The sequence below is a fragment of the Salmo salar genome, chromosome 17 (assembly GCF_965601325.2).
Source record: "Salmo salar chromosome 17, fSalSal1, whole genome shotgun sequence".
NCBI classification, from domain to species: Eukaryota; Metazoa; Chordata; class Actinopteri; order Salmoniformes; family Salmonidae; genus Salmo; species Salmo salar.
Window position 1 is genome coordinate 9,043,137 of NC_138307.1, and position 105,389 is coordinate 9,148,525.

The following is a 105,389-nucleotide window of genomic DNA, read 5'->3' on the forward strand; positions in this document are numbered from 1 at the left end:
CCGTCCCCAGGTGGTGAAGGTAGGAAACAACACCTCCACTACGCTGACTCTCAACACAGGTGCACCGCAAGGGTGCATGTTCAGCCCCCTTCTGCTCTCCCTGTTCACCATGACTGCGTGGCCACGCACGCCTCCAACTCAATCATTGAGTTTGCAGACGGCACAACAAGCCTGATTACCAACAACGACAAGACAGCCTACAGGGAGGAGGTGAGGGCGCGGGCGGAGTGGTGCGTGGAAAATAACCTCTCCCTCAACATCAACAAAACAAAGGAGCTGATCGTGGACTTAAGGAGACAGCAGAGGGAACACGCCCCCATCCACATCGACAGGACCGCAGTGGAGAAGGTGAAAAGCTTCAAGTTCCTCGTCATACACATCACGGGCAATCTGAAATGGTCCACCCACACAGACAGTGGGGTGAAGAAGGTGCAACAGCGCCTCTTCAACCTCAGAAGGCTGAAGAAATTTGGCTTGGCCCCTAAGACTCTCACAAACTTCTACAGATGTACAATTGAGAGCATCCTGTCGGGCTGTATCACCGCCTGGTACGGCAACTGCACCGTCCGCAACTGCAGGGCTCTCCAGATGGTGTTGTGGTCTGCACAACGCATCACCAGGGCACACTGCCTGCCCTCCAGGACACCTACAGCACCTGATGTCACAGGAAAGCCAAAAAGATCATCAAGGACATCAACCACCTGAGCCACGGCCTGTTCACCCCGCTATCATCCAGAAGGCGAGGTCAGTACAGGTGCATTAAAGCTGGGACCGAGAGACTGTCAAGGCTATCAGACTGTTAAATATGAATCACTAGGCAGCCTCCACCCAGTACTCTTTTCAGAACTTAGTCACTAGCCGGCTACCACCCGGTTACTCAACCCTGTACCTTGGAGGCTGCTACCCTGTAGACATGGAATCACTGATCACTTTAATAATGGAACACTGGCCACTTTAATCATGTTTACATAATGTTTTACTCATTTCATATGTATATACTGTATTCTACTGTATTCTAGTCAATGCCACTCCAATATTGCTTGTCCTAATATTTATATATTTCTCAATTCCATTATTTTACTTTGAGATTTGTGTGTACTGTTGTGAATTGTTAGATACTACTGCACTGCATGTCGCTACCACAGCAATAACGTCTGCTAAATATGTGACCAATAAAATGTGATTTGATTTACATGAAGTACCTTCAATCAACAGCAGAGGGGGCTATTCATTCAAATTAGTAAGTATTTATTTAACTAGGCAAGCCAGTTAAAACCAAATTCTTATTTACAATGACAGCCTACTGGGGAACAATGGATTAACTGCCTTGTTCAGGGCAGAACAACAGATGTATACCTTGTCAACTCAGGGATTTGATCCAGCAACCTTTCGGTTACTGGCCCAATGCTCTAACCACTAGGCTACCTACCGCTCTAACCACTAGGTTGCCGCCCTGAAAGTAAATGTAGTAGATGTCTAAAATCATATACATAGAATAATATATCATTTCAGATTCTACTTTGTCATCGTTAGTACTGTCTTGATAAGAACTTGATGTATCAATGTACTTTCTAACCAGTGACGTATATAAACATAAGTATACAGTATATGTCCATGGCGCTAACCTTTTTTTGACACTATTTCTAGCATCCAGGGGGTTTCATGTAATGTATCCATTGTAATATCAGTGTCTTTTATTGGGCTTCTCTGTTAAAGCTAGCAGCTTACTTGAGCTGATGCCATAGACACAAAGGCACCATGTCCCATATATCTTACCAGTAAAGATCACCCACTCCCACACACACACACACACGCTCCGGACACCACCCAGCCAGACTGTAATGCCAGGCATATGCTCCCCACGCCATGCAAGAAAATCGACCCTATGAACATAAGGAGCAAATGATAGAGGATTAGCACTCTCTTTCTCTGTCTCACCCCCCTTCTCGCTCTCTCTCTTTCTCCTTTCTCTCGCTCTTTCTGATGTCTAATTCTCCACAGTTGAAGGGACACATGGCGCTTTTCCCTAAAGTAGGGCCAAGGTCAGATTGGGGGTGCCTGTGCAGACATCGGGGGTGCAGACATTGAGAGGGTCTGTGGTATCTAGTGTCTTGACTCATTCACTCATTTCTGTTCAATGGTATTTTATAGGAAAGGGGCTGATTGACCTTTAAATAAACCTTTCTGGCACATGTCTTTATGGGGTCACAGTATAGCCTATGGATACATTTTACAATAGCAATGTAAAAAGCGACTAATGTGTTTTACTCTACGTAGTAGAGGGTAACTGCACCACATGGCAAAGAGTCAGCTTGATTAGCTTGGTAGCCATTTGGAACCAGAATGGTTACCACATTGACTTCTGGGAATAATGCCTTGCCTGAATGTGCAGTTTTACTGAACTGATCTGACTCTCATCCCTACGATGTACATCTGTCACCTTGTCCACCTCCTCTCTCTCGCCTCTCTCTCTCCGTATCTCTTTTATACACACACACACACATTCCAATCATACCACCATAGGGAAGGTATAACATTAATACACCGTCACTCCTTCCATCTCTGACCCTCCTCTGCACTTGTTTCAATTAACTCACTGGGCTTGATATTCACTTCCAAACTCAAGACAGCAATATAAACAACAAATATTTGTGTTTTACATCTTGACACAAGTTCCCCACAGGGAGCTGTAGCCTACTGCGTCAACCAAGAGAGGGCAACACTGGCACATTTGGCCTGTCAGTCAATCTGGATCACTGCCACTCTGCTACCATCCCTCTCCAATGAAGGCGGCTGTTATTTGTATGTCTCAGACCCACCAGCAGTTGCTGCCATCAGTCATCAGCACCCCTCCACCCCCATCAGCCTGGGAGCATGGGCAGTGGGGAGGGTGAGAGGGACAGGCAGCGTCATGCTTCATAAAGCTGTCTGTTACTGTAGGTTTATAGTTACTCCTGCGAGGGGCTGCAGTTGGAACTGGACGTTTTGAGGGCCGGCGGCAGTGGCGGCGTCTCCCTGATTCCTCTCCCACCATTTTTCAGGCGGTGACAAGGATGCGGCGGCCTTTTGACAGGGCAGCATGGTACCAGAGGAGGCTCCTGTAGGTGAGTTGCCTCATTGCAGTGCCGACCGTTGTGATGTACTGTGTGTTGACACGGCCCGCCCGGCACACACACACGCACACGCACACACACACACACACTGATATATCTGTGATATCATATCACACAGCAGTGCGTACAACCTGGAGCATTGTAAGGAATGACTAAGAGTAATGACTAGGATTCAGTTTCTTATAGATCCCTAAACTTGACAAAGCCAATATCATGTTCATGTCTCAACAACGGAAGTAGAGGTTGGAGTCTAGTTAGGAATGTTGGCAGGTTTTGTGTGGGAGAGTCTTCCTTCCCTCACAATGTGACTGATGGTGGGAATGAAACCTTGGGAAAGCAACAATGAAGATGAACAGAAGTTTTTTCTATTTCTCTCTGTATGGTTAGACATGACCATCTGACCCAAAGATTGGCTTATTGACATGCTGGAGAACACTTTTTTGGGACACTGCTGGTTAGGTAGGATCATTTAATGAATGAATGCATATCTGGGCTGGTTAGGTAGGACAATTTAATGAAAGAATGGACATGCTAAAGTACGACTATTAAGTAGGACAATTAGGTTGGACAATTTAATGAGTTAATGGATATCTAAGCTGGATAGGTAGAACAATTAGGTAGCACAATTAGGTAGGACAATTAGGTAGGACAATTAGGTAGGATAATTAGGTAGGACAATTTAATGAATGAATGGATAGCTGAGTTGTCAGATAGCAACAGATCATATTGTAAAAGGTCACACTAGTGTATGTTTTAAAGATGTTTATGGGTGGCCTGTGTACTTTCTCTGAACCGCCGTGGCACAACTGTACAAACTTTTGTCCTCTAGTCAGATAGAGAATGGAGGGAGCCGCAAAGTGGCAGAGGACAAGTGCTGTCATTCCACTGGGATGACAGTGGGAATGAAAGACAACTGGGTGCCTCTGGGGGTGGAGGAGGAGAGGAGAAAGGATGACGGTGGTGGAAGACTGGAGAGAAGACAAGTAGAGTAGAGATTATAATGGAAGAATCATATGGAGAGATGAGTAAATATGAGAGGAGAAGTGGAGAAGGGAGCAGAGGAGAGGGGGATAGTTAGTAGAGGAGGGGGTTTGGAGTAACAGATGAGGGGCTTACTGCGATTCGGAGGGGTGTGATGCTGCTTTAGTAGGATATTCCGTCTGGAATGGACGAGCTGAGAAATCCACACTGCAGCTGTCAATTGTTCACCACCTACACACACCGCCTGTTAAGACACACACTCCATGTGCTACGCACACACACATTCACCACCCATTCACTCACAGGTCACACACACACGCACATAAACTTATGAGTATATTTGTATTGAGCAATACACTACTTTTCAAAAGAGCCCGAGACGTCGTTTTTGTCCCTACTGTTAATCATTAAATCGAAAGTAACCCTTGAGATATGCACATTTCTGAGGGGTTGGTCGTATTAAATATTAACATATTTTTTCAGTTGCAGTATCTCGTCTGGGTAATTCAGGGGTTATCTCGTCAGGGGTAATAACTTATGGTCTGGCACGTCTGGACAGTTGGTTGTCCCTATAAACAATGGTTATCACGTTGGCCTACACCCGCCTTTATACACAGCTCAACAATGGATCCAGTCACATTGCTTTATGGGTAAATACAACATTGAATAGAGTATGATGTTAAAGCCAATAAACAACAATTGATGGAGACGTGTTATAGTGCACAAATGCTACAGACAAGCACAATGTGTGCCACGATGTAATACATTTCAAGGACAAGGCAGTGAAGAAATGGTTTAACATATAATGCAACACATCGACGGACAGGCAGTCATGGCCCACTGAACTATGGGTAAGTGTTCTGTTGCATATCCTGGAAGTTCGAAAGTATGATGTTTTACAACTGCAGGGATTTGACTTGATGAAGTTCATTTGGTCCTGTGTGGCTTAGTCGGTAGAGAATTGTGGTTGCAATGCCAAAGGTTGTAAGTATGATTCCCGCTGGAACCGGCCATATGTAAAACGTATGCACGCATGACTACAAGTCGCTTTGTATAACAGTGTCTGCTAAATGGCAAATATTATATCAATTTGTGATCACTAGGGAATAGGGCTACTGGCCTAGGGATTAATCAGGTTGTCATTATAGGTCATAAGGCATTAATACAAGTGAATTACCCATGTATAAGCATAAGTCAATTTACACACCTTACAAATACAATGGCCTTCGTAACTGCATCAATACTCATATTCAAAGTTTCAACACTAGCCTATATGTTTTGCAGTGAATCAGAGGTCCAGTAAAGAGGGAATAATTTCTGTCATGGCTGATTTAAAATGAAGAATGGTCAGTCCTAGGACACATAAAGGCAGAATGAAACATGCTATTTCCCCATTTTTAAACAACATTTCAAAGTTATTCATTTGTGTGTACAAATAGTTACATGGATTTGATCATTTATCCCATAACCTGCACTTCAATATTTGTTATAACAGTTTGAGATTGCAGGCTTACAAAATAACATTGATTTTAAATATATATATATATATATATGTAAAAATACAAGTTCATCTCTGTTATATTTCGATTACCAAATAATCTTCCATTGAAATAAACCCTAGTTCAATGTACCGGTTGTCAGGCCTCACTTCGCCGCTCATAGCTCACGTCCGCACACTCACTTCTCACCTACTCTCTCTCTGTAGTCCCGTTCCGTTTATGTTCTCACCTGTACGGAAGTGAACATAATAGGCTGGGCAGGTAAGAATGTCTGTACCACGCAGGCACTCAACGTCTTTCCTGCCAGGTAAGAAAGACGGCGCATTCTCTTGTTGTTTAGCCTAGACAGTGATACCAAGAGAAGCTGACTAAGGCTGGAAATACCTATTTGTTTTATTACTTTTACTCTACATATTTAGAGCGCCAGAGAATGTTTTGTTGTTCTTTCATATCCCTATAGAAGTAACCGCGAGGACCAATGGGGATTGCTGTACTTCTGGTCCTGATTCTTCGGCATTGGATCAACAACGTGGAGGGTAAGACTAGAGATCGGATCAAATGGATTTCATTAAATAACTTCAGTAACTTCTCCTTTCAAGATTACATGTAACTGCAGTATATCCAGATGTTTCCCTGGATTATAATAGCTTTATTATACTTTTATAAAGGTAAATATTCAACGTCATACATGAATGCAATGTATTGATTACATTTAAATTCGTTTATTTGATCCAGTGGTTTATATATACAAATATTTATTTATAAATCCCCCCACACACACACAATTATTATTGTGATTTATCATGATAACATAACCTATCATTTGCTCTAGTTATTCATGCGCAAATTAACCAGGCGCATCACAAAGACAGAGGCACTAAAAAAATCACTCATATACTATAGTATTACATGCCAGGCAGCAGTGCCGTGAGAAAATGTAGCCAGTGCTAGACAGGGCTGACCACTTCTGTATTCTATATTCTCCGTGTGGTGTCCATGTAGGAACATGTTCGGTTGGCAGCGCAGTGACTTGTGACGAGTGTCTCCAGCTGGGTCCCCAATGTGCATGGTGCTCACAAGAGGTAGGCTATACGTCTTGGGCAGGGGAACTATTACATTCAGCCGTGGGCCGATTTTTCCTTGAGCGGATGTTCGGGGGGCCGGATTATAGTTATAAATAATGTGTGCACTGCAAATTGACCGCAAGAGTTCCAAACAGATAAAATATTTGACAAAAAACAGAATAATTTCAAACGTTAATTACATTTGGGTTTCGATCACATATGCCTCTCTATTTATGCGTGGGAATACTAGGGAACAATTTCCTGAATAAAAATAACTTTGACTCATTTCCTGCTGATTTTACAGTCTTGTATGTCCAAGAACGAAATGTATATAAAAATATATAAAACTATATATCTATATTTTGCACAGAACTTTGGGGGCCAAATAAAATCACTGCCTATTGAGGAAGGCTGATCTAGGTGTCAGTGGCAGTTATGTGGAGGTGAGGATAGAGTCAAGCGCAGGACACTGAGTAAAATAACTTACTTTACTCTCGAAGAAACTCATAAGTCAAAATCCACGCGGGGATAAATAATCCTGACACAAAACAACTAACACGATGACAAGCAAACAATCACGCACAAAACATAATGAGAACCAGAGGGTTAAATCGGGAAAATAATCATAAACGAGATGGGAACCAGGTGTGAACAATCAAGACAAAACAAATGGAAAAAGAAACGTGGATCGGTGGTCGCTAGAAAGCCGGTGACGATGACGCTGAACGCCGCCCCAACAAGGAGAGGCGCCAACTTCGGCCGAAGTCGTGACACTAGGGCATAACATTGTTGCAAGTCCAGTAAGAAAACGTGTCATGAATTCATAAATGTGTAACTAGCCTAACTTAAAATGGAATACTGATATGACGTTGTTGAAGGAGCGAATTGCAGTGCAGAGTCAAAAAAATATTGTTAAATGATTTAATGATGACAATATTTGTAAATGATCTTCAGAAGTCCTATCTTTAAGTTAGTACTATAGTATGAATATAACTATTGACTGATGAAACACCAATAAAATATGTTAAGAGTCTCAGATTGGTTGTAAATGTGGGAGTAAAACCTTGTGGTGTTTTTAAACCTCTCAGAATTTCACAGACTCGTTTTTAATTAGTGAGCGATGTGACACGCCGTACGTCCTCCTAGAGAGAGGCTGTCCCCAGGACCTGGTAGAATTTCCTGTGACCAACTCCGAGGTCCACAAGGACCAGCCTCTCGGGAAGAAGACGGGGAATACCAACAGCACACAGATATCACCACAGAAGATGGCCCTCAAACTCAGAACTGGTAAACCCTTATTTATACAGTTACTGATGGAGACCTGGGGCAGTCGCCGTGTCCATTATTTATACAGCCATTGGGTACACTGCTCACTGCTCACACTCTGTGTACATGTTGGCCTGGTGGTGATTTGAAGTTGATTTAGTAACTCTTTTTGATGAATGAAGGATGTTTAATGAATATTTTCACACAATTTTTCACATAAAGATAATAATATGAATAGAATTTCTCACTAGCATGGTCATCCCTTGAACTGAACGCAGCCCAGAGAGAGAGACAGAAAACACTCTATTTGTTATTTTTTTGTTCAGGCAGTGAGGTGACCTTCCAGATCAGTGTGCAGCAGACAGAGGACTACCCTGTAGACATCTACTACCTGATGGACCTCTCAGCCTCCATGATTGACGACCTGGAGATGATTAAAGACTTGGGCTCCACCCTGTCCAAAGAGATGGCAAAGCTCACCAGTAAATTCAGACTTGGATTTGGGTCCTTCGTTGAGAAACCAGTCCTCCCGTTCATTAAGATCACTCCTGGAGAGCTGGAGAACCCTTGTAGGTAGGGTACAGTATGGTTGTGAGAAATTCAATGAAAACCATTTGTAACACTATGGTTGAAGTATAAATGAAGACCACTTTATTTATATAATATATGTATTTAGCAGACACTTTTATCCAAAGTGACTTACAGTCATGCGTACATATTTATGGGTGGACCCGGGAATCAAACCCCACTACCCTGGCGTTACAAGGGCCATACTCTACCAACTAAGCTACAAAGGACCATCTTTCTGTGGAAGAGACAGATTTTCTCACTAAAGAAGCTTAGTAAACGACACAATGTTTTTGTGTATATTTATAACAAGCTTACTTGTTGTAAGTAATAGTAATAACTAGTAATAATTAATGAGTTAAACAGTGATGGAAATATTTGGCCGTCAAAGTCTTATCTGTAGACATGGAAAGTCATGGAAAGGTCTGTTATTTTGAATTTGTCTTAGAGTGGAACTCTGGTCATAGATGTAATACGCTATGTTTCTCTATGGTATTCCCATGCAGGAGTGTGGATGAGAGCTGTCTGCCAACGTTTGGATACAAAAACGTCCTACCCCTCACCAGCAGCACAGAGAACTTCAACAATATCATCACCAACCAGCGTGTGTCTGCCAACATCGACCTGCCGGAGTGTGGCTTCGATGCCATTATGCAGGCTGCTGTCTGTGGGGTAAGTGAAACAGTCTGTGGTTCACGTTTGATTTGATTTGTCCCCAACGATGGTACCTATTTTAACAGAATAGAATAGAGCTGAATAGAAAATAATACTGCAGAATAGAATATAAGGGAAGGGAATAGAATATCTTTATTTTTCAAGGGAACTTCAGGTGTTCTTTGACAATGGACTATTGTATTCGTGCGGTATAATAATCTCTCATCTCTTCCTGTTAGGACAAGATAGGCTGGAGGAACGACTCCATGCGTCTGCTGGTGTTTGTGAGCGACGCCGACTCTCACTTTGGGATGGACAGCAAGATGTCAGGCATCGTCGTCCCTAACGACGGGGAGTGCCATCTGGACAGCAACAATGAATACTCTATGGCTGCCCATCTGGTAAGGGGACAGTCACATCCGATTCATTTATTATTTCTATGACTGGGGTTGTAGTACAAGGATTCACTGTTTATGATACTATAATATGGCTTTCATTCCTATCCATGGTGAAGGAGTGTCCCTTTACTGTAAAGACTACTGGCTCTTTGGGGTCTAGGCCGGGTGACTGTAAAGTACTTTTTATTACTGTTGATGTGAAAAGGACTTTAGAAATACATGTAATTGGTTCATTCATTGGGATGAAGTACGATGGTCTGAGGTTTTAAAATACTGACTTTGTCCATCCAGGAATACCCAACTCTGGGACAGCTGATGGATAAACTGGTGGACAACAATATCCTGCTTATATTCGCTGTGACGGAAAATCAGAAACACAACTACGAGGTGAGAACTTCTCCTTCTCCCTCCATTGTCCTTTTCCCAACAGCAACGTGACGTTTACCCGGCAGAAAACACCGGGTTGAAACGAGGTATGCGGTAAGCATGGAGAAGGAACATGTATCTCTGTGTATCGTTGAGGTTAGCATGTTTGAATCGCTAAGTGCTCTCAGTGGGCGTGTTGGAACGAGCGCTCTCTTCTTCCTGTTTTGGGTAGAACTTGTTTCCCTATGATGTTGCTGTGACTGGTCGACCGACCTACATGAACAGTAACCGTGTGTCTGTTGTGTGTTTTATCACAGAACTATGCAAATTTCATACCTGGTGCCACTGTGGGGGTTCTGGAATCAGATTCAAGGAACATCCTCGAACTGATTGTGACGGCGTATAAAGTAAGAGTCCGATTCTGTCACTGTGGGTGTACAGTGTGTTTGTTAGTTAGCAGGATTATTGAGACTCGCTGAGTACATGGCCGTAGTGACCTCTGACTAGCTGCCTCGGCTTAGATTCTTCCTTTCTGTTTATCTCTTCTCTCTCTTACTCCTCTCCCCGCCACCCCTCTCCCTCCCCCCTCTCATCCCTGTCGCTCCGTTCCTTCCCCCTCTGTGTGCGTTGAGGGTGATGAGAGCAGACCCACAGCTTCTAATCATTTCATCAGACACTTCCTGAACAGCCTACCATAGCCAAGTCACGTCTAGCTATGCCAAGGGGCTTCACTGAGAGATTTATTCAATACCGAGCTAATGGCAAGCGCATAGCATCTAGAATCTAGCATAATGTACAGGACATACTTTATGTGGAAGCTATTAAGAGGTTAGCCACATTACCAATGTAGCTTATTTTGGGGATAACTAGATATTGATTTAGTGCTCGTCATAGTACACTGTACCGTGAGTACGCTACTGCTCCAGCTGTGTTCCAGCTCAAGCTTTTCTCTCAAGCATCACACAGACCACATCTTCCCAGAAGGCCTGGAGGAACTGAAAGGATAAAAATGTCAAGTACTCTGTCAACACTGTGTTTACTAAGAGAAAGAGTCCTAAGAGTCATATCTACCTCACTGTACCCTGTGGTGATTGGCTATTAACACCTGGGATACCTGGGAGCTTGCCAGAATACCTGGGAAGTGACTGGGATCATGACTCACACCACTCAGAGAAAGGGACTTACCTATATAGTGGAAGACTAGAAATGGATAGGCCCAGCTGGGTAAACCTTAGCAGTGTTGGAACATACTCGGAGCCTTAGAAAGGGAGTAATACGTTAGTGGTTGCAGAAGCTTGTAATGGTTCCCTTTCTCTCTCTCTCTCTCACTCACTCACTCACTCACTCACTCACTCACTCACTCACTCACTCACTCACTCACTCACTCACTCACTCACTCACTCACTCACTCACTCACTCACGCGCACACAGACACACACAGACACACACAGGACTAGGACCTGACCATGGCCCTGTTATAGGTTACCTTTGTGTTTCCAGGAGCTGCGGTCTGAGATAGAGCTGGAGGTACTAGGAGACACAGAGGATCTACAGATCTCCTTCACAGCGATCTGTCAGGATGGGACAGTACTACCTGGACAGAAACAATGCTCCAACGTCAAAGCTGGAGACACGGTTTGTTCCTATTTTGCTGGTCAGTTGGTCAGTGATGTTCAAGAACAATATTCCTCTATTTTCCTCTTGTCGTAACAAGTTTCCAACGGACTATACAGCCACCTGAAAGCATGTATGCTATAACATTCACCCTTCAATCTCTGTGATTCCCAGGTCTCCTTCAATGTGACGGTAGAACTCTCTGAGTGTCTCGACGGTCCCCAGCGTTTCCTCATCAAACCGGTGGGCTTTCAGGACCCCCTGGAGATAGACCTGGAGTCCCTGTGCTCCTGTGCCTGTCACCAGACCCCCGAGCCCAACAGCAGCCACTGCAGCCTGGGCCGTGGATCTCTGGAGTGTGGCTCCTGTCTGTGTGATCCCGGGTACATGGGTTCCAAGTGTGAGTGTACGGAGGAGAGCGTCCAGAGCAGTAACTGCAAGGCCAGTGGCGCTCCGGAGTCCTGTAGCGGGCAAGGGGAGTGTTACTGCGGCCAGTGTGTGTGTCACCCGTCTAGTTTCGGACGCGTCTACGGGGCCTACTGCGAGTGTGACGACTTCTCGTGTGTGAGGTTCCGAGGGGTCCTCTGTGGAGGTGTGTACGTACGGTGGGAACACAGACTTTCATGACGAGCATTGTGGTTTCACCTCTTCCTCTTTTGATGAAAACAGACAATGTTCTGACATCACAGTGACACAGTAATTTAACATATGACCTTAGAATATTGCAGCAGGATATACTGTTGTTACTTTCTTCCGTGCTAATGTGTGTGTGTGTGTGTGTGTGTGTGTGTGTGTGTGTGTGTGTGTGTGTGTGTGTGTGTGTGTGTGTGTGTGTGTGTGTGTGTGTGTGTGTGTGTGTGTAGGTCACGGGGACTGTGACTGCGGCGGGTGTGTGTGTCAGAGCGGCTGGACGGGGGAGTACTGTAACTGCAGCAGCAGCAGGGACACGTGTGTGTCGGAGGACGGAGCGCTGTGCAGCGGACGGGGGAAGTGTGTGTGCGGGAAGTGTGTGTGTTCCATGCCCGGAGCCTCTGGAGACACCTGTGAAAGGTGCCCTACCTGTGGAGACTCCTGTAGCTCTGCTAGGTAAGAAGAACACAAGCCTGTCCAGTTTCCCAATGTCACATACAGTTGAAGTCGGAAGTTTACATACACCTTAGCCAAATACATTTAAACTCAGTTTTTCACAATTCCTGACATTTAATCCTAGTAAAAATTCCCTGTCTTAGGTCAGTTGGGATCACCACTTTATTTTAAGAATATGAAATGTCAGAATAATAGCAGAGAGAATGATTTATTTCCCAGTGGGTTAGAAGTTTACATACACTCAATTAGTATTTGGTAGCATTGCCTTTAAATTGTATAACTTGGGTCAAACGTTTCGGGTAGCCTTCCACAAGGTTCCCACAATAAGTTGGGTGAATTTTGGGCCATTCCTCCTGATAGAGCTGGTGTAACTGAGTCAGGTTTGTAGGCCTCCTTGCTCGCACACACTTTTTCAGTTCTGCCCACACATTTTCTATACGATTGAGGTCAGGGCTTTGTTATGGCCACTCCAATACCTTAACTTTGTTGTCCTTAAGCCATTTTGCCACAACTTTGGAAGTATGCTTGGGGTCATTGTCCATTTGGAAGACCCATTTGCGACCAAGCTTTAACTTCCTGACTGATGTCTTGAGATGTTGCTTCATTATATCCACATAATTTTCCTCCCTCATGATGCCATCTATTTTGTGAAGTGCACCAGTCCCTCCTGCAGCAAAGCACCCCCACAACATGCTGCCACCCCCGTGCTTCACGGTTGGGATGGTGTTCTTTGGCTTGCAAGTATCCCCCTTTATTCTCCAAACATAAGGATGGTCATTATGGCCAAACAGTTCTATTTTTGTTTCATCAGACCAGAGGACATTTCTACAGAAAGTACAATCTTTGTCCCCATGTGCAGTTGCAAACCGTAGTCTGGCTTTTTTATGGCAGTTTTGGAGCAGTTGCTTCTTCCTTGCTGAGCGGCCTTTCCGGGTATGTCGATATGGGACTCGTTTTACTGTGGATATAGATACTTTTGTACCTGTTTCCTCCAGCATCTTCACAAGGTCCTTTGCTGTTGTTCTGGGATTGATTTGCACTTTTCGCACCAAAGTACGTTCATCTCTAGGAGACAGAATGAGTCTCCTTCCTAAGCGGTATGATAGCTTCGTGGTCCCATGGTGTTTATACTTGCGTACTCTTGTTTGTACAGATAAACGTGGTACCTTCAGGCGTTTGGAAATTGCTCCCAAGGATGAACCAGACTTGTGGAGGTCTACAATTTGTTGGGCTGATTTCTTTTGATTTGTCCATGATGTCAAGCAGAGGCACTGAGTTTGAAGGTAGGCCTTGAAATACATCCACAGGTACACCTCCAATTGACTCAAATTATGTCAATTAGCCTATCAGAAGCTTATAAAGCCATGACATCATTTTCTGGAAGATTATAAGTGAAATCATTTACAGACAGATTATAAGTGAAATAATCCATCTGTAAACAATTGTTGGAAAAATTACTTGTGTCATTACTTGTGTCACAAAGTAGATGTCCTAACCAACTTGCCAAAACTATAGTTTGTTAACAAGAAATTTGTGGAGTGGTTGAAAAACTAGTTTTAATTAATTAGTTAATTATGACTCCAACCTAAGTGTATGTAAACTTCCCACTTCAACTGTATACAGCACCTTCAGAAACTATTCATGCCCCTTGATTTATTCCACATTTTTTGGTGTTACAGCCTGAATTCAAAATGGATTAAATAAATACAAATTGTCACTCATCTACACACATTACCCCATAATGACAATGTGACAACCTGTTTTTAGACATTTCTGAAAATGTGTTGAAAATGAAATCCAGAAATAACTCATTTACGTAAGTATTCACATCCCTGAGTCATTACATGTTAGCATCACCTTTGGCAGTGATTACAGCTGTGAGTCTTTCTGGGTAAGTCTGTAAGAGCTTTGCATACCTGGATTGCACATAATTCTTTAAAAAATTCTTCAAGCTCTGTCAAGTTGGTTGTTGATCATTGCTAGACAGCCATTTTCATGTCTCGACAGATTTTCAAGCTGATTTAAGTAGAAACTGTAACAACTCCAGTGTATATTTGGCCTTGTATTTTAGGTTATTGTCCTGCTGAAAGGTGCATTTCTACCAATGCTACCAAATACTAATTGAGTGTACGTAAATTTCTAACCCACTGGGAAAGCAGACTGAACCAGGTTTTCCTCTAGGATTTTTCCTGTGCTTAGCTTTATTCTGTTTATTTTTATCCCCCAAAACAACTCCCTAGTCCTTGCTGATGACAAGCATTCCCATAACATGATGCAGCCACCACCATGCTAATATGAAGACTGGTACTCGGTGATGTGTTGTGTTGGATTTGCCCCAAACATAACATTTTGTATTCAGGGCATAAAGTTAATTTCTTTGCCACATTTTTTACAATTTTACTTTAGTGCCTTATTACAAACAGGGTGCATGTTTAAGAATATTTGTATTCTGTACAGGCTTCCTTCTTTTCACTCTGTCAATTAGGTTAGTATTGTGGAGTAACTACAATGTTGTTGATCCATCCTCAGTTTTCTCCTATCACAGCCATTAAACTCTGTAACTGTTTTAAAGTCACCATTGGCCTCATGGTGAAATCCCTGAGCGGTTTCCTTCCTCTCTAGCAACTGAGTTAGGGAGGACGCCTGTATCTTTGTAGTGACTGGGTGTATTGCTACACCATCCAAAGGGTAATTAATAAGGCATTGGAAAACCTCCCTGGTCTTTGTGATTGAATCTGTGTTTGAAATTCACTGCTCGACTGAGGGACCATTCAGATAATTGTATGTGTGGGTTACAGAGATGAGATAGTCATTCAAAAATCATGTTAAACACTATTATTGCACACATAGTGAGTCCATTATGTGACTTGTTAAGCACATTTTTACTCCTGAACTTATTTAGACTTGCTGAAGCAAAGGGGTTGAATCCTTATTGATTCACAACATTTCAGCTTTTCATTTTGAATTAATTAGTACAATTTTGTAAAAAAATAATTCCACTTTGACATGATGGCATATTGTGTGTAGGCCAGTGACACAAAATTCAGAATGTGGAAAACCTCATGGGGTGTGAAGGCACTGTAGGCCGTCTGTTTCAGGAATGACAACAGCGACTGCAGACAGTACAGCAAACAAATATAGTACTAAAAGTGATGAGATGCCATCACTTATAGCAAATGTCTAGACCACACTGGCCCACATCCTGTGAAACCTTGTTCCTGTTCCACACTAGTCCACATCGTGTGAAACCTGGGTCATGTTCAGCAGAAACTGTTTTGAGGTCCAATAAAAACAAATCAAGTTTACCTACAGTATTGCGAAGCCCCCGGTCTTTACTTTTTTTTTTCCTAGCCAGGTTTGTCGCCTCTTTTCAGTACTGGGATATAGTGTTCACCTCATCTTGTCTGAATTTGTCTGCTTGTTCCTGAGGGCATCAAAAGACTGCCAACATCAGTGCTGGAGTATTTCCTTTCTCCATTGTAAAGGACCTGTCACACACAGTCCATCTGACACCACCATTATGTGCTAGACTACACACACACACAGAGAGAGAGAGAGAGAGAGAGAGAGAGAGAGAGAGAGAGAGAGAGAGAGAGAGAGAGAGAGAGAGAGAGAGCAGCCTCGGGAACAAACTGAAATCTGGCCAAGGCTTCTTCTGTTCACTCTTTATCAGGGGACACAAACAACCCTCCTGTTAAGGCCAGCAGTCAACACGTGACAGATGTTGTGTGTGTGTGTGTGTGTGTGTGTTCCTCAGGATCTGTGTGGAGTGTCATCTACAAGCAGAAGACGAGGCCACAGAGGAGTGTGTCCAAAGGTGCAGCATCCCTCACGTCTTCATCAATAATTCCACAGGTCAGTTACTCCTTCCTGCCTGTCTGTCTTTCCGTTTGAACCGTTTATAGACAAGAGTAGCCGAATCGTGACTGATAAGATTCAAATGAATATTGTGAAGAGTGAAATGAGAGCTAGAGAGAGAGAGTGACAGCAGAAACAGCATTACACAGACCTGTCCAGATTGACCACTTGTTTTAATCAAATGTGTGATTGCTAGGCTTGATGCCGGACTATTTCTGCAACCAACAATGGTACATTGTTTCCTTGCCAACCCTGATGAAGAAGTTTCTGGGGGAACTTTCTGGCCCTTTCTCTTCCCTGTTTAATATGATCACAACACGTTGTTTGTCCTGCGCGGGTACTAAACAGACTAGCATGTAAAGTTCCCCCATGGGTCAGAGATCTGGAGGTATGCTGGCCCGTCCTGCATCAAGTGTCTCCCTTTGCCCCTATCTTCACTCTCTCTTCAACCCTCTCCCTCTCCATCAGAACACTGTCTGGGTCCGGTGTTCACCTGACACTAGACAAAGGGGAACATATTATTTACCATGTCCTACAGACGGGGCTATTGTGGTGCAGGTTGAAAATACAAGGACCTGACTCTGAGGGTTTGTTCCTATAAAGGGGAGCTTATTTTGAACCCGCTCGCACTAATGCAAGCTGAGAGGTGTATCTGATCATCGCACCAGATCTTCAGGACTCAGATGTGAAATACAATGGTGTGACACACACACATTCACACAACAGAGATCTTGGCCTTTGATATGGGAATCATATTGGCAGCAGAGTAGAGAGGAGGGTATCCTCTTACGTCCTATTACAATGCAGAGGGAAGTTGATATGTGGCTTATTCATTCATCCCATCTTCATAGCTGTGTATGTGTCCACGTTCCTTTTCAGAATACGATGAGAGCCGGTCCACGCTGTGTACCCTAAAGAGCGAGAACAACTGCTTCATCTCTTTCAGTGTGGTGGCTGGAGACATAGGGAGCACTGTGTATAATCTAAAGATGTACGGTAAGGTCAACGCCACACCTTGGGCCAGATTCACCAAAAGGTTTTTGAACGTCACTTACAAGTACGAACAGTGAGAGAATGAAGGTGTTGAAAGCGAAGGAACGAGGCCAGAAGTTTAAGTGCAAGTAGACATTTTTGGCGAATCATTTTATACAGTCCTTTCTGAAAGTAATGAATGCAACTGGTAAAGGGGCTTAGTGAATCTGACTGGGTCAATACATACAGTGAATCAGTTAACAGGCAGATGTGAAAATCTCAGTGGGAAACATTGGAAACAGAATGCCCAATAATCTGCTTCCACATTATATTTGTTATTACCTTTATTTAACTACACAAGTCAGTTAAGAACAAATTCTTATTTACAATGACGGCCTACACCGGTCGAACCCAGATGACACTGGGCCAATTGTGCACCGCACTATGGGACTCCCAATCACGGCCGGTTGTGATACAGCCTGGAATCGAACCAGGGTGTCTGTAGTGACGCCTCAAGTGCTGACATGCAGTGCCTTAGACCGCTGCGCCACTCGGGAGCGAATGATGAGTCTGATCACTGTAATCATCAGACTCATCATGTGACCAATATAAAATATATATTCGTAACATTAGCATAAAAGTTCTCCATTTCTATCACAACCAGGGTAACGGTTACTGTAATGAATTTATCTCGCCAAATGTGCTAACAAAACTTTCTATTACAATTACACCTCGAAAAAGTGTCTCTGTGATGACTACGGAAGTAACTGTGTGTGTGTCTGTCTCTCTCTCTCTCTCTCCATCCCTCCAGACTGTCCTGAGCCCCCCAACATAGCTATGATAGTACTGGGGGTCTCTCTGTCCATCCTCACCATCGGCCTCATCCTGCTGGGGGTGTGGAAGCTGCTGATCTCGGTCCACGACCGCAATGAGATCGCCAAGTTTGAGGCCGAGAGGGCAAAGGCTAAATGGCAGTCGGTAAGATGGTGTTACTTGTCCTCATTTGCTCTGTCTAATGTCAATTGCTTTTAAATTCTTGTAGAATTGATTGTTAAACCGTGTTTTTCTTTCCCACAGGGTACAAACCCTCTGTTTAGAAGCTCGACATCAACGTTTAAAAATGTAACTTATAAAAGCACAGGGGGACCGAAAGTTGATATTCATCCAATGGATGGCTACTGATGATGACATCAGTGTGTGTGTGTGTGTGTGTGTGTGTGTGTGTGTGTGTGTGTGTGTGTGTGTGTGTGTGTGTGTGTGTGTGTGTGTGTGTGTGTGTGTGTGTGTGTGTGTGTGTGTGTGTGTGCTTGTGCATGCGTGTGTGTGTGTGGTGTAAGGACAAATTGTAAACACCACAATGTACAACATTGTATCACTCCAAAAGGTCTGGATCTTCTTCAGGGATGCTATCTCATATCAGCAGACAGAAAATGGAATGTCTAGCTATGAATCATCTCTAAATGAAATGACTTTGATTTTGCTGCTCTTAAAGTTGTCTCTGGTACAAACACTCTGCTGAACTGAACACTGGATATTCCCATTTAGATTGTTACAGATTTAGGATCTTAATTTGATCACCCCGTTGCAGGAGAACTTTCCTGCAATGCAGGAAATGTCAAAATTGTAGTGTATTTGAGGTTTAAAAAGGTTTCTGAAGTTTGTAATTTCTGCTTTGAAATTTCAGACTTCATTTCCCTTATGGAAAATATGTAAACCTCTACAAAAATATCCAATATCCATGTGTAATTCACATAATTATTTACATTTCTGGTTGCTGCAGGATTATTTTCCTGCTGTAGCAAACTGGCTCAAATTAAGATCCTACATCTAAACTGAGTAGGCTTGATACTACTGCAATAATGTTTCATGTTTTTTGAGTTATGAATGTTTTGTTTTGGGTTTTGAATCGAGGCTGAGCCTTGAATTATGTAATCTTCATTGGAATCATTTTGAGAAGAATAGTTGATTCACTTTAATGTATGGCGCAAAAAATAAAGTTGAACTTTTCAGTTGTTGCCACATCATCATGTTCGTCATGTTTTCATTTATTGTCGGCCAGTGTAAATTATGTAAGCCTATTGTTGAGTATTATTTGAAATAGACTATCGATGTTCTTCTAAAACGTGTGTAAAAACCATAAAAGCCGACCCCCGCCCAAAAATGGTCTAGAAGAAATGTAGGCTATGCTTCCTTTACTACCCCGCAGAGACCTTGGGCCGTGACGTTGCGATTACCCAAACTTTCAGAAAGTTCTTCAGGAGAAACCACGGAACTGTTGACTTTTTATCCCGCAACTTGTCGTCGAAATGAGAATATATTTATCACGCTGTACAGAATCTTTAGGAGTGCTCTTGTTAATCTGTGTAATAGTGTTTGTGAACAACTGCGACTGTGTGACTGAAGACGATGTGGTGTTGGAGAAAAAAGATCTTTCCGAACTCTACAGTAAGTTCAGCTCAGACTGCATCGAACACCAACATGTGTCCACTAGTAGCCTACTATCCAGGTTGTTTTTATAGAATTAGAAATGATAGGTCAGTCATGCAAGTCAGGACAAGAAAGTCTACAATAAGAAAAACTCGATTGTTTCACTGTGTATGCAAGTGTGGTATACTGTATGTGTAGGCTACAGCGCTGCGCCGCTGGATGCATGGCGAGATGCGTTGTATTATCCTCGGTTTCGATTATGGAAAAATACAATAAACAATATAAGAAAAGGTAGTTAAATTGTGTAATCTGGACTGGAAGTACTGCAAAATGATTTCGTAATAAGAACACGTTGTCCATATTATGCATGATCAATTAATGAATTGACTCATCATGTGACCATCAGGCTTCTGAATCAGATTGGACAAGTCAGAGAGAATAAAACATCAACATTGATGCTGTTATGGGTAGAGGGACGGACAGATTCGGGTCAGGTAAAGGTAATCATAGATAGACTGTTTGCACAGTATAGCAACTGTAGGTTTCCCTGGTGTAAACAGGAAATAGCTCAAATTGGGTCATGAAATTATGCAAAAAAAAGGAATGACAGGAGGACACACACCCACATTTTTATTTTAATTGAACCTTTTATTTAACTAGACTCACATACACACACACACAGAGAGAGAGAAACAGGCTCAGACATGTTGTTTGATTGGGTCTCCAGTCTCATTGACTTTTAAATGTTTATCGGATATGACAGTCGAGGCTAGTAGTAATGTTGTTATAGTAATATTATTATGCATATGACTAATAATACATTTTAGCAGCCTATAAACATTCACGCTTGTTTCAGACATGTGTATAGGAGAATGATATGGACGGGCCCTGAACGTTAAACAGTTCGGAACAGTTTCGGCTGTTCGTGCACACAAAACATTTACTCGAGGCAAGCCGAAGTTCGGAGCCGAAGTCTACGCCTCTTCATCGGTCAATGTGCAGCAGTAGGGATTCTTCAATAAAGTGTTTGTTGCCATTAAACAATAGATTACTCGTATTCGTGCCATTTTTTTACTTGAATACTGCACCAAACAACTTAGTTCGCAACTAAGATCTCGGCAAAAACGTCAAAATTAACGACAGATATCTTGACTGTTTTGAGGAAGTGTTTACTGGCTACGGCTACAAGATGGACAAACAGTACTTTTTCTCGTTTTTCAAGCAAAGGTCTTTGAAGAGAGTATGCGAGCACACGTTCGGTCCAGCAGAACCGAAGCATATGGAAGCCTTAAGACAGGTCATTTTAGTGCACAAACACCAATATTAGTGTCGTAGAGAGAGCATAGTAGAGTGTACAGTAGAATATGCTATTATTCTTCACCACTACCCTACATTTTCATCCATCAATCCCTCTATTCCCAGACAAGGGTCTGTTCATCTTGGAGAGTACCCAGTTGAAGCGCTGCATCTCCTCTAACCTGGTCCTGGAGAGCTGTGAGAGGCCCACCCGCCGTATGCTGTGGAAGTGGGTGTCTCGCCACCGCCTCTTCAATCTGGGTAGCAGCCTCTGTCTGGGCCTGAACATCAGCGACTCCACCCAGCCCCTGGGCACCTTCGAGTGTGACTCACCCCTCCGGACCCTGTGGTGGAGGTGCAATGGGAATACGTTGTACGGGGCATCCCAGCTGAAGCTGTCTGTGGCTGGACGCCTGGTGGTGGTCAAGAGGGCCAGTTATCATCAGTGGAGGAGGTATTCTACCCCGGGGGAGGGGCCATGTGCCTATCCTTATGAGGGTAAGTAGTAAACATTAGTGATGCGCGGGTCAGCTGTTTGTTCACCTGCACCCGTCCGCAATTGATAACAACCCATTCGTAACCACCCGACCCTAACCCGCAATATTGAAAATGCGCTGTACAGTCAGAGAAGGTGGAACGATTTTTTTGATGGGCCTTTTTAGATAGGCATATGTTACTGCTTATAATTTCCTTCAATTTTGGTAGACTATTTGTCAGTCAACGAACTTGTCTGTAATTAGATACGTGCAGCTTCTCTTCTTTCATTGTAGTTGTAGTTGACATCGATAAAGTTTGTTTTCTCTGTTCTCTTTCGTTCCTGCTTCTCTTGGACAGCAAAGACATTTAGGGACCGGGGAGGTAATGCAATTTGCAGAATTTCTAAATTAAATCAGTTTGACCGGTTTTAAGAAAATGAAAAGCTGTTAAAATGACCTAACATGTTTTTGATAAGATTTCAGTTAGTTTTGGATGCATATTCTATGTGGTTGAAATACTATCAGCTTTCATTATGCTGATAAAGATAGCACCTTTACAGACGGTTCCTAACCACACATTCATTCTCTCAAGATGCTGAATGAAATAAATCATATTTCTCCACTCCTGTTTACATTTGGTGTTAGGGCTGAGAATTGCCAGGGACCTCACAATACGCTATTATCAAATCAAATCCAATTTTACTTGGCACCTGCACCGAATACAACAGGTGTACGCGTTACCGTGAAATGCTTACTTACAAGCCCTTAACCAACAATATTGCATGACACTAAACCCACCCGCCCTGCGCATATAACCGCAGGGGGCTGCGGGTTATGAGTCAACCCGCGCATCACTAGCATACCTAGTATATTATAGTAGTGACATGTACTGACTGACCTCTTTCTACACAGACAGTTTCATTGAGACACAGTTGGTTTGATATTAATGAAGCCATGCAAATGCCAATCATCACTTACATAAGAAAGCGAACAGACTGGCTCACTATATGACCGTGAAAATGAGCCCAAAGAAGGGGCTAATGACAATGTCTTTCTCTGTAGAGATCCACACGCTGTTGGGTAATGCCCACGGCATGCCTTGTGCCCTGCCGTTCAAATACAACAACAAGTGGTACTCGGAGTGCACGGCAGAGGGGCGCGAGGACCACCATCGCTGGTGTGCCACCACCAGTCGATACGACCAGGATGAGAAATGGGGCTTCTGTCCCAGTCAAGGTGATGCACACTCATACATATGCATGCGCACACACACACACAACAGTATTGTTGTACAGTGTGGGGTTTGATCGAATTTCTTTGAAACAAAATAACCATGATAATATTCAAATGTCTGTCTTTGTCTCTGCCTTCAGAGTTGGGCTGCGATACGTTCTGGGACTCGAACCAGGAGAGCCGTGCGTGTTACCAGTTCAACCTGTACACCATCCTGACGTGGAGCCAGGCCTACTCCTCCTGCCTGGCCCAGGGAGGAAGTCTACTCAGCATCACTGACCTCACTGAACAGATGTACATCAGAGGTAGGACAACTCGTCTCTTGAACTATTTTATCACTGTATTTAATAGTTCTATTTGAAAAATGTAAAACTGTATTTGAACTTTTAGTCAGGAAAGGAGAGAAGGTGGGTGGTTTGGTCTGAGCTACACATACTGTATAAACTATAAACTCTTGGGTGCGGTATTATGCCTTGAAACGGACTTGTGTTCATAGTTTTGCTTATTCAGGTTGGAGAAAGGACAAGACGTTTTGCCCAGAGTTAGTGGTGTTCATGTGTTTGGTTCTGTGTCTTTCAGAGCGGTTGGCTAACGTGGGAGTGATGGTGTGGATCGGACTGAACCACCTGAGTGAGAGAACAGGGTGGCAGTGGTCTGATGGAGCTCCTCTTGCCTTGGTAAACTTCACCTCAGGTAAGAGAGTTGGGCTGCTCTCCAACCTTTTCACTCCCACTCCAAGGCCCAGATTCCTTCTTTAAGATGTGAATGAACAGCATTGGCGTTAGTAATAATATGTAATAGCTTCATGTAGCCCTCTGAAGTGGAGTTTCTGGCCGTTCTGGCCAGTCCATTTGGATCTCAGCGGTGTTTACCAAGAAGTTCCTGCTGGAGGCTCCCGGGTGGCGCAGTGGTCTAAGGCATCGCTGTGCCACCAGAGAATCTGGGTTCGAGCCCAGGCTCTGTCGCAGCCGGCCGTGACCGGTAGGCCCATGGGGTGGTGCACAATTGGCCCAGCGTCCTCCGGGTTGGGGAGGGTTTGGCTGGCAGGGATATCCTTGTATCATCGCGCACTAGCGACTCCTGTGGCGGCCCGGGCGTAGTGCACGCTGACCAGGTCGCCAGGTGTACGGTGTTTCCTCTGACACATTGGTGTGGCTGGCTTCTGGGTTAAGTGAGCATTGTGTCAAGAAGCAGTGCTGCTTGGTTGGGTTGGGTTTCGGAGGATGCATGGCTCTTGACCTTCGCCTCTCCCGAGTCCATACAGGAGTTGCAGTGATGAGACAAGACTGTAACTACCAATTGGATACCACGAAATTAGGGGTAAAAAATTAAAAATTAAAATATTTAAAAAAAGAACTTCCTGCTGTAGCAGTGGTGGGAGCCAGAAATGTGTGTTTGAAACTAGGCCAACGTTTCTCCCTTTCTACCTGTAACTCCCCGTAACCCGTGTTGGTCTCTCCCAGGCCTGTCATCCAGCCCTCTGCAGGACAACAGGCAGTGTGGAGTGTATAACTCAGCCTCGGGGGGGCACAAGTGGCAGAGTCTGTCCTGTGAGTCTGCTCTACCCTACATCTGTAAGAAGACCCCCAATGACACCAGGAGAGCTGAGCCTCTAGGTAAGACGTCAGTGGTCCTAAATGTTTCATATTGTGGCCCTAACCTGGTCCGATATCTGTTTGTGCAAAACAGTGTTTGTCATGACAATGAGTGACAGAGAGTTGGCGTGATAGCACAAACAGACTGGCGCTCAGTCTATTGTTGCCTTAGTGCTCAGCAATTGTACTACAATAAATTATTAATAATCTGCACTGTAACGGAAAACTGTCAATTATACGGTAATTTGGGGTATTTTCAACAGTAAAATACTCTGAAATGTTTTACTGCAGCATACTGTAAATGATGGTGCAATGTGTGAAAATGTTGTGGGCGGGGCATAGAATTGCTGTATTTCGAATGGTACTGTAATTCCTACCCACAGAATACGGTACTGTACCTAAACTTTGGAGCGCCAATAACCTTTTGACCACTAGTGGGTGCATGGTATTGTTGTTTCTGGCTAATTAACATATTTTGAGGCGTGCCTTGTAATAGGCTATATTTGTTGCACCTGGAAGTGAGAATGTTGTAGCAGTTTAACTCCTATGTTGTTATAGTGCCCCACAGTAGGGGACAGTAGGGGACAGATACAGTAGGGGACAGATTGGAGTGGCAGCAAGTCTTGAACCTTGTCCTGTTGGTCTGTTTTGCACTGTAGTCGCTGCCGGTTTGGAAGCCTTTGTCAAGGCCTCTAGAAGTGTAAGTGATATAAAACATTTACATGACATTTACATTTAAGTCATTTAGCAGACGCTCTTATCCAGAGCGACTTACAAATTGGTGCATTCACCTTATGATATCCAGTGGAACAACCACTTTACAATAGTACATCTATATCTTTTTGGGGGGGGGGGGGGGGGGGGGGGTTAGAAGGATTACTTTATCCTATCCCAGGTATTCCTTAAAGAGGTGGGGATTCAGGTGTCTCCGGAAGGTGGTGATTGACTCCGCTGTCCTGGCGTCGTGAGGGAGCTTGTTCCACCATTGGGGTGCCAGAGCAGCGAACAGTTTTGACTGTTACAGCCCTGTTATAGCCTAGCGTGGAAGGAGCCGAGGTCAAGAGTTCATGTTCCAGGTGGAACCCAGCTGTTGAGCTGTTAGCTGAAGCTCCTCTCCCATTCCATCCGTAGAATCATTTCTGTCTGGCTCGAGAGCCGTCTGGTGAATTATCCACCTGTAATGTTCCAAAACACCAAATGTAAATTAATATACTGTAATGTGTAAACACTTTACTTAGCAGCCAACCTGCTTGCTAATGTAAAGTACTGTGAAATAGAAACCCCTCCCCTCAATGAAATTCACTAATTCATCCATTCATTCATTCATTAATTAATTCAGATTACTGTAGCATTCACTTTATTTTTACAGTATGTTATTGCACAGTACTTGCTTTGATACCGTATTTATATTTCAGTAGGAGTACTGTTATATGAAGTACAGAATTTGACTTGCCAACGAGTTGCCTGTAAGGTACTGTCAGATTCACAGTAACCCCTTTACATTGTAATTTATAGGAAGTGATTACATGTAAACATTGATAAAATGGTCCGTCTGGCTCTAGGGCCTAGGGAATTATTAATCTGCGTCCCAAATAGCACCCTATTCCCTATATGTGTACTACTTTTGACCTGGGCTCATAGGGTTCTGGTCAAAAGTAGAGCATTATGTAGGCAATAGGGTGCTATTTGGGACTTATGCACAGAGTTTGCTTGTGTTTGGTACTTGAATCAGCTGTCTCTGTCTGGCTCAAGAGGGCTTGGTGAGCAATCCCATTTGTCATATTCTTATACACAGTCTCCAACTAGTACTTGTTAACAGTTCTGAACAGCCCTTTCTAATAGGTCAAACTGCATAACCATGAGCAACATTTGGCTGTTTGTTTTGGTTGATACGCATGACTCAGTTGTTTCTGTCTGGCTCGAGAGCCGTCTGGTGAATTATCCACCTGTAATGTTCCAAAACGATGTTCTCTCCAACAAGAACTGTTGAATGGTACTGAAAAACCTTCCCTAACAGGTCAGCATTTGGGCACAACTCGGTTGGTTTTTCCTGATAGTGTTCTTGTTATTTATTCCAGTTCTAGTAGAAGTCTTGTTATTTATTCCGGTGACAGTAGAAGTTCTGAGTCACTCCAGTGTTGTTTTGAATGATTCTACGGATGGAATGGGAGAGGAGCTTCAGCTAACAGCTCAACAGCTGGGTTCCACCTGGAACGTGAACTCTTGACCTCGGCTCCTTCCACGCTAGGCTATAACAGGGCTGTAACAGAAAACATATGTTGTTTACGATTCAGTAGACATGACACTGGACATTTTTTTAAAAATGGAGAATGTGTGTTCTCATTTCACAAGTTCAAGTAGTACACCTCCATTTGAGAATGTTTCCACCTAGGACCGAACTTCCGTTTACAGCTTTCTTTCATTTCTAATTCTCCAGAGTGATGAACGACACTTGGAAGAGCGGCAATGGGAGATTACTTGTTTGTGTGTATGCATTGATATGTAGGCTACGTGTGCCTTTTAAAAAAAAATGTATATAGTTCTGTCTTTGAGCTGTTCTTGTCTATTGATGTTCTGTATTATGTCATCCTGTATTATGTTTCATGTTTTGTGTGGACCCCAGGAAGAGTAGCTGCTGCTTTTGCAACAGCTAATGGGGATCCTAATAAAATACCAATACCAAATACTTGGACTTTTTCTCTCTTTGCCCCTGAATCTTAGAATGACAGGCGCCAATGTTTTTGTGCTGAATTGGACCGTTATCTCTCGTCTCTCTTCCTCTCCGTCACCCGCCCCCAGATAACTGGCAGTACTACCGCACGGTGTGTTCCGAGGGCTGGCTGGCCCACAACCGTTACTGCTACAAAGCCCTGGCAGAGGCTGAGGCAGGGAGCTGGGAGGACTCCTCCGCTGCCTGTAACTCCGTAGGGGCCAACCTCACCAGCCTACACTCTCTATCTGAGGTAGAGCTGCTGCTGGGCCTGCTGGCTAACGGTGAGCCTGGATCTGGGGTTCTGTAGTCTAGTATGGATGTTAGTTACTTTATGTGGTGGATGGTGGTGTTCTATGTTCTGGGATAGTGTGGACATCATAAAGGATCATGGGAGGGTATTGTCTTTCCCGGTAGTTGTTTTTGAAATGTTGACAAAACAACTAAGTATGTTGTGTATGTGTGTATATTTATGTGTATGTGTGTACTGTAGTCTCAGGGTCTGGCTCAGAGGTGTGGATCGGCCTGATAAAGAAGCTATCGTCCTCAGCTGTAGAGTGGTCTGACGGCTCCCCAGTCGACCTCACTCTCTGGCATGTGCACCATCCTACCCATAGCAACAGCCAGCTCTGTGCCAAGACGGACGTAAAGGTACAGCCAACTGAATCCTTTTCACTGATGACTACAGTCTGTGGTTGGCTCATCGTCTTTATTTGAATGAATATAGTAAATTACTCAAATGTGTGTGTGTGTGTTCGTCCTAGGAAGGGAACTGGCTGTTGGCACCATGCGATGAGAAGCTCCCTGCAGTGTGTAGGAGAGCAGGACTACTACCCCTACACCCCACTGGAACATGGGACGAGGGCTGTCCTGAGGTAGACACACACACACACACACACACACACACACACACACACACACACACACACACACACACACACACACACACACACACACCCAGATGATCTAATAAGAAACCCTACAACTTATCATCGTTGCATACGTCCTAGCCCTGAGCAGAAGAATGCTATAGCTGCCATATCCACGGAAGGTGAAATTGAAATTCAACATAGCGCTCTTATCATTCTTAACTCAACTGTTTCCAGAAGAACTTATTTCATGGCACCATGCATTGTTGATTCCATACAACCTTTGTCAGACGGCGGTTCTGTGGAGTGGAAAGTGCTGACGTTGAGCAGTGTGGTCAGAATAGTGCCGTTCTACATACCCAGGCATTACCGTTACAGTGAAAAGATCCTGGTTGGGTTCAGATCCCGGGTTAGGGCGAGTCTGCTCTGCATTCAGTACAATGAGCTGATTCAACAGCTAGATGACATATTGTCAGACTGTCATGTGGAGCTGTGACCTCTGTTTACGAGGACATGAGCGGATTGACTCATAAGGGCCGTTTCACTGTTTCACCATGTCCTAAAACGGACAGGAAATAGCCCTGGAGGAGCAGTATCAATGGACACAAAAATAATGTGGGACTTCACAGAATAAAGACTTTTTTCAGTGACTGTATTGGGTTGTTTTCAGGCCGTGTTGTTTAATTCACACAGTCACCCCTAGCTGTGTTGATTGATAATGGCCTCAGTTGGAAAGGGATTTGACAACATGCAGAGAGAATCTCCTTCGCGGAGGAACTAGTGGACATTCCTTCCTCACGCACATGTCGGCAAGTGTTGGCTGCCGTTGGTCATCAAGTGTGTATGGCGATGTGGGAGTGAAACGTAGGACACTCGTCAAAACACCACTACTTCCTGTCCCTAAGACACTTCCCAAAAGTCCCCCTCAAGCCCCCTCCCGTCCTAACAGATGGGCCCAGTCATAGCCCTAACCCCCCCACCGCCCCGTTCCCCTAACCCCAATCCTCCACGTGTGTTTGCTTGTATTAGCCACTGCCGTCTACTGCTAATTCCAAACTATGCGGCTCTTACTGCCAGAATGTTTGGAGTGTAACACAATCCAGTCAGCTTGGCCGGCTCTCCTGAGCTTGTTGCTATTCTTGTACACTGGCCCAAACTCTTTTCAGGTGTCTGTGTGGAGTAATGTGTGAGTCTGGCTCCCACCTCAAGTCTACCTCCTCCAGTATATTCAGCACATTGTCTCGGCTGTTCTCACTCTTGCATGGTGTCTGCAGTAGAAACATTCAAGCATATAATGTTTATTTTTATTTTTATTCATTTAATCTAACTGAGATACAGGTGTAGGATCTTAATTTGATCACTCGTTTTTGTCCCTTCAAATGTACCTGCACAGCAGGAAATGCAAACTTGTAGTGTGTTTGAGGGTTAAAAAAGGTTTCTGAAGTTCGTAATTTCCACTTTAATTTCAGACTTTACTTGCCTTAACAAATGGATGGATCAACCCCTACAAACAATGTCTATTGATTATAATCCACATAATAATTCACATTTCCTGCTGCTGTGCATGATTATTTTCCTACTGTAGCAATCCGGCTCAAATTAACATCCTACATCTGTATGTCTTCCCGGCAGGATTGGAAGCGGAAGGGCCACTCTTGCTACATGGTGACGAGCCATGAGCAGAGCTATGAAGACGCTGTCAAGGGTTACTACTGCAAGGCTCCTCTGGTCACAGTGGAAAACAGGTCTGATTTCTGACTCAGACTTCTCATCTTAATCATTTATTACACACTGCACCACAAATGGGAACTCCCATATTTCATAGTGACAAGAATACATTGTTATGAATGATTGTTGATTTCTCTCCATGGCAGGTTTGAGCAGGCCTTTCTGAACAGCCTGGTAAATGAGATGGGAACCAACGGTAGTGTATATTACTGGACGGCCCTACAGGACCAGGGTAACCATGGAGAGTACAGCTGGCTGGGGGGACACAACGGATCCACCCTCCCTCTGCTCTATACAAACTGGAACAGGCATCAGCCAGGTAGGGAAGGGAGACGTGGTGGTGTGGGCTGAGCAGAGAAACAAATCTGACCTTGGATCAGTGGACAGAGACAAACTTCAACCTACTCGATGTCAATCAACAATAGTCTCCCTGGTAAACACTACTGTTTTGTCGTAGTGGATCGAGGGATTTATGAGAACTAGGATGTTGCCTCTATTCGCACTCCACTGTCAACAGTCTTCCCTCTCTTCCCCGCTGGCATGTTGTCTCGATCACACAGACCAGCTCCACTTAGACAACAATAGTGCTGAGACAGAACAGACAGACAGACAGACAGAACAGACAGACAGAACAGACAGACAGAACAGACAGACAGAACAGACAGACAGACAGACAGACAGACAGACAGACAGACAGACAGACAGACAGACAGACAGACAGACAGACAGACAGACAGACAGACAGACAGACAGACAGACAGACAGACAGACAGACAGACAGACAGACAGACAGACAGACAGACAGACAGACAGACAGACAGACAGACAGACAGAGTTGTGGGTTAGTTTAGCCCCAGGTGGACTTGTCTGCTGTCTACTGTCCTTCATTCACCCCCCCTTCACTTCACTTCACACCGCGGCCAAGTCCCAAATGGCACCCTATTCCCTATGTAGTACTCTACTTTAGTAGTGCACTATGAAGGGAATAGCCGAATTAGAGTGCCGTTTGGGATGCTGCCTATGATTAATGAGTTGAAGTGTAATTTAGGTTTGACAATCTCAGCTTCCTTCAGTCAGTGTGAGAGCATCATTAATCATGCTGTTGCTATGGTGAAATGGCAGCACGACTTTGAAGTAGAATTCCCATCATTTAGTTAATTAAATACTGTGGTGCCAACACTCTAACCAATGCATGCTTAGATTGGCATTGTGGATCTGTTTCTCACAGCTCAGTCTCTTTCTCTCTTTCTTTCTTTCTTTCTTTCTCTCTTTCTTTCTTTCTTTCTTTCTTTCTTTCTTTCTCTCTTTCTCTCTTTCTTTCTTTCTTTCTTTCTTTCTTTCTTTCTTTCTTTCTTTCTTTCTTTCTTTCTTTCTTTCTTTCTTTCTTTCTTTCTTTCTTTCTTTCTTTCTTTCTTTCTTTCTTTCTTTCTTTCTTTCTTTCTTTCTTTCTTTCTTTCTTTCTTTCTTTCTTTCTTTCTTTCTCTCTCTCTCTCTCTCTCTCTCTCTCTCTCTCTCTCTCTCTCTCTCTCTCTCTCTCTCTCTCTCTCTCCTCCGCTCTCTAGTCAGTGCAGGTGGCTGTGTGGCTATGACAGGCGGCCAGGCCTTGGGTCACTGGGAAGTGAAGGACTGCAAATCCCAGAAGGCCTTGTCAGTGTGTAAACAGAGCATCAGTGGTTACCAGGAGGTCCTGTTCCCCACAGTCCATATTGACGCTTACGCCCCCTGTCCTCCAGGCTGGGAATCACACTCCGGCCTGCTCCACTGTTACAAGGTCATCTGCCTTTCCTTCTCTTCTCCCCTCTCCATTCTATCTCTTCTCCTATATCTATTTTCCTATATTTCTCCTGTCTTCCTCAGTTATTAACTTGTTGTGAAAAGCAATTCTTATGCCTCCACTGTGAGAGAGTATGACATGATCACTCTAATTCTGTAAATAATAGAGGTTGCCCCATTAGCTGTCACTTGAAAACCAACGCAGATAAGGAGATGCTGTAGTCTAGGCGACGGAGTGCCATTGTTGACTGTGGTCCTCAGGCGTTCCACAGTGAGAAGGTCCTGATGAAGCGGTCGTGGGAAGACGCTGACTTCTTCTGCCAGGCTCTAGGAGCTCAGCTGGCCAGCTTCCACCACTACAAGGAGCAGGTCTTTGTCAAAGGACTCCTCCACTCCATGTTTGATGGGTTAGTTAGTGTGCTTCACAGCCTACACCCCTGTTTTCCCCTTTTTATAATACTGTGTTGTCCCAGGGAATCAAGCACACACATTTTCTTCAGGAAATACCTGTACCTTTTCTAGTTTTACCTGTGATTGTAGATTTACTCCTATTCATTATGTCATCTATCCCCTCTCTGTCTGTCTGTCTGTCTGTCTGTCTGTCTGTCTGTCTGTCTGTCTGTCTGTCTGTCTGTCTGTCTGTCTGTCTGTCTGTCTGTCTGTCTGTCTGTCTGTCTGTCTGTCTGTCTGTTTCTCTCTCTCTGTCTCGCTCTCCTCTACTCCTCTTCCTGTTTTTCAGAACAGAGGGTCGTTGGTTCTGGGTGGGCTTGAATAAGAGAGACCCCCAGTCAGCAGGAGCCTGGGAGTGGTCTGATGGGACCCCCGCGGTGTCCTCCTTCATAGAGGATAAGAACGAGGAGGATGACAGACATAGCTGTGCCGTGTACAGTGACCTGACCAACACCCTCCTGCCACAGCCCTGCGACACCAAGCACGAGTGGATCTGCAAGGTTCCCAGAGGTAATCATTCTTTTCAGAACTAATGGATTGGATTAATGTAAAGCCTTTCTGCCTACAGTACATCTCTTACAGGAAAAAACACATGTTTTCATGTGATCTCATGTGAAGTTAATGTGACAACGTGTGCATTTCATGTGAATCCATGTGGTTTTTCTGTAAGGGATAGTAAGGGGGGAAACTCACCTCTTCCACCATCAACGGCACTGTATATACAGTAAAGGGAAAGGGGGATACCTGGTCAGTTGTACAAGTGAATCCGTTCAACTGAAATGTTTCTTCCGCATTTAACCCAAATTGAACCTTTATTTAACTAGGCAAGTCAGAGAGGTGTGGGGCTGCCTTTATCGAGTATGGAACGTTTGAAATCTCAAAGTTGCTTATTGATTTATCCTTATAGATTTTAAAGGTTTATCGCTAAGAATATCTGTCTTATCTGTCTCGTAGGTATGGAGCTCAACAAACCATACTGGTATAATGACCGTAAGTAAATGTAGTCATTTTTTATGTATTTTGTCATATTTAACATTTTTGACGTTTTTTTATTGAGTTGTTTTTCATTTATTTATATGCTTATTTGTGCTATCAATTGCAGTTGTAACTCTGAGAGGGACTGTGTGATTGTGACTGTGTAACCTTCCTCTGTCCTGTAGAGAACGAGCCCTGGGTGTTCTACAGAGGAGCAGAGTATCTGCTGGCCAAGCAGCCTTTTCCCTGGGAGGATGTTAACCTGGCCTGTATGATGATGGGCGCCCACTTGCTGTCTGTCCACTCTAAAGAGGAGCTCCGATTCATCAGAGAGCGCATGGGGAAGGTCTGTACACACACACACACACTAACACACGGGCCGACACACGCGCTAACGCACACAGTCAGACGCACGTGCCGACAGTCGCGCTCACGGGCCAACACAAGTGAACACACACTAACGCACACACATTCAGACACACACACACACGCACACACACATGCCGACACAGTCATGCACACACTTACACACACACACGAGCCGGCACGAGTTCACACACACTAGCCGACAGGTTCACACGCGAACGCCCTCATTCCCACACGCGGCCGTACATTCACAGTTCACACACAAGTGCCCTCCCTCACTCTCTCTCTTACACACACGTACAAACACACACGCCGACACGTTCGCACATTCGTGCCCTCGCATACAGGAGTAAAATAAAGGGCCTTGTTTCACTGCAGCACAGCGTCTTGGATCAGACTGAAGGGCCCTCTGGTGGAGAGGCTTTTGAAGGCTGTAAAAAGGACAGAGCTGTGGATAAAACAGCAGAGGCTGGGGCCAAGGCCGAGGAGAGGGGTTGAACGGGCTCTCGTGGCATGAAAGAGGCTGAATGGCTGATCCTTCACTGGAGCGAGGATGGTAAAAGGCCTTGAATGAGTGAGCTAAGCATTCCTTTTCTTCTCTTGGTTCTCTCAGCTCTCTTTGGGGTCGACCGACTGGTGGATAGGGCTGTCCACGGACCTCGTGAGGGAAGAGTTCAGGTAAGTGTTTTATTTGTTTGTTTATGGAATGCTGTATTTTACCTAACACTCAATGAATTATGCTGTTTCTTTAGTGTGAGGGGGTGTAATAGGATTGTGTGTTTGTTTGTGTGTTTGTGTGTGTGTGTGTGTGTGTCTGTGTCTGTGTGTGTGTGTGCAGTTGGAGTGATGAGTCCGCTGTGGATTATCAGAATTGGGCAGAAGGAAGTTCCCATGATGCCCCAGTGAAACATAAACAGTGTGTGACCATGTCCTCTATCTCAGGTGAGAACACAGGCACACACACACACACACACACACACACACACACACACACACACACACACACACACACACACACACACACACACCACGACTGACTTCTCTTTGACGTGTTGTGACCAACAGGTCAGTGGTCGGTGGGTGAGTGTGGCGGTCTCCATGCTCACGTATGTAAGCGCCGGACCGTGTCCGTGGTGGAGATTCCCAGAGAGCCTCACTACATCGGAGGCTGTCCAGAGAGATGGCTCTACTTCGGACACAAGGTTCACCTCATCTCGCATCCTTTTATTCATTTCAAAGCCTCTGCATGGGCTTGAATGGAAGTTTGTATAGTTTAGTGCCCATTATTTTATATCCTGATTGTCTAGTCACTTTTACCCCAACCTACATGTACATACTGTATTACCTCAATCACCTCAACTACCTCGTACTCCTGCACAGTGACTCATTACTGGTACTCCTTGTATATGGCCTCGTTATTGTTTTTATTGTGTTACTATTTCCTCTTTTATTTAGCAAATATTTGTCTTACTTTTTAACGCTGAATTGTTGGGAAAGGGCTCGTAGGGAAGTTTACACCTGTTGTATTCGGCGCTTGTGACCAATAACATTTGATTTGATTTGAGTTTCTCTTGTCTATCTGACCATTGTCATGGAGATTCAGTACTGAGAGAGACTTGGTCATTTCTTAAAATAATCATCTTTATTTAATATCGATTAATTATTGCAATAAGGAGGCTGGTCGACCCCCCCCCCCCCCCCCCCAGCCTTGAGTGTTGGACCGAGTAACCTAACCTTAACACAAATGCAGAGTACTATATATAGCTGACACTGACAATGGTCCGTCATGGTTTGTTCAACCCTCCTCATGTAGACCAAGGAGCATCATAAGACACTCTGGGTTCATCCTGTCGTTATCTGCACGTGGGTTGTTGTCTTAACCCCACCCTGGCTTAGGTTCCCAGATGCAAGGATGATTTTGAGACAGTGAGGGATTGTTCTACTCCTAAGCTATCTCTAGTAAAACACGTTCTTGTCTATGTAATGCAGTCTTTAACTCATTTGTCAGCTCAAGCCATCTCTGGTGACCGTACGCCCAGATTAGCTGCAGGGAACTAGAGTGGAGACCATTAAAACACAGACAATAGTAGGACAGAAATGTCTTACTATTAGTTAAATATTCATTTTTAACCATTAATATCAAATAGATAAGTTAAATACGAAATTTCTCTATCACACCGTACAAGGAAAAATCTAGTTGGTGGAACTATACCAAAACCTTGCTAGATTTCTGTCCTGTGTTTTGTGTGTCTTCTGGCAGTGTTTCCTGCTGCACCTTCCCAACAGTTCTGAGGAGGGGAAGAGCTGGAGAGATGCCCAGTCTATCTGCTCCTCTTTCCAAGGCACGCTGGTCGCCATCGAAGACGAGATCGAGCAAGCGTACATCACCATGCTGCTCCAGGGCAGGACAGTGGGCGTTTGGATTGGTCTACGGGATGAGGACACCATGAAATGGACCAATGGGAAACCTGTCAGCTACACCAACTGGTCCCCTGTAGAACCCAAGAACCCTCTGACGGTAAGACCTCCTCAACGGAGATTTGAGGTTAAATGAAACATCTAATATTGTCTTAGTGCTTTGGTGATGTTCTCTGTATAGTGTATTGATTGGGGGGGGGGGGTGCGTGTGTGTGTCTGTGTACCTTTCTGTGTGTGTATGCGTGCATGTGTGTGTGGGCGCCCCTCCTCTGCAGGATGAGTGGCTGAGCGGGCCCCTGGGCGGGGACGATCCTCTGTGCACGGTGCTCTCCAACAGCCACAACTTCCACCTGACAGGGAAGTGGTTTGACGAGAAGTGCACAGAAAGTAGATATGGCTTTGTCTGTCAGAAACCCCAAGGTAGGACTCCCCTCTGTCCTCATGCATTCTGTGTCACGTACTCACCCTCCTTCAGACACATTGGGGCCTATTTTCAGAGCACAGAGCTGAGATATTACCAATCATGTCTGTATTACATCATTAATGAAACTGTTAGAGCTTCCTGTTTTGTGCTCTCAAAATATCACCCCGTTGAGTCAGCTCGCTGAGAGAAATCCTTCAGAAATGGTTGAACATTGAAATGAGTGTTTCTGTTGATTTCGTGACAAATCGACGCCCTTGCTTCCTCATGGAACAATCTCTCTTATCGTTTCCTCTCCCCTTCTCTCTTTCCCTGCAACAGACGCAACTAAACCCCCATCCCACTCCTACCTCCACCCTCTCCCTGACAATATTGAGTACAAGAACCGCAGATACAGGGTTGTCCGTGGCAACATGAGCTGGTACGAGGCGCTGCATATGTGCTTAGAGTCTGAGTCTGAGCTGGTGAGCGTTACCGACCCCTTCCACCAGGCTTTCCTTACTGTCCTTGTCAATAGATTGGCATTCCCCCACTGGATTGGACTGTATAGTCAAGACGTATGTATTATACTATACCGCTGAGTACTGCTACCTGCCTAGGCTGCGTGTGTGCGTGTGCGTGTGAAGATAATGCTCGTTAACAAGCATGTCGAAGTTGGTCTGTGGCATGAATTGACCTTTGATGATGTTAGGAGTGTGTGTAGTAGATTTACGTCACTGCAAGGAAACAGCTAAGAGCACTAGCTAGAGGTCTTTTATAAACAGCATGGCCACAATGAAGTAATGTTGTAAGTATAGAAATGCCTGGAGACCACGTGCATCTGACAGTCTGTTTACTCGGATGTTGTCGCTCTCTCCCTCTCCAGTCCATGTCTTTCTTTCAAAGCATGGGGATTTCATCTTGGCGACTGTTCACAGTATGTTCGCACCATATCATAACCAAATGTATCTGATCTCCTCAAATCAAAAGTAGGCCGACTAAGTCCCATTTTGGGCACTTTCTATTTACATACACGCATTCACATTTCTACAACTCTTATATGAATACAGTGCCTTCGGAAAGTATTCAGACCCCTTCCCTTTTTCCATAATTTGTTATGTTACAGCCTTATTCTAAAATGGATTCAATCATTTTTCCTCATCAATCTACACACAATACCCCATAATGACAAAGCGAAAACAGCTTTTTAGATTTTTTTCTTCACATTTATTAAAAATAAAAAACAGAAATACCGTATTTACATAAGCATTCAGACCCTTTGCTATGAGACTCAAAATTGAGTTCAGGTGCATCCTGTTTCCATTGATCATCCTTGAGATGTTTCTACAACTTGATTGGAGTCCACCTGTGGTAAATTCAATTGATTGGACATGATTTGGAAAGGCACACACCTGTCTATATAAGGTCCCACAGTTGACAGTGCATGTCAGAGCAGAAATCAAGCCATGAGGTAGAAGGAATTGTGTTGAGGCACAGATCTGAGGAAGGACGCCAAAAAATGTCTGCAGCATTGAAGGTCCCCAAGAACACAGTGGCCTCCATCATTCTTAAATGGAAGAAGTTTGGAACCACCAAGACTCTTCCTACAGCTGGGCGACCGGCCAAACTGAGCAATCGAGGGAGAAGGGCCTTGGTCAGGGGGGTGACCAATAACCTTATGGTCACTCTGACAGAGCTCCAGAGTTCCTCTGTGGAGATGGGAGAACCTTCTGGAAGGACAACCATCTCTTCAGCACTGCACCAATTAGGCCTTTATGGTAGAGTGGCTAGACGGAAGCCACTACTTAGTAAAAGGCACATGACTTGGAGTTTGCCAAAAGGCACCTAAACTACTCTGAGACCATGAGAAACTAAATTCTCTGGTCTGATGAAGCCAAGATTGAACTCTTTGGCCTGAATGGCAAGCGTCACATCTGCAGGAAACCTGGCACCATCCCTACGGTGAAGCATGGTGGTGGCAGCATCGTACTGTGGGGATGTTTTTCAGCAGCAGGGACTGGGAGACTAGTCAGGATTGAGGGAAAGATGAATTGAGCAAAGTACAGAGCGATCTCTAAAGAAAACCTGCTCCAGAGCGCTCAGGACTTCAGAGTGGGGGGAAGGTTCACCTTCCAACAGGACAATGACCCTAAGCACACAGCCAAAACAGGCTTCGGGACAAGTCTCTGAATGTCCTTGAGTGACCCAGCCAGAGCCCGGACCCGATTGAACATCTCTGGAATGACCTGAAAATACCTGTGCAGCAACGCTCCCCAACCAACCTGACAGAGCTTGAGAGGATCTGCAGAGAAGAACGGGAGAAACTCCCCAAATACAGATGCGCCAACCATGTAGCATCATTCCCAAGAAGACTTGAGGTTGTAATCGCTGCCAGAGATGCTTCAACAAAGTACTGAGTAATGGGTCTGAATGCTTATGTAAATGTGACATTTCCATTCTTTATTGTGTGTAGATTGATGAAGGGAAAAAACGATTTAATCAACTTTAGAATAAGGCTGTAACATAACAAAATGTGGAAAAAGTCAAGGAGTCTGTATACTTTCTGAATGCGCTGTATGTTTGGTGTTTATGTACCAATATATGTCTTATAGCTGATATCCTGTGACAAACAGAGATATTTGTCACACTGTAACTTATCCCGTTACTGCAGTTGTCCAGAGCTTTCCTCCTGGCCCACAGCCCATGCATAACTATGTGTGCATCCCAAATGACACCCTATTCACTTTATAGTGCACAACTTTTGTCCAAGACCGATAGGGCTCTGGTCAAATGTAGTGCACTATGTAGGGAATAGGGTGCCATTTGGGGCGCATTTCTGTGCTTCACTCAACACAGTATGGGAGTAGTTTTTCTCAACCGCCGGGCCGGCTGGGAGGAATTCTAAGCCACTCACAACATGTGGATCCAAGAATCCCATAGACTCAAGGAATGTCTTACTCGTGAAATATGGAATGAGGACAGGAAAGGAGAGAATTGATTCACAGCGCTCTACACAATGCCAGACACATTGGTATATAAACACCACACTTCCCTCGAGCCGAACCTTTTAACATCACCTGCTGCCCTCTACTCTTTCTGCCCCGTTGCATGGCGTGATCTACAACTCCGTCCTGTCCCTTAGCAACCCGCCTTAGCAACGTAGGCTCACCCTAAGAGTGTGTGTCACCTCCTCCCTGCCTGTGATTGTATGGCCTACAGGATGGGATCAACTACCAGTGGTCTGATGGTAGTGACACGGTCTTTACTCACTGGGATGCGGCCGATGATGAGGATTTCATCCTGGGGGACTGTGTGTACATGGACGTCACCGGGGGCTGGAGGAGGGCTGACTGTGAGATGCCGCTCCAGGGAGCCCTGTGCCATGTCCCGCCACCTAGTGAGTATAGGCTGGGTCCTAGTACATTGTAAAACACTGGCTACTAAAGCTTCCTGTGCCGTTAGTCCCTCCTCAAGAGTTTCAAATGCACAATACTGCTTTTCTAAATGTGCTCCCGTAGAGAGTAATGCGTTCACCAGCTATGAGGTTGTGTGTCCATCGACGTGGGTGAGGTTTGGCGCCAGCTGCTACAACTTTGAGCCCGTGGTCCAGAGACTGACCCTGGAGGAGGCCAGAGAGCACTGCAAACACAAAGGTACAGGAACTCTCGGGCAGATGTTGCCCTCAAGCACAGATTTAGGATCAGGTTCCCCTGCCCAAATTCGAACCTTAACCCATAAGGGGAAATTGCAAAATTGTCCTTCATTCGGCAACTTCATCCTACTGTGGTAAGTCTCCAGTACACCATGGAGTCAATTACAGTCGGTCTCATGCTAGGATGGATCAAGGATTTAATGGATCTCTCTCTATGGGAGTTTCCTTGTGATGACTCCCTGTTGTAATTGTCCAAAATGTTATGTTTGGTGAGAGCTCCCCCTATGGGATCCATGTATTACCTCCATTCTAGTAGCTAATACTGTACTGTAGCTATAGATCTGAGGGTGCAAAACATTCACAGAGAACTGCCTTCTTCATGCTCAGTAATACACATGTAATAATGAAGGTTTGGTGGGGTTTTACCTCTTCCAGCGAACACGTCAGAGGTCCTGACCATACAGACAGAGATGGAAAACAGGTTCGTTCTGGAGCAGCTGTGGTCGTATGGCTTCCCACATCAAACCGTCTGGCTGGGGATGTTCTTCAACACTGACGGTAAGCACATGCTTCCCCAAGTTTCCTCTCTTTTCATCAAAATAAGCAGTCTTTCTGGTTTGGCGTACAATATAAACCAACAGCTGGCAAAAGACAGACAATGTAAGTGCTACGGACAGAACTGGGATAAGACACAGCTTAATAGGGTTAGAAACATAATGAATTTCACATTTTTCAAGTGGTATTTTGATACTATTTATTGACTTAGTGCTTTACCTGCTGAGTTGATAGAAGCACTGTGGGGGGAAAAACACTAATGACCTGGGGCAGAGTTGAAGGGTGGAAGGAGAGGGGTCGAATGGACCAATTCACTACTTCTTTATTAAACATGTTATCTGTTTGTCCGGTCCAATTTAGCGGGCTCCATGGCATGGTTCGATGGTTCTCCTATGGACTACTCCAACTGGAACGTCAAGGCCTCAGACCCCAGCCTGCTGATGGCAGACACCTGTGTGTCCACCAGGGTGTCTGATGGGATGTGGCTCCTCTCTCAGTGCACTGACAGACTGGGCTTTGTCTGCAAAACTAACTCGGGTAGAGTAGAGACATTTTGGCTGCATTTACACAGGCAGCCCAAATCTGATCTATTGCCACTAATTTGTCATTTGACCAATCAAATCAGATATTTTTGCCAATAAATGAAATAAATATCAGAATTGGGCTGCCTGTGTAAACGCAGCCTCTCACTAGCCTCCAACTGCCATTATGACAAAGCTTTTTTTTTTAAATTTTATTTTATTTTATTTTTTAGTCATTTAGCAGACGCTCTTATCCAGAGCGACTTACAGTAGTGAATGCATACATTTCATACAATTTCATACATTTTGTATTTTTTTTTGCTGGGCCCCCGTGGGAATCGAACCCACAACCCTGGCGTTGCAAACACCATGCTCTACCAACTGAGCTACAGGGAAGGCTTTGTGTTATGCGTTTGTACAGTGTACATGTGTGTATTCTATAGATCAGTCAAGTTAAACAGATCGTCTTCTTTGCAGACACGATCCCTGAGGTAGAAGTGGAGCCACTAAATGGTAGGTGTTTAATTGAGGCTATTAACACTTATGCTGTTTTTCTCATGCACATTCTAATAATTTGGCAACTCAAGGTATCTTGGGACCAGCCTCTACCATGACTAACAGAGCCTTCAATGTCCAGTAAACTCACCCCTCTGTGTCTCTTCCAGGGTTGCACCACAGTGTCGTCCCAGCCGCGGTCCTGGTGGCCATGCTGATCTTCGCCGTGCTGGTGGCGGTGCTCTGGCTCGTCTACAAGAGGAACATGACGCGCTTCCGCAGACTGCCGTCCCTGGGAAACGCGTACTACAGACATACTAGTTCCCAGGCCACAGACTCCGATGGAAATGTTCTCATCGCAGACCTGGAAGCGCACTCTGGAGAATAGGGCTGTGTCCAAAATGGCACTCTTTCCCCTATTAGGTGCACTGCTTTGGTCAAAAGTAGCGCACTATATAGGGAATAAGGTGCCTTTTCCAGATGCACTGTAGGACTTATTGGAGACAGAAAAATTGTGATGTTCTCTAAAGTTGGGTAAAGCATGGGAATGGGCCGAACTCTGTATGACTGTGAAGAATGGTATGTCTCTGTGTGGGTCTGACATGGACCACATCAAGGGAACTTAGAGAAGGATGTCAGAGCCCAATTAGCTTTATTCACTTTAATCCACAGGAGGCTGCTGAGGGGAGGACAGCTCATAATAATGGCTGGAACGGAGCAAATGGAATGGCATCAGACGTCTGGAAACCATGTGTTTGATGTATTTGATTCCATTCAACTACAGTCATTATCACGAGCCCGTTCTCCCCAGTTAAGGTGCCACCAACCTCCCGTGCTTTATACAAGTAGTTGATGAATCAGGGACCAATTGTGTGGCTGAGAGTGAGGGAGTGCATCTTCGTGTGAAGTAAGTTTTGTCTACAAACGACTAGAGCTGTTATCCCAAGTACTTTGACATTCTAATGTAGGCATTTGAAAATGGATAGATATTCTTTGCACTGTAAGGTTGCTTTGTTATTATGGTACAATGCCAACTGCTTCCACTAATGCTGGTACCCACTATATTTGTGAGTACAAGTCTTTCACGCAGTGAAGACAATTTTTCTGTAATGCCTTGTACAGGACCAAAACAATTTTCTTGTTTAAGATAACAATGGCCGTGATTCAGTTGTTCTATACAGCAAAGACAAAGTCATGCTTTTGCAATACATTCGGAAGTCATCTTCTATGTATTTTATTCATGAACAGAAATAAGACCCCAAATCAATTCCAAGTTATGTTTTTTTTTTTTAATCTAACGTGTCATTAAAGTACAGTGTTTCTTTGTTACCACTTTATTGCACCAAACTCCATCAATACAACACAGAAAGATGATGTTGTTGTTGTTTATTGCATATTTCCCTACACACAGAAGACACACTCACACCCTCACAGTATTTTTGAAAGTAGTTTATAAGTACATACATGATATTCATAAGAGCAAGGTGAAGAAAAAATTAAGAGAAAAATGCAGGCATTTATTTCAGTTTTATTATTTATCATGACGAGAAAAATATTTGTCATTCACTTCCATTTTGTTCATTTGGTCCACACATCTGTCAAAATGTAGGAGTAAAGAAGCTTTTATTGATGAAACAAAAATGATGTAACAAAGTACTCTTATGTAAATGGTGGCTCTTTGAGAAATAATCCAGTATTCTAAGCAGACGTGTGTGTGTGTGTTTGTTATGAGGTACAGTCTTTGCTGTGTTACCTGTTGTAGTTGTTGTATGTTGGGTACACAGAGTTATTAGATATGAAATATGTTGATGTATTTTTTTTCTGTTGTGTGGAAAGAAATACATGCAAGAGGATGTCACCGATGCTTGAAAATGTTTACTGTCTCTTGTTGTTTTTTATTGATAATGTTCATAACAAATGCTCTGTGCCTTCAGTGTAAATAAAATGAAGCTGTATCCAAGTTGTGTCTGAATTGTGTCTTGCTGTACCGCGTCTGCTTTGAAATGAGTCATTTGCATTGAGATGCTTTGTGGTGTGGGACTAGGGCAGGGGTGATATCATGTGGAGGTAGGAGACTGAGTAGGATGGACTCGTGGGTCTCTCTCTCTCTCTTTACGTTCCAAATGGCATCCTATTCCCTATTTAGTGCACTACTTTTGAAGAGGACCCATAGGGCTCTGGTCAAAAGTACTGCACTACATAGGGAATATGGTGCCATTGGGGAGAAATCCTTTGTCTGGCAATGGCCTCTACAGGCTGGCCTGACTGTTGTTGGCTGAGAATGCAGGCTTCATGGTTGAGATGATTCACTGCATGATGTTTCACTGCTGTTCTTATTTGCCTGTCTTTGAGAGAATTGACAGTGACTTACGGTGGTTGGAGACGCAGCGTCAACATACTTGTATTTATTTATCAGTGTATTTTGTCGTTGACGCAGCATAATACATATGTACTGTGAATGGTGTATTATGTTGAAAAATAACATCAATAAAGTTGTCACTTTCAGTTCGCGGACTGGGCGTGGTCTGTGATGCGTAGTCGACTGTTGGCGAATCACAAGCGCGCAATCTTCCATGGGGCAACACGCAGAAACCGTTAACAGCCTAGGAAGGGGGTAGAGGTTAGTCAACCAGCTGTCAGTCAACAATTGTGAAGTAGGCTCGTGCTACTTTGAAACGCAGAATTGGGTATGCGCAAACTGTAGGCTGGCTACTGGAGACGTATGAATCCGAATAGAGAATCCGTGGTATTATAACCATGGATAAAATGACACTTCAAGCAACAGTTTACCTATGTTTTTTCTTATTCTTTTGGGATAAAACTATTTGTTTTGGAAGTTGCGCGTCAACTACATATTCCGGTAAGTAAGGTGCTTTCCATCCCTAGGCAAGCCCGCCCCATAACTGGATAAATTCGTTGAAAGATTATCGCGTTTCCATAGACTCAACAGCTACTTGGAGAGTCGGTGGTAACCTATTATTGTTTTGAATGGGGGGGTTAGGCTCAATAATGGGACGTCAAGCCCCTTTGTTCAATTTCAAAAGCAGAAAGCAACGTACGTTTGCCGTATAATCAACTTGTTTTTTTTTAAGCCATATGTGGACTTTGGTTTATTTGCGTTTATGGCCCATCAAATTCCTCATCTGCTTTCGAAATGCGTAATGACCATTTTATAAAGTATATCAATCAGGATTAAAACAATGACGTCTTGAAACTCCTCTCGCGTTCAGAATGTGCAGCCCTATTGAGTCTTTTGGGACAATGTTGCAAAGTCATTGCTGCAAGGTTGCACGCAGTTGAAGTGATCCAAATGTTGCAGAATGTGGTCGTTGTCGGTGTATCTGTAAAAACAGTTTGCATGATCATATCCCCATGATCAAGTACTGTTCTCTCTCTCTCCCCGTTAGCCTCTCTTTAATGAGCGTAGGCCGCCTAAATTAGACCTACAGAGTGTTGCTGTGCCAGTTATAAATATCTAATCTCATACTCATCATAGGCTGAATATGTTCAACTCAGAGATGCAGTCTGTCATGTTTCTGAGTTCAACTGCTAACCTATTACACAGTACACGTGATATCGTTTATGGTTTGTCCAGTAAATCAGGTCAATACATTATGGAGAATTATACAATTTAATTTGATGTTGTTTACTGTTTAATAGTTCCTTATATGGTCTTCCTTATTACACATGCACGTTCACATTTGCACATTTTATACTGTATCTAATTGTTGAAAATAAAGGCTCACCAAAAGTGTTTCAGAGTGATACATTAGACACAGTTCAGAGTGAAACATCATACCCAGTTGTATTTAATTGGCCTCTAATTCAATTAAATTCTTTAGTCCAGATTAGGAAATGATAAAACAGTTCTGTATTGTTGGTAGAATGTTTCATGGATTTAAGGCTGCCACATGATGGAGGATAAAAGCAATTGGCCTGCTGACTGAGAATATTATCAGCAATCAATGTTGGAGACCATGATAAGCACAGGCCCAATAGACCCCTGGTGTTTCTAGATATTTTTTTTTGCTTATCTGACTGTTGTTGATTGCCTTGAAATTTCGTCTGGTCCCCTGCCTCCACGACAAGCTGAACTATTTAGGCAACGATAACCAGCAGCTTGTCACGGCCTGACCATAGAAAGTTGTTATTTTCTATGGTAGAGTAGGTCAGGGCGTGACAGGGGGGTGTTTGTCCATTTTTGTATTTCTATGTTTAGTTTCTAGTTTTGTATTTCTAGGTTGGGTTTTGTTTGGCATGACCTCCAATTAGAGGCAGCCGGTTGTCGTTGTCTCTAATTGGAGGCCATATTTAAGTTGATGTTTGTCCCACTTGTGTTTTGTGGGTGATTATATTTTGTGAGTGTGTTTGTTCCTCCTGCGTCACGGTTTGTTGTTTTGTCCTTAAGTTTATTTTGTTATTGCATTACGTTTCACAGATTAAATAAAATGTGGAACTACACAAACGCTGCATCTTGGTCCGCTCCTTCAAACAGCCGTGACACAGCTAAACTTATATTAAGATGGGACAAGACTACAGGTCGACCGATTATGATTTTTCAACGCCGATACCGATTATTGGATGACCAAAAAAGCCGATACCGATTCATCGGCGGATTTTTTTAACATGTATTTGTAATAATGACAATTACAACAATACTGAATGAACACTTATTTTAACTTAATATAATACATCAATAAAATCAATTTAGCCTCAAATAAATAATGAAACATGTTCAATTTGGTTTAAATAATGCAAAAACAAAGTGTTGGAGAAGAAAGTAAAAGTGCAATATGTGCCATGTAAGAAAGCTAACGTTTAAGTTCCTTGCTCAGAATATGAGAACGTATGAAAGTTGGTGGTTCCTTTTAACATGAATCTTCAATATTCCCAGGTAAGAAGTTTTAGGTTGTAGTTATTATAGGACTATTTCTCTCTATACCATTTGTATTTCATATACCTTTGACTATTGCATGTTCTTACAGGCACTTTAGTATTGCCAGTGTAACATTATAGCTTCCGTCCCTCTCCTCGCTCCTACCTGGGCTCGAACCAGGAACACATCGACAACAGCCACCCTCGAAGCAGCGTTACCCATGCAGAGCAAGGGGAACAACTACTCCAAGTCTCAGAGCGAGTGACGTTTGAAACGCTATTAGCGTGCACCCCACTTACTAGCTAGCCATTTCACATTGGTTACACCAGCCTAATCTTGGGAGTTGATAGGCTTGAAGTCATAAACAGCACAATGCTTGAAGCATTGCGAAGAGCTGCTGGCAAACGCATGAAAGTGCTTTTTGAATGAATGCTTACGAGCCTGCTGGTGCCTACCATCGCTCAGTCAGACTGCTCTATCAAATCATAGACTTAATTATAACATAATAACACACAGAAATACGAGCCTTTGGTGATTAAAATGGTCGAATCCGGAAACTATCATTTTGAAAACAAAACGTTTATTCTTTCAGTGAAATACGTAACCGTTCCGTATTTTATCTAACGGATGGCATCCCGAAGTCTAAATATTGCTGTTACATTGTACAACCTTCAATGTTATGTCATAATTATGTACAATTCTGGCAAATTAATTACGGCCTTTGTTAGGAATAAATTAACTTCACACAGTTCGCAATGAGCCAGGCAGCCCAAACTGCTGCATATACCCTAACTGCTTGCACGGACCGCAAGAGAAGTGACAATTTCCTTAGTTATAAGAAATTCATGTTAGCAGCAATATTAACTAAATATGCAGGTTTAAAAATATATACTTGTGTATTGATTTAAAAAAAGGCATTGATGTTTATGGTTAGGTACATTGGTGCAACGACAGTGCTTTTTTCGCAAATGCGCTTGTTAAATCATCACCCGCATCGATTATATGCAACGCAGGACACGCTAGATAAACTAGTAATATCATCAACCATGTGTAGTTAACTAGTGATTATGTTAAGATTGATTGTTTTTTATAAAATAAGTTAAATGCTAGCTAGCAACTTACCTTGGCTTCTTGCTGCCCTCGTGTAACAGGTAGTCAACCTGCCACGCAGGCTCCTCGTGGAGTGCAATGTAAGGCAGGTGGTTAGAGCGTTGGACTAGTAACCGGAAGGTTGCAAAAACGAATCCCCGAGTTGACAAGGTAAAAATCTGTCGTTCTGCCCCTGAACAAGGCAGTTAACCCACCGTTCCTAGGCCGTCATTGAAAATAAGAATGTGTTCTTAACTGACTTGCCTAGTTAAATAAAAGTGTAAAAAAAAAATGTAAATACAAAAAAAATAAGAAATCGTCAAATCGGTGTCCAAAAATAGCGATTACCGATTGTTATGAAAACTTGAAATCGGCCCTAATTAATCGGCCATTCTGATTAATCGGTCGACCTCTAGACAAGATAGATATCAACCAAACATTCTAATGAATAGTGATACAAAATATATTGTAAACATAATAAAATATTGTGTTGAATGAACTTATATTGTTGTAGTGATGTCACTATATTTACTAACACTTTATTATGACTATAATATCACTATATTTACTTACAGTTGAAGTCGGAAGTTTAAATACACTTAGGTTGGAGTCATTAAAACTCGTTTTTTAACCACTCCACAAATTGTTTGTTAACAAACTATAGTTTTGGCAAGTCGGTTAGGACATCTAGTTTGTGCATGACACAAGTAATTTTTCCAACAATTGCTTACAGACAGATTATTTCACTTATAATTCACAGTATCACAATTCCAGTGGGTCGGAAGTTTACATACACTAAGTTGACTGTGCCTTTGAACAGCTTGGAAAATTCCAGAACATGACGTCATGGCTTTAGAAGCTTCTGATAGGCTAATTGACATCATTTGAGTCAATTGGAGGTGTACCTGTGGATGTATTTCAAGGCCTACCTTCAATCTCAGTGCCTCTTTGCTTGACATCATGGGAAAATCCAAAGAAATCAGCCAAGACCTCAGAAAAGAAATTGTAGGCCTCCACAAGTCTGGTTCATCCTTGGGAGCAATTTCCAAACACTTGAATGTACCTCGTTCATCTGTACAAACAATCGTTCGCAAGTATAAACATCATGGGACCACGCAGCCGTCAAACCGCTCAGGAAGGAGACATGTTCTGTCTCCTAGAGATGAACGTACTTTGGTGCAAAAAGTGCAAATCAGTCCCAGAACAACAGCAATGGACTTTGTGAAGATGCTGGAGGAAACAGGTACAGTATCTATATCCACAGTAAAACGAGTCCTATATCGACATAACCTGAAAGGCCGCTCAGCAAGGAAGAAGCCACTGCTCCAAAACCGCCATAAAAAAGCCAGACTACGGTTTGCAACTACACATGAGGACAAAGATTGTACTTTTTGGAGAAATGATGAAACAAAAATAGAACTGTTTGGTCATAATGACCATCGTTATGTTTGGAGAAAAAGGGGGAGGCTTGCAAGCCGAAGAACACCATCCAAACCATGAAGCACGGGGGTGGCCGCATCATGTCGTGGGGGTGCTTTGCTGCAGGAGGGTCTGGTGCACTTCACAAAATATATGGCATCATGAGGGAGGAAAATGATGTGCATATATTGAAGCAACATCTCAAGACGTCAGTCAGGAAGTTAAAGCTTGGTTGCAAATGGGTCTTCAAAATGGACAATGACCCCAAGCATACTTCCAAAGTTGTGGCAAAATGGCTTAAGGACAACAAAGTCAAGGTATTGGAGTGGCCATCACAAAGTCCTGACCTCAATCCTATAGAAAATGTGTGGGCAGAACTGAAAAAGTGTATGCGAGCAAGGAGGCCTACAAACCTGACTCAGTTACACCAGCTCTGTCAGGAGGAATGGGCCAAAATTCACCCAACTTATTTTGGGAAGCTTGTGGAAGGCTAACCGAAACGTTTGACCCAAGTTAAACAATTTAAAGGCAATGCTACCAAATACTAATTGAGTGTATGTAAACTTCTGACCCACTGGGAATTGATGAAAGAAATAAACGCTGAAATAAATCATTCTCTCTACTATTATTCTGACATTTCACATTCTTAAAATAAGGTGGTGATCCTAACTGACCTAAGACAGAGATTTTTTACTCAGATTAAATATCAGGAATTGTGAAAAACTGAGTTTCAATGTATTTGTCTAAGGTGTATGTAAACTTCTGACTTCAACTGTGTGTTCATGATCATTTCCAGGTGACGACACCTTCACCATCCAGCATGTGAGCACAGGAAAGTGCCTGGTAGCTATGTCCACATCTGGGACTGGAGTTTCCGGGATAGCAGGGGCTAAATCTGCAGGGTCTGGGTTCAGCGTGACCCTGGGGGAGTGTGACGGCTCCAGGGGGTCCCAGTGGAAGTGGGGGTCCGGCCACCGTCTCTTCCACGTGGGCACGTCACAGTGCTTGGGTCTGGAGGTGAAGACCAAGGCCCTATCTCTGTTCAGCTGTGACTCCATGCAGGCCACCATGCTGTTGTGGCGCTGCCTGGACGGGGCCATCTATACGGTGTACCAGATGGGCCTCACGGTGACCGACGGGCTGGTCAGTGCCAAGCGCGACTCCTCAGATGCCTGGAGGAGGGATGAGTCGACCGATAATATCTGCCAGCGGCCGATGCGCAGTGAGTGTGTTCTGTCCTCTGAGCGGCTTATTTTCCTAATGGAATAGAATAGGACATAATAGAATAAACAGTTTATCCCATCTCATGTAGGCCTATCTATGCTTATTACATGTATAAAACCTCTAGCCGCATTTTACAAGAATGCACTGAACTTAGATATACACGATCCTTCAAAAGTTTGGGGACACTTAGAAATGTCCCACTTTACCACCACCATAGCACCCCCAGACCATCACATTGCCTCCACCATGCTTGACAGATGGCGTCAAGCACTCCTCTGGCATCTTTTCATTTTTTCTGCGTCTCACGAATGTTCTTCTTTGTGATTCAAACACCTCAAACTTAGATTCTTCTGTCCATAACACCTTTTTCCAATCTTCCTCTGTCCAGTATCTGTGTTCTTTTGCCAATCTTAATCTTTTCTTTTTATTGGCCAGTCTGAGATATGGCTTTTTCTTTGCAACTCTGCCTAGAAGGCCAGCATCCCGTAGTCGCCTCTTCACTGTTGACGTTAAGACTGTTTTGTGGGTACTATTTAATGAAGCTGCCAGCTGAGGACTTGTGAGGCGTCTGTTTCTCAAAATAGACACTCTTATGTACTTGTCCTCTTGCTCAGTTGTGCACCGGGGCCTCCCACTCCTCTTTCTATTCTGGTTAGAGACAGCTGTTCTGTGAAGGGAGTAGTACACATCGTTGTACGAGATCTTCAGTTTCTTGGCAATTTCTCGCATGGAATAGCCTTCATTTCTCAGAACAAGAATAGACTGACGAGTTTCAGAAGAAAGTTCTTTGTTTCTGGCCATTTTGAGCCTGTAATCGAACCCACAAATGCTGATGCTCCAGATACTCAACTAGTCTAAAGAAGGCTAAAATAAGTTTTATTGCTTCTTTAATCAGAAAACAGTTTTCAGCTGTGCTAACATAATTGCAAAAGGTTTTTCTAATGACCAATTAGCCTTTTAAAATGCTAAACTTGGATTACCTAACACAACGTGCCATTGGAACACAGGAGTGATGGTTGCTGATAATGGGCCTCTGTACGCCTATGTAGATATTCCATAAAAAATCTGCCATTTCCAGCTACAATAGTCATTTACAACATTAACAATGTCTACACTGTATTTCTGATCAATTTGATGTAATTTTAATGGACAAAAAAAATGTTATTTTCTTTAAAAAACAAGGACATTTCTAAGTGACCCCAAACTTTTGAACAGTAGTGTACCTAGACATTTACATTGATATCTTTATGAACAACATCCTGTATCACTTGGAGACTGTTGGTCTGTTGTATGCTAATGTCAGGTGCACTTTACAGAGCTCTGCTTGGCAGTCACATGTTTCATTTGTTCCGTTTGGAATTGAAAGGGAATCTTTCCAACCAGAATTACCACAGTCTTCCTTGTAACTGTTGACATGGCTAATATCACTCAGCAAGGCCTGTATGAACACACTTGCTTTCATTTTCACTTAACTACATCACGTTTGCACAGGGCCGTCATTTCAACTAAACTTAGGGTATGGCAACGTGACAGGGGCAAAGTGATATTTTTTATCAAGTTGAAGCTCATTTGCTGCATTTCTACACAATTTTTAAAAACTCTAAAATGCAATTTGGAGAACAGCTGAATTGACTCCAGCCTTTATCACCTTGGCTGCTGTAGCTCTATTCGGCTCAGTCGATAGGGGACTTAATTGCTGTATGACATGTGTTTGTAGAATGTTAACTGCTACACACTAGCTCAGCACCGGGAATAAAAACAGTAGTTTAGTTTCCTGTCAAGTCAAACAGCAGTTACCTAGCTATCTTCAGCCATCTTCCACCTCTGCATTGTTTTGAGAGAAAAGCTGCGTTGTTCACTGCAGCCTTCCCTCCCACTCCGAGGCGTCTGTAACGGCAGTCATATATCGGGGATCAAGGCGCGGCGTGTTGAGTGCTCATGATTATTATTTAATGAAACACTTTACAAAGGAACAAAAACGACAGCAAACAGTTCCGTCAGGCAACAACCACAAAACGGAAAACAACTACCCACAAAACACCATAGAAAAACCCCAACTTAAATATGATCTCCAATTAGAAACAACACGAACCAGCTGCCTCTAATTGGAGATCATCCCAAAACTCAACATAGAAATAGAAAAACAAGAACTAAACATAGAAACAACAAACATAGACTGCCCACCCATATCACACCCTGACCTTACTATACAGAGAAATAACAGCTCTCATAGGTCAGAGCGTGACAGCGTCCTAAAACATGTACCAATAAACAGCCTGCCCCAGAGCTGTCCACATGATTGTAAAGCTAGCCCGCTAATATCGCTAAACTGCATTTGCATTTTAATCCGCATTGGAATGATTTTAGTAGCCTATTTTAAATTGTTGGTGTTGAACTAGGGTATGGTGGCTGCCATACTGTGCCATACCCAATTGATGCCCCCTGCGCGTCACATTAAATACCCTTGACCCGGTTCCATTTTAAATCATATCTATGGCACTTTATGCCAGTTGTTTGCAAGTAGCCTTCTGCTTAATGATACAGTTTAACATTATCTAAACTCTGGCTCTCCATTGAAAGTAGCAGCTTTTGTATTCAATGAATGTGTTCTGTGTACAGGTCCTACATTAAGGACCTGTACACAGACCTGTCCTACATACTAAATCCAGTTGAGTTGACAGTCAAACTGTGCGAGGTCATATCTTTAGATGTGTCCAGATTGAATACTAACTCAGATATTCCTAATAAACTAATTTGAAATGGGTGCCATGGGATTCATTCTAATTCATTTTCTCCTCTACCCATAGTTGTCCACACCACCAATGGGACGTCGACCGGGGAGCCTTGTGAGTTTCCCTTCCACTACAACGGCAGCTGGTACCACGAGTGCCTCCCCGACGACCAATCACCTGAACTATACTGGTGTTCCACAACCTCCGACTATGATGCTGACAAAAAGATGGGATATTGTCTAAAACATGGCAAGTTGTCTTCTTTTTATTATAGATATAAATCATGATTCTGGAATGAATCTACTACTAGTCTTCTTGTACCGTTTCCCTTCACATATAAGGATTACTGGAACTAGTACTAATAGAGTACTTAAAGGAAAACTATCTTTTGGTATTTGTTTCATTAGTCAGTTGTAACTTTCTGACAGCAATCAAATTCAGTTGCCCGATTGCTGACATACAAAACATTTTGGGATTATATCAACAACGGACTAATGAAACAAATACCAAAAGATCGTTTTTGGATGGGGTTTTCCTTTAAGTAGTCTACTTGTCTTGGAGGAGTTTCCCTTTAAGAGAAGGACGTAGAAAGATCTTTGCATCAAGATTGGACTCAATTCTATTTCAGTTCCCCTCAGTTGAATTAAGGATGTGGAATATGTAAGTCGCTCTGGATAAGAGCGTCTGCTAAATGACTAAAATGTAAAAAAAAATGTCCATAGGAGTGCAAATAATTTTCCGTAATTGACTGGAGTTAAGATTGACTTGACCCCAACTGTCACGTCCTGACCAGTAAAGGGGTTATTTGTTATGGTAGTTTGGTCAGGACGTGGAAGGGGGTGGTTGTTTTATGTGTTTCGGGGTTCGTGGTTAATGTTCTATGTTAGTATATTTCTATGTTCGTTCTAGTCTTTCTATTTCTATGTGTAGTTTATTGGGTTGACCTTCAATTGGAGGCAGCTGTTCCTCGTTGCCTCTAATTGAAGGTCCTATTTAGTAGGGGTGTTTTGTCATGGATTTTGTGGGTAGTTGTTCCGTGTGTAGCTAGCTGTGTGCCTCACAGGACTGTTTTTCGTCGTTGTTTTTGTTTCAGGTGTTTTTGTATCACGTTCTTTCTTTAATAAAAGAAGAAGATGAGCACTCACATTCCCGCTGCATTTTGGTCTACTCAATACGACGTCCGCGACACCAACTCTGCTCTGAACCTAGTCTTTTGAACCAGACAGCTTACTTCCACAATATTTGAATGCTCCAGTCTAGCTAGGCGAGACTGCTCTGAACCCAGAAAGTCCTTCGATCCTTCACTTTGGCATGTTTGGTGTGATATAAGTATTTCTTGACAGATTACATTTTCCAGTGTCTGACGATGTCAAACCTCTGAGGAACTTAGTTTAGAAATACATGTGTGGAGTTCAGACACTGTTTTTGTTTGTCATATATTTAACAATAAATTTTACTGAAATATGTAACGATACATTTCTCTGTTGGATGCTAGTTGAGAAATGCTGTAGCAAAACATCGTGTTCAGCGGCACTGCTGGATATGCGCACAACCCCCTACATACACACACATACTACCACAATGCTGAATCCCCTCTCTGATCTCTCTCACAGAGGAAGGCTGCAAGGCCCTGTTCAATGGCCCTGAGGGGGGACCCTGTTATGAGTTTGTGTCCCAGGTCGCAGTGACATGGCAGGAAGCGCTGGACTCTTGTCGCAGCCAGGGTGCTGACCTGCTCAGCGTGTCTAGCTCAGAGGACCAAGCCTTCCCCATCTGTAAGACTGCCTTCCACTATAGTGGCTGTCTATGGCCACATTCATACAAAACAAACATCCCAAACCTGCCTTACAGGAACAGTAACATGAATCATGTACTGCATGACCCACTTGGCACATACTATTTACCTCGAAGTAATTGAGACTACAGTACTTGGGACTACAATACTTGGAGATACTTGGCCATTACCATCCATCATTATTACACTAGTATCATCACAGTTTATAAGACATAGGGAACCTATTTCACTGACTGTTAAGAGGGGGTAAAACAGCTATTTTTATTGACTAATTGCCGATATTATATATGCCCACAAGGGCAGTAAAAATGAAGATTCTGTCATCTACTTTGTAGCTAGATGTAGCTTGTCTAATCTGGTCTCGTCTCTGTTCTGTGTGGACTGAAGTGGACGTGGCCCATAACAGCAGACCAGACAGGATGTGGATCGGCCTACACCAGCTGGACACGTCTCAGGGCTGGCAGTGGTCAGACGGCTCACCCCTCAACAACGTGCGCTGGGACAAAGGTGAGGACACACAGACATACATACACACAGACATACTTCTTTAGCATGGTACTTTGGACAACTGTGGTACAACTATGGTACATATATGGCTATAGCAATGTCACAACTAGGTTACAACTATTTATAGTACAACGATACAGCCATGGCAGAAGTACTGAATAGTACACGCATTGGTTTGTACAGGTATGCCACAGCCATACCACCCTACTGCCTGGCACCCATCTCGTTCTCCAGCCTGTGTCACAATGCCGCCACCAGGGAAACAAAGAGGCCAGTGTTGTGTTGTGAGAAGGCAGGCAGGGTCATTGTGACTGGACGCAGCACTGCACAGGGCCAGGCAGTGTGTGTGCTTGAGGATTGTCGTAAACGAGCTTGAATAACAAGTCAACTTGCCTGAATGGGCCTCTGTATATAAACATTAGCGTGTGGCCTGGTCAAATTAGTGCACTGTATATGGGAATAGGCTGCCATTTGGGACTGGACTGCTCTGTCAGAGTGGCGATGACGTCACTGTCCTTACTCAGAGCCCTTTGACCTCTCTGGGTTGCATTACTGTTCACCCTCAGTACCGAGGAGTTTACTACAAAGCAGGATCAATGAGCAAGCCTGCTAACTTTGATAAACAAACAGAAATAACTACTGATTTCCTGGTTCATTAGGAAAGCTAAACTAAGAGTGTGTGTGTGTGTGTGTGTGTGCGTGCGTGCGTGCGTTTGTGTGTAGCAATGCCACACACATCAATCCTAAGGGAGTCAGACTGTGGATTCATGAATTCGAAAAACTACTACGAGAGTGAGATCTGCGATAAAAAACTTCCCTACATCTGTAAGAAAAACGTCAACGTCACCCAGTCGGTAGCAACAGGTAAGAGTCAACCAGTTTATCACATTAATAGGGAAGGTCTTACTCTTTTATCCTCCAATTAGATGTACTGTATTTCTGTCCTCTGCCAAAGGGATTTATGTAGCGCTTTTCCAAGGTGCTGAAACACTACATTTTAAGGCCATCCTAGCTTTGCATCTCAACTCATGTATTTTTCACACTGTTTTTTGTCTTTGGTGTGCTCTTCCAAGTGCTCAAATGTTTGATTTACATGTCAGGCCATCCTAGCCTTTTAACTCACACAATATTATTTCTATCTATCTTTCCTTGATCATGTTTTCTCTGCAGAGCCTTTGGTGTATAAATCCACCATATGTGACGAGGGCTGGGCCCCTTGGAACATGTTCTGTTACAAGCTGGTGAAGGATGAACCAAAGATGTTTGCTCAGGCCGAGAATTACTGTAAGACCATCGGAGGAGGCCTGGTCAGTCTACACAGCCTGGACAGCATGGAGATGATCAGCACTCAGTTCCATGCAGGTACAATGCATCCTCAGAGAAACCAACCACAATTGTCGTGTATGGCATTGTATTGCCCTGAGGCATGGCTAGAGACTTCTAGTGATAGGTATCAGTCATGATTCAAGGAAGGGCATTATAGTGCTTATCATTAGGCATCTTAAGCATTTTACAGTGGATCACTGTTAGATAACACCGGTTTGGTTGTGCTGTGTGGGGAAGACATGCCATTGGCCAGAGATACATAGTTGAAATGCTCTGTTATCTTCTGTGAGAGGCTTTGGCTGTTTTATGTACAGTTGAAGTCGGAAGTTTACATACATCTTAGCCAAATACATTTAAACTCAGTTTTTCACAGTTCCTGACATTTAATCCCAGTAAAAATTCCCTGTCTTAGGTCATTTAGCATCACCACTTTATTTTAAGAATGTGAAATGTCAGAATAATAGTAGAGAGTGATTTATTTCAGCTTTGAGTCCTTTCATCACATTCCCAGTGGGTCAGAAGTTTAGTATTTGGTACCATTGCCTTTAAATTGTTTAACTTGGGTCAAACGTTTCGGGTAAACTTCCACAAGGTTCCCACAATAAATTGGGTGAATTTTGGCCCATTCCTCCTGACAGAGCTGGTGTAACTGAGTCAGGTTTGTAGGCCTCCTTGCTCGCACACTCTTTTTCAGTTCTGTCCACACATTTTCTATAGGATTGAGGTCAGGACTTTGTGATGGCCACTCCAATACCTTGACTTTGTTGTCCTTAAGCCATTTTGCCACAACTTTGGAAGTATGCTTGGGGTCATTGTCCATTTTGAAGATCCATTTGCGATCAAACTTTAACTTCCTGACTGATGTCTTGAGATGTTGCTTCAATATATCCACATACTTTTCCTCCCTCATGATGCCATCTATTTTGTGAAGTGCACCAGTACCTCCTGCAGTAAAGCACCCCCACAACATGATGCTGCCACCCCTGTGCTTCACAGTTGGGATGTTGTTCTTCGGCTTGCAAGACTCCCCCCTTTTCCTCCAAACATAAGGATGGTCATTATGGCCAAACAGTTCTATTTTTGTTTCATCAGACCAGAGGACATTTCTCCAAAAGTACGATCTTTGTCCCCATGTGCAGTTGCAAACCGTAGTCTGGCTTTTTTATGGCGGTTTTGGAGCAGTGGCTTCTTCCTTGCTGAGCGGCCTTTCAGGTTATGTTGATATAGGACTCGTTTTACTGTGGATATAGATACTTTTGTATCTGTTTCCTCCAGCATCTTCACAAGGTCCTTTGCTGTTGTTCTGGGATTGATTTGCACTTTTCGCACCAAAGTACGTTCATCTCTAGGAGACAGAACACGTCTCCTTCCTGAGCCATACGAGGGCTGCGTGGTCCCATGGTGTTTATACTTGCGTACTATTGTTTGTACAGATGAACGTGGTACCTTCAGGCATTTGGAAATTGCTCCCAAGGATGAGCCAGACTTGTGGAGGTCTACAATTTTTGTTTCTGAGGTCTTGGCTGATTTCTTTGGATTTTCCCATGAAGTCAAGCAAAGAGGCACTGAGTTTGAAGGTAGGCCTTGAAATACATCCACAGGAACACCTCCAATTGACTCAAATGATGTCAATTAGCCTATCAGAAGCCTATCAGAAGCTTCTAAAGCCATGACATCATTTTCTGGAATTTTCCAAGCTGTTTAAAGGCACAGTCAACTATGAAAACTTCCGACCCACTGGAATTGTGATACAGTGAATTTTAAGTGAAATAATCTGTCTGTAAACAATTGTTGGAAAAATTACTTGTGTCATGCACAAAGTAGATGTCCTAACCGACTTGTCAAAACTATAGGTTGTTAACAATACATGTGTGGAGTGGTTGAAAAAGGAGTTTTAATGCCACCAACCTAAGTGTATGTAAACTTCCAACTTCAACTGTATGTTCGATCATCAGAATCAATCAATCAATGATCAAGCTGCTGTACAGTAGTTAAATGGAGTGTTATGTTGTGGTGGCCTCCTGTCAGATGTTGTGTTGGACGTGTGGATCGGTCTGATGGGGACAGGGAACCCCGCCATCCTTAGCTGGGCTGATGAGACACCAGTCTCCTTCACCTACTGGGACAGGAATCATCCTATCCAACCCTCAGGAGACTCTGGCTGCGTCTCCTACTCTGGAGAGGTGTGTGTGTCATGTTTGTGGGTGTGTGTGTGTGATAATTGGCAAGATGGTTTAGCCTACAACACATCTTGCTTGGCTACTTATGGATATGTTATAACAATATCATGCTTTGATAGGCTAACAATTTGCTAAGAAATAGACAGCAGGTCCCATTGCTCACTTAATAGCATCAACATGACATTGTGCTCATAGCAGACCTTAGATGTTGGGCATTTATAGGAAGTCTATGTACGGTATATCTAGATCCATGCCTTTATCTCCTTTTCCTGTGGTCCAGTCTCATGGCTGGAGGGTTAGGAGCTGTGACCAGAAGCTGCCTTTCATGTGTCAGAAGAAAGGAGAGGTGAATGAGTCTTCTACGTCAGGATGCCCTCCTGAAGGGGTAAGCATCGCTCCCCAGCCCCAACCTTCTCTTCCCAGGACAAGCTGTACCTTCTGGAGTTTGGTTGAGCTCCTTTGATGGATTTCATTTGTTTCATCTGTTCGTTTTGTTTACATCTCTTCCCCTTCCTGAAGGACTGGAGGAGACATGGGAACTCGTGCTACAAAGTGGACTCTAAAGAAGTGTCGTTCAAGGACAGGTGTGATCTCACCATAAACAACAGGTACAGCCATTCCATCTTATCTCTTTCAGTCCTTCTTTTAACTCTTTCTTTTCCAGTCACTGTAAAGTAAATGCTGTGTTTCTGAGACATTGCCGTGGAAGGGTGCCAAAACCCAACAGCATTCCACATTACCTCTCAACACTCAGCGTGGTCTCGCTAATTGTCTTGTTCCCTCTTGTACAGGTGTAAGGTCGAAAGTAGTGCACTACATAGGGAATAGAGTGGTATTTGGGATGCAGGCTCAATCGTTCTTCAATGTGTTCTCCACAGGTTTGAACAGGCCTTCATCAATAGACTCCTTGTGGAAGAGATCAACGTAAAGAGACAGTATTTCTGGACCGGCCTCCAGGACATAAAGACTACAGGGGAGTACCAGTGGGTCACTCAGGATGGCTCGGGAACCAATGTCGCATACACCAACTGGGGCTGGTTTGAACCAGGTTGGTCCAGATTGTGAAGTATTCTGTATTTGGGTTTAAGGGTTTAACCCTGTTGGGGTTTCAGTGATGCGAGATGGAGAGAAACGCTTGATGGGTGTGCGTGAGTTACGTGTGTGTCTGTGTGTGTTACATATGTGTGTATGCGAGTTACTTACGTGTGTGTCTGTGTGTGTTACATATGTGTGTATGCGAGTTACTTACGTGTGTGTGTGTGTGTTTCAGCCCTAGCAGGGGGCTGTGCAGTGATGTCCACAGCCAAGCCTCTGGGTAAATGGGTAGTAAAGAACTGCACCATGTTTAAAGCTGGCTCCATCTGTAAGAGAGACATCGCCGCTCCACAACCCCTAGTCCCTGAGCCCGACCCTAACCTCCCCTGTCCTGATGGATGGACATCCAGGCCTGGCATTTCCTACTGCTACAAGGTGTGTGTAGGCCTGTGTGTGTCCGTGAAATGAATTGACGCAGATCCAGTTTACTTCACTCACCAGCATGTGTCCCCTCACTGCGCCTTAGTGACCTTGTTGGTTTAAGTTACTGTGTCGTTGCACATTGAGGTCTCATGACGACCCGATTGCGATATGTTAGTGTGTTATAACAACATTACCGTAGGGTGTTGGTGTGTTAGCATTGGTAACCGTGGCAATGCTGTGCCAGGTGTTCCAAGAGGAGAGGCTGAGTCGTAAGCGGTCCTGGGAGGAGGCAGAGAGGTTCTGTGAGGCCCTAGGGGCCCATCTACCCAGCTTCAACCACCCACAGGAGATGGGAGCCCTGAACTATGTCATGAGAGACTCCATCAGGTAGGGGCCCTTGCACCCACACACACACACGCTGCACACACCACTCGCGCATATACTCACGCGCACGCACACACAGTGATAACACACAAACTCAGCGGTAACACAAACTCAGCCACAGTAGTCAGACTGGTCTAGTCACCTCAACTAAACAATGTGAATTATGTAGACATGTCCATAACCACATTCCAACAACAGCAACTTAATGCCAGCTTTATACAGTGAAACACATACACACCACACTGCCATATCTGTCATAGGTCAGAGCTTACACACTGCTCTAGTTCCCACCACTGTAACGGACGCCAACAAATCAAATCAAAGTTTATTTGTCACGTGCGCCGAATACAACAGGTGTAGACCTTACAGTGAAATGCTTACTTACAGGCTCTAACCAACAGTGCAAAAAAGGTATTAGGTGAACAATAGGTAAGTAAAGAAATAAAACAACAGTTAAAAGACAGTGAAAAATATCAGTAGCGAGGCTATATACAGGCACCGGTAAGTCGGGCCAATTGAGGTAGTATGTACATGAATGTATAGTTAAAGTGACTGTGCATATATGATAAACAGAGAGTAGCAGCAGTTTAAAATAGGGGTTGAGGGGGCACACAATAGTCTGGGTAGCCATTTGATTACCTGTTCAGGAATCTTATGGCTTGGGGGTAAAAACTGTTGAGAAGCCTTTTTGTCCTAGACTTGGCACTCCGGTACCGCTTGCCATGTGGTAGTAGAGAGAACAGTCTATGACTGGGGTGGCTGGTGTCTTTGACAATTTTTAGGGCCTTCCTCTGACACTGCCTGGTGTAGAGGTCCTGGATGGCAGGCAGCTTAGCCCCAGTGATGTACTGGGCCGTACGCACTACCCTCTGTAGTGCCTTGCGGTCAGAGGCAGAACGGTTGCCATACCAAGCAGTGATGCAACCAGTCAGGAAGCTCTCGATGTTGCAGCTGTAGAACCTTTTGAGGATCTCAGGACACATGCCAAATCTTTTTAGTTTCCTGAAGGGGAATAGGCTTTGTCATGCCCTCTTCACGACTGTCTTGGTGTGTTTGGACCATTCTAGTTTGTTGGTGATGTAGACACCAAGGAACTTGAAGCTCTCAACCTGCTCCACAGCACCCACCACAGTTACCACACACATAGGTTTTCAAATTCACATGGTCTCGTCTTTAAGCTAATGTCATCTGATTCCTGTCAATAGTAACAAGTATGGTTCACACCAGGACACCCCCTGTCCTGCAATGCTCTGCAGGGGGAAGATTCAATCACTAGCAACAATATATACTGCTCAAAAAAATAAAGGGAACACTTAAACAACACATCCTAGATCTGAATGAAAGAAATAATCTTATTAAATACTTTTTTCTTTACATAGTTGAATGTGCTGACAACAAAATAACACAAAAATAATCAATGGAAATCCAATTTATCAACCCATGGAGGTCTGGATTTGGAGTCACACTCAAAATTAAAGTAGAAAACCACACTACAGGCTGATCCAACTTTGATGTAATGTCCCTAAAACAAGTCAAAATGAGGCTCAGTAGTGTGTGTGGCCTCCACGTGCCTGTATGACCTCCCTACAACGCCTGGGCATGCTCCTGATGAGGTGGCGGATGGTCTCCTGAGGGATCTCCTCCCAGACCTGGACTAAAGCATCCATCAACTCCTGGACAGTTTGTGGTGCAACGTGGCGTTGGTGGATGGAGCAAGACATGATGTCCCAGATGTGCTCAATTGGATTCAGGTCTGGGGAACGGGTGGGCCAGTCCATAGCATCAATGCCTTCCTCTTGCAGGAACTGCTGACACACTCCAGCCACATGAGGTCTAGCATTGTCTTGCATTAGGAGGAACCCAGGGCCAACCGCACCAGCATATGGTCTCACAAGGGGTCTGAGGATCTCATCTCGGTACCTAATGGCAGTCAGGCTACCTCTGGCGAGCCCATGGAGGGCTGTGCGGACACCCAAAGAAATGCCACCCCACACCATGACTGACCCACCTCCAAACCGGTCATGCTGGAGGATGTTGCAGGCAGCAGAACGTTCTCCACGGCGTCTCCAGACTCTGTCACGTCTGTCACGTGCTCAGTGTGAACCTGCTTTCATCTGTGACGAGCACAGGGCGCCAGTGGCGAATTTGCCAATCTTGGTGTTCTCTGGCAAATGCCAAACGTCCTGCACGGTGTTGGGCTGTAAGCACAACCCCCACCTGTGGACGTCGGGCCCTCATACCACCCTCATGGAGTCTGTTTCTGACCGTTTGAGCAGACACATGCACATTTGTGGCCTGCTGGAGGTCATTTTGCAGGGCTCTGGCAGTGCTTCTCCTGCTCCTCCTTGCACAAAGGCGGAGGTAGCGGTCCTGCTGCTGGGTTGTTGCCCTCCTACGGCCTCCTCCACGTCTCCTGATGTACTGGCCTGTCTCCTGGTAGCGCCTCCATGCTCTGGACACTACACTGACAGACACAGCAAACCTTCTATCCACAGCTCGCATTGATGTGCCATCCTGGATGAGCTGCACTACCTGAGCCACTTGTGTGGGTTGTAGACTCCGTCTCATGCTACCACTAGAGTGAAGGCACCGCCAGCATTCAAAAGTGACCAAAACATCAGCCAGGAAGCATAGGAACTGAGAAGTGGTCTGTGGTCCCCACCTGCAGAACCACTCCTTTATTGGGGGTGTCTTGCTAATTGCCTATTATTTCCACCTGTTGTCTATTCCATTTGCACAACAGCATGTGAAATGTATTGTCAATCAGTGTTGCTTCCTAAGTGGACAGTTTTATTTCACAGAAGTGTGATTGACTTGGAGTTACATTGTATTGTTTAAGTGTTCCCTTTATTTTTTTGAGCAGTGTACTTAAGACACTGGAAGGTTGTTTAAACACTGCCTTTTGAGCCCCCAAAAAAGATGTGAGAATTAGATGTTTGTTCACAGTGTTTGTGTCCTGTCTGTCCCAGCGATGACCGGTTCTTCTGGGTGGGGCTGAACAGGAGAAACCCAGCTGCTGGTTCCTGGGAGTGGAGCGACAACAGGCCTGTGAGTAGAGGAAAACACATTGTACCTCTGTGTGTAACTCCCGTAGAGAGACTATAATAAGTAACCATTCTGATAATATACATGTCGTGATTCATCCGAAGGTGTCCATGGCCATTTTCCCCCAAGAGTTCCACGAGGATGATGAGTACAACCGTGCCTGCACAGCCTTTAAGGTGGGTAGGTTCCGATGCTGGGATACAGCCTCAACACTGCACAACATCTGCTGGTGGGTGGTCATGGCAGATGTCACAACTTAAACCCGTCAGCTTCTTCCTACATCCCATGCTCCGTTTTCGAGCTCCCTCTCCCTACCTGTGAAGTAGCTACATTACGGTTGTAATGTCATATCTCATGTCGATGTTGAAATACCAGTATGCGTCACGGCTTGTCGTCTCTCTCTCTCTCTCTCTCTCTCTTTAACCAGACACTGAAAGGAACCTTTAGGAGTTTATTTGTCTTCCTGATGCATGAATTCCCTCCTCTGCCGTTCTACGCCACCCCATTCCACTGTGACGCCAGGCTGGAGTGGGTCTGCCAGATCCCCCGCGGTAACTATACACACACACACACACACACACAGGCCGTGTGATTGTGAACGTGTCCTAGCTCCTCCTTAGTTTCAACTCAGAAGTGTGTCTTGTGTAGTGTCTGCTTGTCCCACGTTGAACCCTTTGGCCAACATAAACAGTCCTCTGTCCATTTCTACAAGAAACCCAGTTTAGGAATCAGAGTTTGAGGACATGTTTGGTGACCTTTACACTTTCAATCTTGCATTCTCGATGTTGAAAATAACTGTTTGTTTGTTCATTATGAAATAGGAAAAACCCCTGAGAATCCAGTGTGGTACAATCCTGGTAAGTGGTGTTGACATGTAGGTTTGGAAATATTTCTTGACTTTTTCTGATGAAATTATACACCAATGTATGTCAAGTCATCAGTTATGAAGTATGAGCTGAGGTTTTTTATATATTATATGTTAATATATATATATGTTATGTTATATATATATATATATATATATATATATATATATATATATATATATGTTTTTTTATATTGAGTACTAAAAATAGGATTTGAGAATAATGGTATTGATCTGTTGCAGGTGGGCACCATGAGACGTCCATATTCATTGACGGTAACGAGTTCTGGTTTGTGACGGAACCAAAGCTGCCACACGAGGAGGCTAGTTTGTACTGCAACAGCCACGGCAGCAAGCTGGCAGTACCACAAAGCTCCAACGCAGCCATAAAGATCCATAATAATCTGCCACAGGTACAGTATAGTGCAATTACAGTACCGTGGTGAACAAACCATACACCATAACTTTTTGCCAGACTTACTGTACGGTATAAACCTAGTTAGTATAAGAAACAGTTTAAAGCTGGAATCCATAATGGAGTAACTGCCACGTTTGTTTGCAATATTACACCAACAAAGAAGTTCCTTCCAACAACGAACACAGTTTTCCGCTGACTTCATTGCACCTACAACTGCAGGTAGTCTTTAAACAAATGATGGAACTAAAAAAAAAAATAAATTTTAACCACGATGCTGGATGTTCCTCTCCTCCGTTTCATCAACAGAACGAAAACAATAACGTGCTGGGGGCGAACATTGGCGCTGTTTGCTCTCATGCAGATTTCAGCTTTAAGGCTAGTATATCAACCCTGATTGTAATGGATATAGAGCAGGAACGGAGAGGAAGAAGGTGGCCACTGAACTATCCTAATAAAATGAAGACAGCATTGATCAAAAGAGAGAGAGGGAGCACTGTGTGTGAGAGAGAGCACTGTGTGTGAGAGAGAGAGAGCACTGTGTGTGTGAGAGAGAGAGCACTGTGTGTGAGAGAGAGGGAGCACTGTGTGTGAGAGAGAGAGAGCACTGTGTGTGAGAGAGAGAGAGCACTGTGTGTGAGAGAGAGAGAGCACTGTGTGTGTGAGAGAGAGAGAGAGCACTGTGTGTGAGAGAGAGAGAGCACTGTGTGTGTGAGAGAGCAGCAGGGAGTGGCTTTGTTTTGTCCTCGTGTGTTTGTTTATTCATTGACCTGTGACCTGATTGGGCAGATGCCAGCAGGGAAGCAGAGCTGGTGGGTGGATATAAGAGACACTGGACACTACTTCCCCATGAGGTGAGTCACACAGTCATGCGGTCACGTGGCAGGTCACACCTCACCAACCAACAACGAGCCCCATGACACGGTCACACAGCAACACACGTTCTAAAACACTGCCTCCAAAACGGGTCTTGTGATCAAAATTCAAGTCAAATATAAGTGATGTTATTGTGTGTTGGTTAGAATAAGAGTGAATGACTTTCTACTCCTGTCCTCTAGGTTATCCCATATGCAATACTACCATGCTGCGTTCCTGGGCAGGTGTACAACCATCAGTGACAAGAACATCTTCCCAGGTGAATAGAAACGTGACTACAGTACAAAGAGTAGTTGAAATCAAATTGTTTCCTTTAGATCAAATCAAATCAAATCTATTTTTATATAGCCCTTCGTACATCAGCTGATATCTCAAAGTGCTGTACAGAAACCCAGCCTAAAACCCCAAACAGCAAGCAATGCATGTGAAAGAAGCACGGTGGCTAGGAAAAACTCCCTAGGAAAAACTCCCTAGAAAGGCCAAAAACCTAGGAAGAAACCTAGAGAGGAACCAGGCTATGAGGGGTGGCCAGTCCTCTTCTGGCTGTGCAGGGTGGATATTATAACAGAACATGGTCAAGATGTTAAAATGTTCATAAATGACCAGATCATGTAGAAAGGATTATACTGTAGGCTGTTGGTTACTATGACAATTCCCACTGGGCACACACTGGTTGAATCCACGTTGTTCAACGTATTATGACGTGGAATCAACGTGGAAAATACATTGGATTTGAAAAAGTAATCAACCAGCGCTGTTTTCATCTGATTTCAAACAGTGTTGTAAACATTGAAATTAGGGGAAAACTGAAATAAATGTGCTAACAGGTTGTTACATCGGTCTAATTTTAAGACATGCTAACCTCTCACCATTACAATAACAGGGGAGGTTCGCATTTTTGGGGGGGGGGGCATGATACTTGTGCATCTAACTTTTTCACTCATCATTTTTCACGATTCATTTAGGATTATCTGTAATCATGGTAGCAACCACATTAATGTAGAAGTGTTTGGAAACATATTGTATTCTTATTTACAGTACAAGTGACTCCAAAATGACACAATACACAAATTTGGATTTGTGTCAGATTAGTTGGTGCCCAACAAAATGTATGGTAAATATTGTATTGTGTCATTTTGGAGTCACTTGTACTGTAAATAAGAAAATAACATGTTTCCATGTGCTGTAATTTCTAAACGGTTTACCCGATATGGATGGAAATACCCTCAAATTGACTTTATCATTTCAAATCCAAAGTGCTGGAGTACAGAACCAAAACAACAAAAAAAGTGTTAGTCTCCCAATACTTTTGGAGCTGACTGTATGTTGTTCATTATATACAGTAGGCCCTATATATACTATCCCTGTAGAAGATCTCCTTCAAATGTTGATATTTGGTTGCGTTCTCAATTCATTATCCAGTTTGTCTACAAATTCATTATTGATATGTTGGATTCACGTCTCAGTCTCAACCAAAAATCTAACTTTAGGAATAGCAGTAAATCAAACTTCAAATAATTAACTTGTAGATTTAATTTGAAATCAACCAACCATCCTTCATGTACAAGAAAATATCGAAAGGTAAAAGTCATGAATATCATGAATTTGGCTTCGTATTTATAGAGCTAATGGTAACTACTTCTAAATGTCTCAATGGGTTGTGTTTCCAGAGCTAAGCAGGGTACTTAGAGGTAGGCATCTGGGTTGTAGACTCGTTCGGGCTCCCGAGTGGCGTAGTGCTCTAAGACACTGCATCTCCACGCAAGAGGCCGCATCACATCTGGCCGTGATTGGAAGTCCCATAGGGCGTCATTGTAAATAAGAGTTTGTTCTTAACTGACTTGCCTAGTTAAATAAAAGGTTATAATAAAAATGACTCCTCATATTCCAGTAGGAGTCACTGTTCAGGCAGAAATCATTGGACTGTGGCTACACATTTTATTTCAATATATATTTTTATTTAGCTTGACGTTGAAACAATGACGTTGGTTCAAACATACCATTTTACTATCAACATTGAAACAAGGTCAAATAAAATTTGTCTACCGGTAATTAAATCTAAAATTCGACAATTTCAACCAATCAACCAACCATTCAATCAATATATGATTCAACCACCCAATATACTGTATATTGAATATATGATTAAAACATATTTTGTACATTTCTATGTGGAATTTAACTAGATTGCAACGTATACATAGTTCTGATGATTATGTCAAATAGATTGATGTAACAACCTGTTAATCAGGTTAAATACATTGATTTATACTGAACAAAAAATATGCAACATGCAACAATTTTAAATATTTGACTGAAAAATTTGCATCGGTTGGTCGCATATACCTTTAAAAAAAAGTCAGCATCTGGTGTGACCACCATTAGCCTCATGCAGCGCGACATCTCTTTCGCATAGAGTTGATCAGGCTGTTGCATGTGGCCTGTTGCATGTGGCCTGTTGCATGTTTCTCACTCCTCTTCAATGGCTGTGCGAAGATGCTGGATATTGGCGGGAACTGGAACACGCTGTCGTACACGTCGATCCAGAGCATCCCAAACATGCTCAATGGGTGACATGTCTGGTGTGTATGCAGGCCATGGAAGAACTGGGACATTATAAGCTTCCAGGAAGTGTGTTCAGATCCTTGTGACATGGGGCGGTGCATTATCACGCTGAAACATGAGGTGATGGCTGCGGATGATGAATGGCACGACAATGGGCCTCAGGACCTCGTCACCGTATCTCTTTGCGTTCAAATTGCTATGATAAAATGCAGTTGTTTTCGTTGTCCGTAGCTTATTCCTGCTCATACCATAACCCCACACCACCATGGGGCACTCTGTACACAACACTGACAACAGCAAACCGCTCGCCCACACAACGCCATACACGTGGTCTGCGGTTGTGAGGCCGGTTGGACGTACTTCCAAATTCTATAAAACGACGTTGGAGGTGGCTTATTGTAGAGAAATTAACATTAAATTCTCGGGCAACAGCTCTAGTGGACATTCCTGCCATCAACATGCCAATTGCACACCCCCTTAAAAGTTGAGACATCTGTGGCATTGTGTTGTGTGATAAAACTGCACATTTTAGAGTGGCCTTTTATCGTCCCCAGCACAAGGTGCACCTGTGTAATGATCATGCTGTTTAATTAGTTTCTTGAAAGGCCTCACCTGTCAGGTGGGTGGATTATCTTGGCAAAGTCGAAATGCTCACTAACAGGGATGTAAACAAATTTGTGCACAACATTTTAGAGAAATAAGCTTTTTGTGCGTATGGAACATTTCTGGGATCTTTTATTTCAGCTCATGAAACATGGGACACAACACTTTACATGAAACAATGTTGATTCAACCACAATGTGTGCCCAGTGGGTTGTTACCTTCCGGTCACACACACACACACTCACTCACTCACACTCCTGCCCATCCAGAGTACGAGTACAGCTGTGAGCTGCAGCTGCCATTCGTGTGTGAGAGACACAACACCACGGCTATAGAGACCCACCCTGGAGACCCTCACCCCAATGGTCTGCCCTGTGAGAGCGACTATTTACACTTCAGGGACAAGGTCAGTCTGTCGTACACACACACACACTGGAGGCTGGTGTCACTAGACGGTCATATAGTAATGGTTGAAATGGAATGAATGGAACGGTATAAAACACATGGAAACCAGTTGTGATACTGTTTCATTCGTTCCATTCCAGCCTTGACAATGAGTCCATCCTCTGATCTAGTCTACATACAGGTACATTCTGTGTAAGCAAGAATGGGTGTGTTATATGGCCAATATACCACGACTAAGGTCTGTTCTTAAGTACGACACAACGCAGAATGCCTGGATACAGCCCTTAGCTGGGGTATATTGGCCATATACCACCAACCCCTTGGTGCCTTATTGCTATTATAAACTGGTTACCAATGTAATTAGAGCAGTAAAAATAAATGTTTTGTCATACCCGTGGTATACGGTCTGATGTACTACAGCTGTCAGCCAATCAGCATCCAGGGCTTAAACCACCCAGTTTCTAATCATTGTTATTGAATGTTGTCGTTGCCTTTTCCAGTGCTACGTGGTGATCAAGCATCTGTACGTTACTTTTCAACACGCCAACGAGCAGTGTCAGTCGATGAGAGGAACTCTACTCACTATCACAGACCAAGTTGAACAGGGTGAGTAGTAAACCTTCTAGTGGATCTCTTTTACCTATCTGTCTTTTTATTCATCATGTTTGTCAATAGACAACCTTCCATTCTCCTAGACATGAGATGACCAATGATTGATGTCCCTTCAACGTCAGTCTTAACCAGCGGTTGTTGACTAGTTGCGCCTATCTGTTTGTTGTGGTCAGACTTTGTGACCTCGCTGTTGCCGGAGCAGCCCCAGAAGACATGGATTGGCCTGAAGCTCAAACAGCAGGACCCAGAGTGGGTGGATGACTCCCCGGTCTCCTACCTCAACTTTAACCCCCTGCTTCACGGCCTATTCAGGCCCATGCTCGTCAACGTGAGTTCCCGCTCACTTCACTACTCAATTCTATTCAGCTTGGCCACAGGGATCAATGAGTTGAGTTATAACTTAGAATTCCATCAAACCCCAGGTAGCATGTCCAATAAGCATACCTCTTTTAACATTCAACTGAAATCATAGAATAGTTTTAGTGTAAAAATAGCAGGTATACTCCCCTCAGGGGTGAAAGTAAGTTAGAATAGTGGGGTACCCCATACCGGTAAAACATGAGCCTATCACAATAATTAAAACAGAGTTTAAGAAAACTGTAGGCTATTACACTATTTATCATTGCCGCATGCGAGTCGCATGAAAAATGTGTGAATAGACTTAAAAACTTGTGGAATACGCTTCAAAATGCGGTGTAGTTCGATGATAGCACTGTCATTTTGCCAAGGCAGAGATGAGTGGCTGAGACCGCAGCAGTGTACGCATCAATTCAGGTTACAAGACTTGTGCAGGCCTAATGGATGACAATAACAGAATGTCATTCATAACACTTTGTGGTGTTTTGTAAGTGGTCTCTTTGAATTTATCACCGTATGGATGCCATAATATAAGTAACCCAATAGTAACTGAAGTCTGGAAAAGGACAGGAGGCCTCACATGTAGCCTATTCTAATATTAACTGCTGCAGAATTAAGCTTTCCGCACAGTAAAATGATAGACCAAATGTTAATTTTGTCTCAGGAACAAGAGTGGAGAAATCGGATTTATTTCTTTCAGCATTTTGAGAGACTGAGAAACCTGTTGGGTGGCCTAAAGGTGCAATTTCTTTCAGCGACATAAAATATGCATCCAAGATGAACTTAAATACTATCAGAAACATGTTGGACTGTTTGAAAATCAGTTGAGAACATGACTGGTTGTGATTATGCCACATTAAAAAGTAGGCTAATACATTTTAAAAGTTAAGATGACAACGCCTTACTATTAGGCCCATAACGATCCTATTAAATGAATAGGGATTCTATATGTAATTCTATGATTAGGCCCATAGAGATCCTATTAAATGAATAGGGATTCTATATGTAATTCCATGATTAGGCCCATAAAGATCCTATTAAATGAATAGGGATTCTATATGTAATTCCATGATTAGGCCCATAGAGATCCTATTAAATGAATAGGGATTCTATATGTAATTCTATGATTAGGCCCATAAAGATCCTATTAAATGAATAGGGATTCTATATGTAATTCTATGATTAGGCCCATAGAGATCCTATTAAATGAATAGGGATTCTATATGTAATTCTATGATTAGGCCCATAGAGATCCTATTAAATGAATAGGGATTCTATATGTAATTATATGATTAGGCCCATAGAGATCCTATTAAATGAATAGGGATTCTATATGTAATTCTATGATTAGGCCCATAAAGATCCTATTAAATGAATAGGGATTCTATATGTAATTCCATGATTAGGCCCATAAAGATCCTATTAAATGAATAGGGATTCTATATGTAATTCCATGATTAGGCCCATAGAGATCCTATTAAATGAATAGGGATTCTAGATGTAATTCTATGATTAGGCCCATAAAACAATAATAAGCTCGTTCACCAATAGGAGGTCTCCATACCAGGAAGAAATTAAATGTTCTTTAACCACTGGTAAGAGTGCGTGCAGGTAGTCTTTTTAAACAAATGATGGAACTACATAAACATTACTATGATAGACTATACTAAATACCAGTCTCTAAAAAACATGTTCCACATCTCTCAAAGTTCAAGGTCATCATAACCTAGAACTAACTCTCTGTGTCCCTGTTGTTGCTGTGTCTGTCTGCAGCTTCATGACCCAGAGAGCATGGAGCTGTGTGTCTTCGTGTTCAACGACCCCAGCTCTGCTATGATGGGCTCCTGGGACTACACCTCCTGCTCTGACCAGCAATATGTGACCATCTGCCAGCACTACGCAGGTACACCACCGCTACCTAGCAGCAGAGGGCACCAAACACAACCAATTATCTGTGCTTATCTTGTCCGTGTTGGTGAAAGAATGGATTATGTGTGGACTCTACAGTCAGAAGGCTTGTGATAGAAAGACTCTTGATATTAAGTGTACGAAGTAGACTGATATCATTGATAGTTGTTTCTTGATATTGCTACTGTTTTGTGGAGTGGAAATTGAGCATACCGAATAGGGTTTGAACCCTCGCTTGACCTTTAAATCCCTCTCATGTTCTCAGACAAGCCAGAGGAGCCCCAGTTCCAGTTGGAGCCATTCCAGGTCAACAACCACACCTTTAAGCTGCTTCAGAAGAACATGACATGGTTCGAGGCTCTGGAGGAGTGCAGGAACCAGAACATGGACCTGGCCAGCGTAGCCGACACCCTGCAGCAGTCGGTCCTCACCGTGCACGTCACCCGCGCACGCAGCCCCATGTGGATCGGCCTCTTCAGCGTAGACGTAAGTGGCCATAGCTCTTCACCCTAACCCGTTGGTGTTTGCAGATCTAAAAGAAAGGGATGGGTTTAAGGTAATATGGCAAAGCAAACAACCGGTAGCCCATTGGGAGGCTCGGTGGAGCCGTCACCATGTAGAATAGGTCACACCCATCCTGTTCCTTCAGTTCTGCAATCACTGGATGATAGTGGCTGATTTCATAATGACGATTCTACAGTGCAGTTCAGTTTGTTCTTAATTGACTTGCCTGGTTAAATAAATAAGGAACTCACTCAGCATTTTGTATTGTCAGGATGGTGCCCACTACCGCTGGACAGACCACAGTCACACTATGTTTAGTCGGTGGTCCTCAGAGCCCACTGTTGGACGCTGTGTCTTCCTGGACACGGACGGCTTCTGGAAGGCTAAGGAGTGTATGGAACAGTTGGCAGGGGCTATCTGCCATGTTCCACACGGTAAGACAGCAATACAGTGGTTCAGTTGGTAAGAGCTGGGGTCTTGTAATGTAATAGTCATACCAAAAGTGTAAGCACTTTGGATACAATTGTCTGTTAAGTGGCATAATTAAAACAAGACGGGATGAAAATAAACCAAGCACTCTCCTCAGACAGCAACTGTGTATTTTGGCTTTTTTTTTTATTTTTATGAATGAACACTTTCAATGTTTCCAGAAAAGACTAACACCACCACTGAGGCCAGGGCTGTGAAATGTCCTCACAAGAGCAGCGGGCCAAACTGGATCCCCTTCAAGAATAACTGCTACACCTTCCAACTGGCACGGTCCAGATGGGAAGAGTTTGACAAGGGCCAGATACTTCAGACGTGCAAGAAACTGGGTAAGGAGCAAGGACACCGTTTGGCACAGACACCAGTCAGGAACCATTTGTACTGTGAAGACCTCCGTAAACAAGATACATATTAGAAACATGTCTTATAGTCTCAATTAGAAATGCAAAAAAGGGGGAGCGTTGCTTTGGCATCAAATATGAAGACGAAGAGATGCTCATTGGAGAATGGGGTATAATTTATAGCGACCAAATGATGTTGCAGCGGTGTAAAAACATCATACTTCCAAAAATCCAAAGCATTCTCTCTTGTGGGAAAATGAAAAATCCTTTATTTTAGCAGCTATTGCATAGCAAAAGATTTGAACTCACCAACGTGTATTGCTCAGCGGCCTTCTTCAGGGTTCACAGGTGCATAGTAGTGACAGGTGAAATGAATGACCAGAAAATAAACAAATACAAGTAAATCAATCAAATGTAACTATGGGCCAATACAATGTTTCACACAAATAAACAACTGAAGATGAATTAAAAAAAAATATATATATAATAATTACAAAGTACAATAACAAAAAAGGAGCAAAATCTATTTCATTGTTCAACCCTGAAAGCCAGTAGCTGTGAGTGTGTGTATCCAGAAAGTTTCCCTTTGTAAAGACACTGAAGCCTGTAATCCCCCATCTTGTTGATGGATACCACCTCTATGGCCATGGCTTTAAGCAAGTCCAGGCTACCATGGCCGGCTTGTTGGTAATGCACGGCCGTGGGATAATTGTCATTCACTGTTTTGATGGCATATTTATGTTCTGCCAGTCTGTCTTTTAGCATCCTTTTTGTGCAACCAATATAAAAACCACCACATGAGCACTCCAACCTATAAACAACAAACACAGTGTTGCAATTGGCAAAAGATTGGATTTGGTAAGTTATTTCCTTGTGTAATTGAACGTTTTTATTTTTTATGTTGGGGCAGTGGTTGCAGTGTCCTCACAGGAAGGTGCCAGTGGGTTTGGAAAGCCAGTTGGCTTTGACTGCGGGGGGGTTATTTGACTGCACCAGCTTGTCCCGTAGGGTGGGCGCGTGTCTATAAGAAAAGCATGGAAGCTTGGTAGAAACTTAACCTAATGCAGGGTCAATTTCTATGATACGCCAATTCTGTTTGATGATATTGTTTATTTGAGATGTCTCTGCAGTACTAGGTAACCAAAAAACATTTGGTTTGACTTTTGGGGCCTTTGGTATTATCTGAGCATATTTTCTCTTTCCAAGGATTTATCCTTTATTATGGATTGATTGAGAACACTTGATTTGTATCTCTGTTTCAACAACTTTATTTTGGAAATCATCCCCCTTGTCACAAATGCGCTGTAGTCGCTGAAATGGGCGTGACGCCTCTGTGTGGAGCTGAAGCCGTTCATTTTCAGGTGATCCAAACAACAAAATGTTGTCATATATATCCTCTGTACCACATGATTTGATCAAAAAATGGATTAAGAGGATCAAACAAAAAATCTCTCCAACCATAGTCCTAAAAACACATTTGCGTAGTTGGGTGCAAAACAGGTGGCCATTACTGGCCATTTGACTTGTCTGTAGAGTTAGTTGGACCTGAAAAAGAGTTGGAAGAAAAAAGAAAAAGAACAGTGTTATTGTTTAGTGCTTTGTTAGAGAAACTCTGGGGGTGAGCTTCTCTCTGGCCTGAGTTGAAGATGGTGTTTAAGAGCCTCGAGACCCTCACTGTGTACTATATCCCAATTGTCCGAGAAATTCTATAGAAAGAGAGACTGCAGATTCCTTCAAACAATTTTATTATAAGATTTGCAAAAATGAAGCAATCAACCATCACTAAGAAGAGTCAGAGTTGAAAGCTCAATGAACAAAGTTGTCTCTCAGCTGTTATAGAAAAGTCCAACCTCATTTTCTATGTGGCAGTTAGCAGATGTGTGCAAACAGGGGTGGTGAACATCGTGTATAAAAGGCGTTTAGCTTGTCTGTGTAGATTAAGATAGACGACGTTGCCACTATTGTCTGTTCCTTCCTGCATGTTTCCATACAGAGGAGTTCCTTCAGACAGTACAAACGGGATGTCACATACTGCGGTCGCACCCGGCTCTTATCTGTACACCCAGACTTATAACTAAGTCACACAAGACAACAAGCCTGCATCAGGGGAAAAAAACACTAGCCTAAAACAATGGACAATTCTCTAAGTAAAAACCGCATAGTATGTTTCATTTTGTAATTTTCCGCGACCCTTCATACAGTATTTTCCATGGGATTACAGATGCAGTTCTAGACACGACAGACACTTACATTTATTGTCTTTCCCGTTCACCCTCTGGATGGCACACATAAACAATCCATGTTTCAATTGTCAAAAAGGCTTATAAATCCTTCTTTAACCTGTCTCCTCCCCTTCATCTACACTGATCGAAGTGGATTTAACAAGTGACATCAATAAGGGATCATAGCTTTCACCTGGTCAGTCTATGTCTTTGAAAGAGCAGGTGTTCTTAATGTTTTGTATACTCAGTGTACAGTCTTTTTAACTTTTCCACAAGAGAGAGTGCTTGGATATCTTTTTAAATATTATGTTTTTACATCGCTGCAACTTCATTTGGTCGCTATAAGTCTCAATTAGACTTTTTCGAGATTTCAAAAATGGACATTGATGCCTGGTCAAAACAGACTTCATCTGTGCTCTGATTGAAGGTGTTTATTAATTAAACGTACGCACTGCTTATGTACGAGTAATAAAGTCTTTACGAAGTGTAACCGGTTGATGTTCTTCTCAGATGCTGATGCAGACATCCTGACCATCAGGAACTTAGCGGAGAATGAGTTTGTGAAGGAGCAGCTCCTTCCCTTCAAAGACCTGGTTCAGTTTGTCTGGCTAGGGGTGTTCAACGATGACAACGGTGAGTGGACTGGACTGGGTTCCCCGTATTCATCTCCCCAACACTCAGCATGGACAATTAGTGTGTCCTTATGTTTGAGCTGCTGTTTGGACTTTCATATTATCATTCATTGCCCTATATTATGAGGAGACACTCAATTGGATCATTGTAAAATGTCTACTGTATCATCAAGTCTGAAGCCGACTCATTGATCATCGTTGTATTATTGTGTGATGAAACGTGTAATAAATGTGTCATGTCAAGTGGTTGCTCCTGTCTTTGGTAGATAACCAGATGAAGTGGTATGATGGTACCAACGTCCAGTACTCTAACTGGGTCGATGGAAGACCAAGCGTCTCAGCCAGCGATGAGTTCATGGCAGGTCTCAACACTGAGGGAGTCTGGAAGATATTCACCAACAAACGCCACTTCAGTCCCTTCAAGCAGAGAAGCATCATGGCCTGCAAACTGGATAAAGGTTGGTAGACCCCATTCAGACAAACATACTTCACCTATTCGCAAGGAGTACTATAATTTTTTTTAAAATTACAACTAAATAATACATTTTGCACTTGATTGACTCTATTAACACATTTTATTCGTCCCCAAGACTCTAAGGACGAATACAATCAGTCGGCCAGGGACTTTGAGCGCTATGGCAACATGAGCTACCACGTGATAACCAGGAAGTTGAGCTGGTTCCAGGCCCTGGAGGAGTGTGGCCGCGGCAACGGACACCTGGCCAGCGTGCATGACACCGGGCACAATGCTCACATGGAGCTTATCGCCAAGCGAGACGGCTTCCCGCTGTGGATCGGTCTGTCCAGTCAGGATGTAAGGGAGATTAGCCACAATGCCACTAACACGGCAGCCATTTCTATTGAGATTAACTTCATCTTTTGCAGCAATTTAGTTCAAAGCACTAAATGGCAGGTAGACATTAAATGCAACATTTGCTAATCACTCCCCCTCTCTGCGCAGGCTAGTGGCTCTCAGTCCTATGAGTGGTCTGATGGGACTAAGTATCACTACAGTCAGTTGGGACTCTCTGACACTGTTGTCAGGTCCAGCTCAGGTCCAGGTCCAGCTCAGGGTGTCTGTGTGTACATCACGCCCCATGGCACCTGGATGAGAATGGACTGCAATGCCAAGCTGGACGGAGCCATCTGCTACAACACCACCATTACCACCCCCACTCAGAGTAAGACCCAGTCCTAGTACCTAGCCTATTACCTCACCATTACCACCCCCACTCAGAGTAAGACCCAGTCCTAGTACCTAGCCTATTACCTCACCATTACCACCCCCACTCAGAGTAAGACCCAGTCCTAGTACCTAGCCTATTACCTCACCATCACCCACCCCCCACTCAGAGTAAGACCCAGTCCTAGTACCTAGCCTATTACCTCACCATCACCACCCCCACTCAGAGTAAGACCCAGTCCTAGTACCTAGTCTATTACATCACCATCACCACCCCCACTCAGAGTAAGACCCAGTCCTAGTACCTAGTCTATTACCTCACCATCACCACCCCCACTCAGAGTAAGACCCAGTCCTAGTACCTAGCCTATTACCTCACCATCACCACCCCCACTCAGAGTAAGACCCAGTCCTAGTACCTAGTCTATTACATCACCATCACCACCCCCACTCAGAGTAAGACCCAGTCCTAGTACCTAGTCTATTACATCACCATCACCACCCCCACTCAGAGTAAGACCCAGTCCTAGTACCTAGTCTATTACACCACCATTACCACCCCCACTCAGAGTAAGACCCAGTCCTAGTACCTAGTCTATTACATCACCATCACCACCCCCACTCAGAGTAAGACCCAGTCCTAGTACCTAGCCTATTACATCACCATCACCACCCCCACTCAGAGTAAGACCCAGTCCTAGTACCTAGTCTATTACATCACCATCACCACCCCCACTCAGAGTAAGACCCAGTCCTAGTACCTAGTCTATTACATCACCATCACCACCCCCACTCAGAGTAAGACCCAGTCCTAGTACCTAGTCTATTACCTCACCATCACCACCCCCACTCAGAGTAAGACCCAGTCCTAGTACCTAGTCTATTACATCACCATTACCACCCCCACTCAGAGTAAGACCCAGTCCTAGTACCTAGCCTATTACCTCACCATCACCACCCCCACTCAGAGTAAGACCCAGTCCTAGTACCTAGTCTATTACATCACCATCACCACCCCCACTCAGAGTAAGACCCAGTCCTAGTACCTAGTCTATTACATCACCATCACCACCCCCACTCAGAGTAAGACCCAGTCCTAGTACCTAGTCTATTACATCACCATCACCACCCCCACTCAGAGTAAGACCCAGTCATATTACCTAGTCTATTACATCACCATTACCACCCCCACTCAGAGTAAGACCCAGTCCTAGTACCTAGTCTATTACATCACCATCACCACCCCCACTCAGAGTAAGACCCAGTCCTAGTACCTAGTCTATTACATCACCATCACCACCCCCACTCAGAGTAAGACCCAGTCCTAGTACCTAGTCTATTACATCACCATCACCACCCCCACTCAGAGTAAGACCCAGTCATATTACCTAGTCTATTACATCACCATTACCACCCCCACTCAGAGTAAGACCCAGTCCTAGTACCTAGTCTATTACATCACCATCACCACCCCCACTCAGAGTAAGACCCAGTCCTAGTACCTAGTCTATTACATCACCATCACCACCCCCACTCAGAGTAAGACCCAGTCCTAGTACCTAGTCTATTACCTCACCATCACCACCCCCACTCAGAGTAAGACCCAGTCCTAGTACCTAGCCTATTACCTCACCATTACCACCCCCACTCAGAGTAAGACCCAGTCCTAGTACCTAGCCTATTACCTCACCATTACCACCCCCACTCAGAGTGACCCAGTCCTAGTACCTATTCTATTACCTCACCATCACCACCCCCACTCAGAGTAAGACCCAGTCCTAGTACCTATTCTATTACATCACCATCACCACCCCCACTCAGAGTAAGACCCAGTCCTAGTACCTAGCCTATTACCTCACCATCACCACCCCCACTCAGAGTGACCCAGTCCTAGTACCTAGCCTATTACCTCACCATCACCACCCCCACTCAGAGTAAGACCCAGTCCTAGTACCTAGTCTATTACATCACCACCACCCCCACTCAGAGTGACCCAGTCCTAGTACCTAGTCTATTACATCACCATTACCACCCCCACTCAGAGTAAGACCCAGTCCTAGTACCTAGTCTATTACATCACCATCACCACCCCCACTCAGAGTAAGACCCAGTCCTAGTACCTAGCCTATTACCTCACCATCACCACCCCCACTCAGAGTAAGACCCAGTCCTAGTACCTATTCTATTACATCACCATCACCACCCCCACTCAGAGTAAGACCCAGTCCTAGTACCTAGTCTATTACATCACCATCACCACCCCCACTCAGAGTAAGACCCAGTCCTAGTACCTAGTCTATTACATCACCATCACCACCCCCACTCAGAGTAAGACCCAGTCCTAGTACCTAGCCTATTACCTCACCATCACCACCCCCACTCAGAGTGACCCAGTCCTAGTACCTAGTCTATTACATCACCATCACCACCCCCACTCAGAGTAAGACCCAGTCCTAGTACCTATTCTATTACATCACCATCACCACCCCCACTCAGAGTAAGACCCAGTCTTATTACCTAGCCTATTACATCACCACCACCCCCACACAGAGTAAGGCCCAGTCTTATTACCTAGCCTATTACCTCACCACCACCCCCACACAGAGTAAGACCCCGTCGTATTACCTTGCCTATTACCTCACCACCACCCCCACTCAGAGTAAGACCCAGTCCTAGTACCTAGCCTATTACATCACCATCATCACCACTCAGAGTAAGACCCAGTCGTATTACCTAGCCTAGTACATCACCACCACCATCACCACTCAGAGTAAGACCCAGTCCTAGTACCTAGCCTATTACATCATCACCACCCCCACTCAGAGTAAGACCCAGTCCTAGTACCTAGTCTATTACATCACCACCACCCCCACTCAGAGTAAGACTCAGTCCTAGTACCTAGTCTATTACATCACCATCACCACCCCCACTCAGAGTAAGACCCAGTCCTAGTACCTAGTCTATTACATCACCATCACCACCCCCACTCAGAGTAAGACCCAGTCCTAGTACCTAGTCTATTACATCACCATCACCACCCCCACTCAGAGTAAGACCCAGTCCTAGTACCTAGTCTATTACATCACCATCACCACCCCCACTCAGAGTAAGACCCAGTCCTAGTACCTAGCCTATTACATCACCACCATCACCACCCCCACTCAGAGTAAGACCCAGTCATATTACCTAGTCTATTACATCATCACCACCATCACCACCACCACTCAGAATAAGACCCAATCCTATTACCTAGCATATTACATCACTAGCATCACCACCCCCACTCAGAGTAAGACCCAGTCTGAGTACCTAGCCTATTACACCATCACCACCACCACTCAGAGTAAGACCCAGTCCTATTACCTAGCATATTACATCACTACCATCACCACCCCCACTCAGAGTAAGACCCAGGCTAGTACCTAGCCTATTACACCATCACCACCACCACTCAGTCCTACAGTCTCAGTACCTAGCCTATTAGTATTACATCACCACTCAGAGTAAGACCCAGTCCTACAGTCGTAGTACCTACCCTATTAGTATTTATTTATTATACACACAACTTGAATTCTTGTGTAAAGAAGACATTGATGTCAATGAGCGATCTGAGCAGATTTTTTTTGCATAGTATACACACCAATCTTTTAAGATCCCATAAAATAAATCCCTCTGATGTCATCTGTGTTTGTTTGTCTGAATCAGGATCGAACCTCGCAGCTCCCCAGCTGGCCAACAACTGCCCTCAGAACAGTGGCTCGTCTAAGTGGGTTGAGCACCAGGACCACTGCTATGCTTTTGACATGACCTTCTATAACTACTCTGTGTACAGCATGGAGGATGCCAAGAGCATCTGTGAAAGGCTTGGTAAGTCACCCACTATCTCTCCTATTTGACACGTATATATTTCTGTGTTATTGTATATAAGTTGCGTTGAACATTGCATTATTGCAGCATATTGGGTTAGGTTGTTATGGTAAGAGAAGGGTTTCCCTATAACCAACCTGATTAAATACAAGTATTTCATATTTACTCTTATAAACCGGGTAGTTTGGTCCCTGGATGCTGATTATCTGAAAGCTGTGGTATATCAGATATTATAAACTGGGTGGCTCGAGCCCTGAATGCTGATTGGCTGACAGTTGTGGTATATCAGTCCTTACAGTATACCAAGGGTATGACAAATGACTTTTTACTGTTGGAGCGGCAGGTAGCCTTCGAGGTTAGAGCATTGGACCAGTAACTGAAAGGTTGCAGGTTCCAAAACCGGAGCTGACAAGGTAAAATAAATATGAAATCATATCTGTCGCTGTGCCCTTGAGCAAGGTACTTCGCCCTAATTGCTCCAGTAGTGCTGTACAATGGCGACCCAGGCCATTACCCTACTCCCTGCGGGTCTCAGGGGGAGTTGGGATATGCAACAACAAAAAAACACATTTCCATTATCGACCTGTGTGTAACAGGACAAATATAAGCACCCTCCAAATGATTATTCTAATTACATTGGTAACCAGTTTATAATAGCAATAAGGCACCTTGGGGGTTTGTAGTACATGGCTAATATACCACGGCTAAGGGCTACATCCAGGCACTCTGCTTTGTGTCGTGCATAAGAACAGCCCTTAGCCGTGGTAGATTGGCCATATACCACACCCCCTCAGGCCTTATTGCTTAATTAGTACATCATGATCAAATCAGGTGGTTTCTTACTTACAGTACAGTGCATGTATGCCTCCTTTTTGCCTTTGATTGACAGATGCACAGCTTCTGACCATAATGACCAAAGAGGAGAATGACTTTGTCTCTGGCTACATGGCAGACAACCCTCTCATCACCAGTAGGGTGTGGCTCGGCATGGACCTGGACAAACAAGGTAAACTGACCTGACCAGTACAATAGGATAGGCTTGTTACTTATTACTGTATACGGATGTTATTAGACATGATATATATATTGGACAGTATGCTCCATCCTAGGAAGTTCTGTGTGCACTTCATTTGGAAAGTCAGGCACTTTAAAATACATAAAAATTCTACATGCCAATACAGTATATTATACTCAAATAAAGTAGTCTATTTGAACTCAGAATAGAATCAGTAATGCGTCTATGTTTCCTCTGTCTTCCAGGTCAGCCAGTGGGCTGGGTGGACGGTTCCTCTCTGGCCTTCTCTAACTGGGAGACCAAGGGTTCTGCTAGTGGGGTGAAGACAGCGACCCAGCAGAACTCCTGTGCTGTCATGGTGTCTGCAGACGGAGGCATCTGGAACAGAGTCAGCTGCAAGGACAGCCACAGCCGCATCGTCTGCAAAGTACCAGCACGTGAGTACTAAAGTGCAATGGTTCACCAGTCCCAACTCATCCATACTTGTTTTTACTATGTGGATAGCAGCATGCTCTGGTGACCGCTCCAAGCTAATGCATGTAACACGAGTTGATTGTATATGGCTCATAGATTTCCCCGGCTTCGCAATGGTTATGGTCATTATATATTTGTAAACATTGATGTGCTTGAAACAGGGACTTTCTTGGCCAGTTTGGAGATGTGTTTCTGACTGGCTGTGTTGTCTCCAGGGTCAGGGAACGTCCCGGTGGCTCTGGTCTTCTTCCTGGTCGTCCTCACCGCCCTCCTGGCGGCCATCGGCTTCGTGGTTTATAAGAAGAGCAGGGCCAGATTCAACTCCACCGTGCGCTACAGGAGAACCATTGATGATGCTGACAGCACTAGTATTATAGATGCAGAGTGAGACTTGTCTTAACGTCTAACTATGCAGCTTAAAGAAGCAGTTATTTGCCTACATTATTCAGTATGGAAATATTATTATGCAGCAAACTGAAACCCGGCTGCCTTTTCATTTTAAAAGACAACTTTATTTATTTGTATAAATTCCCAAGCAGGCTTTTTTAGCATTTTCTGTGACATTGTAAATATTGGCAAAAGGATTTTGAAAATCCCCAAACTAGCATTTTAGTAGTTTTTTTTTTACCTAATAATGTTTTAATTAACTTTGTAATGATTATTTTAGAGAAAGAGCTGCCACATTGAACAGTTGCTGCAGTGTTGATGGACTTTGTGTTGACAAAAAAGTCACTGGGTACATGATGCTTGTTGCCAGGGTATTTTTCCTTCTCGTAAGCACTGATGTTTTTCTCTGTTTTCACTCTTTGTTTGTGATTATTTTGTAATGGAGGAAGACGTCCTTTTCACCGATGGTCATTGACGAAAGACGAAACAACCGCATCATGGCACTTTCATGAACAGAACTATAATCTTTATTAGCATGCCATATTTTCATCATTTTTTAAGTAATTTAAGGTCTAATACAGGCACTCTAGCTAATGCAGTCCAACACAGACATCCTTAGACAATTTGGATAGTGGCATGCATTCCCATTTGAACTACATGCAATTCATTCCAACTGTAAATGCCTTAGGTGCATTCTCTTTGTCATTATGACTACAACCTTCCTCTCCTATGCGCTCAAACTACTGAGAACGTTTGCACTTTAAATTGAAACGTTTTATCGTGAATAATGCCTTAGCAGTTGTTTCTGCCACGTTCAAGCACAATAGTTGTCTTGTTTGGGAGTTGACGTTTTAGGGGTGTTCATTTGGGGTTTGTGTTTTCAAAGGTCGCTACTTGCTGAGGCCTCAAACTGCACACGCAGCTGCTGTAAATGCTTTGTAAATATTTAAATTGTCTTTTTTTCAATTTTATTATGGAGAATCTAAACCAAAGATGTTTTTTGAATCTTGTGAATGTCGATAAACTGGACATTCCTCTAGACTTTATTTGGATCTGCCTTGCAACAATGCTTGTTGACTACGATTACCATTGCCAAAATGTTCAACAGTATCTTCATATCTACATTTTGGTCCCAAGCAGACCATCCACTCCACTCTGGTCAAATACAGTAATAGAAATGGTCTTCCACTAAAATAGGTTTGTCTTTAAGGGCTGAGTCCTGTTATTTTTGTTGTTGAGGAAATTAATAGATGTCAGACGTGGATATCACTGACCTACCACAATAACTTGTATGAACTTTGTTTGGAGGCAAGGACATAAGGAATCGAGAAAGGAATAATTAAGAAAGCTCTATAATTCTGCAAAGGAGCTTCCCTAATTCAAGGCGCTACAGAGCTGCTCTACAACTTGGATTGAATCCCTGCCTCAATCAAGGGTTGCGTTCCCCTGCTCAGACATTGCATGCGTTAACCAATCGTTCCGTGCCACATCAACTGTGTAGCCGGGCACCAGACTGCTAGAGCATGTGGTTAGCCGATACGTAAAAACCCTATCCAGGCATGTAAGATCTGGTATGCATCCACAACACCTGAGCAGAGGAACACGACCTTGTGATGAGGGAAGCTCTGACTTAGACTGAACTAATGTGATTGGTTGGATGAAAGCTCAGTGGGCAGAGTATACAGATGTAGAAAAAATAAAAGGCTTACGGTTGGAGGGCATTACATACAGGTTGGAGGGCATTACATACAGGTTGGAGGGCATTACATACAGGTTGTGAACTGCAAAGTTACTTGTTCAAATCCCAAATGTGACTTGTTTTCAACCGTACCGAACATTATAAACAAATTACATCCAATCTTCTAACCTGACTTTGAACAGCTTCAAATCTGTTGACGGCACAATCTGCGTTCACACCCCTAGTGCAGCGGACAAGGCACTGGGAAAGGGACCAGGTCACAGCTTCAAATCTTGCCAATAACACTTCACAAAAAAAAAAAAAGTTTATGGGAGATTGATTTTGCTCAACTACCTGGTCCAGGAAACAAATGCACTTTAATGAAATGAGACAACACCACTAGCACATGCAAATTACATTTACAGGAGGAATCCCAAAATGTATAAAGTGGTAAACACAAATTTAGCTAGTTGTGCCAGACATTTTTATAAAGATGACTAGTGTAGCGTTTAAACATGTTTTTAGCCTTACATTTTTTTTTTTTTTTTAATTCTGAAGGGGGTGAGGCAGATTACAAAACTCTTCTCAGTTGGATACACGCTAGAGGCGGCTATCGAGGAGCAAATTCCTCCATTAACGAATTGCCACTTCTACATATGGCGACCACTTACCGAGTCACAGAGAAGAGGGTGGAGTTTACCTCAATTGAGAATCTCCCGGTCTACTTTTTAAACCATAAAGGTTTTTGAGCAACAGTTGTTGAAATAGCTTACACATGAACAGATTTTTAACCCTACTTCCTATATTAACTTCATTGTCCTTGTTCAGTTTTGTTGAATGAAATGTTGCCTGCAAACATGTGCATTCAAAACTTTATTGCAATAATTAAATGAAAACAAGTTTAGCATTTTCATACCGCAGACATTGAAAACAGAACAAACTGTCAATTATTCAGCTGTAAAAAGTAAAGTTGTCACTTTCAAATCACTTTTTGAAAAACTTCAAAAAGGAAAAGAAACAGTAAAGGGAATAATTTGCCACTTATTCTTCCCTAAACAGCCCTTTCCTTTCTCCCAACCCGCTAAACTAATGAACCAGTGTCCTGTTCAGGATATACATTTTTTTTTTTTTTAACACAATATCTCACCACGGTGGCCGGATCTGCTTTTGTAGATCAGTAAACATTTAAAGCACTCGTGGTTCAAAAAGACATCTTGCATTTTAACAGAAATAAAGCACACTCAAATCTGGAGACCTAAAGAAAGGGGAAATTAACAGGGGGGGGGGGGGGGGGGGGGGGGTAATAAAGCGTTTCCTCACCTCGGTTCACTTCAAAGTCAGTCTGCATATCTATGACATCGTTACCTCTACATCAGGAGTGACTTCCCAGCTACTTGGCATTAAAACAAATCTCACAAGCCATTGCACTCAGTAAAATCACATGAGCTGAAACAGAGCTCTGGCAGGTAACTCCTTCAATTCTTCTGCTTGCCCCCCCCCCCCCCCCCCCCAATCTATTTTTCCATATTCCCTTTGCTCTTTCTTTCGGTCAATTGTACTCCTCTTCCAGGTCTTCATCGAGGTCACAGAAATCGATTGACGGCCGGGTATCAACCACCTCTTCGTCCGATTCCCCATAAGAGCCTGCAGCGGAGGGAAAAATGATCAGTCAAAATCGGACACTAGTTTATTAGCAGTCAATTTCATGATTTATTTTTGAATAAACAGCTGTAAAAAGTAGCTTTTAGTTTAGAACGCATTCAAAAAGTAAAATAGTAAGACCATTTAATTGTCAGTGATGAATACTGCAATGCACACCATGATATCAAACCATCTAATAACCTCTACTGAGAGGACCTTGTGCATAGCTAACTGACGGGTAATTATTCACAGCAGTGTTGCTGGGCAACAAAAATATGTGCAGAGCTCATCATGCTACGTGTGGAAATGCATTTGTACTTTCACACGTATGGGCCTTTAACATCAGAGGTCAATATAATCAAATACTTACCCATCAATTCATTAAGAGTGGCGGGGGTAGTTTGACTAACAGCCTCATATCAAGTTACTAAAACGTGTACACAGCATTGGGGAGAAATGTATCAAGAACGTACTTTCAAGATTGTCCATGTGTTCATGAAGGGTTCTCGCCAGGTTGAAAAACTGAGCGAAAGAAGGGGAAAATGTTTTGTTTTTTTTAAACACTGAATCCTACTACATTTGAATTCAGTATCCCCCCCCCCCCCAATACAATAGTAAGTGAATTATGCGGCCAAAGAAGAACCTTGGGCTTAACATTCAAAATGACTTCTCTGCCCCCAGTGTAACTGACTGAGGTTTAGAATTTGTTTTGCATGGTGTCGACTGCAGGGGTGGGTTCTTACCCCGGCGTCGTTGGCAGCTCCTAGCACATCAGAGAACCTCTGCTCACACAGGTGAAGCAACACCACCAGGTAAAGGCCACAACTGATGAACTCGTACTCAGACTGGACAGGAAGGGAAAGAAAGGAAGGATGCGGTCACTTAGACTGCAGATATGCGTTAAGCTCAAGTTAGGACTGGGTCCTAGGAGGTTAAACGTTTTACAGAACAGTCGTCTTTAGTGTCCCATTCTGATATTCTACAGCTGATTGAGCAGCACAGGAGAGATTCTCAACAGAGCATTTCCCCATTTTACAGTCTTAACAGTTAGATCGTGGCTGACTAGGAGAGGACTGTCTGGGGTTACCTTCTCATGTGTCCTGTGTAGCTCGTTGATGTCAAAGTTCTCAATGTTCAGGTGCAGCTTTTCTTTACATAGCTCACACGTGGTGATGGCATCCAGATTAGTGCCTGGACAAGAGTGAAAGACGGCAAGGATGTGCGATAAATGCATAATACACCGAGGGGAAGAAATCATTTGTTGAGGTCAGAGAGGAAAATAAGTCTTACCTGAGCTGATTTTGGAGCGCAGCCACTTCTTGATGCAATCCTGGTGAACATACTGCAGGCTGCCTGTGCAGCGGCAGGGCTCGATCAGAGGGTTGGAGGGAGACTCCTCACCCATTTGGCAAATACGACACAGGTCCCCTTCCTCCTCGTCAGAGTCCTCCAACAGCAGGCTACAGGGGAGCGAAAGAAAGGTTTATTTACAGATATCAACCATTCAAATCAGAGAAAAACAACTGAGTAAAATACTGAAAGCATTGGTCCATCCAAAAGAGGCATTTGAATGACAAGAGGAGCGTGGCCATAATATAGACGATGGACAACACATGGACAGTGCTATGTACAACAGGGGGTGGGACACAATAAGCATGCAGGTTCAGCCCACTCCCCAGTCAGCATCCCCACCTCTCCTGGATCTTCCTCAGTCTCTCCGGGTCTCTGGAGGAGGTGGGCTTCTCCTGGCCCTCCGGTTGGCTCCTGGCGGCACCCGTCATGTCCACGGCGATCATGACGTTGTCGTGGACGCGGAACAGCGGGTTGCTCATGAACCTCGCCAAACGCTGACTACTCCCCGCCATGTCTCTCAACTCCTCCTGTAGGGCGGCGCTAGCGCCCACTGCCCCCGAGGCTGCCGCTGCAACTTCCTCTTCATCTTCCTCCTCATCATCTTCGTCAGCCTTGGCCTCGGGGGTGTCTCTCCTCCTGAGGGGGAACTGGGTACCACGGTAATCCTGGTCGGCGCCGGACGCCAGGCGAGCGCTTTCATCCCGTCCTTCTCTTCTACGGCGGGAGAAGAGAGGAGTGCAGCGGGTCTGGATGGAAGACGACAGCCAGGAGGAACCTGAAGTACTACTACTACTTCCAACACCTCTCCAGGCCTCCAGGGGCTCCGGGGCACGCTGGGGCTGGCCCTCCTGGACCGGGGACAGGCCCTGTCTGTGATGCCTCAGGAAGGCAAAGGCCTGGGCCGCGTCAGAGCCTCTGGGAACAGGTTCCACGCTCACGGGTCGGACGCTCTCCTCACTGGTAGCCACGGGGGCGTGGCTGGGGCCTTCTCCTCCAAAGACAGGGCTGTCCTCGGCCGAGTCGAAGGAGCGGGAGGCGGAGCCAGAGCTGGAGCCGCTGGAGTCCTGGCTGGAGCGCCGAGAGAAGAGGCGGGAGAGGAGACGGCGGGTGGAGCGACGTCCATCGGATGCCTCGCCACCCTCCGGGGTTGTCCTGGGGGTGGCGGTTGGCGCAGAGGGAGGGGGGCTGGAGTCCCGGGCCTCCCGTCTTGCTGAGGGGGTTGTGTACCAAGAGGAGGGGCGAGAGGAGACGGAGACTCCTAGAGTGGGCTCTGGGCTCTCAGTGGGCTCCTTGGTGGTGCGGAGGGTGGAGGCGGTCAGGGAGCGGCCGGTGGTCCGGGAGGTGGTGGAGTCCCGGGCCAGCGGGGAGCGCTGGTAGGTGGAAGAGAGGTGGCGGCTGAGGGAGCTGCTCTCCCTGCTAGAGGAAGAGTAGAGGGCCTCCTTGGGCCGTGCCCCCTGGGCATAGGTGGAGGTCACACGGTCTGGCCAGTCTAAAACAAACACGTCCAGATTAGCTGTTGCATGCGTGTCAGTATTATGTTTGCGTGCGAGTATATAGTGGTTTCAGTTTTATGATTGAACGTGTGTGTAAATGTGTCAATAGATTTGTAAGTCAACGCACACAAACGAGTCACTGTGTGTGTGTAAGAACGTACACAGGGATGAGCTGAGTCCAGAGCTCCTATAGCTGGTGTCAGCCACACTGGACAGACTCCTCCCCTCAGTCCTCTTCTCCAGCTCCCTTCTGGACCACAGGGGCTCTGAGGAAGAAGAGGAGGAGGAAGAAGAGGAGGAGGAGGACGACCTGGACAGAGGCCGGTACGACTTCCACGACGACGAATCTAAACACAAGGTGCCAGTTTGTTATTCAGCTGCATGATAGAAAAGATAAGTTGGCTGAACCACAAAGGATTTAAGAATCATTAAGATGCTTAATCAATGTCATAAGTTTAACAGAAGATTTAATATCATTATTCTCACTCAAAGCAACGATAATGATTTTATGCATGATTATTACAAGACCTGCGCTCATCAAGTGTATGGAAACTGACAGCGGTATACTTAAAGGAAAAGTTCACTTAAAAAAAACATTTGACAGGTATTTTCATACATTAAAAAAGGGCTCAATGAAAGAGACTGAAAACATTTTAACTCTTGAACCAGGGGTCAGATACCAGAGTCTCTGTTGAGGACACTGCTGGAGTAGGACGAGCCAGTCACAGAGGAGGAGGGGCTTCTTGTATATGCAGCTCTGTTGCTATAGGACAGTTTGGCCCTTTTGGTATCCCCATCATCAGTTGTGTTGCTGAGAAGTCCCGAGTACGTCCCCAGTCGTCGCTCTGAATCAGTCTGATAAAACAACCCACAGAATAACATCACATTAATCAAAATGGGCTTGAACGGCACTTTGAACTTGAAACGTGGCACTGCGCATCAGTAATATCACTATCAAAACCTAAAAAAGGCAAACTGTTTAATCCTTAAGTCTATTGACGCACGTGTAATCTAAGTAACAATTTAAAATAAATCAAAATCTGTCAGTTTAAGATAGCGATAGCATGGGCTGCATCTCAATCCACCACATCCGCCTAGGTCGCCCTTCCGCATCTGTGGTGGAAGAGCTACAGCGGTGTTGGTCAGACCATGAGACATCCTGAAAAAAAAAAAATGGTTTAATATAATATATATATAAAATTACAAAAATATATATATATATATATAATTATTATTATTTTTTTTGTTTTTTTTTATTATTTTTTTTAAAATCGGTCTTCTCACTAAACATAGCGTCCAAACTAAGGGAGACTCAAACGATGGTGTTCTCAGTTTCGCTTTACGACCCCCATGAGTGCCACAAGACTTATCTGAAGGTAAAGGGTTAAATATAGGTTAAAATGTAAAAAAATATTTATATATATAAAAACTTTTATATCTCCTAGATATAGGACAGGCACTTCAAAACCTTAATCCTTATGATAAATTATTTTGACTGTCTTTTGCAATTTATAAAAATGTTTTATTCAAATTTGTTTGAATATAATAGTATAGGCCAAATTCTATATTTTAGCCAATATATATATTTTTTTTATTGATATCTAAAGGGGTCCTAAAATTCTAAATCAAATAGCTAAATGATTCACGGTATGACCATGTTAAAACAATTCCATATATTAGCTTCGTGCCCTAATGAACAAGATCCCGTTCTATGGTGAGTTTACCAGTTTGCTGCGGCTGCTCAGTGAGGACTCAGCCCAGGAGCGATCGTAGGAGACGGAGGAGGTAGTCAGAGGGGATTTCCAGCTGGAGTGGCGGCTGTCAGAGCTACTGTAGTTCCTGGTTGAGCTGAGGAACCGAGAGCTCTGAGACACCAGGAGCGTGAAAACACAGGGGGTCAGCGCAAGTCAATACATGGAGAAATGTATGGTAACTGACATGGTACAAATCCAAGATCACCACAAACAGGAAAAGAGTGGGAAAACAGATCATATCAAAGCACAGTGTTTCCCCTAGGAGTTACTTCAGCAGCGATGGCAAAGTTAGCATTGTAGTGGGCAATGGCATAAGACCAAAAATGTTAAAGGCCCTCTCAAAGACAATTTAGCTGTAAAAAAAAATATGTATAAATTATATACACAAAGTAATTTTCTCACCATTCTACACATTGACATGGGGCCCGAGATACATTTGTTATTTTTAAAGCTAATTTCTTGCAATTCTACACATTTTGCCATGGCTTCTGCCGTGTTCTTAAACTAGCAGAGCAACTCAAAATCAATAGGTGCTCCTATTTTTTGGAGTTAAGGTAACGATTTAGCAGCGGAGGCTAACACTGCTAAATTAATAGAGGAAACACTGCAAAGCATTTGTCTAAATATCCTTGTACCAATTATTTCTACATTCTTGCATGCTAGCTAGATAATGATAAATGGCATAATATTTCACATAATGTCATTGATCTTTTTTCAGAATATCAAATGCATTCAAAAGTACTCCAAAATGTTCACAGCCTTCTGTAATTCTACTTAAAGATGTTTGCAAACGTGTCAATTAAGGCACTTGTTTATTGTGCATTTGAGCCGGGCCCAGGACTCTTCTGGAAGAGTAGTCAAATAGACAGATAGCCCAGTAGTAACTTTATCTAATGGCACAGTCCTTGACAGGACATGCAGGCTGAAGAAAAAAAAAAAAAAAACACTGGCAGGAATCTAGGCTGGCCTATAAAAAGCCCCAGCTAAAGTACACAGATACCTTCTCTGCTTCTGAACATGGCTAGCTAGCCAAATAGAGAAGAGGACTGGAACCAAGAGGCAGAGCAACAGACAGTCAGATGGCAGCAAAGAAAGCCTGATTCTTGGGGGGAGAAAATAATGATCCAGTCGACTGCATTTATTTTAAAGAGAACATTGGTTTTCATGAACAGGCTAAACTTGTCCCAACTGCCTAGCCTTATCCTTCCTTTGTTTATAAACATATTTGAAGTGTTCTTATTGTTAACCCGGCAGAATTTTAGGAATACGAAATGACATTTAGGGTCAGCAAATGTATGTAACCTGCCACTTTCTCCCTCGGTGTTCAGTACCTGGTGGTCGAGGTCAGGTTTAAGGGGCGTGACCCTGGAGAGTCGATCACTGTTCAGGACACTGGATCTTCCATAGAGCCTGCTGGATCCCAGGGAGGAAGGGGAAGAGGATGAAGAATAAGACGACGTGGCGCTGGACACCGTAAAGGGCAGCCGACGAGGCTTGGAATCCATCACTGATTGGCTGTGGAAAAACCAAGATGTTAGTAATACCAAATCCAACAGGATCCATCACTGATTGGCTGTGGAAAGATATTAGAAAAGCCATGATGTAAGACAAAATGTAATCAAACATTTTACAAAGAAGTGGAGTACAGTAGGCTTAGACGTAGTCCACAAGCACTAGACTGATGAAGGCTACAGCAAGGGTTCCCAAACGTTTTCCACTCAGGCCCCCCTTCCAGCATTGAACATCTCGTGTCCACCATAGACGTGGCGCGCGCATTTCTATGGGCACAAGCACTGGTCATGACAAACTGTTCACATCCCTTGTTGGCGGCTAATACATTTTGCAGTTTAAGCTAATTTTCTTGCAATTCCACACATGTTGCCTTGTCTAATGTGTGTTCATTTGATATTTGAGTGACAAACATTACAACCTAGCTAAAAATGTTTAAAAAAAAAACAGTTGACATGGGCTAGTTGATCTGAACATTTCTGACAAGCTATAAAATAGCTCTATGGTATTTGTATTTATTATGGATCCCCATGCTGCCAGGCAGCAGCTACTCTTCCTGGAGTCCAGCAAAATTAAGGCAGTTATACTTCCCCCCCCCCCCCTCCCCAGTTTCTCTCGTCCCATCGCTGCAACTCCAACGGGCTGGGAGGTGAAGGCCCACCAAAACACACTTCTTAACCCACCCGCTTAACCCGGAAGCCAGCCACACCAATGTGTCGGAGTTAACACCGTTCACCTGACGACCGAGGTCAGCCTGCAGGCGTCCGGGCCACCACAAGGAGTCGCTAGAGCGCGATGAGCCAAGTCAAGCCGCCCTGGCCAAACCCTCCCCTAACCCAGACGACACTGGGCCAATTGTGCACCGCCCTACGGGACTCCCGAGCACGGCCGGTTGTGATACAGCCCGGGACCAAACCCGGGTCTGTAGTGACACCTCGAGCACTGCCTTAGACCACCGTCACTCGGGAGGCAGCAGTTATTCATTTTTAAAAACATTACAATACATTAACAAAACAGATTTCACAACATATTAAGTGTATGCAATGACAAGAGGAAAACAGATTACGCACTACCCAATTTCGAAATTGCACTTTGTGCATTCTCCTATTACAACCTTTAAGAGTAAGTTGAAAACCTTACTGAGTTACTTAAAATAAAAATAAATAAAGTGGGAACCATTGGTCTCCAGTACTCCATATCAGTACTCATTCAATATACATAACTCAATAGGACTTCAATGTCCTGACCCAACCTTACATATTGCTAAAACCTTCGGTGCTGGGTCCACCCAACCCTTAGGCTAGGCTAAACGTGATTTAACAACAAGATAAGACAAGATTGACCTAGCTGCGTTTAGAAACTACAATCGTAAACACCAGACTGAAGAGTCAGGGAATCTCCCAATCTGATAAGAACCCAACCGTCAGGAGAAGGGGTCGGCTGTTTGCTGAGGCAGCAGAAGTCTGACGGTGTACAAGACAGACAGTCAAACTGTTCAGAAGCTTCTTGGCACCTAACCCCCACACCTGTCCTTGGATCACTGTTTTTGCATCCCAAATGGCACCCTAGTCAGTGCACTACATAGGCATTAGGGTGCCATTTGGTACACACAGTCACAGCCATTTGATGGTGACATTTCCTGTGGAATGAGAGAGCAGCAGGGGGGCTGTGCATGCCAGGTCAGGCCTTGCGTCACACGAGAGTCACTGCAGGGTAATTTATTAAAAAAGGTGCATTCCTCTGGTTTACATGGATCACAGCACTCATATGGGGATAGGAGAACCAGAGAGAAGAAACCTGTCCATCTCCTTACAAAGCCCCAACCCCTACTCAACTGTTTGAGAAAGGTTCCTAACAGTAAACTTCACAAATGTTTATTTTTATTGCACCTAGGCAATCACCTTTGATAGCCCACAGTTGTGGCTTAGAAATATTATTTTCATGAATTATATTTTTATAGTTATGCTCCTAATTTAGCCCAGCGCGATTGTGGCTTCTCTCAATCACACTCATGAGGCATGGGTGGTGCTAAACTTAACCATCAGGAATGCAGAGTGTACACGAGGAAAGTTGATTTGATAACAGGTCAAGCTCTGTTGCTTGTATTTAAGATGTGGCAGAGGCCTAGGTAAGGCTGATAATCTGCACACAAGATAAAACTTGCTTCTCTACTGTTAATATTTATTTGCACAATAGTAACACAGTCAGTCAAGCTCTGCAAAGCTGGAAGAGTGAATTTTAAATTCAGCCACAGAAGTTACCATTTTTTTTCAAAAACACATTTTGTTTTGAGAATATGGTTTGGCTGCTCTTCCTGACTGAGACAAGGCCATGGAGGCTTTAGCTGTTTTTTCTCTACCAGTCTAGGACTGTTATTTTTCCTTCTCCATCTACCAGATTTGCTGCAATAAACTATAGTTAGGTACCTTTGCATAGCTAGAGAGAACAAGACAAGTCTAATTAAAATGCAACAGTTGAGCAAACCAAGTGGCACCTTAGCATCTCAGTCATGAATTGCAAGTTAGCCATGAAGCTATTGTTAGGTAACGTTAGCTGACTACTGTAACTAAAAGGCTACCCAAATGACCCAACCGACCTTTCAAAATGTCTGGCAGTTTCCAAGAAAGAGTTCACGTTTATTTTTGCTGACCAGATGTCGAATGAGCTTGTCAGCTAGCTATCTACCGTTAGCAATACCCATGGCCATATAAGCATGATCTCAAAGCCACACTGTCTGGGGCTAGCTAATCAAGCTAGCCTCCCAAACGTGTTGTTGGCACGGCTTCAAAGTTCAAAATGGATGAAGAAAAAACAGCTTGCTAGCTAACGTTAACTACTTGGCTAAATAGCTAGTTAACGTTAGCCAACGACCACAAAGCATGCTAGGGCTACAGTTGCTAACTACCATCCTAGAACTAGAAACCACTCGCAACTTCTAGAATAGAAACGACTCGATTGAGGACATGTCAGTCATATCCACAAATAGGACATTTACGGTCAAGACATCGAGACACAAAAGACGGTGAATGCGATGAGATAATCTTGATGGTTTAGCCGGCTAACGTTAGATAGCAAACGGTAGGCCTATTTTTTTTATGCAGCTGTTGTTGTTGTTGACCATCCGTCCTTTTGACATAACGTCAGGAAGTTAGCTAATCAATTTCTAATATCAAAGGAATCCCTTTATCCGTTGTCAACTTCAAATGTAAAACCATGTCGCTGGCTACAGCTAGAAACATCAGGGATAAAGTGCAAAGGCAGCACACTCTCACCTTTGCTTCCAAGCGTCGCTGCATTAGACGATGACAGCGTCTGTGTGTTGATATAGAGGTCATGTGATTTCCAATGTAATCAGACACCCAGAGAAAGTACGTACAACGCAGAACGGTGATGGACAATGTACTCCAGCCAATAGAATACGAGACTGTACTTGTTCCGCCCCCCTTTAATTGACGGTTGTGAATTATGATTGAAAGTACAGTACGATTGTGATAGTAATGAATTGATGATGATGATGTTGGTGAGTTAAGATTGAAAGGATGGTTCTGATAATGAATTGATGAGGATGATGATGATGTTGGTGAGTTACAATTGAATGTATGATTGTGATAATACACTGAACAAAAATATAAACGCAACATGTAAAGTGTTGGTCCCATGTTTCATGAGCAGAAATAAAAGACCACAAAAAGCGTATTTCTCTAAAATGTTGTGCACAAATTTGTTTACATCCCTGTTATTGAGCATTTTCGAGTTTGCCAAGATAATACATCCACCTGACGGTTTTGCTGATGTCTACATTGTGAACAGAGGGCCCCATGGTGGGGTTATGGTATGGGCAGGCATAAACTAAGGACAATGAACACAATTGCATTTATCAATGGCAATTTGAATGCACAGAGATACTGTGATGAGATCATGATGCCCACTGTCGTGCCATTCATCCACTGATATCACCTCATGTTTCAGCATGATAATGCACGGCCCCATGTAACAAGGATTCTTGGAAGCTAAAAATGTCCCAGTTCTTCCATGACCTGAAAACTCACCAGACATGTCACCCAATGAGCATGTTTGGGATGCTCTGGGTCGACGTGTTCAACAGCGTGTTCCAGTTCCTACCAATATCCAGAAACTTCGCATAGCAATTGAAGTGCAGTGGGACAACATTCCACAGGCCATAATCAACAACTCTATGCAAAGGAGATGTGTCGCACTGCATGAGACAAATGGTGGTCACACCAAATACTGGCTGTTTTTCTGATCCACGCCCCTACATTTTTTAAGGTACCTGTGACCAACAGATGTATATCTGTATTCCCAGTCATGTGAAATCCATAGATTAGGGCCTAATGAATTTATTTCAATTGACTTATTTCCTTATGTGAACTGTAACTCAGTGAAATCTTTGAAATTGTTGCATGTTGTGTTTATATTTATGTTCAGTATAAACACACAATTATCTGGTTATTTTTGTTAAAAACAGTTTTGCAATGGTCAATAGTCTCAACAGAATCAACCTATATGTGAGGATGGCTATTTTCCGTCCTCTTTAGTTCGAACAGAGAGGATGAAAAACCTTATAATACATATCTATATTTTATTATACAGTATATGGTATAATAACCTACTTTGGTTCAAACTGAAATATATATATAATTCATAATATATGTCTCAAACCCAGCCGGTTCTGGTAAAAAAAAAAAAAAAAAAAAAAATATTTTTCAAATAATTTACATCCATCCTCCTCGACTTCACAAGTCTAAAGAAGCCACTGATGATGATGATGATGATGATGATTATGATGAAGGAGTCTATATGGATACATACTGAGCTAAGTGTTATGATAGTTGCTAATTTACCATTGATGATTCAGGCAGCGATTGCTACTACATCTCATGTCTCCCTAATTTAATTGGGGTGGCCGGTAGCCTAGCGGTTTAGTGCGTTGGGCCAGTAACCGAATGGTTGCTGGTTTGAATCCCTGGGACGGCAAGGTAGACGAATCTGCCATTATACCCTTGGACAAGGCGGGTAACCCCCAACAACTGCTCCCTGGGTGCTGATTATGTGAAGGTTGATTAAGGCAGCCCCCAGCACCTCTCTGACTCAGAGGGGTTGGGTTAAATGTGAAACACACATTTTGGTTGAATGCATTCAGTCTATGGATTCTATTTCTATGACTACTAGCGCCATCTTTGCCCACAGACACTCATGAGCTGTTCATAGGGATAGACACTAGGGGGCGCATCATCTAACATTTGAATCCAACCACCTTGTAAAACAGATTGTGCTCTTCTATTATTTGGATGTTACAGGCATGTTTGTTTTGTCACCAAGGTAATTAATGCCTTTGCCAACAGCTCTAATGAGCTTTATTTGAATAATTGACATAAAAGGTCTTGTAGACCTTCTAATGGAAAGAAGTCAAGGAAAAAATAAATCACAAGGTCAATACAGTACTTTTTTTTATTCATTTGCATTTATACGTTATGCATCTTTTGTACAATATGGTGCAATTAATTTAATGAATTGTTCATTAGAGTAAAGCCTCAGAATATTCCATTTAATTGGGACAATTTCAGATAATTCTCTCATTCTGAGATCTGTATTCTTTTCCACTTCAAATAAATACATCTCAATGTCAACATTGAATTTTTGTTTTAAGAAAAGTCCTACAGATGGTAAACCACGATGAGCTAAACAAGCTGGCTTGTGAACTGGAGGGTATGTGAAGGATAATGTTGGAGGTCAGGGGTCAGGTGTTGAATGGAAGAGTGAACACGGTTAACCGTATTGCTTTACAACAGATGAATATGTAGAAGCCAAGGTCAACAAGATGCTTGACCGATACACCCCCATCCACAGAGTGTGCCGTTATTACTAACTCCACGGGCCGATGGCGTGGCGATCAGATCAGGTGTAAATCCAGTACAAGGCTAATAGCTTGAGGTCAAGGAGAGAGTGGTGCCTCAGATTAATGGCTGACAAAAAAGGACACATGACCTAGTGTCCTGATGAAGTGCAAGGCTTGATGAAACGAGTGGCTTTGGGGTGAGTCTCAATTGTATTTCCTTGATTCCTCACATCCTCCCTCTTTGTCTCCTTCTCAAAGCACACAAGGTTCCTCCCCTCTGATATTTATTACTCCAATGCATTTTGAGAAGGAGGCAAGGAGAGAGGACGCAAGGAACTAAGGAAATATAATTGAGATTCCCCCTAGTCTACCATTGCAGCTGGCCTCAGCCCTTACTCTTCCATTCACGTCATCATGTGCTCTCCTCAACCGATGTCGCTTATTGAACAACAAAAGAACATTCCTTGGAGCCATTTTTCATTCATGTTTACTTTGAAAGAGGAGGAGATTTTTTTACATTTTCCGTTGGGGGTATCAGCAAGTCTTTCAGCATAGGAACAGTTTAGCTTGTGGGCATGTAGGCAAAACTATAATGTGAAGCCCAGTGTGGAAACTTGATCCACACTACTTCAGAGACACTGAACTGTCACTCTCAATTTCTATCTCATCGAAGAGGGTAGTGGTCTAATAGCAGGCCAAATGTCTACTTTTCAACCAAGAGAGATAAAGAAAAGGGAATAATGCTACATTTATGTTGCTATGTCAGTTCTAATCCTGCATAATCAATCAGCCAATGTCTCACCAGACTCTCGGATAGATCGAATGTTAGTTTGGTGCAAACTGCAACAAACTGTTACTGAGTTACAGAATGGTGCGCTATAGAAACACAAGCTATATTATCAGTCTTAAAGAGTGTTAGAGAGCCCTTAGACACAGACTAGCTCTAAGAATGTCTGGACTTCTCCAGTGGTGTAATCACACAGGAATGCCCAGAGACATTTCTGCTTTTCCTCCACCACAGCCTTTCTTTCCCACGGCTGCTCCAGGTCTTGAGAATCTCTTGGCCCTCTACTCTCACTGACTCTGTTCCTGGAGGGACACACATGAATATGCCACAAAGGGATCCTTTATTAGAGAAGAGCACTACACGACCTCAGTGTGAACGGGATTCACAAAGGGTTTGAATATGCCTCAAGTCCAAATCACCTGAACTCGAAACATTAGCCCTGACGATGGAATGTTATAAGCGATCCAAATAGGACATGTTGTTGTTATAACTTTAGGGACTTTTTAATTGGAAGGAATTACATAGATAGTGATTTCTTGAGAATAAATGACTTTATACTCCATTGATAATAATCTACACATTTGAAAAAAAATAAAATCAACCTAGAGAAACCCTATGGGATGAGATATCTTGTTTCAAATGGATCCTTTGAGACGCCAAGTCATTACAATTACAAAGACAATACACTTAAAGCACTAATAAAGAAGACCGCTGTAAGGTTGAAATAAAGCCACCACGACAGCTAGGGGAGGTCCTTTAATTTAAGCTTTCATTAGAAGGTTTTAATAAATCAAGCAGTCAATCACACTTCATTACATGGAATCATAAGAAACCTTCGTCCGAGCTCAGAGGCCTTGAAAACAGTTAAATCCTTAGACATTTTTTTCCATCTTTATTCTCCCCAGACACATCGTGCCAGATGTCATCTACTTTAGCCTACCCTCTCTCAGTCCTTCTCCCCTGTCTCGTCCCTGCTGCTCTTTGTTCAGATGAGCTCTGTCTGAGAGGAGCACACACACACAAACACGCGCGCACACGCACACACCCACAGGACTGATGATGTCACCGCTGCGATCATTACTGTAGTGTGTGTTGTGGCCTATTTTTGACCAGGCAGGCGTCATGGAGGGCAGTCCAAACGTCTGCCTCAATGCTGCTGCCTCGAGGAGCAGCGACCTGCCACCATTAATTAATACACATACAGTGACACACCACCATTAGCACAACACAAGACTAAAGAAGCTCGGTCACACAAGACTGTGTTCTGGGTCTGACACGAACTGTTAGAGAGATTCTTTTCTGTTGTTTTTGACAAAAGCCTACAGTTGAAAAGATGTGTGAGTAAATGATATCTAAGCTCAGTAGTTAGAAACTCGTCCTTCAGCAAACATCAATGAAAAATAGGCTACAGGATATTTTTTGTCTATTACAAAGCTGTGAATATCACACATCTCTCTAGTTTTACTCTTTCTGTGAAGGACAATATCACAGTGGAGTAGATGGAACGGCCATCTGACTAAGAGGTGAACTCCCACATGTCCTCGGGGATCAGCCAACTGGGAAAACATGATAGAGAAGAGACTGTAGAAATGTGTGGTAATATCCAGACAAAAGGGGAGCTGTGAAACATGAGAACGTGAGGCTCGTTTTCTGTGGGCGATGAATGTTTCTCTCTCTTCTCCAAAGCTATTTCCTTCCATGTCTGGTGTCATTCATGTGGAAACATCCTGTAAGCAAAGGACAATGTTCCCACAGTCTATTCTGCCTCTGTGCTGATGAGTTTTCGTACTGTGTACGTCCAAAGAAATGCAGAGTATTTCTACATAGAGTACAAGTTGAATGATGCACAGGAGACTGAATACTATCTGTGTTACAGAAAAGAACGCGAATAAGGTGTATATGTTTGAAATGAGGTGAAGTGGGCTGTGTGTGAGAAATTACTAGCCTCTCTAAGATGCATTAGAATAGTGGTATAATCAACCTTGAAAACTAGCACGAAATGTCACAACAAAACCCTACTAGATCACAGTTTTATCTCGATTCTGAAATCCGTGCCATGAAATGCCACATTTCATCCTCTTGAACACACTGTATAAAATAGGAATAAAAACCTCAACCTGCAGAAGAATGTTATGAGCTGTTGAAAAACATGAATAAAATAAACACAGCTTTGGTGAAGCAGTGTTCGAGTACAAAGAGACAGAGGAGAGACAAGAGAGGGATGGAGGAAGGGAGAGAGAGAGAGAGAGAGAGAGAGAGAGAGAGAGAGAGAGAGAGATAAATGCAATTTTGCAATGGTGCCAGTTTTGACAGAGATATTTCTGAAGACTATATGGGTTTATAATATCCAGTGATTTAATGTTTAAAATGTGTTGGCCAAACAATAACTTAAATTCCCCCTAAAGGCTCTATCAAATGAAATTAGCTTTACAAACGTTGGCAAGCACTAAAGCTGAAAGCAAATCACTGAAAATTGATCTGCTGTTCAAGGTTGTGTTTCTAACCCTCCCATCACAAACAACTATCTTATTTCTAGAGAAACAGAATATTGCAGGGTCTTCTTTTCTTGATAGATCCATATTCCACCAAATGTTTTCTCCATATCAACCCTGCCAATGTTTTTCTTCCTCCTTTAGATAATTCACACTTTCTTCAGATAAAGTAACATACAACATTAGCATTTAAAAAGTAATTATACCTGGCCAAAGACTGTAGAAACCATAGAAAAGGAAATGTACTGTCTCTGTAATTCCTGTCATATACAGTATGATTGCCTTTCTCCAAAATGAGTACCTGCCATGTAGACAAGAGGATATGACGTAGGCAGGTTGCGGAATTAGTGTCCTGTTAGTATGAGTAGATTATGTCATCTCTGTAGGTGAAAGCACGGTCAACCTAATGACAGATAAGACTCCCTGTCCACAAACATTCCCCAAACAAACAGCGTCTATTTTTACCTCTGTCCTGCACTTGCCTAAGGTAAACACGGAGTACATCCGAAATGGCACCCTTTTCCCTAAATAGTGCACTACCTTTGATAAGAGACCCTGTCTCTGATTGAAAGGAGTGCCCTGCATAGGGAATAGACCGCGTGGAACCTGGTCAAAAGTAGTGCACTATATAGGGAATAGGGTGCCATTTCGGATGCAACCTTTGTCAGTTTTGAGTGCTTTTAGCAAATGGAAAACTGCTGACATCCAGTGGTATGTTTGCACACACATTTGGCCGGGTGAAGATGTGTTTTTATTTGATTCCGGGCCATTTTGCTGCTTCGCTGAGATGATGGTGACATTTTGCCGTGATCTCATTCTCTCTGTGAAGAGATGCATCATTCTGAGGCCATGACTTGTTTCTTTACTTTCCTGGCACTAATGACTGCTTTCCCTCCCACAAAGGAAGCAGCAGCTCACCGTGTGTGTGTGTGTGTGTGTGTGTGTGTGTGGTGTGTGTGTGTGTGTGTGTGTGTGTGTGTGTGTGTGTGTGTGTGTGTGTGTGTGTGTGTGTGTGTGTGTGTGTGTGTGTGTGTGTGTGTGTGTGTGTGTGTGTGTGTGTGTGTAAATGTCTCTTTCTCTCCCTCTTTCTCTCTCTCTTTCTCTCTGTCACCGTGTCACTCTCTCTCTCCCTCTCTTTCCCTCTCTCCCTGTATGACAGCGGATGAGAGTGTGTCTGAAATAATGAGTCATTCTTTACTAGGCTGCTATCCTGATGATTGTAAATTATTTCTCTCTACTGGATTACATCATGAAACGATTACAGCCTTATTCAATCAAACCTGGAAGTCTGGAAAAACCCACATTCTGCCTGTGCCAAGAGGAAACAATTTTGAATGGAGACAGATTAGTTTATGTTTGTTTTACACAGTAAACATAGTTTTATTGAGCAACATGAATCCAAGTGTTTTTGACTTGAATCTGTGAATCCCTGTTACGTTGTTACAATGCTGTGAATAAGACCCTAAGAGGCTTTCTATCTACAGTATATTGTACCTGACCTTTCTCCTTCTTCTCTCTCCTGTGAGTGACAGACGGTGTGATGGACGACTGAAAGCCTTTGCGGTGCCAAAAATACTCAAGACACAAAAGCATCTCATCTCTAACATCCTCTGACCCGCCTACTGTAGCCGGCCTTGTGCCCGGTTCAAGGGTTAATGCATTCTTCACTGTCACAATGAATTCCCATGAGCCACTTGTGGTAGTGTGGACTAGCATTGCTGCCTGCAGCTCCCAGTGTTCAAAAGTGGAGTGGTGTGCATCACTGGCTCTGGCTACCATTACGTTATTGCAAACCCCTCTTAGCCAGTGGTTGGAAGACACTGATCAATAGCTCTGTTTTCATCTCGCTTAATTGCAGAATTTCATGACAGTGAATGAGTAGGTCTAAGCCAAGGCATTGCTTGCAGCACAACACTAAGCTAGGATAGTTGAGGGTTGAGCTTCGATGAATTTTCAAATCGTGTTTGTATGTTAATGCATTCATTAGATATTTGAAATGCAAATGTGGATCTTAAAAAGGAATATTGTATGTAAACAACTTGTCTGACATAACTAATGTGTTATTATGTTCTTTATTAGTCCCTTGGTGTTACAACAATACAGTTCAATTCATTGACTTTCTTAATCATTACGTTTCACAATCCAACCAGTTCTTGGCTTACTGAAGATGTAGGCTATTGGAGGAATGTTACAAACGAGACAGAAATTAGCACGATAGAGCTAATAGATTTATGGCTTCTGTAAATTGATTTAATAAGGTAGATTAAAAGCACCACTAGTGTAGTACTGGTGGTGGACTTAAATGAAAGGAGTACAAGGTATCAACTGTGCTTGTCTGTATTGAAATAACACAATATTTATTTTATTTTTATTTCATCTTTATTTAACTAGACAAGTCAGTTAAGAACAAATTCTTATTTACAATGACGGTTAACTCCAATAGGTTAACTGCCTTGTTCAGGGGCAGAAATATAAAGAGACTATTCTCTTAATTTCAGTTAGTGGCTATTTATTCATTCAGTGCCTTTATGTGGGGCATAACAAGAGGACTTTAATTCAATTATGTTGAAAGACAACCTTAGGGCCAGTTTTTCAGTTAGAGAGAAAGAGCGAGGACCTTGTTTTCAGCTCTCACAGAAAATGTGTGTCGTTGAAATTAAACTCCTCTGTGTTGCTGGAAGGTTTCTGTGTTTAATGGAAACCAGGAGGGAGTGAGTGGGGTTTAGTGTAAGCTACAGAGAAGATGAATCTGTATTCCCTGAATGTGTCTCAGGCTAAAATCAATAAATGCAATGCAAGCACAGCTCCCCGCTCCCCTCTCTCCTGATGGGTGTCCCTGTCTTTCCTTGGACTAATAGAACAATAATAATGAAATCCAAATCCCCACATTATAATTTGTTTTGCATCAGTCTCCGGAGAGATCTTCTTTAGCAGTTTATTTTAGTGGCTCATTATACTTTCTAATCAAGACATAGACAGACAACCTGTTTGCCCTTCCCCCTCCCCTCTCGACTCTGAAGTGTGCTTGCTCGCATTGCAGTCATCGTTCTGGCACTTATTATGTTACAAGTGACCGAGGTAGGGGCAACGTTCTCAGTGCGTGCAAAGAGGACCCAGCCAGGCTACCAGGGCAGGCAAAGAGTGCTTCTTCTTTTAATGATGCATCTCAGAGAGGTGTACCCCTCTCCCTTCCTCCCATCCCTCCACCATACACTACCACTAACCCCGCATACCCGCCCCCTGTGCTCTCTTTAATGAAGATTCTCCAGCGCAATTAAAATTCCCTGCATCTTGCTGCTACAGTATGAAAAACACAGCCACTGTCATTTCTCATGTCTTGTCAGTCCCTGGCTGCTGATGATGATGCGGGGGAGGGATAATTCACCCGTTGCCACTGGCCACAGCACTGTGTGTGTGAGGAGCAACCAACCCCCATCTCAACAGGTAATGGAGAGGAGGGGGAGAAGGAAAATCAATGGCCAAAGAGCATGGAGAAGGAGCTTATAAAATGGCTTTATGTTTCAATAGCTGAATAAGGGCATTCGGTGGCCATCCTCTAAATTCAGCTAGGGGGGACTGTCCATGGACCTTCACATTTCTTTTAACTGTGTTCATTGCCATGTGCTTGGTGCTTGTCCTTGAGTGTAGATGAGTTTTCCTTTAGAGACAGATTATTATCGCAAATGATTTGCATTT

The 105,389-nt window shown here is 43.6% G+C and overlaps 4 protein-coding genes across 9 annotated transcripts; 3 read left to right on the plus strand and 1 right to left on the minus strand.

Moving 5' to 3' along the window:
* The first annotated feature begins 2,917 nt into the window (after nucleotides 1–2,917).
* Nucleotides 2,918–19,462, plus strand: LOC106575165 (integrin beta-6). 4 transcript variants are annotated; one of them, XM_014151423.3, is made up of 16 exons: nucleotides 2,918–3,104; nucleotides 6,054–6,129; nucleotides 6,596–6,675; nucleotides 7,746–7,944; nucleotides 8,250–8,496; nucleotides 8,997–9,162; nucleotides 9,384–9,545; nucleotides 9,834–9,929; nucleotides 10,226–10,315; nucleotides 11,409–11,543; nucleotides 11,697–12,114; nucleotides 12,386–12,608; nucleotides 16,366–16,463; nucleotides 17,346–17,462; nucleotides 18,250–18,416; nucleotides 18,516–19,462. In XM_014151423.3, the coding sequence occupies exons 2-16, from the start codon at nucleotides 6,072–6,074 to the stop codon at nucleotides 18,618–18,620; spliced, it is 2,361 nt and encodes a 786-aa protein (XP_014006898.3). In that variant the 5' UTR covers nucleotides 2,918–3,104; nucleotides 6,054–6,071; the 3' UTR covers nucleotides 18,621–19,462. The 4 variants fall into 4 exon arrangements, with proteins under 4 accessions (XP_014006898.3, XP_045554806.2, XP_014006899.3 ...); XM_045698850.2 differs by lacking the exon at nucleotides 2,918–3,104 and adding an exon at nucleotides 4,682–4,945; XM_014151424.3 differs by lacking the exon at nucleotides 2,918–3,104 and adding an exon at nucleotides 5,689–5,900.
* A 44-nt stretch (nucleotides 19,463–19,506) lies between these two features.
* LOC106575164 (secretory phospholipase A2 receptor) lies at nucleotides 19,507–43,337 on the plus strand. 2 transcript variants are annotated; one of them, XM_014151420.3, is made up of 28 exons: nucleotides 19,507–19,883; nucleotides 21,288–21,659; nucleotides 22,700–22,873; nucleotides 23,011–23,175; nucleotides 23,450–23,563; nucleotides 24,334–24,486; nucleotides 27,265–27,459; nucleotides 27,669–27,826; nucleotides 27,940–28,050; nucleotides 29,677–29,789; nucleotides 29,919–30,091; nucleotides 31,335–31,543; nucleotides 31,807–31,952; nucleotides 32,285–32,505; nucleotides 32,950–32,985; nucleotides 33,156–33,316; nucleotides 33,950–34,014; nucleotides 34,175–34,278; nucleotides 34,402–34,538; nucleotides 35,597–35,854; nucleotides 36,030–36,174; nucleotides 36,497–36,732; nucleotides 39,374–39,551; nucleotides 39,673–39,807; nucleotides 40,242–40,364; nucleotides 40,722–40,898; nucleotides 41,360–41,395; nucleotides 41,548–43,337. In XM_014151420.3, exons 1-28 carry the CDS (start codon nucleotides 19,745–19,747, stop codon nucleotides 41,763–41,765), a joined length of 4,452 nt encoding a protein of 1,483 aa, XP_014006895.2. In that variant the 5' UTR covers nucleotides 19,507–19,744; the 3' UTR covers nucleotides 41,766–43,337. The 2 variants fall into 2 exon arrangements, with proteins under 2 accessions (XP_014006895.2, XP_082819553.1); XM_082963427.1 differs by having other exon boundaries at nucleotides 36,497–36,639.
* Nucleotides 43,338–43,947: 610 nt separating this feature from the next.
* On the plus strand, nucleotides 43,948–84,338 carry LOC100380704 (lymphocyte antigen 75). The gene is made up of 35 exons (XM_014151417.3): nucleotides 43,948–44,237; nucleotides 49,558–49,983; nucleotides 52,793–52,966; nucleotides 54,331–54,492; nucleotides 54,900–55,019; nucleotides 55,743–55,883; nucleotides 56,190–56,381; nucleotides 58,374–58,528; nucleotides 58,806–58,910; nucleotides 59,045–59,133; nucleotides 59,404–59,573; nucleotides 59,796–59,995; nucleotides 60,228–60,370; nucleotides 63,337–63,415; nucleotides 63,517–63,588; nucleotides 63,840–63,963; nucleotides 64,234–64,269; nucleotides 64,521–64,690; nucleotides 65,482–65,546; nucleotides 65,751–65,827; nucleotides 69,006–69,142; nucleotides 69,642–69,747; nucleotides 69,927–70,081; nucleotides 71,884–72,013; nucleotides 72,284–72,504; nucleotides 72,794–72,956; nucleotides 73,173–73,337; nucleotides 76,082–76,204; nucleotides 76,470–76,661; nucleotides 76,794–77,017; nucleotides 77,165–77,384; nucleotides 81,092–81,253; nucleotides 82,143–82,259; nucleotides 82,514–82,705; nucleotides 82,958–84,338. The coding sequence occupies exons 1-35, from the start codon at nucleotides 44,135–44,137 to the stop codon at nucleotides 83,128–83,130; spliced, it is 5,283 nt and encodes a 1,760-aa protein (XP_014006892.3). The 5' UTR covers nucleotides 43,948–44,134; the 3' UTR covers nucleotides 83,131–84,338.
* Nucleotides 84,339–85,667: 1,329 nt separating this feature from the next.
* LOC106575163 (E3 ubiquitin-protein ligase MARCHF7) lies at nucleotides 85,668–95,950 on the minus strand. Of its 2 annotated transcripts, none has more exons than XM_014151415.3 (11): nucleotides 95,830–95,950; nucleotides 92,380–92,563; nucleotides 91,019–91,159; nucleotides 89,975–90,149; nucleotides 89,456–89,641; nucleotides 88,141–89,290; nucleotides 87,739–87,908; nucleotides 87,536–87,639; nucleotides 87,192–87,293; nucleotides 86,922–86,970; nucleotides 85,668–86,451 (listed from the first exon to the last, which is right to left on the minus strand). In XM_014151415.3, exons 2-11 carry the CDS (start codon nucleotides 92,551–92,553, stop codon nucleotides 86,357–86,359), a joined length of 2,346 nt encoding a protein of 781 aa, XP_014006890.1. In that variant the 5' UTR covers nucleotides 92,554–92,563; nucleotides 95,830–95,950; the 3' UTR covers nucleotides 85,668–86,356. The 2 variants fall into 2 exon arrangements, with proteins under 2 accessions (XP_014006890.1, XP_082819555.1); XM_082963429.1 differs by lacking the exon at nucleotides 95,830–95,950 and adding an exon at nucleotides 95,154–95,540.
* Nucleotides 95,951–105,389: the final 9,439 nt, after the last annotated feature.

Excerpts from the sequence above, each read along its gene's own strand:
- LOC106575163 (XM_014151415.3), bottom strand. The coding sequence starts at position 92,553 with ATGGATTCCAAGCCTCGTCGGCTGCCCTTTACGGTGTCCAGCGCCACG. Across the intron at positions 91,160-92,379 it reads AACCTGACCTCGACCACCAG|AGCTCTCGGTTCCTCAGCTC; the intron begins GTACTGAACACC and ends CTGGTGTCTCAG. Across the intron at positions 89,642-89,974 it reads TGTCCTCAACAGAGACTCTG|ATTCGTCGTCGTGGAAGTCG; the intron begins GTATCTGACCCC and ends CCTTGTGTTTAG.
- LOC106575165 (XM_014151423.3), top strand. The coding sequence starts at position 6,072 with ATGGGGATTGCTGTACTTCTGGTCCTGATTCTTCGGCATTGGATCAAC. Across the intron at positions 7,945-8,249 it reads GGCCCTCAAACTCAGAACTG|GCAGTGAGGTGACCTTCCAG; the intron begins GTAAACCCTTAT and ends TTTTTTGTTCAG. Across the intron at positions 11,544-11,696 it reads ACGTCAAAGCTGGAGACACG|GTCTCCTTCAATGTGACGGT; the intron begins GTTTGTTCCTAT and ends TGTGATTCCCAG.
- LOC106575164 (XM_014151420.3), top strand. The coding sequence starts at position 19,745 with ATGAGAATATATTTATCACGCTGTACAGAATCTTTAGGAGTGCTCTTG. Across the intron at positions 32,506-32,949 it reads GATCTGCAAGGTTCCCAGAG|GTATGGAGCTCAACAAACCA; the intron begins GTAATCATTCTT and ends TCTGTCTCGTAG. Across the intron at positions 36,175-36,496 it reads TGTCTGTCAGAAACCCCAAG|ACGCAACTAAACCCCCATCC; the intron begins GTAGGACTCCCC and ends TCCCTGCAACAG.
- LOC100380704 (XM_014151417.3), top strand. The coding sequence starts at position 44,135 with ATGGATAAAATGACACTTCAAGCAACAGTTTACCTATGTTTTTTCTTA. Across the intron at positions 58,529-58,805 it reads GCGTCTCCTACTCTGGAGAG|TCTCATGGCTGGAGGGTTAG; the intron begins GTGTGTGTGTCA and ends CCTGTGGTCCAG. Across the intron at positions 82,260-82,513 it reads CATGGACCTGGACAAACAAG|GTCAGCCAGTGGGCTGGGTG; the intron begins GTAAACTGACCT and ends TCTGTCTTCCAG.